The sequence below is a fragment of the Phacochoerus africanus genome, chromosome 2, assembly GCF_016906955.1.
Source record: "Phacochoerus africanus isolate WHEZ1 chromosome 2, ROS_Pafr_v1, whole genome shotgun sequence".
NCBI classification, from domain to species: Eukaryota; Metazoa; Chordata; class Mammalia; order Artiodactyla; family Suidae; genus Phacochoerus; species Phacochoerus africanus.
In genome coordinates, this window is record NC_062545.1 from 202,817,367 (window position 1) to 202,961,545 (window position 144,179).

The window sequence follows — 144,179 nt, forward strand, 5'->3', positions numbered from 1 at the left end:
GAAAATGTAAGTTTCTGACAAACATAGTAGTAATGATGCTTTTAATACAAGTGACCCATGATATGCAAAAGAGAGAGAAAATCCAGGGCATGCTAGAGGGAGACCGAGAGAGCTCTGGCAATTGACATTCTCGGCAAGTGGCCTTGGGGTACAAGCCTCAGCAGTGAGGAAGCAGAGTGAGCACGATGTGCCTCCAGGCTGCACACACTACAGAGGGCTCTTCCTTGGGGCACTGCCCCACCTGGAGAGGCCTATGCACTGGGCCATGCAGGGGGCTGAGGGCACATCCAGTTCCACCCTGCTGTTGCTTCTGGCTGAGGGAGAAGAGAGACCGTAGGCACAACCAAAGATCAGGTGGAGATTGTTCTTCAGGGCTGCACATGTTTGCTGGCGCTGCACTCTCAGAGTCAGAGCCTCACCTGACACTGACTCATTATTGGATAAAAAGCCAAGGCCTTATAGTGTTGGTCATATGTAACTTGCCACTTCCAGATTAGTACTCCAAGCCCTTTCAGAAATAGTCCACCAACTTGCTTCCCCACTATACCTGAAATACTTCTATGAACAAAACCACCACAGATTCCTGAATTCTCTTGCCACCATGAATTTACGCTGGTCTCTTCTGATGGCACTCCTCCCCCATCACAGCCAGCTTTTGTATCAAACCTAATGCGGACGTAGGGAGGCTCTTCTTTGTGGGCTCTCAATAAATATTTATTCAACTGAATGCAGTCACACTAGGAGATAACAGATAGCAAGGATTACCAGATTTACTAAATGCATCTGAAAACGCATTACCTGGAGTCAGGGTGATAGGGGGTTGTTTCCTTACAGAAAAACCAATTTTCTCAAATGTACTGCATTAAGCCTTACTACAGAAACTGTGTCTTATTCAAGCTTTATAAAAAATTCAACATGCCTGTCATTGCAGCTTAAGGCTCCAAGGCAGAAAATCCAAATCAATAACAAAATTTTCCCAAAGTAATAGATGGTCCACAGACATCAGAGAAAGAGTCAAACCCATCATGAAATACATATTGGGCAAAAATAGCATAGAATCAGTTCTTGTTTTTTAATATATCGAAAATGACCTTCCATCTCCCATGGTAGATTCCCTGTCTTATTAGTCTGTATACACCCCGTGCCTGCAAAGTGCTAAAAATGTAAATACATATTTTGGGTTTTCTGATACAGAAATAAAAATTAATTAATATGGGGCTACAAAAGAGGAAGTGAAAAAGGAAGCAAACAAAATAAAACAAAACCTGTGGCTAATCAACCTTTATTCCATGAATGTAAGCACTTTAGTATCTTTTTTTGTGTATTAACAACTTAAATCTAAAAATGAGCCTCTGAAGCCCAATTCTATGCTCAACCTGGGTAAAGCTAAACTCTTATCTCTCCTCTGCACCTGTAACCGCTTGACTTATAAATAGTTTGCCCTTTTATTTTTCTTCACAGTCAGCTGCACAACAGAAGGAACGCCTTAGATCACGTTGCTGTTGTGACTAATTCGTACAAATAATAGTGCGGAAGATGAAAGGGAAACCACCTCCAAAGCCCTCAAAACCAGGGGCAGGGAGCCCACCAGGGTAATGTGGAGAGTCCTGATGGAGGGGCATCATGATGTGACTTGCCAGAAGAAAAAGCAAGAAAACAAAACAAAAAATAATGTCAATGAAAAGGATTTGGGCCACATGGACAGAGATAGTACAAGAAAAGAAAATAATTGGCCAGTTTCTGAGAATGTTTGTACTTAGAAGACAGATAGTGTCTTAGTATAATGTTTCCAATACACTGCCCCAATTAATCAACTCATTAGTGTGTTATGAATTTTATATGGTAACATAAAAATTCACCTGTTCATCTGATGAGTATTTATTGACCTTCTTCTATGTGCCAGCTTTGCTTTAAATGCTGAGTGTATATGAAAGGGCAAAACAAACATCTCTTCCAGAATGGACCTAACATTCTAGTATCATGCGCATGATATAATGCTATGTCAAGGCACAATGTAAAATCCAGGGTGGCAAAAAGGAAAAAACATGAACTTTGATGGCCTGGCAGATATAGTTTTAAATCTCAGTTCTGCCACTGACCTGCTATATGATGTAGCCAGTTCTTAGCTGTCGCTGATTCTTTTTTCTACATTTATAATGAAGGGAGACATAAGAGCCATCTCATAGTATTGTTGTAAAGATTAAATAAAATAAAAGGTCAATCAGAACCAAATCTGGAGTTCCTGTTGTGGTTCAGCAGCTTAGGAACCCAATTAGTGTCCATGGGGATGTGGGTTCAATCCCTGGCCTTGTTCAGTGGGTTAAGGATCCAGTGTTCCCATGAGCTGCTGCATAGGTCACAGATTTGGCTCGGATCCCAAGTTGCTGTGGCTGTGGCATAGTCCGGCAGATGTAGCTCCAATTTGATCCCTAGCCTGGGCACTTCCATATGCTGCAGGTGCGGCCACAAAAAGAAAAAAGAAAAAAAAAAAAGACAATACAGTATTCTTTTGTTTACTTGTTTGTTTTTTGATGGGGGGGTGGGGGTTGGGAGGGTTTGCTGCACATACACATATGGAAGTTTCCAGGCCAGGGGTCAAATCAGAGCTGCAGCTGCCGGCCTTTGCCACAGCAGTGAAGGATCTGAGCCATGTCTGCTACTTACACCACAGCTCACTGCAACACCAGATCCTTAACCCACTGAGCAGGGCCAGGGATCGAACCCGCATCCTCATGGATACTACTAGGGTTCGTTTCCCCTGAGCCACAACGTGAATTCAGCAGTATTCCAGATTTCCAAAGAAATCCTTCCAGTGGAGAATCCCTCTCTCTCTTTCTCTCCACCCACGCCCCCCCACCCCCCGCCGCCACCTCACATGCGCACACACAGTTTTATGAAGTAATTTTTAAAAATCAATGCATGACTGAGTATGCATGAGGTCAGGGAAATCCTCAGAGGCCAGAAACAAGAAGAAAACACATATGCAAAGAGGGAAGCAGGTGCTTGGGACAGCATTTTTCTTATGAGCATCTGTTACCCCACAGTGGACCTATGATCAGGGAGCCAGTAAGGTGGGGGGTGGGGGGTAACCTAAATCCAAGATTCTCAAAAGATCACACCTTCAAAGGAGCATTGAGATATTTCCCATCTTGGAGTTCCCACTGTGTCACGATGGGATTGGTGACATCTCTGCAGCTCCAGAATGCAAACTTGATCCTCAGCCCAGCAGAGTGCAAGGATCCTGTGTTGCCATAGCTGTGGTGTAGGTAGCAAATGTGGCCCAGATCTGATCCCTGGTCTGGAAACTCCACGTGCCAAACGGTGAACAAAAAAAAAGAAAAAGAGAGAAAGGGAGAAAGAGAGAGAGAGATTTCCTGTCCTACACTTAGATCTGGGTGAAAAAAATATATCCACTCAGAAAGATACTGGCCATAACCCTGAATGCACACAGGTTTAGGACCGTCTGGTCACAAAACCGTGTGGACCTTAAAAATCAAAATAAAGCTGAACATTTAATTTACAAGAGTCCTGTGCAAGTGATACCTCTCTTCCCTCCTCCCCCTCCACCTTCACATGACAGAAGTAAATATAAATTCTTTCTAGGAAAACACTTTAAACTCAGGCCTCAAAGAGTTCTCACAGATAAGATGGCAAGGCCTCTGGTGTTTACACACAATAAAATCAGGCAGTATAAATGAAAGTCAGTAGAAATAATAAATTTTAACAAGTAGTCAAAATATTAAGCATTTAAAGAAATAAATATAAACATATATCTAGGAAATGTGATATAAAAATTACCAGGCAGATTTTTTTTTAAATAAAATTCCTAGAAGGGAAAAATATAATAATTGAAATGAGAAATGGGCCAGGAGAAGTGGCCAGTGTTTATTTGTGTAGGATTGTATTGTTGATCCATACTTTTTAAAATTGTTATTGTTAACAGCTTTCTTAAGGTATAATTGGCTTATACAGAAATGCACATATTTAATGCTGTACAATTTGATGAGCCTGGTGATATGTAATTACTACAATCATAGGGAAGAGACGTATCCAACACCTCCTAAATTTTTCTCAATTCTTCTTTACTTTTCTTTCCTTTTTTCTTTTTTCTTCTTTGTTTTTTGTGGTAAGAACACTTAACATGAGATCTACTGGCGTAATAAATTTTGAAGGACACAATACTGTACTGATTAGTGTAGGTACTCCGTGGTACAGCATATCTTTAGAATGTATACATCTTTCATAACTGAAACTTGCTACACATTGGACAATAAATAACGGCTTATTTTCCCCACTCCATCCTCAGACCCTGGAAACCACTATTGCATTTTCTGCCTCTGTAAGTTTGACTAATAGATTCCCCATATAAGTGGAATCAGGTAGTATTTGTTCTTCAGTGACTAGGTGATTTCCCTTAGCATGATGTCCTCCGAATTCACCCATGATGTCACAGGTTGCAGAATTTCTCTTTCTTTATGACTGAATGATATCCATCATATGTATATACCACATTTTCTTTATCCATTCATCTGTTGATAGACACATTGTTTTTTTTCCATATCTTTGCTATTCTGAGTAATGCTGTGATGCACATGGAAGTGTGATTCCCTCCTTTTTCTTTTTTTTTTCCCTTTTTTAAAAATTTTGTTGAAGTATAGCTGATTTACAATGTGGTGTTAATTTCTGCTATACAGCAAACTGAGTCAGTTATATATATATATTCTTTTTCATATCCTTTTCTGATACGGTTTAATCACAGGATATTGAATATAGTTCCCTGTGCTACACAGGAGGACCTTGCTGTTTATCCATCCTACCTATAATAGTTTGCCTTTGCTAATCCTAAAATCTCAAGGAAGTGTTGAGGGAAAGGAAAGATTGGGGTCCCCTACTTTTTCTATTGCAATATCATAAAATATAATGATTCCTTAGAGCAAGAGTTCTAAAGTGGGGCCCATAAATCATAGAATTCAGGGAGTCTGTGAACTTGAATAGGAAAAATGTACATATTTACTTTCATTAACTGGAATCTAGCATTTAGTTCAGTTTTTAGTGTACACAAAAAAACATGGTAGTGATAACAATAACGTTGGCTTTATACACATATATCTACGATATCTTCATTATCACATACATAATAGTTGTTGCATCTATCACAAAATGTTATTTATATTCATCTTAGCAGACTCATAATACCCATTATAATGAGCCTAAACACTTCCCTGTTATTTAATGAATAAATTTTAGAGTGATTTATATTACTATGTCACAATTTTTATATATTTTATATATATTGTTTAATTTAATTGGCTCCTTTTGTAATCTTTCACATTTTATCCTATCGATTTCAAAATCATTATTTAGGAGTTCCCATCGTGGCTCATTAGTAATGAACCCGACTAGTATCCATGAGGATGAGTGTTCGATCCCTCCATATGCTGCGTGGGTGCAGCCCTAAAAAGCAAAAATAAATAAATTAATAAATAATAAAAATCATTATTTAATGTGAGAAAAAGAATGTATATATATATTTTTTTGACTGGATCACATTGCCATACAGGAGAAATTGACAGAACATTATAAATCAACTATAATAAAAAAAACTTTAAAAAGATAAAAATCATTTAGAAAAATCCCTAAATTTCACCTGCCAGACAAATATGTCCATGGCACAAGCAAAGTCAGAGCAATACTGCAAAAAGAAACTCAGAAAAAATAATGTTATGACCACGTGTAAATTTAAATTAAAATTAATTCCCTTTACATTTTTAACTCTAAAAATGGCCCCTAAATATAGCCCTTTGACAAATTTTACTAAGTGTATTTTGTTTTGGTTTTCAAGGCTTTCTTTGTTTGTTTGTTTTGTTTTGCTTTTTGTCTTTTTAGGGCCACATGTGGGGCATATGGAAGTTCCCAAATAGGGGTCAAATTGGAGCTAGAACTGCAGACCTACACCACAGCCACAGCAACTCAGGATCCATGTGAGCTGCATCTGTAACCTACACCACAGCTCACAGCAACTCCGGATCCTGATTTTCAAGTTTTAATGTAGATATTTGTCACAATTTTAATAGTGAAAAAGGAAAGGAGTGAAAAAAGAAGTGAAAGAATTGTTTTGCAATTTATCAAGCTACACACTCCTACCTCCTATCTTACCAAAAGAGAATCTTTGAATGCCTCTACATTGTCTTACTTATTTTCAAAACACTCATCTAAGAATTTATACTGGAAACTTAGCATATTTTCAATCTATTGAGGAAGTAAATTATTTACATTTGCTACCTCACATTTAAAATATCATTTAGGGAAAAGAGACTTGTGGCTGCCTGATGGGAGGGGGAGGGAGTGGGAGGGATCGGGAGCTTGGGCTTATCAGACACAACTTAGAATAGATTTACAAGGAGATCCTGCTGAATAGCATTGAGAACTTTGTCTAGATACTCATGTTGCAACAGAAGAAAGGCTGGGGGAAAAAATGTAATTGTAATGTATACATGTAAGGATAACCTGACCCTCTTGCTGTACAGTGGGAAAATAAAAAAAAATTATTAAAAAAAATAAAATAAAATATCATTTAGTTTTCAAATGTTTCTACACAAGAGTCTGAGCTTGGATATTCTGGGGGTTTTTTGGTTTGTTTTTTTGTTTCCAGCAACCCCACTCTTGATCATATATCTGGACAAATTTTTTCTTAAAAAAGACACATGCACCTTCATGCTCATTGCAGCTCTATTCACAATAGCCATGACATGGATACAACCCAAATGTCCATTGACAGATGATTGGATTAGTACAATGTGGGATATATATACACAATGGAATACTACTTAGCCATTAAGAAGAACAAAATAATGCCATTTGCAGCAACATGGATGGAACTAGAGACTCTCATCCTGAGTGAAGTAAGTCAGAAAAAGAAAGACAAATTCCATATGATGTCACTTATATCTGGAATCTAATATATGGCACAAATGAACCATTCCATAGAAAAGAAAATCTAATATATGGCACAAATGAACCATTCCATAGAAAAGAAAATCGTGGACTTGGAGAAAAGACTTGTGGTTGCCAAGGGGGAGGGAGGATGGAGTAGGATGGATTGTGAGCTTGGGGTTAGTAGATGCAGACTATTGCCTTTGGAAAGGATTACCAATGAGATCCTGCTGTGTAGCACTGGGAACTATGTCTAGTCACTTATGATAGAGCATGATAATTGAGAAAAAAGAATGTATACACATATGTGTAACTGGGTCACCATGCTGTACGACAGAAGAAAAATTGTATTGGGGAAATAACAATAATTTTTTTTTTAAATGAGCGTGGATACGCTGTAACTTAACAAGCCTGCTTTATCTCATTCCATCTTAGATTTCTTCATAAAATATAGAAATGAAATTCAAATATTTTCTCTTCACCCTGATATTTTACCCACTTCATTTCACTCTCTGGACCTTTTCTGTGGCATTCTATCTTAGTCCTTGGACTTCTATGTGTTTGCATCTCAGGTTCATTAAACTCAACTGACCCGCCACACCCCAACCAGAGCTTCAAAAGAAGCTATGAACAGCAGCACTTGTTCTGGCTGGAAGATCATCCTGAGTCCCTCTCTGTTTACTCTTGAAACATATGGGCCTCCTTTCTTCTCCAGTTTCTCAGATTCTGGCACAATAACCCAGCCCTGATGTGAGCATCTAACCCTCTGGATCCCAGGCTGTCACTGAAATTTTTATGTTATGCCATGCTGATATTGTGGCTCTGCTCACACATCTAGTTTTGTGGTCTTTACTGCCTTGAGGGAGAAATCTCCCTGTCTAGGATGAGTCTTCAAATTCCCAGAGGACAGGGATTTGGACATGACAGCCTCTTTTCATATAGCCCAACCAGATCTGAAAGGACCTATACCATTAGCCACAGCTGAGACAGGATTTTTAAATGATCCCCTGTATGATAGATCATTGATCCTCTCCTGAAATTCAAATAAAACCAAACTTCTTCTCAGACTTTCAAGCCTATTTCAGAAAAATGACATATCCAACAATAGAGAAGAGTTGCCTTTTCTGAAAGTTTTCTTAGGGGATAGAGAAATACAGTAAATTACCCCTCACAACCCAGAGAAAAACTCCCCAAAATGTTTTTTACTCATCTCTCTTCTCTGATTCCTATACCATACAGTAGTAGCTCGCTCTCGCTCTCTCTCTTTCTTGTTCTCTCGTTCTCTCTTTCTATTTCTGACTCATTGCTATTTTCTAAATTCCACGAAGCTCTAAGAAAAATCTCTCTGAGAGTTCCCATTGTGGCTCAGAAGAAACGAATCTGACTAGCACCCGTGAGGATGCAATTTCAATCCCTGGCCTCGCGCAGTGAGTTAAGGATCTGGCGTTGCCGTGAGCAATGGTGTAGTTCGCAGACATGGCTCAGATCTGACGTTGCTGTGGCTATGGCATAGGCCAGCGGCTATAGCTCCAATTCCACCCCTAGCCTGGGTACCTCCAAATGCTACAGGTGCGGCCCTAAAAAGACCAAAAAAGAAAGGAAAAAAACCCACAAAAAAAGAAAGATCTCTCTCTGAACTCAGATGAAGCAATTTCCCAAAGGTACTGTGAAGTGACTAACAGCACAATGCATAAGAGCATACACAATATGCTACTTTTTGTGTAAGAAAAGACAAAGTAAGAAATCATATGTATACCTGCACATCTTTACAAAAAGAAAGAAGAAAGGAGAAATCTGAAAATAATGAAGTTGGTTACCTACAAGGAGTGAGGGGAACAGAGTGGAAGGGATATGCAAGGTAGTGTCCTTCACCTGTGAATTTCTATTTTTTCAGTTTTGACTTGAAATTATGTTAATATTCTACATACTCAAAGAATGAACATATTTTTTAAAAGAATAAGAAAGAAGAAAAAAACTAAAATTGAAAGCAAACTGAAACAAAAGAACCTAATGTTACTCAAAAGAAAAACCTAACACTATAGGAGTGGGATGGCAATGAAAGAACTACTCCAAGAAAGTTATGATCACAGTGTTTGACCCTCAGCCTTAGGCAAGGCATAATGCAGAGGGTGAAGAAAAGTACACACATTTTGAAATCGTTTTCAATAGTTTGGTATGGGCAAAGTAATTCTGAAATTATTTTATACCTGTTAAATGATTTGGCATATAAAAGAAATGTATCAAGGTTGTTGGCAGCCATGGTCTTCTCACTGTTGAAGAAGGAAACAAACTTTAATACAGAACAGAAAAGAAAAAACCCTTTGAGGATGGGTCTAAAATGTGTCAGCATGGACTCAATATGTCTAAAATATATGTATTTGTAAATGCATGTATATGTGTCTGTATAGATGTTTATGTGTCTGAACATACATATACATGTAGCCTGGACATAGATATCTCTAAACCTGCACAGGTGTCTTAGCTATGTTCACAGAAAGGCTTAAAGGCAAAGTTTATCATAACAGCATTGAACTCCCCAAGTGCTCAGATGTTAGTCTCTAATACAATTCCCCACTAAAGAGAACCAGGAATTCTAGTTTCCTGGACACCAGATTTCACTCAACCATTCAAACTAAACCTTTTTACTTAACCTTAAAAATTAAAGAACAGTTACCATTAATGATTAAAAATTTCCAAATGTTCTTTCTGTTCTTTTGAAAGGTATATAAGGACTCTCAGCCTTTAATGTTTTTAAATCAAATACAATTCCTGGAGTACATTGGCAAATAACATGCTCAAATCTTTAAAGAACACTATTTCATAACTTAAAACATAAATGACCTGTTGATATGAGTTTACTGGGTTTGGAAATAACAGAAATGTCAGTGTGCTTAGAGACATACTACCCTGTCTATACCCATGTCACCAAAGAAACTATTTAGGAAATTAACTGGTAAATAGAATAGTCTTAATGTGGAAAACACATCTATCTTTTGCTCTGACAAACTTTTCCTAGATTAGGTAGATGTTATCTCAGATCTATGGGTTAAACCAAAGTATATCATTAATGCTTTTTCTGATTTCCTTGAGAATAACTAAGTGAACTTCTTTTTTTCTTGATACGAGAAAGTTGACCCTATAAGGAGGTCCCAGTTGCACACTTTTTGTTCACCCCAGGCAACCTTCTGTTTTGTATCCTATCTCGTATGACTTAACTTTTTGGCACCAAACTTATAGTTTCTTTGTCAAAAATAGCAGCCTTAGTAGGCCAGTATGTTTTGAAGAGTGGCTTCTTATAAAAGGAAAAATAGCAGCCTTAGTGGGCCAGTGTGCTTTGAAGACTGGCTTCTCATAAAGGGAAAAATTGTATGGCCTTAGCCTGTTCTTTTCATACTGAGGTGTGACTATGAGTTCCTTCCTGGGACTTAGGTTCAGATGGTATCTACAAGGAGCTCTGTGAACCCCTACTAACCCATCAGCAAATGACTCTCCCTGCTTCCTATTGATAAGGTCAATGAAGAAGGGAAAGCCAAAGCCCCAAGGGGGAAAACCTCCAGTAGGAAGCCAAGGCACCATCCTAGGCAGTTAAAACTGTATTCAACCTAGGATCTGACTATAACCAGCTTCCCAACAGTTCAGCAAGCGTGGGTGTCCTGAAAACTCAAAACAGGAAAGAGACCTGGATGTCATTCAGGTATTCATTCTTCAGAGATCAAAAGTGAGGTTGCTCAAATGAATTGCTCAAGACAAAACAGTGGCACACCTAGTTCTATTAGGCACACCTAATCTTTGGTCTAAATTCTAGAATTTCCTCTGAAACAGAATTTGTGTGGTGATTTATTTTTAATTTCAGATGCTTTAATCTGCTAATGGGTATAATGCACACAAGTTATTAAATGTATACAAAGAAATTGCTGAAATAAATTTCCCAATTTATGAACATCATTACAGATGACAATAGATGGAAGTGATGTGTTGTAATGAAAATGAAGAAAAAATTTGAAAGCATAGCATGTTAGCTTTGAAAGAACACTGGGGGTTATCTGCTTCGGTGATTTTACAAGGCAGTTTTTTTGTTGTTGAGTTTTCTGAGGTTTTATTTTCTGGCAGGGAGGGTAGAGGGGGAAGTGTTTTGTTGTTGCTTTGGTTTGGTTTTGTTTGTTTAGATTGTTTTTAAACAGCGTCCCCGAGTTTCATTCCATAGTTTGAAATCTTCCACCTATTTCAGTTCTCCTGTTACTTAATGGGAACTGCAGGCCAGACGCCATGGTGGCTTGGTCGCTGGATAAAAAGCAAAGACATTACTTCATGAAATAACAAAACAAAAAGACTTTCTGAATACATTATTACTATGCTGCAAAGGAAGGCTGAGAGAAGGGTAAGAAAGGGGAGGAAGTCGGGGAAGGGGTCCATCCCCTGCTCCGTGCACCGAGCCCTTGGCTGGGCGTTTAGCACCTGACCCAAGCCAGCGAGCCTGGACAGAGCTTGGTGAAGAGAGGCCCCCACCAAGCAGAAGAGAACGGTGACCCAGCGGGGCCTTCTTGGCCTTCAGGGAGGTGGCTGCAAAGCCTGAGTTCGTGGCTCTGCTCCTGGTAGGTCGGGAGGAGCGCAGCAAGACGCGGTCTCCAAGGAGCAAGCAACTATACAACTACAGATGTGATAAATTCATTTGAGTAATAAAAATAAATAAATAAATAAATAAACAAACAAATAAATAAATAAATAAATAAAGCAAATGCAATACTACAAGAGGTTGCAAAAGCAAGAGAAGATCTGGACTCCTCGGGGGATGGAGTTTGTAGCGGAGTTAGGATGGAAATCCTGCTGGATTGACAAAACAGTGTGAAATCTTCAAAGGTGTTATGTAAAAAGTGTCTTTTGACACTTTTTGAGAAATAACAGGTGGGGTTCATCACAATTGTTCAGAAGAACGATGAATTCAAATGCCTTGAATCCCTTATATTTATACGTATAACTAATTCACTTTGCTGTACGCCAGAAACTCATACAACATAGAAAGTCAACTAGACTCTAATAAAATTTTTAAAAATAAAATAAAAAATGAATGCCACATGAAAAATTGGCAGAGAAATCTTAATGCTAAAATGTTGATGTAAAAAAAATTGAAATGTTTGAAGTAAACAAATTTTTTTAAAAAAATCACATGCAACGCTCTTGGTTATTGAAGATAAAATATTGTTTTATAAATATGAAATATATATATATATAAAGGAGAATTAATCACCCTATGATCCTTTACAAAAAAAAAAAAACTTTGGATCCAAATGTTAACCCTGAATCCGGGGACCATGAACTAATTTGGTGCTCTTACGCGGAAAGTGACTGTGTCCATAAGAAAGAATCATGAACTGGAGGCTTAATTAAAGACCTGTCAGGCCCAGTGCCCTTTTTTCCAGAAGTTAAATATTTAAATCAGCCGCAATAGACATTTGTTTATCTTAGAGTTAATACTTTGCCAGGTATATTAATGACATTGTTTATTTCATACAACAAATTTTTTATTGACTACCATGTTCAAGGCACTGTAGGAGATACAAAAGACTACAAAGAGGGTCCTCCAACAGTCTACTAGAGAAAGGTAGTGTATAAAGAGATGATACACTCATAAATCAATGCACTATTATGTGCCAATATGGACATGAAAGTTTAGTATGTGAGAGTCAAAAATTAGGAAGGAAAGGAAAGGTTATCTTTTATATGATATGGAAATGAAATTACTGGAAAAAGTCTTGTCAGTGTCTCCCATTACACCATGCTTCTAAAATCAATTCAGGAAGAATAAAGAATTAAGTATTTTTAAAAATCATAAATCAACATAAAGCAAATTTAGGTGTATATTTATTATCTTAGAATGGGAAGGACTTTCTAAGTAAAGTTTTTGAAAGAAATAACAATAAAAATATTGATAGGCTTGACAGTAAAAATGTAAAACTTCATTAGGAAAAAACAAGTGAAATTAGAAGAAAAAGCCAGGAAAATATTTAACAACCTGAGACACACAAAAAGTTTATATCTTTACTACAGACAAAGTTTTTACAAATCAATAAAGTAAGCCTTCAAATAGAAAGTTGGTCAAACATCATAGAAAGGCAAAGTATTACCATTACAGATAAAATTTGAAAAAGAACTTTTTTAAAAAAAATCAAAAAATAATTCGTTCTCACAAAAAGTTAAAGAAAAAAATGCAGTATTTCAAACATCAATTTATTTTTAAAGTTACATGTTAATATTTTGTATCAATGAAGTTGAATTAAAAGAAATATTTATATTCTGGAAATTAAATTGGAAAATAATTTCTTAAGGATAATTAAGCAATAGATTCTAAAAATCTTACAGGTATCCTTACTCTTGTACACAATTATTCAATTTAAACTTTATAAAAATTAAAAAGCAAAAACTTTGAAATTAGCTTCCTAAAATATTATGCAATTAAAACTAAAAATTTTTGCAACTCGATCCCAGAGACAATAAATATTTTTATGATAATAGATCACAAATCTTTCATCATTATCATTATCAAAACATTATCATTAGCATGAATGTTTCTTCAAATGTCTTTTATGATTTCCAGTGATAGCTCAGATTTTTGCTTAATTATAATAGAGATGTAACTTTAAATGTCTGAGACAAGTACATTTGAATATGGATTTAATATTAAAAATTGTTTTTGGAGTTCCCGTCACGGCTCAGTGGAAACGAATCTGACTACATCCATGAGGATGCAGGTTCGATACCTGGCCCTGCTCAGTGAGTTAGCCATCCAGTGTTGCAGTGAGCCTAGCCATGGTGTAAATTGCAGTGGTGTCTAGGATCCCATGCTGCATGTGGCTGTGGTGTAGGCCAGCGGGAACCTCCATATGCTGGGGGTGCAGCCCTAAAAAGGCAAAAAAATATATATATATTGTTAATTTTGTAAGTTGTGATAATGACATGGTTGGTACATAAAACTTTTTTTTTTTTTGGAGTTCCTGCTGTGGCTTAGTGGTAAAGAACCTGTCTAGTACCCATGAGGACACAGGTTCCATCCCTGGCCCCACTATGTGGGTTAGGGATGCAGCCTTGCTGTGAGCTGTGGTTTAGGTCACAGACACAGCTTGAATTCCATGTTGCTGTGGCTCTGGCTTAGGCTGCAGCTCCGATTCCACCCCTAACCTGGGAACTTCCATATGCTGCAGGTGCAGCCCTGAAAAGAAAATATTTTATTCAGTTAGTGATACATAATGAAATATTTACAGATGAAATGAGACGATGTCTGGAATTTTCTTAAATACTCACTCCCCTCCAAAAAGTGAGAGTCTAAATGAAACAAAATTGGAAAAACATTGACAATTCTTGAATCTGGATGATAGGTTCATGAGAATTTATTATACTTTTTCCCTCTACTTTTGTGTATGCTTTAGATTTTTCACAATAAAAATATTTTAAACATCAGTGGAATGGTTTTGGCAGCTACTAATAAATATATTTTACAAAGAGAAAAGCATTGTCCAAGAGAAATCATACAGAATGTCAACTTCTAAGGCAAGAAAATTTTTTCTCAGTACCCCTTATCTTGTTAAAGTGTAAAATATCTATGGCTTTTGAGTTATCTCCTTTCCTCTGGACACCTTACACATCTAATAACGGTGCATGTCGACTGCATGAATACTAGAAATAGGTCTAGAACCATGATGAAAATTATTCTTAAAATCTCAATAGAGACCTGCTGTATAGCACAGTGAACTCTACCCAACATTCTGTGATAATATATATGGGAAAATTTTTTGAGATTTGAGATGGGAGGCAGTAATATAATAGATGAAACCCCTTGCTCACGAAAACATCTCCTCAATTCAGAAGTACTATGAAATTTGTGCTTACTTATGGCAAGCATTTTCTCCATTAGTAATCTGCCTTGTCCTAGAGTCACCCTTAAGCTAGTTGGCCTGGTTTAGTGGTGGATTTGCCATGCATGATTTGCAAATATAATGGGATTTGAGGCCATCAGCCTTGTTTGCTTCTTACACATCCTCATGGTCCTTACTCTGCTCTAAACTTTTAGCTCTATGACCAAGCCTCCTCCATCCTTCCCTGTACCGCCACAGGTATGGACATTTACAAGTTCCTTCCCTATTGTTTGTACCTTCAATTTCTTCCAGCAGACCTTGGTTTATTATGCATTCTTTCAGGTACTCTGCTGTCCCTTCACCTGCTTCCAATAAATTCTACACTGTCACTACCCCAGTCTTTCCAGCCTCTTCCTTCAGGCCCCTCCTCCAGCCACTCTAACCACAACCCAGTAGAGATCAAGAGATCAACATGGGTATCTGATGTGCCCAAGGTTACAGAGCTGTGATAGTTCATCTACCAGCTCTAAACAAATGATTTTCACAATAATGTCATTTGGGAAAGATTTATAAAATAAATACTGACAATTTGCATTTTCTGTGCTGTCTTTACCATCACCTTGGCCAGAAGGAAAGGATGTGGGCTTCATGTACAGCTGTGGGGTCTATGAATCACCTTTAGAATTTGGTGCATTTCGAAAGTATGGCTTCCCTCTCACCCACTAAGTTCAGATATTGCTTCTTGGTAATAGGGGAAATGAGTAAAACTTAAACCTGAAGCTAAAGCCAAAGTCTTCACTTCAGTTAATGATTTCTAACATTGTCATAACCAAATATCACACTAGAAAAAGAGACCGAATTTTAAAAAATTTGAATTGTAAATTTTAATTTGAATTACTTATTTCCCCCCAGCTCACATCCAAACATTGTGTAACTAAAAATATTTTCTTTTCAACTACTCACCTCTTCCATGAAATGTGTTCTCCTTGTGGCCTAACAACTCTGTTCAATTCAGCAAATATTTCCTAGACATCAGGTCTGTTCAAAATATTGGAAATGTAAATGCATCATAATAATCATAGCTAACAGTTCTTAAGTGTTTACTCTGTGCTAGAAGAACAATTGTCATGTATTATTTTATTTAATCCTCACAGCAATTCTATGAAGTGGAGGGGCTAGTATTTCAACTGCCAAGCAAAAAATTTCTTCTAAAATTACAAAATCTTAGACATATAAATTTGATGTATTTTCTGAATTTTTTTTATTAAAGTATAGTTGATTTTCAATGTTGTGCCAATTTCTGATATACAGTATAATGACCCATTCATATATATATATTCATATATATATTCATATATATTCATATAGTTTTTCTCATACTATCTTCCATCATGTTCTATCCCAAGAGAGTGGATATAATTTCCTGTGCTGTACATATATTTTAAAGTGTTATAAAAATATATTTATTAAACTAATAAATGACATGTAAAACACAAATATGCAAATATTTAATCTTAGAGGAAAATGTGCAGAAGACTAGCTCTCACTTATTCAGAGTTTGAATTCATGAATTGTCCTTGCTATTGATGTCCTACTATTGATATTTCATTGTTAGCATTTCTTCCATGAGTTGGAAAAGCATGAGGGTAGAGGAGAAAAGAAAGACTAAAAGAATTCATAATTTTTCCTTAGCTACATGCTATGGTGAGAAATTTGTTAAGGGATAATTGGAAGTGAAAGATTCAACGAAGATTCTGAATTCCCTCTATCTCCAAGATCTAGATTTTACGTATTGAATTTGGAAACTGAACTAGAAAACACTCACAATTTTTGATCACTTATAAACGCTAAAGCGTTTCTGTGTATTATTCCATTTAATAATCACAACTATGTGACACAGTAGATATTCATATCCCTATTTTATAGATAAAGAAACCAAGATTCACAAAGCTAAAGTAATGTGTTGAAGATATCAAAGTTGTGATATCTTAGGGGAGGATAGCAGAGAACCCTTAAGGAAAGATTGAGTTTTGAAGTCAGGTTCAAATTAGAGCTCTCCTGCTATGTAATCTTGGACCAGTTCCTTAACCTTTCTGAATTCTCCTTCCTTAAGTAACTATAGTACCTATTACATAGACTTGCTGTAATAATTATGAGATAATATGCATTCAGTAGCTTCTCAATAAATGATAGTTCTTCACATTCCTACCCACTGTGATTAGCGCAATAAGGGAAAATCCAAGTCTGCCTCAATTGGGCCAAGAATCTTCTTCAAATGGCAATCATTATACCCTAGAGGCAAAATTTAGTGAATAATAGAAAAGAGAGGGAAATTTATACAAGGAAAAGAAAAAGGTATAGGCAGAATAGGGAGGGCCAGAGACGACTGTTCATATTAAATGCTACAATATCAGGGATTCTTCAGTTTTAAAAAACATAAACCACATTTTTAAAGGATTTTATTGGCAAGACACAGGATGAAATAGCTCACAAAATCAAAGGAAACTAACTTATTACAGGAAAAGGAAGGCAGGGAAGCAGGACCTGTCCAGACAGGTTGAATTATCTCTTTGGGACACGACCATGAAAATGAAGCCTCCAATCATTTTTCTTCCTTAAGACACTCTCTAAGATTCAAAATCCTAAGAGAGAGTGTCAGATAACCTATCTTGTTTCACATACTTGCCCCCTTGGTTAAAAGATCTAGTCACCTTAAATGACAGTGTGGTATACCTCAAATGACAGGTCATAGTTGGGAAGGTTTCACTAGGAAAAGTTGAGATCTTGTAAAAGAAGGAGTAAGGAGAGCTGAGCAGGCAAAAACAATAGGGTCCATGACAAATTAGATGTGGGTAATATGGGAAAAGGTATAGGAGAAAACACAATTCTCTGCAAACAACTTTTATGCCAATGATCGAAGTGTTTTACAAGTAAGTGTTGCTTTATCTCAGTCTCCAATGACATTGAGAACTTGAGGCAGGAGATGACTTTGCATGTTTGTCCTCAATTCCTGTCACATAGGGGGCTCTTTGCAAATCTTAAACACATGAAAATTTTCCATTTCACAACACAATATTGTTGCAATGAAACCATTATGGGTTAGGTCCCATAAATAAAGGACAAATAGTCACTTAGATGAATCCTGCATATAGATAAGTAAAATCCAGGATTAGATGAAAACTCAATTTACCCATACCTCTTGCCAAGTTCTCTTAGTGAGTAAGGACATATTTTAGAGGTTTAGAGATACAGTCTAAAACCTTGGGGTGTATCCTAAAACATGGGCCTTAAAACCAAATGGCTCATGTGGGACTCAAACTTATATTAATTATTGTTGGACACTAACAATTGATAGCACCCTTCATGATATTTGTTTTGTTAAAATCTGATGTAAGTTTTAGAGTCACAGTTTAAAGAAAATTTATGGAAGATTTTAAAAAATTGTTATGACTTTTTATTTCATATAATTGATCACAAAATAACCCTTAAACTTTAGGCAATTAAATATTGAGTTTCTAAGAAGTTAGAATTTCCTTGTCAACCTTAGATGATATAACATGTACTCCAATGTTCATTGCAGCACTATATACAGTAGCCAAAGACATGGAAGCAACCTAAATGTGCATTGAAAGAGGAGTGGATAAAGAAAATGTGGTACATATGCACAAGGAGATATTACTCAGCAATAAAAAGGAATGAAATAATGTCATTTGCAGCAACATGAATGGACTTAGAAATTATCATGCTAGGTGAAGTTAGTCAGACAGTGAGACACAAAGGTCATATGCCATTACTTACATGTGGAATCTAAAAAAAGGGATACAATGAACTTCTTTGCAGAACAGAAACTGACTGACAGACTTTGAAAAATTTATGGTCACCAAAGGAGAAAAGTTGTGGGGGGAAGGATGGGCTGTGTGTTTGGGATTGAAACGTAAAATTGGGCTGTGACAATGGTTGTAAAATTATAAATATAATAAAATTCATTGGGGAAAAAAAAACCTTACATGATACATAATGAGCTTGGGACTATATATATGTTTCTCTTTGGTTAGTATATTTATCACCATGGCTCCAAAATTTGTAAGGAAAGACTTTTTAAACCAGAAAGTAGGAAGGAAACTCTTTTCCGTCATCAAACAAAATTGTTAACAACCTTCCAGAACCCCATTCCAGTGTCCTTTTTCATCTTCTTCAAACATGGTCCATAGGGCTTTGTAAATAGTCCTTCCTAAGGGGGGAAAAAAGGTTGTTCATTAGAAGTAAAGACATTTGTTTTAAGGTGAAAAATTCCAGTTAATTTTTAAAAAATCAATTAGCGGTTTTCCACAGTGTCAATAATGAAGCTAAAGTCATTAGTCCTTATCATATAGTTGTCAACAAAAGGATTGAGTGATATTAGGACAAAAAGGGAAGTGTTCAGGAGTTCCCGTCGTGGCGCAGTGGTTAACGAATCCGACTAGGAACCATGAGGTTGCGGGTTCGATCCCTGCCCTTGCTCAGTGGGTTAAGGATCCGGCGTTGCCGTGAGCTGTGGTGTAGGTTGCAGACGCAGTTCAGATCCCGTGTTGCTGTGGCTGTGGCTGTGGCCGGTGGCTACAGCTCTGATTAGACCCCTAGCCTGGGAACCTCCATATGCCGCGGGAGCGGCCCAAGAAATGGCAAAAAGACAAAAAAAAAAAAAAAGGGAAGTGTTCAAATAATGGTACTTATCACCTTGGATTTCTAGGAGACTATAAAATTCTCCAGCTACCTTATATTTCCACTTCCAAGTGTGAAGCAGATAAGAAGCCCTCTCTCTCTTACTGATTGCAGGCCTAAAGCAAGAATGGTCAACTGACTTTCCTAGGCTAATAAAGTCACCTCTAAATTAAAGGTAACATCATAAATTCTTTATTATCTTCAATGGTTAATTTTATGTGTCAACTTGGCTAAATGCTTGTGCCTAGTTTTTGGGCCAAACACCTGTCTAGATGTTGCTATGAAGCTGGTTTTTTAGGTGTGATTAACATTTAATCAGTAGAGGTTGACTAAAACAGGCGGCCCTCCTGATATGAATGAGTTCTATCCCATCAGTTGAAGGCCTTAAGAGCAAAGAGAGCTTTCCTGAATAGAAAGGACTTTCCCTTGGGATGGCAACCTGGAAATTCTGCCTCAGTCTCCAGACTGCTGCTCTGTAGAATTCAGATTCAAGAATGTAACATCAACACTTATCTGAACTTTCAGCCTGCTGGCTTGCCCCTCACAATCATAAGAGCCAATTCATTCACACACACACACACACACACACACACATACATATATATCCTCATATGAAATATATATTATTTATTTCTATTATCTGTTTCTCTGAAGAACCTTGGCTAATACACAGTCTTAGAGTGTTTCTAAAGTTTTCATGAATGGAAAGCAAGTGACTCTTTTTAATTTAAAATAAATAAAGTAGATGATTTTTCTGATTTCCCTATTTTATAGATATATAAATAGTGCCACATATTCTCTCACTTCCTTGTTTAAAACCCGCAAATGGCTTCACAGCCCCCAAATCCTTACCATGGCCCACAAGGCCCTGTGTTTTCTGCCCCAGATAGAAGATTCATCTAACAAGAGTTCCCGTTGTGGCGCAATGGTTAACAAATCCGACTAGGAACCATGAGGTTGTGGGTTCAATCCCTGGTCTTGCTCAGTGGGTTAAGGATCTGGCATTGCCATGAGCTGTGGTGTAGGTTGCAGACATGGCTCAGATCCCGCGTTGCTGTGGCTCTGGTGTAAGCCAGCATCTGCAGCTCCGATTGGACCCCTAGCCTGGGAATCTCCATATGCCATGGGAGCGGCTCTTGAAAAGGCAAGAAAAGACAAAAAAAAAAGATTATAGCATCAAGTATTGACACAAATCACTTCCTACTGTTGGGTATGAATAGTTAGTGGGGGAAAAAAACAAACACCCCCTCTATGCCCCTGTGATGACAGAATTAAATCAGCTGGGAAAAGATGCTCTTAGTAGTTTCAGAAGAATAGGTAATTGGGTTGTTCCATCCCTTACTAGCTATCTCTGTCCAGGCAATGGATCCTGCCCTCAGGATCAGGTTACTTTGTACTCTGAGAACTGCTGGCTGCCTAGTGAGAAGGCTTTACTCACTGGTGCTCAATTCCCCAAACTCCATTTCATAATACGATCTGTTTTGATAATACAAGATTCCCATAGGTGTGTTGAAATACTACTATCCTGTTCTCATAGGTACACACCCTGAACACTCTGATGCAACTTGAGAAACACCCTGGTGCCTGTGAATAAATAGAAAAGACATCTTGGTCTCACTGAGAGCACAATTAAAAATTATTTCTTGGGTTACTGCCACAGAGGGTATATTACACCTACTTTGGATCTATTTTTATCTTCTTCAGTTTGAATGGGAAATGTTTTCTGATACAGTCTCTATGTCTGAGAATAATGCTTCCATTTGGGATCAGTGCTCCCTGTGCACTGCTTTGGTCATCCTATTCCTGAATAATTTGGCCCTGTGATTTGACCCTCTGAGTTATTCAGCACCCTCTCCTAAACTTAATAACCCTCTGTTCTCAACACATTTGAAAGAACTTAATTTACTTCATTCCCTCTCCACCCCCACCAAGCAAAGTGCATTGTTTACATTTTGAGAGAGATACTAATAACATGTCCCATAACAGAAGAAAAAAAAAATCTGTAGAAATTTCCTAGCAAAAGACTAGTCATAAAATGGATGTGTGGAAAGTTGCAGCTACATGAAATTCTATCAGGGTGATTGTACCACTGTATCTCAAGACCAACACATACACACACACACATACCACCTACACAGGACAACCACCATCACCACCACTACTATCACAACAACGAGTTAAAGGGACAAGGCAAACAGGATAAACCTCACAGAATTCTAGTCAATTACAATCCCAGGAGGAAACCTTGACCTGATTAAGTAAAATCTGGATTGTGTGGCGGTTTTACATGTGTCAACAGAAGAAAAAAGGTCTGTATAAGGCCTAGAAAAAGAGAAGTAAAAAGTAAGAAGTGGTCAGTGTATCTCACGCATTATCCAAGGAGGAAGTGCCTTGAATCTTGAACTTGGAAATTCCATTCCTCTAAGGCAGATAAGTATCATAGCTAACACCGTATAGTTCCCAGTCTGTGGCAGAAAAGGTTCTAAGCACTCTGCATTTACTAATTTATTTGATATGCATAGCAGACTATAAGTAGGTACTATTATTATCCATATTTTCAGATAAGGAAATTGAGACACAAAACTTTCATTTATATCAATTGCCCAAAGCCAGGAGAGGAGCTGGGCTTGAATCTAAAGAGCCTGACCCCAGGATCTGCTCTCTAATATTATAATACAGTAAAAGTGGAAAAGACAGCTTCCCTTTCTCTTTGGGAAGAGAGAAGAGAAAACTAGCATTTGTTAAGCATATGTTAATTGCTAAGGATTGTGCCAGCAGTTTTACATACATTGTGCTGGAAACAACCCTATGAGTCAAACCATCTGATCTGCATTTTACAGAGGTAGAAGAAACTAGACCTCAGGGAGGTTCCTGTAGAATCAAGGATTTTCTTGAGGATCACTGAGAACTTGTTAAAATCAAAGCCAGTGTGTTGGTTCCCTTTCACTCATCTTGAAACTAAGCAGCAAATTTAGTATGTTAAACAGGTCTTCACAAGAAATGCAGTCTTGAGGTTGTGGTCCATCTGTTCACCTGATAGGGACCAAGAGACCACTCTCTCTTCTCTCTCTCTCTCTCTCTCTCTCTCTCTCTCTCTCTCTCTCTCTCTCTCTCTCTCTCTCACCTCTCTCTCTCTCCTCTCTCTCTCTCTCTCTCTCTCTCTCTCTCTCTCACACACCACACACACACACACACACACACACACTATGGGAAAGAAACAGAAACAGGAAATTCAGTTTTGTTGCCTTCTGAACTGATCAAATTGAGTTGAGCATGACTCAGTTTACTAAGCCCCCATTCTACTGATTGTGTGAGACAACAGGGAGTGTTATGTTTAATGCAAATAGAAGTCTCCAAGTCTAAGGAAGGGAACCCATTTAAAATCTCTGCAATTGAATAGTTAGCACCATACAAACTCATTTAGATGTAGAAAAGAAGGTGCAAAGTTAAAACAGAATTCAAAGCTGAAGCTAAGATCACCCTGTACCAGCCTCTTTGAGTATGACTTATCCAGAGCCCTTTCCTTTAAACAAATTTACATTTTCCTTTAATGTTAAAAGTAACATATTTATAGGAAGTCCAATAAATAAAATTTCAAGACCCTAAAACTCACTATCCTATGACAATCCTAATATCTGAGGCTGAGACAGGATTTTACACTGTATGTATTGGAGATAATATTTCGATCACAATATATGCATATTTCTGTGTCTTTTTTCACTTTATATTTTATTTGAAATATTTTTCTATGCTATTTAATATTCTCTTAAATTTAAAGACTGCACAATATTTATAGCATAAATACATCACAGGATATCTTCTATTAATGGTCATTTATGTAGTTTCCAGATTGTACCATTATAAACCAATAAGACAGAGGTAGCAAGGGCACTAACACATTACTCTGAAAAACTGATAAATAAGCAAAAGAATCAAGCATGTATCATGACTTTCCTGCATGAATTATCTTAGGGTAACCAAATTGTTAGGAAAGGTTTTTGTTTATAGAAAAATTCCAGTTAATCAACAAAAATAATTGGCAGAATTAGAAAATTATCATTTTAGACCATTGGGGTACATGTATCTTTAGAAAAAAAACTAATGGTTACTGGGGTAGAGAGAAGGGAGATGGGCAAATTCATAGTATAGGATTAAGATACAATCTACTATGCATAAAATAGACAAGCAACAAGTATATATTGTATAGCACAGGGAATTATAGCCATTACTTTGTAATAACTTTTAATAGAGTATGAGCTATAAAAATACTGAATCATTACACTATACCCTTGAAGATAATATAATATTCTAAATCATAGTTCTTCAATAAAAAATTCTAATGAAGTAATGGATGTAAACAATGATCATTAGTGAATGTTATAACTAGCAATTATGTAAAAAGTCAAGAGAGAACTTGGTAAAAAGGGTTCACCAGAACCTACAAACTGATCTTAGCATCATTAAAAGTAGGGCAACCAGAAATGTGTGCTCTGGCATGATACAATAGGAAATACAAAACAACACACATACAGTATTCTTGCCAAAAAATAAAAATAAAAATGAACCTGACTCTAATCAAGCCTCATTCTAAGTACACATTTACAGGAAATAAGAGGGACAGAAAAAAAATGAATGAAACCATGAAGCAGGTATCAGCTATATCTAGAATGTAGGACATTCTACAGGACAGATGACCTAGTTTGTTTATCAAATAAATAACACAGGAAAGATAAAAGGGGAACTGTTTTATATTAGAAGAAATTTAAGAAACATAACATCAACATATGTAATGTGCAGACCTCTTTTGGATTCTAATGTGAACAAAACAATAATAAAAAGACGTTCCTGAAACAACGAGGAAATATGAACATAAATCTATTCGATTCTCTTAGACTTAATAATGGCCTTTGTATACTTGTAAAGCTTTTATAATACTGAAATATTTAGAAATAAAACAATAAGATGTCTTGGATTTTCTTTAAAATACTCCTGGGGGGAGAGAGAGAGAGACAGAGAGCAAGCAAGAAAATGAAATAAGACTAGGAAAACGTTAATAATTGCTAAAGCTGGATGATATGTACATAGAGATTCATTGTAATATTGTCTCTATTTTTACAGTGGTACAATATTTTCCATAATAAAAATTTGTCCTAAAATACTGAAATAAAAATCTTCATGTGTGTGTATATCTTTGTTTGAGATCTTTGCTAAAACCACAGAGTATTTTCCTAGAAAGAGAATTATGAAGTTAAAAGGCATGAGCTTCTTTGAGGTTCTTTGAAATATTTTTAAGTGCTCTACAGAAAGTTCATACCAGTTTATAACCCCACCAATAGACATGTGTCCGTCTCACCAGACCATCACCAAAACTGAATATATATTTTGGAAGCTTCATTCCATTTGGTGGAAAAAGGGTATCTTGTTTTAATTAATACTTTTCTTAAAAAATGGGTTGAGATCTTTTAATTTAAATGAGTCATTTATATTTCTTCTTCACTAACTTGTCTGGTTATATCCTTAGCCCATTTTTTGTTGCAGTCTTAGTGATTTTGTCTTTCATTTGTAAGAGCTTTTTATATATTAAAAATAACAGCCCTTCTTAATCTGATGCCAAATATTTTCTCTTATTTTGATTTTTGTTTTGTTTATGTTCTGAATATTCAGAAATAAATTTTTATGAAATCAAATCTATAGACATTTGTCTGTGCTTCTTTTATTGTCTTGATACTTAAAAATCCTTGTCCTCTCACAAAATGAGGTAAGTTCATGTTCATACAGTTTTTTTAAAATGGCTTTTTACTTTTACTTCTTATTTTTAATTTATCTGGCTTTCACCTTGGTATATAGCTTATGGGGTCAATCAAGATGTTTCTTTATTATTTTCCAAATAGTAAGCTACTCATTTTTTCTTCTTTTTCATTTTTTCTTTTTCAGGTTTAATGTATAGCTGACATGGAATAGTTTATCTTTTCATATCATGCACTTGTGTGTTTCTGACTTTCTTGATAACATGGCTTCCTCTTACTGTTGAATTTTTTGCCTCAGTTGTGTTATTACGATTTTATACCTGATGAATAGACTTGTTAAACAAACTAGGATAGGAAATGAGAGGAACATGGAGAGGTCAAAAGATTATTACAATATGGAAAGTAGATTCACTTCATATATAGTATATAATCTATATTACCCAATATTTTGTGAGCATCTACACAAAAGCTGTATGCTCTAGAAAAGAGAGCAAAAACACTGGAGTCATTGTACAAAGATTCAGAATCTAGTTTTACATGTTTACTGGCTGTGTGTTCTCAAAGCACTTAATGTCTCTGATCCTATCTCCTCCAGAGCAAAATGAAGGTAATAACATCTATATCATGAGGTTATTATAAGATTCAAATGTAGATGAGAGGTAGCTGAGAAATTCTCAAAATATAAAACAGTGTATTTTTTATGTTTTTAGTTAAATGTTGATAATGTCCAGGATACGAAAGAGAGAGAGAGAAAGAAAGAGGTAAAAGTAACAATAAATTCATTGGGAAGATGCAGAAAATGTTTGCCATGTCTTTTTTAGTAATTTCTGCAGTAAAGATGTCCACTTTTAGGACAGATGAGTATTATCAATCTACAACTCTACTGAAGTGAGTTTAAAAACACACAAAAGCTTTTGAGAGCACTGCATCATTAATAGAATTTTGCAATTAAGGGAGTTCACATCATGGCTCAGTGGTTAACGAATCCGACTAGGAACCATGAGGTTGCGGGTTTGATCCCTGGCCTCGCTCAGTGGGTTAAGGATTGGATCCCACATTGCTGTGGCTCTGGCATAGCCTGGTGGCTACAACTCCGAATGAACCCCTAGCCTGGGAACCTCCATATGCCATGGGTACAGCCCTAGAAAACACACAAAAAAAAAATAAAAAATAAATAATTTTGCAATTAAGTTCAATTCTTTGTGATCAGTTTGACTGAAGCATGTGATAGACCAAATCAAACTTGATTGACTTTATGCCTTTTGACAACTACCACCTTGGTTTCACCTGTGTAATGAGGAGTTGTGAGTAGAAGAGAAAAAAATCCCCCCCCACACACACAGTTCTAAACAAATGGAGCAGATATTGTCCTTAAAGTGATCCCTTAAAAGTACTTTCGAGTGAGCTCTGTATAAACTCTCTTCGCTGGTATCAGAAGCTGTGATCTGTGCCTTTAAAAAGACGGAGGGGCTTGTGCCTCAGTGCAACAAGGAGGGATGAAACACAGCTGGGACTTGGGGAAGTAGCCAAGCTTCCAGCAGCATTTTAGAGTGCTTGCCCTCCCTCCTCCTGTGTTAACAATTTTGCAGCTACCTCCAGCTGAGCACCCTGCTCTCATAATTATCAATCCTCAATTTTACCCACGTTGTCTTCTCCTCTCTTCTGCACAACCGGGCACTGATCCTAGCTGGCTGCCAAACTTCTGCTGTCCTCGCTTGATATGGCCAGCTTCCTCCCTTGTGTCAACAAATATCAGCATGTGGAACACAAGTGAGAGCAAACTCTATTTGGTAAGTAGAACCGAATTTCAAATGGATAGCAGGAAAACTGCTACTAAAAAAGTGAAAAAAGCCAAACTTAGGAGTCCTCTGGTGGCCTAGCAGGTTAAGGGTCTGGTGTTGTCACTATTGTGGCTCGGTCACTGCTCTGGCACAGGTTTGATCTCTGGACTTGCAACTTCTGCACGCCATAGGCACGGCCAAAAAAAAAAAAAAAGATATGCCAAACATAAAGTGGAATAACGCAGCCACAGCCGGTAAGATTTATGAAGGTTGAATCCTAGTGGAACATAAATTTCCTAACTGCTCACATATCATTTCTCTCAGATCAGAGAAAAGTTTAAGCAAAAAGAATATGTGCTAAAATAAAGCAGGTACAAATAACTTTTCAGCTCAGTTTGGCTTTTTTCACTTTTAGTAGTGAAAGCTCCAAAAGGATTTATTATGAGAGTCTCAATATGAAAGCAATTAAAAGGAGAGAATAATTGTGGAAAGATTATATACCTTTAGATATGAACTGTCATGGAAAACTATATACCATCCCATACTTAAATTTAATTCATTCAATGTATGCCTTGTTGATTTAACTAGATTCATACTTAAATGCATAAAATTGAGTTGAATATAAACAAAATAATTGTGTGTATTCTATGCTAAAACCACCAAGCGTAGACCAGTTCCAACAGACTACAATCCAAATTTTAAAAACCATACTCTTTATTCCTATGTTTAAGTCTTGAAACTAGAAGTGTTTCTTAATTATATTTTCATCTAATTTCTCAAACCCCTATTAAATACCTACCATATGATAAGCATAACTAGGCCTTTGCCCATGCATTTTTCTCATTTAAATCATATAACTCCTCTGGGAAGTTGGTATTATCATTTTGAATTCACCAAAGAACATTAGGCTGAGAGAGATCAGGCAGCTATAAAGAGCAGAACTGAAAATTTAACTTAGGTCTCCTAATTCTAAGATCTTTCCATAGCTTAGCATTCCTTTCCTCAACTTCTTGCTAAATTCAGTTAAGAACTCTGGATGTAAAGTATTATCATTACCAATATTAATAACAGTAAACACACAATGAGAAAGTATCATTATAGAATACACTTTAATATATAAGATACTATTTTCCCTCATGGACTTTAAAATTGGATCATGGACTTTCAAGTAGAAAAAACTCCAAATCCAACCATTCTCATCATCATGTGAAAGCAGAGTAAAGGCAAAAGCCTAGCAACAGGGATAGACTCTAAAAATAAATAGATGTTGCTGAGAGCAAAATCTGGCTCTGATTTTATTCACACTCTCTAGATTGTTTCTCTGGATAAGTCACTTCACCTCCTAGAACCTCAGTCTCTTTATATATAAAATGGAAAAAATCATTTCTCCCACAGAGTATTGACTCAAGGATTAAATAAAATTGCACATAAATTTCCCCTAGAACATGCCCAGAAAATCATAGCTGATACGATAAACTTTCCAATTTTTAGGAGCACATTAACTGATTGGCAAAATAAAGATGGATCAAGTTAAAAACACATATACTAGATGTGTGTTTATAATGTGTGTATGTGTGTATAAATTAGGAGAATGCACACCATATTTGTAGAATATGGTGAGAATTGCTGCCCCAGGGCGAAATACGCAGTACATTGACCTACAACTGCAACCACACCCACCAGTTGCTGCTTTGTTTGCTCAGCCAGCTCTTCTTCCTTCAGTCTTGCTATCCCCCACCCCCACTGCATGCTCTCTACCAATCGTGGTTAAGATTTCTCCTCTCCCGCTTTTATAATTGCAGCTGCCTAATTTGCCAGTTATACAGGTCATCTCCAGAGGTGATTAGAGTCCAAGCCACCTCGGAAGCCACCAGAAGTTCATTTGCACCCACATGATACAGAGCTAATATGGTTACATTTAGAGGTTATTTGGGGTTATTTGTGACCTTCCAACACCTCACCTACTCTAAGCCCTCATACATGAATTCACTTTTCTCTCGGTTAATTTATATTTGAGCCCTTTTTACACCGTGCCTTCCAAGTGGCCCTTCAGCTATGTCTCTAGACACTTAATGACAGGGAAATAATTTCCTTTTGATTCATTCTATTTTGATAACTGAAAATTTCCTTACTAAGCCAAACTCTCCTTTAGGATAATATTAATCTGATCTTTTCTTCCCTTTAATGATCCTTAAAAAAACTCTCCTCTAATCCCTTTTCCATGAAGTCAGCTCTTCAGATAGGATTATGTAAATATCAGATTGTATCACAAAGCATTATGCCAAGTGAAAGGTGTCAGTCTCATAAAATCGCATACAATATTATCTCATTTATATGACACTCTGAAAAAAGGCAAAACCATAGGAACAGAAAACACATCAGTGGTAGCCAGGGACTAGGGTCTGGGAGATGGAGATTAGCACTAGTGTCTGCCTACAAACAGGCAGCAGAGGGGAATTCTTTGAGGGTATTCAAATTATTCTGTATCCTATTGCATTGGCGTATTGGTAGTTAAAGTAATCTATGTATATATTAAAACTCATAGAACTATATCCCAGAAAGACATGAATATGACTGTGTGTAAATTTTGAACTCTATTGATCTTTTACAATGTGCCAAGGGCTTATCATGATTCATTTTAATCTTCATAATAATGCCACAAGATTAGTAATATTATGATCATCCCCGTTTTACAAATAAACTGAAACACAGAGAGGTTAACCAAATTGCCCAAGGTCACAAAATTTGATAGAGACAGAGTTGTGCTTTTAGCCAAAGCAATCTGAAGGCAGAACTGAATATCCTTACCACTGTCATATGCTAGCCCTGCAAAGAGAGTAAAGGGCCATCCTCTGTCGATGGAACTACATGAGCTATTTGACAAGTAGGACATGAGATAGGACTATGTAAACGCCATCAGCTTTCAAATGGAGCAGAACAGCTGTTCCTGTCATGGCTCAGCAGAAACAAATCTGACTAGGATCCATGAGGATGCAATTTTGATCCCTGTCCTCACTCAGTGGGTTAAGGATCTGGCGTTGCTGTGAGCCGTAGTGTAGATCACAGACAAGGCCTATATCTGCTGTTCCTGTGGCTGTGGTGCAGGCCAGCAGCTACAGCTCTGATTTGACCCCTAGCCTAGGAACCTCCATGTGCTGTGGGTGTGGCCCTAAAAAGACCAAAAAAAAAAAAAAAATGGAGCAGAACACATGCTACCAAGACAAATGTATTTCTGGGCCACAAAAAGTCCTATTGCTTTTTTAATAACTAATATTTAAACTTTCTAATTTCCAATTTTCTTTCAAATAAACTGCCTTTTTGTTTACATACTAAATAAATTTCAAAAGCAACTTTTTCATGCCCATGTACACTGGTATGAAAATCTTTCTTTAATTGTCCCTGAAGAAACACTGATTCTGATGTGAAGAAAATAGAATATATCAATTGGAAGCTCAAATAAGCTGTTTAAAAATTCAAAGATCTTTATTCCACTCCTTCTCCCTCCCCACTTCCCCTAAACTAAATCCTTCCGGATATTTTTTGGAACTAAAACCTCTTAGTAATGAGACAAACGGATAAATACACCCACGCCTGGTGCCTTGTGGTCATTCTTACACATTCATTTAGATCTTTCTGTGCCTGCAGTCTACATCCCCACAAGTTTCATTCCATGCACTTTGCAAAAATAAACTATCCACTGCAGGAGTTATGCATGGCAAGCCTCATAATTCAGAAGTAGCAGCAGCTGGAAAGAGAAAACAAAGAGAAAAAATTATGACGGCTTATAAATACCAAGAGTTACAAGGAATGCCTAATTTGATAAGCACAATCTTGAGATAATAAAGGTTGTTTAGTTTTGATGCAAAGAGTTGGTTGAAGAAATTTTGCTTCTGGATTTTTAATGTTCAGTACTTATTCCTGATGGATTTAATCATTTCAACACTGTGGCCAAGACAAATTATATACACAGTCATGTACACATTCTGCATATCCAGGTAAGAATGATCTGAGGTATGTGTGACATTTCTGCCTTGGATATACCTTCCCTGAAATGTTTAAGAGTTTAATGGAGCTGTTCTAAGCCCACTATCATCATCCTCCAAACACTTTTAGCCTGAACCCCCTTAATATTCAGTGGCAGTTCTAATAAATTCTACTATACCTTATGTAACCTACAATTAAATTTCTTGTAGAGTAACATCAAAAAGGGAACCAAAAAGAGAGATCGGGGCAACAACACAGGATAACCTTATTTGAATTCTCTGGTCTTCTATTAAATTGTTTCGGTTATATTTACCTTTCAGGGGTACCACTTGAAAGAAATAAGATGATGCTGACCTAACAGAGTCCGTGCCATGGAACTAGGCTCTCTATAAGTGGTAGTTATAATTACAATCTAGGAAAGAAATCCCGCAGATGGAACAGTGTTCATCTATGGCTATTTGCAGCTTGATTTCACAATATTTCCTTAGGCAAATTTCTCTACTCCTTGCCTCAATATCAGGTTTGATCTTGTTATAAACTCATGGGCTTTTCAGTGTTAATTATTAGTTACTAGCACATCTCCTATGGAATACAATGGCTCTTGGTTTATGAAATTAGGCTTGCTGGAGAAATACTTGAGATGTGAAATGACTTTGCAACTTGATGCAGCTAGCAGGGAGATTGCACAATCTTAATTCACAGGCACAAGCACACACACCCACACACCCAGGAAGTGTGGGGGGTCTTGTGGAAATCAGTAGCTTATCTATTATGTGCACTCCGGGGCTGTAAACAAGACCATGTGAGGACTCAGCTAGAATGCTTCCTCTGAGTCAGTATTAAACAAACTTCCGAAATGTTAGAGAAGGAAATAAAGCCACTGTACCCCAAAGACACGGAAGACAGAGAGCCAGGGGCAAAGAAGTTGTGTTCAACATTCTGTTAGAGACTGATGCATTAAAGTTTTAATTTTAAAAAATGCTGCTTAATAATCAGTCACTAACATGAATTGTAACAGGTTATAATCTCCATATGGAGTACCCTATCAACACTTTTCATGACTTAATGTGTGGAACAGCAATTTTTTTTTTTAATCTTTGGTATTTTATTCTATGAGAATGCTAGCACAACTTTCTATTTGTCAATAAGAACATTAGTGTAATGGTCTCTGATTTTGCTTCAGAATGAATCAGAGGCAAAAATATTGTCAAGATACGAAAAAAAATAGAACACCGGAAGATCACAGATTTTCACAAACAGCATAGCATAGTGCCATGGAAAAGTCACAGGCTTTGAAATCAGAAATGCTTCTAACTCTACATTTTCAAATTTTATGATCCTGCACAAGTTACACCTCCTTACTGAGGTTCTATTTTCTCATCTATAAGATCATGCCATTCATGAGGTTCTTATTAAGATCAAATCTTATTAAGATCATATTAGCTGAATAAGCACTTTGACAAATTTGAAGAGCTCTGCAAACAGAAGATATTATGATCTACTGCTTTAACCTATAAATGTCCTGAGGTCAACAAAACAGAGTTAAAAAGAAATCAAGTTTAGAAAACCCTGGAATTGTTTTTTCTTGAGGTAGATAATGAGTTCTATAAAACTTACGTCCATTTGACCTGCAGTACCCTTTGGTTTTTAGGAAGGAAGAGAGACAGCACCTATAACTGAAAATCTGAATATAGAGAACACAGCTCCTACTTACATATAATTTTATTTAAGTCTTCTTAAATATAGAAATCACGGATTGCAAAGTACAAGGAAATAGATAAAGCACTTAAATCCTTACCAATGTCCACAAAGTAGGATGTTTCATTAAGTGCTGTCTGGGTGCTCAGACAGTAAAGGACATTACCATTTCCGGCAACCCAAGGCTTGACCTCACACTTGGACTTCTGAAGGTAAACTTCCGGAGAGGAAATTAAATACAGAGAACCTCTTCCAGTTTGGAATACCAATTCTGCCAAAAACACTTTAAGAAACATGTAGACTAAATTACTTTTTAAAATTTTACCCTAAAAATACTAAAGTCAACAGAAAGGTCAGTGTTTTTTTTTTTTTTTAATTTATTTAGAACAGGAAGTGGAATAAAATTGTCCAAAATGTTTTTTTTTCTCCTTACCTATGTCCCTGTAAAAATATGCTCTATAAGTAAGATGAGTTCCTCCTTCCCTCTCTACAGTATTTTTACTTAAACCCTAATCTCCAAGCCTTAAAAATGAAAACACTCAACTGAGAGGAAAAGTAAGAACTGTAACCATCATAGTTTACATATACGACATAGGTAAATCAAATTAAACATGAAATTTATTCACCCTATTTTCATATCACAAGCTACCCACGGTAATTCAAGCTTACTTCCTTCTCAAAGGTGTGTGTGCCCTCTGAGTTCAGTGGATACTCTGAAAGGTCAAACAGAGTCCATCCTTCGGGCAGATGAGATGCTGTTCTATTTTTAAACGACCACTAGAGAAGGAAATTCCACAAGCTTCCCCAGTTACACATTCCAGTGTCTATCAAATCTCACTGTCTGAAAATTTTTCCTTTTCTCTTATCTAAATCCCTCATACTGTAACCTAAATCTGGTGCCTCCTGTCTGGTCCCTAATGGAGATGGTCATCATCCTTTGTAGATCAGCCTCCTCACATAAGTCTCTTTCCAAATTCTGCAACCTGGAAACCATTTGATTTATAACTCTCTTTATCACAGCTCTTTAATCATTGTTGTTACTCACCTATCATTTTCTTCCAAGTTTTCTTCTTCTTCCAACATTGTATTCATTTTGCATATCCTTTAAAATGTTTTTTGAAAAAGCAAAAAAATAAAAATAAAGATTATCCGGTAACTTTATTACACTAAAACAACCTATTTTAATTTTTTTGTTCTTGTCCCATGTACACATATATACATCATTATAACCATAATGTGTATTTTATTGTATTTATTCCAAGTTTTTAAATTACTCCTTTAGTTCCATATCCCAAAACATGCCTAGAATGAGCCAGCTTATCATTGCAGCCTTGATGACATTAGTATAAAGTTCAGGATTTGAAGAATATCTTTTTTTATTCAGTAGAATTAAATGATTGATTACCAAGTCCAGAAGCACTCTGTTAGGTCCTAAGGAGTCAAAGCATTTAACTTTCAGTCCTTGCCCACAAGAAGGTCACAACAAGACATAGCCAAATAATTAAAGTGAAAAAGATCCTGTATAGCTGTTCCTGCCTCTGTCTACATGGTGTATACCTATACTATACAAACTTATGGGATCAACGCATCTTGGGGAGGGTTGACCCTGCAGAAGGCAGGACGGAGGAGTCACCCAGCAGGAGGTCTGGAGGAGTGGGACCTGTGGGTAAATTGCCACAGCTTCCACCATCTAGACTAGAGTACCTAGGAGAGAATGCTTGGTGCTATCTAGAGTTTAACTGGACCTCTGTGGGATAATATTTGGTGCAAGACTGAACTCAGTGGCAGCTGCTTCCCCCAAATCTTTTGTAATTATAAGAACTTTGGTTATCAGAATGAAATGGCAAGTTTGTGCAACTGGAAAAAAAAAATTAAGGGTCAGGTGTCTCCGGGGTTAAGTCTGACTTGGGGATTAACTTAATAGTTGATGAAACACTCTAATATCATCAAGACAGCAGAAATCTGAAAGACAAAACTGGTTGTTATACCGTAGTACCCTTGGACAATCACTCTTCAGAGCTGATTCTCAGTTTCTTTACCTGTAAAAATAGATGTTTTTTTATCTATTTTTCAGATTCCAAGAAACAGCAAATATTAAAAATAATGTTTGTGTTTTCGAAAGCCAAACATACAATTACTTCTTGAAAGAAAAAACGTTGATGCCAATTTTCACCATATCTTAGGCTTAGATTTAAAAAATGAAACAAAAGACTATGCTCTCAAGAAGTTTAGTTCTTTAAGAAGTTTTAAACCTGGAATCCTGGTTTTAAAATATTAAAGGAGCTTGCAGCTTCATAGATTCTGTTTATAGAACAAAAAAGTCCCATCATTCATTCATGCAGCAAAAAGATATTGATCATTACCTATACCAGGCTCTGGGTTAAGTACTGCCAATACCGTGAAGAACAAAGTTCAAGGTCCCAGAAAGGAGTTGAGGTCCTTGAAACAGATAATTAAAGAGTTAAATGAAGGGTCTCTTTGTAAATGATGTGGGCAGCATTAGTGAAAACAAGCATCCTGGGACTAACAACAGCTAGGAATAGAAGCCAGGTAGCCAAACTTTACCACCCATGCCTAAATCTTCAGAGAGAGGAATTGGTGATGAATCCAAGAGCTGTAGGAAAGGACTGCCTGAAAGGAGCTGTGACCTTTGGTAGGAAAACACAGATACCACTAAAACTTTCCCTCTGCCCTCTGGTCTCCATTTAAATGAATTCAATAGAAAGCCAAAGGGCTGGGAAACTCAGTTGATGCAGCTTTTAGAAGTCAGCCTCCCAGGACATTGAGCAGGTTAAAGAATATACAGAGCACCCCTGCTTACAAAAATAATATGGTTCTGGAGTTCGCCTTGTGACTCAGTGGTTTAAGGACCTAACATTGTCTCTGAGGATACAGGTTTGATCCCTTGCCCAGTGGGTTAAGAATCCAGCATTGCCGCAGGCTACAGCATGGTAGCCTATGCAGCTCAGATCTGGTGTTGCCATGGCTGTGGATTAGGCCACAGCCACAGGTCTGAACTGACCCCTGCCCCAGGAACTTCCATATGCTGTAGGTGTGGCCATAAAAAGAAGAAAATAAAGAATATCGTTCTGGTGGGAGAGAGATATCAAATAAGTAAATAAAATAATTTGAGATAATCAAAGTGATCTGAACAATTTAAAGTGACCATCTGACTGAGGAGGTGAAGGTCCCTTTCAGGAGATGATATTTTTCCTAAGAAATTAAAGACAAGAAGCAGCCAAATATAAAGACTAGGAAGCGAGCACTCTAGGCAGAGGGAATAGCAAATGTAAAGATCCTATGGTAGAGGAACTCTTGGAGTGTTTGAGAACTGAGAAAAAGGCTTAACATCTGAAGCACATTAAGGCAGAAAAAAAGCATAAAAAATGAGGTCAGGGTAGTAGGCAGTGCCCATAACTGGTGGTATGTCCAGGAGGTGGAGGAGGTCATGGCAAGGAGTTCAGGTTTTATTTTTAGTGCCATGGGCAGCTACTGAATGATTGTGTGCAAGGGAGCAACATCATCTTGTTTACATATTCCAAAGATCACTTGGGCTGTGGAGTGAAAACTGATGTTTAAGCGTACAAGAATAGAAGCAGGGGAACTAGTTATAAGGGCATTTCAGAAATCCATTGCAAGTTGGTGGTGATTTGGACTAAGATGGTAACATGGGAATTAAGGAGAAGGAAATGTACTTTCAGAAGAATTTGACATAGAGAATGAAGAAAAAAGGATGACTTCAGATTTTTTCCATTCACCCACAATACACTTTTTGCAAGTTATATAAATAATTTGCATTTCTCTAAGCATGCAATATTCATGCTTACTTACCTGCCTACACAGTTATAGTTTTCTCTTTAAGGAATGTTCCTCCTTCATTGTTCAAGACTCAGGTCTAGGAATATTTGACTCAAGGAGCTGTCCCTAATACTCTAGACTGAGTTTGTCTTCCCTCTTCAGAGCTTCTCCCCACAGCAACTTCTGCATACAGTACTTATCACATTCTGATTGACTTGGGTTTCTCTATCACCTTATGAAGAGGTTTCTCATGGATAGAGATTGTGTTTTATCCATCTTTTATTTATTTATTTTTTCTTTTTAGGGCTGCACCTGTGCCATATGGAAGTTCCTAGGCTAGGGGTCAAATCAGAGCTGCAGCTGCCGGCCTACACCACAGCCACAGCAACACCAGGTTTGAGCTGCATTTGCAACCTACACCACAGCTTGGGGAAACACCAGATCCTTAAGCCACTGAGTGAGGCCAGGGATTGAACCCGCATCCTCATAGGCACTATGTAGGATTTTTAACTCACTGAGCCACAACAGGAAGTCCTGTTTTATCCACCTTTTAAACCTCTGTGCTCATTATGGCTTATGATACCTGCATGGCTTATTAAATGAATGAAATAATGAACTATAAGAAAATAAAAAGATAGTTTAGTGGGAAATGATGTCACTTCAAACTGGGAGATAAGGATGGCTTTCACGGACCAGTTGACATTTGAGTTAGATCTGGAAAGACAGGCAAGATTTGGACATACAAATATAGGAGAAAAGTTATTCTAAGGAGCTATATGGCAAAGGAGAACAGTGAAAAGAATGTGTGGAGACCAGTTCAGTTTGGCTAGAATATGGGTCTATCGTGGGGAAATTTTTTTAAACAGTCCAGTCTAACAAATCTATTTTTATTCTATAGACAAGGAAGACCCACTGAAGTTTTTTAAAGAGATACATGACAAGGTAAGAGCTTTATAATAGTAGAATCTGCTTCTAGGAATGGCTGAATGCCTGTATTAACCCTCAAATTCTGAACCATGTATAACTGAATCACTTTGTTGTAGAGCAGAAATTATTACAAGCTTATAAATCAACTATACTTCAATAAAACTTTTTTAAAAAGCCCTGAACCAGAATAAAAACAATTACATAAAGATATTTGAGTAGAGCCAAATGGAGTCCAAAATGGAGATTCTTCAACCCTTGAATGAAGGCAGTTTCATTGGGTCAAGATTTACTTTTATAAAACTTTTCTTCTGAGGGTATTTCTCAGTCTATGTAGTATAAGATGGCTGAAATTCATAAAGAAAGGCATTGTCTTTCTGACTTAAGGAGTCAGGGAAGGAATTGAGGGATGCCACAGTGACTGGATATCAAACAGAGAAAGCCCTAAAAGGGAGAAACCACAGAGAAAGCCCCAAAATCTCCATATAAACTCCTTTCAAATCCTTGGCTAACCACTTAACTATACACACATGGAGTAGATTCCAAATAACCCAGCAGACAGCAACTGTTGAAAGACTGAAAAATTGAGCAGAGATTTCAGCTAATGTTGCCCTTTCACAATAAAATCAACATTCTTGTTGACAAAGGTAAAGATCTAAAATCTCTACAACAAATTATCTTCAATGCATTGTATATAATTTAAAAATGCTGGAGAGTTCACACTGTGGCTCAGCATAGTGAATCTGATTAGTATCCATGAGGTTGTGGGTTCAATCGCTCGCCTCGCTCAGTGGGTTAAGGATCCAGTGTTGCCATGAGTTATGGTGTAGGTTGTAGACACGACTCGGATCTGGTGTTGCTATGGTTGTGGTGTAGGCTGGCAGCTAGAGCTCCAATTCGACCTCTAGGCTGGGAATTTCTATATGCTGTGGGTATAGCCCTAAAAATCAAAAAATTAAAAATAAAAATGCTAGAAATTAGGGGAAAATATGACCTATAGTCAAGATACAAAGTGGTTAAGACAAAGCAATTTTTTTGAAATGACTCACATGTCATAATTAGCAGAAAAGGATGTTCATAATATGTTCATAAATATGTTCATAAATATGCTCAAAAATTTAAGAGAAATTATGACTGTAAAGACTGAACAAATATGGAATAGCAAATAAAAATAAAAGCTACTTTAAAAGAACAAAATGAAAATTCTAGAACTATGTCATATAATATCTGAAGTGAAAAATTTCTGAATGAATTTAAAAACATATTGAAGATTTGAGGGGTAAAATGTGGATCAGCATCAAAAACTTCAGGATCAATTTATTTTTAAAAAATTGAAAAAAACTGAACAAGACCTTCATGACTATGATTTAATATCAGAGGTCTATGTCCATATAATTGAAGTCTTCCATTGAAAGGAGAGAGAGAATGAGGTAGAAAATATGTGAAGAAATACTGGCCTAAAATTTACAAATGTCTTTAAAATATTAACCGACATATCCAAGAATCTCGGTGAACATTAAGCAAGATGAATATAAAGAAAATTATATCTAAGCACATCATAATCAAACTACTGAAAACCAAACCAAACATAAATCTTGATGGCAGCTAAATGGAAAATTAAAAATTACATACAGAAGAAGAAGAATACAAATAATGCCTGACTTTTCATTAGACACAATGAAACAAACACAATAGAATATATATAAGCATGGGGATCTTTTTAAACTAAAAAATATATCAAAACAACATTATATGTTAAGTGAACATAGCCTTTGAAAATGAACTTTTTGAGATGAGTGGAAATAAAATTTACTACCCAGTAAGTCTGCCCTGCAAGAAGTTATTCAATTTGAAGAAAATGACCTCAGATGGAAACTCATATTTATAGGAAAGAATGAAGAGCAATAGAAGTATTAAACATGAGTAAATATAGACTATCTCTTTTCTTTCTTCTTCCTTTAGTTTATTTAAAAGACAATTGAATAATTTAAAGCTTTCTGAGGATTACCAAACATCTGTGGAAATGAGATCAGAACCAAACAACAGACCTTCATCAAGTCACTTGAAATTTCAGATCATGGGAATTAAAGAAGATTCTATAAGCTTCCAGAGAGGGTAAAAAATAACATATAAAGGATTCTAAACAAAACTGCTTTGGAATTTTTCAATAATAGCACTGAATATGAGAAGACATTGCCTTCAAATATTTGAAGAAAATAATTTCTAGCCTGTAATTCCATGTCTCTTTAATTGTGTAGAAGAAAAAAATTAAAGGTTTCTTCAGAGAGTCAAGGATGAGGAAAAAAAAAAAAAAAAAAGGAGCTACCTCCTATGAATCCTTTTTAAGATTATTGAGGAAGTGCTCCAAGAAAGAAAGTGTGAAGTATAAGAAATAGATGTTTCGGCTCATGAGGATAATAAAAAAACCCTCAGGAGGACAGCTGTATACCAGATGTAGAGATAAAAACAGACTTTTCATGGAGAAAAAACTTCAAAACAATCTATTTTTAACCATTTTCTGGGTTACTCAGTGGACCCTTGCAATTGACAGCTTAAGTCCTTGTGGAAACTCTATTCAGTTTGTTGAATAAATGATATTCAATTTGTTCTGTTTGTTGATGGTCCCTCCCTTCTACTTATCCATTTATTTCTTCAGCATATAAGAGAGAAGCAGCAAGGAAAAGCAATATTTAAAAAGGAGTAGAAAATGAAGGTTAGAGACATATTGGAATTTCAAGACTTTTTTTTAGCTTGAGTTTTCCCAAAGGTAGTGCCTCAGGCAAGAACTTATAAACACGGAACACAAATGAGGGGCTGGGAAGAATGAGGAAAATGAAAAAGCAAACACAGAGATGCATTAATAAAATCACTATTGCAGACAACTAGCACTGAGTCCTTCCTAGAATCTTCTAAAGAGGATGTAGAATACTTAAGAATTGTTTACCTGAAGGTTGGTGACTTTTACCTATAGCTCATAACCTACATTAATTGAGATTTACTTTGGGGTAAATAAATCCCTATATACCTCCAGACTAAGCATGCCTGCTTGAACAGAGGGCTTCCCAAAAGCAACTTTGGCACTGGAAAAATCTGAAGGCAAAAGTGCAAAACATCCAGTGATTGAAGAAAGATGTCAACCTAAGGTAAACCAAACTCCCCACCACATATGTTCTGACATCAGAGACAAGGCTAAGAGGATATGAGTCCAGAATCCAGAAGCAATTCAGTCTATAACTTTGTAACACTAGATATACCTATGCCCTAGAATAAGTGGCATCTGCCTCTGTCTTCAAGGTGATGGTCAGTCACAATCTCTACATGTGATCAATAGATAGAAATTACTACAGTAAGCTGAAGTCTTCATTGATGAAACTGATCTTGAAGTTATAAAACCTACTTGTCTAGGTTTCTAGACCTGGGGGATGAAGCAGACATTCATCCCTGAGCAGGTTAAGCCCCTGGAGATCTTGCTATTATCAGGCCAGTGTTGCTGTAGTTGTCATTCACCATTATCACTGGGCATGTGAATGCCAAGAAATGCCCATGATTGACCTACACCTTGCCAGTACCCTAGCTATCTCAAATTGCCCAAAGCTTCTAACATCTTCTTCATGCTAATTCACCCCTAGTGAGAGTCCAGTACTATATACGTCTTAGCTTTGGTTGTGCCAAAAAGCAAAGCCTCCGTCAAGGAGATAATAATCCCAGAGTATAAGTGGGGGACCAGAGAAAATGGGGAAGGGGAAAATGTCTATAAAAATCTGTTTTTTAAATATCCCAGCTTTGACGTACTCTGGCTTAATTTTTGTGTCTGGGAAACACAGAACATCTCAGAGCTAGCTGCTAGAACAACTAAGGGAAGAATTTACCAATAGGTTTCATCCCTCAGAGTTAACTTTCATAAATGTGAGGGCTCCCCTTGTGAACTTAACAAGTAGGGTACCATTCCTAGTTGTCGCATTGGAGAAGTCCTAGAGTGAAAAGTGAAAAATGCATCATGTTCGTTTGAGATGAGGTTCTGTTGAAAGGAGGCAAATCCAAATGCCTATTGCATCCAGGCTGGAATCAGAGGTGAGGTTAAGAAGATGTGAGTTAGGGTCCCAAATGCTCTGGTACAGCCGTAAGAGCTTCTCAAGGAATTTGGACTTAAGTTGGTAAAACATAGCAAATATCAAAGCCTTTTAAGCAGAAGAGAAACACAATTTAGGTTTGTACTGCAGGAAGCTGACACTGGAGATACTGAGGAGGATGAATTAGGCAGAGGATGGGATGGTGAAGTACAGGAAACCATTTTGGAGACTTCACACATAGCTGATTGTACCCTAACACAGTGTCAGTGGGGATGAGAGACAGGAAGAATGAACGGCTATTTGAGATAGCGGAGAAATTGGAGGAAAATCTTCATGTTGATAACTGGCTCAAAGATATTATCATAACAAAGTATCAGTTTTTAGCCATTACTTACCAGTTAGTAGTTTGTGGATGGAATCAATGTGGCATCAAACTTAGGCCAATGAATGGATCAGGAGGCTAGTCATTGTATGTGCATGGGGAAAAAAGAAAAAAACAACTCATGCTAACTGTGGTAATATCCAAGGAGGTGGGGAAAGAAGGAGTTGATGTAATTTTTCACTTTTATTTTTAAAATTATTATCTTTGTGGCATTTTTATCTCTCAAAACGAAATGATAGTCAATATTAGGTTCTAAAATCAGGGGCAGGGGAAAGGAAGACACCGAAAAGAAAAAGAAATAGAACCCTTTCCCTATACACACACGTATGCGCAAAAAAAAAAAAAAAAAAAAAAAAAAAAAAAAAAAAAACTAGAAAATCTTTTATCTTACACCAAGAAAGTTTGATGTTATATACTTGAAAAGGGAAGGAGGTTGAAAAAAATGACATAAAAGGAAGATAAAAATAACTAATGACTAAAACTTCTGCAGGAATGAACCAAATGTCACTGAAATACTGAAAGAGCCTAAATTTGTCACTTCATATGATGGTGAGAAGGGAAATGAACATATAAAATCCTTTAGTTTCTGGGTTTATCTGATGTGATTTTGTGCTATCCTGAATCTCTTTATTTATTATTTGAACACTTATCAAGCTGTATACTTACCTTTTTTTTTTCTTCTATAGAATTTGAGTTCCTCCAAATACCTGGCACGTCTTTTCTTTTCTTTTCTTGCTCAATGATATTTAATAGCAGCTATTATGTACCATTATGCTAGGACTGCTGAGACTATCATTAGGACCATAGACAGGGTACTTGCCCTTCTGATGAGTAAGGTCTAGGTTTGTGTCTGACTTTATCACTTAACCATATAACTTCAAGTAATTCTTTATCTTTTTGAGCCTCACCTTCTCATTGTTAAAGGGAGAGAGGACTATTATACATACAGGATTGTGCTGAGATAGATAGATATTATTTACCTACTCTTTAACTCAATAAACACTAAGTTCTCTCTGTGTCTAATATGCATGTGCTTTGTGAATCAAAAATAATGTCAACAGTGTGACATATGTGTGCATGAACTGAACTGGCATTTTTTGCTTATTGGTTTGTTTATTTTGTTTAATAAGTTTTTCAGCCATTGTATTCTATAAAGTCAAGCATCAAAATATCATTTTCTACCTGAAGCGTAGTAACTACCTTAACGTCTAAATTCAGTGCGTTGTTTGTGAATCTGATGAAGACCATTTACTTCTAAATGGTCAAATAGACACTCAGCCAACAAAGTTAGAAACCAAATTGAAGCAAGAAAAACAATGAGTAATGAGAACATAGTGAAAAGCAGAACATTTGGGGGGATGATTTTGACATGTGCTCTGTCAGAATCTCATGCACTTACTTTTCTCTCCTATTATTTTTAATGTGAGAACTACCTCAAGAAAGCCAGATGCTTCCTTGATAGTGTAACTGTTTGTTGATTCGAGTTCTGTGGAGCATGTCATAAGATGACAGCATGAGATGTCTGTGATATTTATGTTTTGATATTTGTATTACCTGATTTTTGAGACTGAATCCCACACATATCTTTACATCACATTATGTAATTTAAGCAATAGCCATGGCAGAAGATTAGTGGTACAGAAGTTACACTCATTTTGCTGAGAATACTAAATTTAAAAGAAGAGAAATATTTTAAAGCCCATGACTTCCATCCAACTTTACTTCTTTACATGTATTGGTAGGATTTATCATTCATAAACATTTTTCCTACCATTTGTTATCTGAAATCTAATATTGGGTTTTCTGCTTTATTAAGTCTTTGTTATAAATATAACCACGTAAATATTTTATGACCTCAAGAAATTTGAAATTCTCTCACATATACCACCTGTTCTTTTTATTACCATGTCAATTTCATGACTGACAACCAAGAACAGAAAGTAAATATGGATAGAATATGCAATAGAATAAGAGTTAAAAATCAATAGACAGACAAAATAACTTTGGAATGAGTGGAGCCTCTAGGACTCGAAGTGAAAGGTATCCCACAAAAACACTCTAGTTATTAAAGTTGTTTTCCATAGGGATACTGAATTAACAATCTGATACTGCTCTACTTGTATGGTGGAATTGGCAGATGGTAGGAGCAAGGTTTCTCACTGTTGGAGTGGCAACATACAGATTAGGAAGAGGAAGCTAGAACTGTACATGGGATAATGGATTAGAGTTGGTAACATAAACATGAACTCATGTTTAGGTTACTTTTGAAACCAGTGATTACATATAGAAATACTTATATATGTGTATATTTGCCACTTATTAGACACACATACTTTACCTTGCTCTGTCAGTTGAGAAATTCTAAAAGCAACTGCACCTAGTAGCAATAGGTATGCCTAGTGACCAGATCTTGGTTTCTGAGTAAAGGAAACTAACTACAGGAATCAGGGCTCCTTGGAAAGATGGCTGATTCTGGTACCAAGGAACAAAACATGCAAGATAATCTTGGAGCTTCTCATAGTATCAGGAACTAAGACAGTTATTAAAAAAAAAAACAACCTATATTGATAGAGGTCAAAGACATACAACAGCCAACTGAAAAAACTCCTGATGGCCAAATCTGGAACAATTGGAACAACCAAATAAATAGAAGTTTTCGATTATAACCCTAAGTACAAAATAAATATCCATGAGTACATACTGATATATAAGAAATGAATGAATAAGTAAGTGAGTGAGTTCCCGTCGTGGCGCAGTGGTTAACGAATCTGACTAGGAACCATGAGGTTGCGGGTTCGGTCCCTGCCCTTGCTCAGTGGGTTAAGGATCCAGCGTTGCCATGAGCTGTGGTGTAGGTTGCAGACGCGGCTCGGATCCCGCGTTGCTGTGGCTCTGGCGTAGGCTAGTGGCTACAGCTCCGATTCAACCCCTAGCCTGGGAACCTCCATATGCCACGGGAGCAGCCCAGGAAATAGCAAAAAAAAACAAAACAACAACAACAACAAAAAAGTAAATGAGGAAATAGAGAAAAATCTCCCATGCAAAAGAATTCCAAATAATCTATGCTCAGTACTCCACCCTCAAGGAGGGGAGAATAACTTCCCCATTTCTTTTTAGTTAATCTTTTGATATGTTTTGGGTTTTTTTAATTTCACCTTTTTGAGGTAAAACTGACATCTTAAACTGTAAGATATTTCAAGTATACATCATAATGATTTGATATATCTATACATTGTGAAAGGATTCCTCTCACCTAGTTAATTAATACATCCACCATCTCAGGTATTTATCTTTTTCTGTTTGGGATGAGAACATTTATGTACCACTTTCTTAGCAAATTTCAGTTATACAATATAGTATAACTATAGTACTACCAACCATAGTCAAGTCACAAATTTTACATTAAAGCTTCAAATCTTACTCATTTTATAGCCAAAAGTTTGTAACCTTTTACCAATCTCTATGACCCCATCCCCCAGTCCCTGGTAACTATTTTGTTGCTGTTGTTTGTTAAGTTTTATTGAGTATAATTAATTTAAAAGGCTTGATAATTTCTGATCTAAAGCAAAGACCAAGTCATACATATACACATATCCATTCTCTCTCAGATTCTTTTCCCACATAGATTATCACAGAATACTGGATATAGCTTTCTGTGCTATACAGCAGGTCCCTGTTGGCCAATTGTTCCATATATCTCAGTGTGCATGCGCCCATCTCAAAACCTCAATCCATCCCTACCACCCCTGCACCTGTCCCCTTTGGTAACCATAAGTTTTTCAAAGTCTTTAAGTCTGTTTCTGTTCTGCAAATAAGTTCCTTTGTATCTTTTTTTTAGATTCCACATCTAAAATCACCTTCCACACATGTGATATCATATTATATTTGTCTTTCACTGCCTAACTTCACTTAGTATGATAATTTCTAGGTCCATCCATGTTGCTGCAAATGGCATTATTTTGTTCTTTTTTATGGCTGAGTAATATTCCATTGTATATATGTCCCACATCGTCTTCATCCATTCCTCTGTTGATGGACATTTAGGGTGCTTCCGTGTCTTGGCTACTGTAAATAGAATGAACATTGGGGTGCATGTATCTTTCTGAATTATGGTTTTCTCTGGATAGTTGCCCAGGAGTGGTATTGCTGGATTGTATGGTAGTTCTATCTTTAGTTTTTTGGGGAACCTCCATACAATTTTCCATAGTGGTTGCATCAATGTATATTTCTACCAACAATGTAAGAGGGTTCTCTTTCCTCCACATCCTCTCCAGCATTTATTATTTGTAAATTTTTTGATGGTGGCCATTCTGGATAGTGTAAGGTGGTACCTCATAGTAGTTTCAATTTGCATTACTCTAATAATTAGTGATACTGAGCAGATTTTCATGTGTTTTTTGACCATCCATATGTCTTCTATGAAGAAATGTACATTTATATCTTCTGCCCATTTCTTATTGGGTTACCTCCTGCAGCTCAACATAAAAAAAAAGCAACCCTGCCAACTATTTTTCTACTCTCTGCTTCTATGAGTTTGACTTTTTTTTTCCCTATTCCTTAAATGTGGACTGCACATAGTGACTTATTTCCAAATAGTCCAATATGGAAAGGGGGAGAAAAAGAGTAACTTTACAGTGGACAAACCTGACAGACACTACTATAGCCAGGTAATCAAGGTCCACATCAATAGTGATATGTCATCTGATAGTGTGTACTGTTGATATGTGATGAAAATGGTACTTTATTTCTGTGGTCTTCCTCCCAAATCCCATACCTCAGTCCAGCCCTGAAAAAAACACCAGACCAATTCTAACAGAGAGGCATTCTGTAAAATAACTAATCAGTACTCCTTAAAACTGTCAAAATCAAGGAAAGTGTGACAAACTGCCACAGCTAAGAAGAATCAAAGAAACATAACAACTAAATGTGATGTGTCATTCTGGGAGTTCCCATTGTGGTTCAATGGTACGAAACTGACTAGTATACATGAAGATGTAGGTTCCATCCCTTGCCTCAATCTGTGGGTTAAGCATCTGGTATTGCTGTGGCAGTGGTGTGGGCTGGCAGCTGCAGCTCAGATTCGACCCCTAGCCTGAGAACTTCCATGTGCCACTGGTGTGGCCCTAGAAAGCAAAAAAAAAAAGTAATGTGTCATTCTGGATGAGACCCTGAAATGTAAAAAAGATATTAGGTAAAAACTAAAGGAAGCAAATAAAATATGGATTTTAAAATATTGGTTCATTATTATAATAAATGTACAATTCTAATTTGATATTAATAATAGGAGAAACTGAGTGTGGAGGTTATGGGAACTCTTTATACTATCATCTTGATTTTTCTGTAAGCCTAAAACTGTTCCTGAAAAGTATCTATTTAAAAAAAAATCAACAGATACCAAAAAAGGCATTTGATAAATTTAAGTATCAATCCCTTTTTATTTAAAAAATAATTTTATTTAAAAAAAAAAAAGGAGTTTCCTGAACATAATATACTGGAGAAAAGTAAAATGCAGAAGCTTGAAAGAATCCACAGAAAAAAAAAAATTTATGTAGATTAAATAACTTACAAGTTTCAAAATAGATTTCCCAAAGGGAAAAAAAATAAAACCTTAAAAAGACATATTCAGAATTCTAATAATCTGTCCTCAGGGCTGGCCAACTGTTTCTGGAAAGGGCTAGAGAGGAAATATTTTAGGCTTTGGGAGCCCCATTGGCTCTGTTGCAGATATTCAATTCTGCCCCTGTAGCGTGACAGCACCCATAGACAGTTTGGCAAGTGAGTGAGTGTGGCCGTGTTCTGCTAAAACAGACAGTGAGCCAGATTGGGTCCATTGTTTGTCACCGGGTGATCTCTCCTAAGGAATAACGAAAGTGAAAGAAAACGCGTGAAACAAAACTGCATGTATCTTACGAGTTCAAATATGTAAAGAAGCATTTGGTATAAAAACGTTAGCAGAAACAACATTAAAATGTTCACCAGGTTTTTCTCTGGATAGTGGAATAAGGACTTTTTCCCATCTTTATTCCACAATTGCGCTGTTTTATGTATTAAAAATAAGAAAAACCCTAAAGGCTTTTTCTTTGAATTTGTATTTGATCAGTAAACTAGGGATTCCCAGACCAGCTTAAGATTTGAAAGTAGTCTTATTTGTGTTATCTATGTACATTCAAAAAAATATTCTGGTTAATCTTCATCCAATTCTCCATAATCATGGGCTTTTTGTGGACACTCAGAAATTACTTTTTTTTTTTTTTTGCCTTTTCTAGGGCCGCTCCCACGGCATATGGAGGTTCCCAGGCTACGGGTCGAATCGGAGCTGTAGCCACCAGCCTACGCCAGAGCCACAGCAACGCAGGATCCGAGCCGCGTCTGCAACCTACACCACAGCTCATGGCAACGCTGGATCCTTAACCCACTGAGCAAGGGCAGGGACAGAACCTGCAACCTCATGGTTCCTAGTCGGATTTGTTAACCACTGAGCCACAACGGGAACTCCAGAAATTACATTTTAAAATATTATTCATGTCTCATCAATTCAGATTATGATTCTGAATCCACTGTAATTATTCACGAAATGCTTCACTTCTTCCGGAGCTGCTGATACTTTATGGAGATCACCTAAAGCCACAATATTGGAAAATGTTGCCTGTTTTTCTAAAGCTCTTTTTAATGACTTGTGTTCTAATAACCTCTGTATAAGTGACAAAAGAACCACTGTTGTTAGGAGGGATGTACAGTGCATTACACAAGTTTACCCTGGCAAGCCACAGGCCCTGATCTGCAATTTTGTGTCAGCACTTTTCAGTCCCACTAATATGGATACAGATGGGTGTGTGAGCTGCTCCAGGCTTCTCATGGGGCCAACAAAAACATGGAAAACAAAGGCCTTTATGAGCACAGTACTGACCACAGTCCCTACAGTATTGCTAAAAATCACATTTTTCTCTTGACTTTCCATATACAGAATACCTCTCACCTGAGAGAAATCAGATTTCATTCACAGCCAAGGATCTAAGTTTGTTGTTCTAGTGAGGGTAAGTAATTGCTCCCTTTGGGAAAGGGAAAATGAAGCTTTTTGCAGCCTTTCTCTACCAACTTGCAGAACAACTCAATAGCTCTCTGAACACACAGGATGCAAACTGTGGACAGCTAGTTAGCTAGAGCAAAGGCACACAGTTGGGCTGACATGACATAAATTTAGAAAAATGAAAAAATGAAACCATTATCTGAGACCATTCAAGCGAGAGAAAGATGTGCTTGCTCAGCTCCACCAGCACCTCCACAAGCCCTACCCTGGCCTCCACCAATGTCATCATCTCCTGTCCTTCACCCCACCCATTATTTACTCTCAGAAGGACATGTGTGCTATTATAAGTTTGACATTATATTAGGTTTAAATTTACTTGTTTTTGTCTGCTTCTCCCACTAGAAATATGTTCTTTATGAAGGCAGAGACCACATTCTGGGTTTCATTGTTGTGATTGTCATTGTGTCCTGTTTTCCACAGTAAATGTATGATAAATATGTGATAAATGCATAGGTGAATAGCAGGCTAATTTGATATAAACACCAGATTACTAAGGATTATTGGATTACAGACCATGTGTGTTCTAGTCTAGCTGGCTCATCAACTAGTTATTCATGAGGTTCCCACTGTGACAAGGCTGTATAACACCCACCCCAAATCTCAGTTACCTACATTAGAAAGCATTTGGTTTGCTTACAAGTCTGCAAGTTTCTGGGATGTACTAGGCTTGCTTACAGTCAGATTGGGGTCAGCTTGGCTTCATATATCTCTTCATTCTGGCACCAGCATCTCCTTGGAGTCTGCTTTCCCAGCAAATGGCAAAAGCAGAAAGAGGATGCTGCTTTCTGTGCTTCTTTCAACTTATCATTCTGTGTCTTTCATAGTCGCCCACATTATGCTCTGCCTCACACCAGCCCACACAGGGTGACTCACCATCTTGCTCTGCTGTCTTTCATAGAACAGTTTCAGCCTCTAAAGAAAAACCCCTCTGGCTACTACCACCACTCTTTTGGCCTGCAGTGCATTGCCCCGAAGGTGATTTTTCATCCCAGGCACTCCAGAAACTCACATGAACTCCAAGATCTGGTATCAATGGTCTTGCCCCGTATTTCCATCTCTGCTTTAGGAAATTTCCTTAATAAACTCTTCACAATGTATGGTTGCTTAGACAGGATTTTCAGTCCCTTCCAACCTATCTTCCAGTTTACAACTATAAAAACCGTGTATTGTCTCAAATCAATTCTTAGACTACTTGGCACTTCCCTTATTTTAACCAAAACTTTTCTATCTATATAATCTAGCTCTTGGCAACTTCTCTAATCCCCATCTCACAGCACTCTCTCCTTTGCTCACTATCCTCCAAATCCACTTCTTTTTGTTCTTTCATTGTGCCAAGGCCTTTTATTTTTTAACCTCCAGGCCATTCCACTAGGTTCTTCCAGTTCCTCAACTGTCTGCTCATCCTCAAACTGCATCCTCACTCTCCAATATCACTTTTCAGAGATGTTTTCTCTGGCCAACCCATCCAAAACAACTTCCTCCCATTCTCAGACTTATCATGCTCTTTATTTTCTTCTAGAGTCATTTGTCCATTTCTACATTTCCTGATTTATTGTATGTCTCCTTTAAAAAGAGATAATATGTCTGCCTAGTTCAGTAATAGTCTCTGCTGCTCCTATAGTGCTTAATAATTAGTAACTATCTAAAAAATATGAATTGAATGAAAAAAATAAAACTTTGGGTGCGGGCCTTCTAAAATCCTCAGAAGTTTGGACTCTAAGCAGGAAACATTAGAAACACTTTAGTTGCCTGTTAGTGTTCGTCTCCTTGGCCCCTTGTTCTGTAACCTAAATTTTTTGCCTGGGTTGAGAATATTGACACAATATTCTAAAGTCTCTTATCTTGGACATTTGACTTCACTCCAAAGTTCTGGATTTCATACTCTGTTTTCAAGAAACAGGAACCTAGAGTATCAATTGGTCTTTCTGAACTTGACCTTTTGTGAGCAATGATATTTATCTTACCTGCTTTAGATAACAAACACAGAATTGACTCCAGATCTGCCAAAGTCCTCCTTGTCTGATTGAACTCCTGTCCTTTTTATTTCTTATCCCTGTCTTTCTACTCTAAATCTTTCTTCTCTTTCTACCCTGATGTGGCATGACCATAGGTATAAGGAAGGGGTTAATGTGACACATTTATAAAAGCCCTCCAATTTTCCCAACTCACAGTACCCTCTCTATTAAAGGCTTATGCAAAACTCCTAGTATATTTGTCTCACTGGATACAATAAACCTCTATACCAACAATTAGGATTTGTGCATTTGCCAACTCTAACATAGATAGGAGCTACATCTGCAACATTTCAGTTTTAGGTGCTTTTAAACAACTTTTAGATACAATTGAGACCATTTATGGCATTGACAATAGGTATGCCTTGAAGACTCTTCTCTGTACACCTAATTTTACCACTTTTCTTAAAATCTAGTGTCCGTAAAACATTTAAGAAAAACTACTGTGAGTTGCCTGGATATTTTCCAAGCTCTGGATGCCATAGTTAGTCACATGGAATGTGGAATGGGCTAGACATCTTGGAATTGTTCTTGTTAAACTGGTGTAAGCGATTGACCCAACAGCTTTAATAATCACTATTTGTTTAACGAGTTCCTGTGAAGAAAGCTATGCAGTTGTCTTGTGAAGTAGCTTCTTAAAAGGCTTTTATTTTGTCTGGATATGATAAGGATCATTACATGGTATGTCTAACTGATGACTTAGTGCTCTTTCAGTGCATAGAAACTTCTATGGGAAAAAGAATTAGACAATAAGTACCAATGACTTAATACATGCCATGTTTCCAATTCAATTTGCTTTGATAAAAATCAAATAATCTCCAGGAACACAAATATTTATCTACAGCATTGGACAGTCTGTTAAAATTGGCATTTTAGGTCCCTCCAAAACATTCATTTGTCCTTTATACGACCCACACATTGTCAGGAGGTTAATAATGTTGAAAAATTCCTGCGGTGTTCTTAGTTTCTGTGCTATCTGGCAGAGAAACATCAGAATCTTTAATTTTCTTTTCAACACAGCATGTTCTTTATTCACAATCAGTGTTCCTCTGTCTTAATCAACAAAGTGGGAACAGATTTTAAAATTAAAAGCACTATAAGTTCATAGCATTTTTCCTTTGAAGTAAAATGTTTTATAGGACTACAAAGAAACATGAAAAGAATTCATATGATCAGAAGGCTTAACAATTAAAAGCTTAATAATCTGTCCTCTGTGGAATATTCCAAAATTTTAAAGGCAAACAGGTATTATTAAAGAGTTTGGTAAAGTGATTTTTGAATGTACTACTTTTTATATTATAGAATATATTTCAAAATATGATTCAACTCTAAATATAATTATATGCCACATTTCCTACATGCAAAGATTATTCTTTCCTGTTTAGACATTGTTTCTAAGTATTAACATTTACCATGGTATCAATTACCCTGGCACCAAGGTAAAAATGTACTTGAAAAAAAGATAAGTTATCTGCTATTATAAAACCATAGCAGATAAACCTTTTTATTGAAAAGTTAAGTACATGCTAAATGATAAAATATCATAGGACTAACTATAGAGGACAACTTCATACTTTCACAGTTATTATCTTTATACACATACCTAATGTGCTTTCAAACAAGACTTTGAAAAAGGAAAATTTATAAATTTTAAGACATAGCAATTAATATTAGTCACCAAAGTCAAGAGAATAGGTGTGTTTCACTTTCTTCAATAAGTGTCAGGTGCTTAGAAGAAAAGCACAACAGAAAGAAAATCTCTCAGATCATAACCTCAGGAAAGAAAGTTAGAACAATTCTAACCCATCAAGGAGATAGAAGCCTCTGTAAACGGAGTACTATATAGATTCCCATTAGTCTGTAGGATAAGAATGGTGTTACTAAAAAGTAAAGTAATAGAGCACCATTTTTCTCAAAGTGACTCACAGCTTAGAGATGTTTCCATTGTCATCACTTGTCCTCAACTTCTTTCTTGGACCTTGAACCCCCTCCACCACATTTTTCTAGTTTATTCCAACCACTCTTCCTCTCCTCCCTACTACAATTTTCCCATCTCCTTTGCCTCCTTCAACTTGGTCTTGCCCAGTTTGTCCATCCTGATTAACCCAACCAACCTTGCTTACATCTAACCCTAGGCAAGCACTCCAGCTTCACTCTCACACACTGCTCCTCTACGCAAAGATATTTTGGCTTGGGTCTCTATTCGGCAGTTGTTCTATGGGTGTTTAAGAGCTTGGGTTCTGGAGTCACTCTGCCTGTGCTCAAATCCCAACTCTGCCCTAACTACTGTGAGGTAGGTAGAGTGACCCCATTAAGCCTCAAATGAGATAATGTAAGTAAAGCACTCAAAACAGTGCTCACAGAGAGTAAATACATAATACTGGTTATTATTATTCTTGTTGTATTTATTATTTCACCAACACAGAGGCAATTCTCTTCAGTGGAAAGGCCAAGTATTTTGTTACTTTGTATCATCCTGTAAATACAGTGACTGCACTCTTTGAACTGAAATCTAGACAAATGATCCCACAAATCACCTGCACTTATGTGGCAAAAGAATAGAAGCATTGAAATAAGAACAGTACCAGTGGATTCAGGATGGGAAAACCACTGTGTATATAAATCTTGTGCTTTGCTTTTTTAATAGATTGAGTCCTCAGATAAGAACATGCCAGGTCTACACAAGTGAAATACAGGGCTGATTTGTTTGGGGTGGGATTGTGAATTTACAGGCACGTTAAGACAAGCTGCTTTCCTTCCATTTGGGGAACATAAATACAGACACTTGTGCAATGTATTAGATTATTGCTCTTAAAGAAAATCTTATCCTCACTTCTTACAATTTACTGTGAGGACAATATCAGGAGAAAAACCTTCCCAGTTCCAGGGTGGGAGGGGCCAGCAGACAAAACAGGGGGAAAGCAGATTTACAATCATGTAAAAATGAATCTGGAGGGATATTGTTGATAGAACTGAAACCCCTGTTGACACAGAAAATGGTGCATCAGGGCTATGGTGTCTGATGTCTTCAGGAATTTTGTGAGGACTGATTTGACACGTGCTTTCAAGTGTGTTAACTGGTTGTTTTGGAAAATCCGAGCTTAACTCTTAGCATCTCATCTGTTTAGTTGCACCGTCGTCAATATTTTAAATCTATGTTTATAGTATATAAGGACCAGGACCTTTTAAAACCTTATCGTTAAGGTAACACAAGGGAGAGAGACAAACAGACAGGACAGAGAGAGACAGAGAGGGGCATGTAGCTGAAGGGAACAAGAAAGCAGCTCCAACAGGGCCTGCTTGTAGTAGAATGGCCCCCTGTGTTCTCTAAAGGGAATTGCCAGATAGACACATCCCCTAGACAAGTGTAAGTACAGCAATACATTCCAAGGTCAAATATAAGTGCTTTTTATTATTTTCTATCTTTTGTAATCCAGGCCAGTGGTGGATTATTGAAAAATGACAGCATAACAAATGTCTTTCCTTGAGTATCCATTTCTCTCAGGGCATATGAGTTACAATACCCAAGGCAGGCACTCCATGTAGCCAAGGACAGTTGTGTCTTTCAGGTAATCCAGTGGTCTTATCCTGAGGGTTGTGCCCTTTTACTGTCCTTCCCAACCTTGAATGAAACCAATACGCATGCACTCTTGGGAACAGAATGGGTACAAATGGTCTTTTGTTTTCACATTCCTAATCCTCATAATCTTCACACCCTCCTCCTGATTTAGTTTTCAAGGTGAAATATTTATATCCCTACTGTATCTTAGTCTGATAGCAAAGGTATTATTATCTCTCACATTGTGCTTTTAAATAAAATGTCCCTGCTAGGAATTCCCATTGTGGTGCAGCAGAAATGAATCCAACTAGTATCACTGAGAATGTGGGTTTGATCGCTGGCCTGGCTCAGTGGGTTGGGGATCCAACATTGCCATGAACTGTAGTGTAGGTCACAGACACAGCTCAGATCCCTTGTTGTGGCTGTGGTGTAGGCCAGCTATGGTGTAGCTCCGATTCACCCCCAGCCTGGGAACTTCCATATGCTGTGGATGCGGCCCTAAAAAGCAAAAAAAAAATAAAATATAAAATTTCCCTACTGGTTGGTTAGTAACCAGTTAAGACTTGGTGTTGGAAGAAAAATAGCCATCCTGTACCTGGGGGAGAACCAGGGACTAAAAGATAAACGTATATGGTTTGTTATCTACTTATCACCAAATATAGACACACCATAATTTATGGCAGTATTATACAGAGCATAAAATTAGGGCAGATATTATTGGAGCTGGGTCTAGGTACCCAGTTTTTTTATTATGCTACTTTCTTTACTTGAGTGTATGCTTGAAGTTTTCCATCGTAAAAAAGCTTTAAAATGTATAAGAGATCAGAGGAACAATCTCAGAAAGGGGAAAAAGTGATCTGAATGATGCCCTCTGATTTCAGATTACTAGGCAGCACTCCTAGGCTTAGCAGAGCTCCTGTGTTCCTCCCTTCAACCTTGGGAGGCTCATGGGAGGAAGAGGGGTGTTTATTTTTAGTGTGAGTTACTTCAGTGAGAAAGTGCCCAGTTGTTTTGTTGAGATGGTCCAAATATACAATGCTATATATTTGATTTTTATACTAGATGGAGGCAAGGCAATGAAAAGTATGGAGGCATTGGTGTTAGACAGACTAGATTCAAATCATCCTATCTGTACAATTTAAGGGAAATTACTGTCTTTTTATGCCTTGTAAAGTGGAGTTAGTATCAGCCTCACAAAGTTATTACATGTAAAGTGCATACTGATATGTCTGGCAAATAATAGATTCTTCATGTTTATTTCCTTCCTTCCTGCCATAGTTTCAGTTGCTTATCACATAACATGTTAAAGAAACTCCAAAGGCTTTCTAGATATAACACTGAAAAATATTTTCAGTTCTCCAAAACACCAGTAAGAACTAGACATATCCAGTCACTGAACATTATTAATAGAAGGGCTATTAATAGATGAGAGACAATGTCTTTAGACAGATTTGACACCAGATTGTGTGATATAATGGGAAGGACAATGAACTCTCTGTTAAGAACCTCAATTAGCATCTCCATTCTCTCATGAAGAAGCTGTTGCCTTGGAAAGAACACCTAACCATCTCCAACCTATGGAAAAGGAATTTTTCAAAAATCTTTTTTTTAATTTTTAATTGACATATAGTTGATTTAAAATGTATTAATATCTGCTGTACAGAAAAGTGACTCAGTTATACACATATTATGTTCTTTTTCATATTCTTTTCTATTATGGTTTATCACAAGATATTGAATATATTTGCCTGTGCTATACAGTAGGATCTTATTTATCCATCTTATATATAATTGTTTGCATCTGCTAAACCCAACCTCCCAGTCCACCCTTCCCCCAACCTCCTCCTCCTTGGCAACCACAAATCTGTTCTCTGTCTGTGAGTCTGTTTCTGTTTTGTAGATTTGTGTCATATTTTAGATTCCATATATAAGTGATACCATATGGTATTTGTCTTTCTCTTTCTGACTTACTTCGCTTAGTGTCCATCTGTGTTGCCACAAATGGCATTATTTCATTCTTTTTAATGGTTGAGTAATATTCCAGTGTGTGTATATATACACACACAGCACATCTTCTTTACCTATTCATTTGATGGTAGACATTTAGGTTGTTTCCATGTCTTGACTATTGTAAATAGTGTCAAAAAGCATTTTTAAGTTCTCCACTTTCTAAAACATAAAGAATGATGGTCATAGAGACTGACTAAAATATGTGAAATTAATAATTTGTTGTGTTACTATATTAAACTGAAATAAGTTTAGTTTTCCTCAGACGTGAAAACTTCCCTTGTTGGAGTTTGACAAAGTAAAAGCACTATACACATGTGAGGTTTCAATTCTGACTCAATAGCTTAGTCAGAAACCACTGCAAATTGTCATGTTATGTGATTACTACAGCTTTTACTATGATGAAACCAAGATCATGAATTTAGTGCTGTGCATTGAACAGCTGAAAATTAGCTAAAAACCAGCATGGAGAATAATTAAGAGTGTAGGATCTCAGGTGTCAGAGATAGCAAGCCCCTGGCCCAGCTCTGCACCTTATCATGGCCTTGGCAAGCTACTTCACATTGCAGAATCCCAGGTGCCTAGTCTCTTAGATAAGATATATCTGTATTTAAAAGTTGTTAAAGTTAAATGAGAAAAATGCAGGTTAAATGTTCCTGGCATTTAGAAAGTGCTTAAGAATCTATTTTCTTCCTGAATTTCCACTTTTAGAAATATACCAATCTTATCAATAACATTGATTTTTCTTCTTATCAATAACATCGATTTTTCTTGGAGTTAAAATTTGAACTTATACATTTCATGTTTATGGAGTCACTCATCAGTGTGTCTCTATGTGTGTATATGAAAGAGAGAGAGATTACTCATTTATATGGCTTTAAAAATGGAAAAATCTTAACAAAATATCAAGAGGACAGTATTCAGTATGGCTGAGCAGTCATAGAGGCAACATGAGATTCAAGAACAAACTAAAGAGATTTGAAGATTAGGTGACTCTCAGTAGGAAACTTTTCTTTCATCAAAAGCCACAGACGTCTTTAAAGCCCTTCCCAATATAGACCTGGTCACAGCCAACATGTGTGTGGACATTGGCTGAGACAATTCATTCATCCTTGAATAACAGGAACCACACCTCCAGCATATTCCATATCTAGGAGATTCAAAGATAAGATCAGAAATAGCCTGAACAGGGAGTTTCCTTTGTGGCTCAGCAGTTAACAAAACTGACTAGGGTCCATTAGGATGCAGGTTCAATCCCTGGCCTCACTCAGTGGGTTAAGGAACCAGCATTGCCATGAGCTATGGTGTAGGTCATGGGTGAGGATTGGATCCCATGTTTCTATGGCTGTGGTGTAGGCTGGTGGCTGTAGCTTCCATTCAACCCCTAGCCTGGGAACTTCCATATGCCTCCCTAAAAAGCCAAAGAAAGGAAGAAAGGAAGGAAGGAAGGAAGGAAGGAAGGAAGGAAGAAGGAAGGAAGGAAGGAAGGAAGAAGGAAGGAAGAAAAGAAGAAAGAAGAAGAAGGAGAAAAAAGAAAGAAAGAAAGAAAGAAAGAAAGAAAGAAAGAAGAAAGAAAGAAAGAAAAAAGAAAAGAAAGAAAAGAAAAGAAAGAAAGAAAAGAAAAGAAAAGAAAGAAAAGAAAAGAAAGAGAAAAGAAAAGAAAAGAAAAGAAAAGAAAAGAAAGAAAAGAAAAGAAAAGAAAAGAAAAGAAAAAAGAAAGAGCCTGCACAATACATGTAAGTACAGCTGAAGAGTCTGAACTTGAGATGCTACATTTGGCACAATTGCCAAAGGCAATTCTCTTAAGTGGAAAATTCAGCATTGATTCAAGAAAGTGACCCCTAAAACCTGTGACCCAGCACTGTGACTCTGACACAGATCAGCAGGCGAATCAAAACCCAGGTGACAGGAAGAAACAAACCCATGCCCAGAATAACCCAGATCAAGCATTCCCCAGACCACATTTACCACCATCCTAGTAGAGTGAAACAGAGGACACAATATTGTTAGTGTCTAAAGCATTTTATAGTGTGTGCTGGCTTTACTATATGTCAATTAAATGTGCAAATAAATATGTTTTTCCATTATTTCAATTGAATATATCTCAAAGATGGCCTGTGGTTTTGTTAAGAACAAGCAAGCAAATTGGTGTGGTACCACACAACATTTACAGAGAAACACACCCATAACAAAAGATGGCCAGGACAGGCCTTAATCCTCTGAGGGCACCACCTCATATATATACACTACAAGTATTGATTCTGGATATTATAATTTTCAAGCCTCTCAGCACAAAACTGGATTTAGAACAGTTGTGTGAATTGGTTATCTTTATTTAGAGATTCAGTATAATCATCGGTGTTCCCAGAGCAGAACAGACACTAGAGCTGTATTGATTTACAGAGAAAAGATTTTCTTACTGTCCCCATGCCAAATTGAAAAAGTGAATTATCTACATTTATGCTCCATCTATCTCACAAGGCTTCCTCAGTGTTTAACATCTTACATTTTTTCTTTCCTTATGTCCTGTTTCTTTCCCTAAAAGCTATTCATCTTTTCCTTACCTCATATGAACAAGGAAATCATTTAACTGATGAAACTGGTTGCCCCAGTTTACTATTTTGTTTAAAGACAGACTTTCCCCACAACGGAATCTGTGCTAGAAAGACAGCTCCAGAGCCACCCCTACCTCCCCATCCTCAGAGTAAGAAAACCCAGACATTTATCTGGAACTGCCACTGCCCTTGACTGAGAAACATGAACTTCTGAGACAAAAGAGGAAATGCTGTAGACAATAGCAGAAGCTGCACAGTCCACAAATGCTCAACTTTTCACCACACCCATTGGTGGAATTTGTTACCAGTAAACACACTTTGCTCTCAGCGCCATTATTTATTACACATGAAAGAGAAAAATCATCTGCTTTTAAAGTCAGCTTAGCACCAAACAGGAGCCATATGAAAAGTGAACTGTTTTCTTTCTCATTGTCTGAACTAGAAACTAGAAAGGAGAGCTCTTTGGTACCTTGAGCACAATTTCTCTCTTGAAATGCCAAGATGGACAGTAATTTCAAATCATATTATAATATAACGAGGGCAGGGAACATGATGGAAAAACCCATGGAACACTGGAAATCTTAAAATTCTCTATGGAATATACGTACAAATGAAATTTTAGTGTATAAGATTAAACTTCCTAAGCAACAAGAAATGTTTAACATCTAATCTAGGTAAAACAATATTGAAAAGTATAGTGAAGAGTAAGGAAAAAGACCAATGTCCAGCCACACTCCACATCCTGAAGAGGTCTGTCCTGTCTTACCTTAGCCTGCCTCCCAGTTGGAAATTCGCTCAGAATCCCTGTTCCAGGATATCTCTCAACTCAGTCCAATAGCCATATATCTGCCCATTTCTCGTTCCTGTCTAATTATGAGCAGACCATTCGGTCTTCCCGGCTCTCAAATAGAGTTCACCTTCCCAGTCTGTAAGGCTCCCCTTGTTTCATGCTCTGTTGCCTGTAGATCAAACTAATGACCCTCCCTGTCACTCTGGAACCTGCTCCTTTGCCTTATGCCTCCAGTCATTCGGAAGAGAGAGTCAAAACTTGACCTCCCTGCTTGTTCCTTGCTTGACCTCTCTGAGCTTCAGTTTTCTCATTTATAAAATGGGCTCAACCTATTCATTGAAATGGTTATTAGGTTTAGAAACATTTCATATAGAATATTTAAAGCAAAGTTTAAAACACATTAGATAAATAATACTCCAAAGACAATTATACTATATTGGAAGTAAACAATGATGTATTGTGAAGCATGTGCTGACTCCAAAAACAAAAAGTTGTTCCCCTATTGCAAAATATGTAGCCAATAAAATTTATTAAAATTTTAAGTATTATATCTAATCTTTACAAATAGCCCATGAGGTAATATGATTAGCATTTTCCAAATGAGGAAACAGAAGCATGAAAGGATTAAAAAATTCACCCAAGGCTAACCATTTGTCTTGTCTTAACCCTTTTCTGAACCCAGTTCTCTCTGAGCCCATGCTCTTATTTCACCATACTCTTCCCCTTAGACTGAGACAGTTGCCTTTGTTTCAGTACCAGAGAAATAGACAAAAGCCTTCTGCTATTAAAAGCCAGCCCAGTTTAGCTTGAACTGCCCTAAAGATTGTTTTCTTAGTTCAACCTCTCAGTGAATCAACAATCCTTTCCCTCCACCCTTGTTAAAATCATGATGAGGTCAAAATTGATCTTTTGGATCCTCCTACCTCCCTTTCCCTACCCAACATCCTCAGTGGACCTAGGAAGAAAACTAAATGCCCTCAAAGTCCCCCCAAACACAAAAATGACCCCCAAATCATCCTCTCCTCTAAAAGTATCCCCCTTCTTCCCTCATTAAAGTTCTGATAAACTCAGCCTCTCACTACTCTAACTGCTGCAAGAAAGGGGGTCAATTTAATGAAACTAATTCATCCCTAAGAATTATTTGATAAAAAGGTCCCAAGCATACTTACATTACTTAAAAACAAAAACATTTAGCATTGAAAGACTAATAATTAGTCGTGTCCAAAAATAAATATTTTTTGTTTTGTTTAGTTTTGAAACAAAAGAGGTCTGACAGACCTCTTTGAAAGACAGATTTGATACAGAATATCATTCTTCTAGGCTCAGTACTTAAGCTTCAAATAAAAAGCTATGACTTCCTTCATACTCTGGTTTGATCACTGTTTTCACTACTTCCCAGAACTCATAACTTCCTTCCCCACCCAAGTATACCTGTAGAACAAGAATCAAAAATTTTGTTTGCCACTTCTGAAAGAAGATCAGATCTTGTTCTCAACCATACCTTAATTAATACATTCATCCACTGTGTATTTTATATTTTAAAATTGTTTTTAGTGTTTTGAAAAGAATATAAGGACACAATAAAAAATTAAGCACACAGGATGGTATATAGTAAAAAGTTGTTTTCTCACCTGTAATAGGTGAGAAAATTTTATTTTATCCCCCCAATGTAACTGCCATCACATTTTGTCATGCACTACTTATCATGTATATGATGCAATTTTTTCTAAATTGAGAAATATGAACAGTTTTTTTGCTTGGCTTTCCTTTGACAGTATATGTTTTGTAGATCTGTATACATAAGCTATTTTATTTTTTCAGTTAGTGTATCTTATCCTGTTCTTCAAATATACCATACTTTATTGATCAATTTCCCTATTGGTAGACATTTGGTTTGCTCTTACTATTTTTTTTTGTTACAAACAATAGCACAAGAAACATAATTTGCATATATGTTTGTATATATTTGTGAACATATCATAGAACACAAGTTTAATTATCAAATCATAATTGCTGAGTAGAATAGTAAGTGCATTTTGAATTTTTATATTTTCAACTTACTCTCCCAAAGTTTTCCCAATGTATACTTCCTCCAATGAATGTATAAATGTGACTGCTTTTTCATACCTTCACCAACACAGTATTTACCATAGATCTTCCTTACCTTTGGGTGTGGAACTCTTGGTCATGTATTCAGTGCGAGGAGCAACAGCAGAGTAGTAACCATAAATTAGGAATCAAGTGGTACCATGAAAAGTATCCCAAACAAGTTGGAATATAAAGTGGGTCTGATCTGTTTTCATTTTATAAACATTTTAGTAATTAGACATTTAGATAATATTCTTCAAAATAGGATTATCATTCTCTCAAGCTAAGGTCATTCTCTCAAACTAAGGATACTACCAGTATCTCAAATATCTTTGTAAACCTCCATGGTCAGGACCACATTATTTTTTTTTTTTTACCTCTTCAGTGGTAACACTTAGTCTTTCATGATGAATTTGATTTTTCTAATCGTTAGAGGCATTCACAGCCAGTCCTCTGGGAAATAAAATTGGTTATCAAGCAAGATAAAACATGTTTTTTTGGTTAAAAATAAAGTATATCTTTAAAGTGTGTGTGTGTGTGTGTGTGTGTGTGTGTGTGTGTGTGGAGAGAGAGAGAGAGAGAGAAACTGAGTCCAAAGGATGTTTCCAGTGAAGAGTTTAAGTATGTTTTATTCTAATATATAAAATTTTGCCAAGGTCACAGCTCTAAAGGACATTTTGCATTTGGATGTAGACATTATGGTATGTTTGCTTTAAAAGATTATTTTATAGCTATGACCCATAAAGCTGGTGATTGTAAAACACCTCTCCATTGGAGGCAGACCACAGTTGTTGTGTAAATAATGGTGTCATGTTCAACCTCAGCTAAGAGCACTTCTGGCCCTAACACTACTAAACTCCGCTGCACCCAAGTAGCCTGGACCCCTTCTATTAGCACATAGCAAATATGACTTATAGCTTACATAGAAAAGTAAAAGGGAAAATTATTCTTTTATTTCAAAAGAATAAGTACCGTTAAAAGAAGTTACTAAAAATATAGCTTTAAAGATAGAAATAACCACAATATTGGCATGTGGACATTTTTGTGTGTTATAAAGGACTTTAAAATTAATGAGAGAGAAAAAAAATTAAAGAGAGAGACTACACTCTATCTTAATTCCATTTCTGCTGCTTGCCAGGATGACCACACCCTGGCTGCTGTTTCTAACAGCCCTGCTTTGTCACAATTCAGTTCCAACTGACTTAACTGCCCCCTTTGTCACTTTGTAGTTATACTCTCCAAATCTGCTATTTGCTGTTTTATAAGCTCCTAATCTCCTAAAACATAGTATTCTATACCTACTACCGTCACATTTTGCCTACTCATTCCCTTCTTTTTTTTAATTTTTTGTTAAAGTATAGTTGATTTACAATGTTCCTTTAACTCCTTCCCTTCTTTATCCTGTAAAATGTGGAATTGTGGGGTTTTAAATTTAAAAGAAAAAAGATTAACCTTTAAGTCAGAGAAGGATTTAAACCTTTGCATTTAGTCGTGATCTCAGTAAATATAATTAACCTTCGTAAGCTTCCCAAATTAAAAAAAAAATTTATTGTAGGTTCTAAATTATTTATGTTCATAAAAATGAAAAAATAACTATACAAGGTAAGGATTTATGAGTTCAGTGTATTTTATATGCTTATAATACATGTATAAATTTTATAAAACTGAAACATAATATTTATTGTTCTGCAGTTTGCTTCATCTCCCTTTACAACATTACCTGTAATCCAGCCTCTGCTTATACATCAACCTACTGACCAGGAGTTACATGATTGCAAAAGTAGTCCTTTTTGTCCTTGCTGCTGTTGCACCACATTGCAGATGATTTGGGAACGTTCTTCTCCATTTTGGTTTAAAATCTTCCACCTTCCCCTTGCATACATTTGCCCTACCTCTGTCCTCTAGAACAACCTAGATATTCTAATCCCCTTGCCACATGACAGCTATAAAGTACTAAAAGTCAGCCTTCATATCTCGCTCTTTTCTTCTCCAACTTAAGCAGGATTTTTCAAAATTTCTTATTCATTTCTCATCTGACATTATTTCTTGGTCATCCTAGCAATAGCACATGCCGACTCTCTAGCTTCTCCCACCTCTTGAGGTTTCTCTTTGTCTCATCTCTAACCTGAAACCCTTACCTCCTCAGTGCAAAATCATTTCTCTTCCCCAACTTCTACTAGACTTTACTTCCTTTTCATTTCTCTCCTCAGCTAGACCACAGAAGATATGTCTTATAATTCTTTTGGAACAAACCTCCTATCCACTCTTCACCTCTGTCATCATCAGCCTCATAGAAGAGTTCTCAAAGGTATCTTTAAATTGGTTTGGTTGATGTTAGCAGCTATTTCCTTGTTTTATGTAACCAGTACATTTTGTATGCATTGTTTTCATCTTTAAAACATTCTCAAGAGCTAACTAATAAATCAGAATGTGTTATGGGGTGCAAAAAGAAAGAATAAAACATAAAAGAGAACTGTATTCATCATCTAAGCCCATTTTTATTTTTAAAGGTGTATGTGTATAACATAGTTGTCAAAATGGTTACTCTGGAGTCAGACTGCTAAGGTTCAGATCCCAGCCTCTTAGTAGCTGTGGGATCTTTCTGTGCTTCTGCTTCATCATTTCTAAGATGGGGATAATATTCACCACCTCATAAGGTTGTTATGAAGATTGCCAGTTACCAGAGTTACTGGTTATACATGTAATGTGTCTAGATCAATAGTTGGCACTAAGCAAGCACTATGTTTGCTGCTATGAGGATGAGGGGGATATATGTACTTGGGAAAATCACTTTTTGTCTTTCTTGATCTCCATTTCCTAACCTGTAAAATGAGAAGGAAAAGTAATTAGTGGTGACAATAATAATACCACTACAAAATCCTGGAGGCCTCAACATTTTACAAAGCACTTCCATATTCAGTAGTTCATTAGGAAACACTTGTTAGCATCTCCCAGGCTCTCCAGCTGACTTGCTGAAACAGCTGCCCAATGTGCTGCAAAACACAAATACTGACTCTGGCCCCTGACCTCTATTTAGCAGAAAGTTTCAAAGTTCTCAAATAGCTTATGCTTCCTTCAGGGCCTGACATGCTATCTGCAAAAAAAAAAAAAAACTAGTCTCCCAAGTGTCACTAAGAGACTGGGGAAAAGAGACAGGGAAAGAATAAAGCAAAGACATTCATTTTGTTGAGCACCTATGATATAGATCACTATAGTGTCAATCTCACTGAGTCCTCACTACCACTTAAGGGGAAGGTTTTATTGCCCATATTTCTGAAATAATTTCCTCATAGAGTTCAATACAGTGCCAAGGTCATATAGCTAACTTTCAACCAGGATTTGAATGAACTGACTGAGCCCAAAGCTTGAGCTCATGCTTAAGTTCATGCTGCCTCACAAAGATTTACAATCTGCTGGAATTGGGATGTTGGTTATCATTTTGACTTCTCTCTAAATCTCAAGCCCCCTTAAGAGCTCTGCTCCACAAAGGTCCAAAGAACATGGTGAGGTGAGGTAAGGGAACTTTTTTTTATTATTAACAACTAGTCTGCAGATGGCTCTATCTTTTAATCCTGACTGATCCAGTCTGGCACCTATCATGAAAGCTTCCATGGACAAATGACACCGTATTTTAAAGGCACGCTGAGATAGCTGTACCTCAAAAAACTACCTGAAAAGTGACCAAGACAGCTATGAGCAATGATATTTCCTTCATATTTACAGTAGAACAGAGAACAAACTCTTCTGAGGAATGATCATTGTATAATAAATATTGCCAGTGAATAAGCTCCTGACATTTTTTTGTCCTTGTTCTTCCTCATTTATTTCCCAGCAACACACTTCTTTGTTCCCATGATTTGTTGATGGTGATAGCCTGAGGGCACATGAGGGTGAAGTCAGCATAACATAGATTGCCGAAAAGTATTGAGTCATTAGCAGGGACTTAGCCTGTTCAAAGGAAGTAGCGTTAAAATGAGGGAGCAGTGATGCCAGTCTTGAAAGCCACAGAGACTTCATTATGTTTGGCAAACTTGATTAAATTAAAATATGTGGCCTTGAATAAGCAAAATCACATGTTAAGATACATCTGCATTATCTTTTTTGCCATTTTAACAAACAATGTCTAGTTGCCAGGCAAGGTATACTATATATTTCACACTTAGACTTCACAAAAATCCTATGAGTAGGCACAGTTATTATACCCATATTTAATGAGGAAACTGAGGCACAGAAATGTTATGTAACTTTCCCATTGTCAGAGAGTGAAACAATAGTAGCCTGAGGATTCATACTCCAGCAGCCTGCTTCTACCACCCACGCTTTCTCAAAGCAAGTTACTGATTAAGATGGTTAGATATACCCGTAAACAGGAACTGTTTAGGTTAATGGTTTTCATGAGATTTCTCAATCTACTTAATTCACTACTTAGTAAGCAGCTGGTGTGAAGAAAATGTACACAATATGTATGTGCTAAGAAAGCCAAAGCCACCGTGACCACATGAATTTCCTCAGTGGGATCACTTACCTGTTGGATCACAGACCACACTTGACCTGGAATTACACTGACAATTTTGGTATGGTTGGAGCTACCCTGTGGTAAAGATACTTAAGGGATTACATTATACTCTTAATTTTACTTTTCCTCTAAGTCTCTGGCAATGAGATACATAGCTACTAGAAAGGAAAGGTGAGGAGGAAACTGTCAGCTGATAGAGCAGCTCATCACTGATTTGTTTTAGAGCCTAGAGTGCACTCACCTCAGCCCCTCCTCCTTTTTCCTCCACAAAGGTCCCTCTCCTTCCAGAAAATTCCTCCTCCCAAAGCCAGGGACTGATAAGGAATGAGGCCAGAACAGCTGGTGCCTTGTTGTCTCAAGTGGGTTTTTGACATGGTTAAGATTTTTCAGCCTGGGTAACACTCATTGAGCTTATTATGCCCCTCATAACAATAAGCCTCTTTAGGTACCTTCTCCCTGTTAAGAGGAGTGGGGTAGGGTGAGGTGGGGAAACATATAATAAGAATCAGGTTCTCTCTCTCTCTGTCTCTATTTCTCTCTATCTATCTCCTCTCCCATCTTCAAGTTTAATGTGGCTCAACCTATGTTAGACAGGGCATGACTCCATTCCAGGAGCTAACTGAAGGAAGCCATGTGGTACAACTAAAAGGCAAAGAGAAAAGAACAGCTTATGATGGGGGAGCTAAGAGACCCCACCCTGGGCAACACTCCTCTGTGTTATAAACATCTGCCAAGGAGCCATGATGAATGGAAGATGGAGTCAGAAGGTCCAGATCCACGTGCTGCTCACTTCATGGTCCTGGGCAAGCTCCTTCTCCTGTTGGGACCCCAGTTGTCTCCCTCTTATAAGGTAAAGGGTCAGAGGGTTGGAGCAACTGATGAGATCTCATAAAGACAGATTCATACTAAGTCACTCTAGGGTCCTGGGTCGAATGCTGCTTGTGAGTTGATGTGTCAGTCTGGCCTTGCCTCCTACTCTAACCAGGGGCTTGTCCTTGATCCTTGAACCTCTTGCCAAGCCCAGTAGAGGTAAAGCTCTGATATTACCTTGGGTGTGACCCCAGGCAGGCTTATTAACAAACAACACTTCCTGTTTCTCCCACAGTGAGAAAGGAGGGGGGAAGCAAGGTCTGAAGAGAGCAGCAGGGGCCACACAGAGCACAGCCCTCGGCAGGGACAGTAAGAGCTCACTCAAGCTGAGTCAGTCCCTGTTTTTTCCTGTAAAATGATTCACATGCTGAGGCAACTGGGCTTGAGAAGTACTAACTCTACTCTGCCTTTCATGAGCTTCCAAATGAGTTGGTGATTTTTGTTTTTGTTTTTCCTATTTGACTTCTCTTTCCTTGGGAACATGATTGCAGTGTTTTCCATGTCAGGTTAAAACCCCTCCCCCCTCCCCCATTTAATACCATGAGGAAGAGGGTGATCAAATCAAAGAAACGCTGTGCTGATACTCTTGATTTTGAATCTATTTACATGGCTGTTTAAAATGTTATTCAGATTTCTTCAACTTCCTTGTGATTTTGACTCAAGTAGGTTAAAATATAAATAAACAAAATTTCCTAACGTATTATATACCATGTTATATAAGAAGTCTGACCTCTTTAGAGATCAAGCTCTAGGTGTGTGAATTTTCCATGTATCTTAAAAGGCTTTTTACTGTAAACATCCTAGACTTTTTTCAATTATTTTGAATGGGAATTCCTTTGGGGATGTACATAACATTTTTCTTCATAATAAAATTTAACCTTTCCTTCATTATTTATAGTCATTCTTAGATCTTGTAAACACTGCTAGCTACCACTTTGTCCTCTTCTTGTGTTGAAGTGAGGTCAGTTTTAGTTGAGGCCCATGTTCTTCATGTTATGCTTAATCTTCATGCATATCCATAGCCATAATATCCTTTTTAGCCAAGTAACTCAGAAACAGATGGTTTTATTATCTGGATAATCTGGGTAGTGATGACATTCCCCTGCTAAGACCCTCCAGTAAATTCTCACTGTAGTTAGAATATTAGCTAAAGTCCTTTCGATGACCAACAGAGCCCCATGTGGCTAAGCCCCTGCTTTTCTCACCAGCCAATCTCCCCTTCATCCACTGTGATCCACACACAGGCTTTTTCTCTATTCCTCCCAAGGCCCAAATTGTCTCTTATTCTTTGCACTTGCCATTGCTACTTCCTGAAAAATTCGTCCCTAATTTTCATCTGACTGCCTCCTCCTCCTTATTTAGATCTAAGATCAAATATCACTTCCTCAGAGAAGCCATAATTGTCTCCTACACCAAGGAGGCTAGAACCATTTCCTGCTTTATTTTCATCCCATCAGTTAAAGTTATCGGATGCTTTAATTTATTTTTACTATTTATTAGTTGGTATCAACATTCATTCTCTTTCAGGTTTGTTATGCTCCATGAGAGAAAGGCATTTATTTGTTTTGCTCACTGCTATGTCACAGTTTCCAAAACAGCTGCCAGAACATAGGAGGCACTCAATGAATACTGTTGAAGGAATAAGTCTTGGCTCATCTCCATCTATCATGGGGAGTTCTGGCTGCCTTTGTCTTATTGCACATTGAATAATCAGGACTGAATTATCAATTACAGTGGTATTCTCAGATGACTGTTCAAACAATAAGAAGCTGGTAATGTCCAATGCCATTTGATCCAATTTTGAAAAGAGACAAAAAGAGCTAAGAGAATGTTGAGGACACACTCTAATTTCTTGGGTAGATCTTTCCAAACTTTTCCAGCAAGATATAACTAATAACCTGGAAGAGTGAATAATAATACTTAGAGGAAGATCTAAACAAGAGTATGAAGTGCCCCCCAAAGACCATATATCTTTGAAGTCTCACAATTTCTTTTTAAAATCCAGATGACTTTGCATTCTAATCCATTAGTATATATCTGAGTCTGATTTAATATAAATGAAATTTCCTCTCAAATTGGGGCGGGGGGGAAGTGCCTCCAAGAAGATGTGTGTTGTTTACCCTGGAAAACAAACAATAATCCTCAAGTACGTATGGTCCAAGCTGAAAATCATCTGGAAATTCTTCTGGAGAAGCCCTGAAGGGAGCACAGCCCCCACTCACCTGCCCCCACCTTCGCCCCAGGGAGGAAGAGCTGTGGAGTAAATACACCTAAGTGAACCAGGAGTCCTAAGAGGTATCATGTTTTGAGAAGGAAAAAAGTCTAGAAATTCCACCTTTCTGCATCACTCTTTTTGCAAACGATTCTTTTAAATCATTGTGCAGCTACCTTTCTTATCATGTGCTTGGTGAGGTAAGAGGTACAAGTTCCCCTCACTCCTCAGAGGAGAGACCCTAAAGTGACCATATAACACAGTTTTCTCAGGACCATCCTGGTTATGATTGTGGTTCTGGCAATATTAATAGTGCTCCTTTTTCAAATGTACAATATACAGTCACTTGAAAGGATGCCTTCCCTATTCTTCCCCTCTCTTAAAAGAACAAAAAGGAGTCATACACAGAAGCTGTAAGTCTTCTTCCAGGCCAATGTCAGGCCACAAAAGAAAAGGAGTCCTTGTGACTCAGATCAGTTGTCCATTTCATACATTAAGGGAATCTCAAAAGCATTCAGGATCCAAACGCTGGTTCATAGTAATGAAGTGTTTTGTCTGATGTATTTGTGCAGTTAGAAATCTATTATCAGGGAGTTCCTACTGTGGCTCAGTGGTAACAAACCTGACTAGTATCCGTGAAGAGGCAGGTTTGATCCCTGGCCTCTCTCAGTGGGTTAAGGATCTGGCGTTACTGTGAGCTGTGGCGTAGGTCACAGTAGCAGCTCAGATCCCACATTGTTGTGGCTGTGGTGTAGGAGCAGTTGTAGCTCTGATTGGACCCCTAGCCTGGGAACTTCCATATGCTGCACATGCAGCCCCCCAAAAAAAAGAAAAAAAAGAAAAAAGAAATCTATTATCACTATTACGAGGTCACTGAGGATTAAAGGTTGAAGATCCAGGCCACAGGGCAGGTCTTACAACAGTAATATTTATAAGGAGAAGACAGAGGACGCAACCAGGATGATAAGGGTGAATTGAATTTATTAGTAAAATATTTTTAAATAAAATAAAAATATGATGAATGTAAACTATCCAGCCAGAGATGCCACATGAATTTGAATAATCAGCCCCTTCAGTTACGTAGCTTTTGAGGGATGAAAGAGGAGAACATTATACCATGTATATACTGAAAAACAGATTTCTGGGATAGTAATTATAGTGACCATTGTGGGAATCATAATAGACTAATGATTCTGGCTCCTGCTCTCTGAAATCCATCACCTCATTTGTTCTGAGGCCATGCTTTCCATGCTGCTTCCAGCCATGGTTAAGCACAGCAGGACCGCTAATGCAGATCCATTCCTAGAAGATACAGGTGTCCTCTGCCAGGCAACTTTAGCTTGAAGACTCCCAGTTAGCCTTGCCAAAACTTTCTCAGAATTGAAATCTTAAGGTCTTTTTTTTTTTTTTGTCTTTTTGCTATTTCTTGGGCCGCTCCCGTGGCATATGGAGGTTCCCATGCTAGGGGTCTAATCAGAGCTGTAGCCACAGGCCTACGCCAGAGCCACAGCAATGCAGGATCCAAGCCGCGTCTGCAACCTACACCACAGCTCACGGCAACGCCGGATCATTAACCCACTGAGCAAGGGCAGGGACCGAACCCGCAACCTCATGGTTCCTAGTCGGATTCGTTAACCACTGCGCCACGATGGGAACTCCCGAAATCTTAAGGTCTTTATTCCTCCCCTCTCTCCTTCACAGGGATCAGTCCTGCACTGTGGTCTAACAGCCCTCTCAGCCTCCTCCTGCTCCACTCCACTTTTTTGCCACAAGTTCTCTTTCAGCAAATATCTTGCACATCTAATCTCATCTTAGTACCTGCTTCTCTGAGGGCCTGAGATCCAAGTAGGGACCTATCTAAGGAACAGGAAGAATTAGACCATTTAATGCATTTAGGATAATTTGATCCAATATAAATAATAAAAGCAATAATGCATTATCATAAAGAACTTTGACTAAATTTAAGAGAGAACTTTCTGAGACCTGGTAATGACATAAGGAGTTGTGATGGTAGGGGTAGAGGTGAGAATTATGAGGGTCTAAAGTTATTCATTTGCAAATGTAATACTATACTAAGACCAAAAGCCAATTTGAGAATTTGAAGAAATTTCATTGTTTTTTGGCAACATGGATAGTTTAGTTCATATATGTGGGCTGGAGCCCTTTTAAAATAACTACTGTTTTTGGATTTTTTTTTTTTTTTGGCTTTGGAGTGTCTTGCTTACAGTAATTGTGATTACAAAGTTTTACATAATTCAAAAACATTAATCAGATAGTTAATTCTTTGCATCAGATATTAAATTTTTCAGAATTTATTATAAAAACAATAACTTATATTTCCATAGTCCTTCTATGTCTTAAAATGTATGGAACTTTGTAGCCTCAATGACATATGGTAATGTTTGTACAACTGAATTGAAAACTGTTTGGCATCCACTCTTACATTTAAGCCTAACATATGTCATATGAGGTAAGTAGGGGCAGTAGCATTAAAACTCACTTTTACCAAAGATAAAACTGAGGCTCAGGGAAGTTAAATAGGTAATTCATGGTAAAGTTCAACCCAGAAACCAGGTTGTAGTAGACAGAATTTCTGGGAATGAATGCTAAGATTCCACACCACAATACCTACAATGTGTGAATGTGATGAGGTATTACTCCTTCCCATGATTGTGCTGTGTCTGTCATGGTTGGCCTTTAAAAAAAGATTATTCAGATAGACCTAATCTAGTCACATGTTCCCTTACAGGCCTCTCCTGCCAGTGGTAAAAGAGAAATCAGGGAGAGGGATGTCAGAATGTGGAAGTCAGAGATTCAAATGTACTATTGTTGGCTCAAAGATGGAAGGACTCATGTGGAAGGCAGGAGAAGGAAATGAATTCTGCTTACAACTAGTGAGCTTGGAAGGGGATCAAGCTCCAGGTGAGAGCTGCAGTCCCTTGACTTTGAACTTGTAAGACTCTAGGCAGAGAACCCAGCTGAGCCACACTGTGCCCAGACTTATGACCCCCAAGAACTGTGAGATAATAAATGGCATTTTTTAAGCCCTAAGTTTGTAGTGATTTGTTACACAACAGAAAATGAACACATGAGTTTTCTGATTCTATATTTTACAGCACCCTTCCTCTTAGCCAATGCTAATAGAAATATGTAAGAGTAAACTGGAAAAGGGAAGTAACAACCTGCTAGTTTGCTAATTTAATTTTGATTAAAATTTTAGCTTTCTTGGAGTTCCCCTCATGGCTCAATGGTAATAAACCCAACTAGTATCCATGAGGATGTGGGTTGGATCCCTGGCCTAGCTCAGTGGGTTAAGGATCCAGCATTGCTGTGAGCAGTGGTATAAGTTGCAGAAGCAGCTCAGGTCCCACATTGCTGTGGCTGTGGTGTAGGCCAGAGCTGTAGCTCTGATTCGACCCCTAGCCTGGAAACTTCCATATGCTGAGGGTACAGCTCCAAAAAGCAATAAATAAATAAATACTTAAATACATAAATTAACACATAAGTAAATAAAATTTAGCCATTAGAGAGATTTATTTTAAGCCTAGCCTCATGTCCTTTAGTTCTGAGTTTATGGGCTTAATAAACTCATCAAGAAGACAGAATATCCATTTCTTCATGTTGATTGCTCACCTAATATTTCAAGTAGATTATGAATAAAATAATCCAAGAAGAAAATATGGTAAGATTAAATTTGCTGTTGTGGTTTGGGAACATTTTTTAGCTCTCTTTGTAAAATACTGAAAACATATGGGGATTGTTTGAACTAGTGAAGAACTATACTTTTACCTGTCCAGTGTACCTCTTTCTGTAAAACTTACTCCCATTCTTATGGAAATGCTCTTCCCCCAGTCAAACCAAGTGGTTCTGAGAAAATATCTGTGTTCAGATATAACTCCACTCCCCTCCCCCAGAGAACAGTAAATTGGTCTAGAGAGGGACAAAATCTCCTAACTGAAGCAACAACATCTCCCTCCCCTGGTACTTTTTAACCTTTCACCAAAGAAAGTGTGGTTTAACCCATCACCCATGGTAGAAGTTGCAGGATATAGAACTCAGGAAAGTACTGACAGCAATGTTTCTTGCCATGGTGAAGAAACCAATTTCCAGTGGAAGAGAAGTGAGCCATCAAAGAGAGAGAAACAGAAACAAGAGTTGGAAAGAGGCCTCAGTAGGGTTTGACCAGTTGTTCCAGTTTTTCTGGAAGTCCATCTGCACCCCTGAAGTTCCCATGGTTTGATTGTTCTGTTCTTCATGACATTTCATGAATCAGCATTTCTCATTTTACCTAAACAAGTTCAAGATGGGTTCACTTGCAGCTAAGACAGATGTGACTCATACAAGGGAGAAATTTCATTTCATTCTCTCTTGAAAATTATTTATTACCATGTAGTGGGAAAAACATCTAGCAAAGAAACTCATTCAAGTGTTTCCAAGAGGCTGGTGATTCAGCAGGGCTTACATTTTGATTCCTTTCATGTCCCAACTGCCACACTCACTTGGTTGTTTTTGCTCACCACACCAAATGCTCCTTCCCAAGTGCTTTGCACATATGAAAAAACTTTTAAGTTATTACTGCTATCTTGATTACAGCAGCCTATATTCTGCCAGTCACATCATAAGCATTTATTGGACTTGTGTCTCACTTGTATAACATATGTACTTTGGAATATTTTTTACAACTGCTACATATTGCTAAAGAGATTTGGCAAGCTGAGAGAGAAAGAGGGAGGGAGGGAGGCCGGGGGAGGAAGAGAAGGAGGGAGAGGGAAAGAAAGAGAGAGATCACTAGTCCACTATAAAAAAATGCTTTTCTTTTCATTTCTATTTTTAAGGGGAAAAATAGTAATCCTATGTCAAATTTATATGGATAATAAGAAATTATATTTTTACATTTTGATATCTGCTCACTTGTAAAGAGATAAGGGTGCCAAGTATAATCTCATTTATTTGTGATTGGTTAATGTTTCACAAATAGAATCATAATATGTGCTTTAGATGATAAAGAAATAATGAAAGGCTTTAGGCTGACCTTTGTTGAATCCCCACTCTTTGGACAAGTAACTTAAAAATTCCCCATGGCTTAAGGATCCAGCATTGCCACTGCAGCATTTTGGGTCACAGCTGTGTCACAGTTTTAATCCCTGGCCTGGGGACTTCCACATGCTGCAGGCACAGCCAAAATATATATATATTCATGGATTCTTCTCTAAAATGGGGATCCAAGGAGTTTTGTGTTTTAGGATGCCAACTCTGACAACAGATTTCTGGTTCAGACTTTGACCTTAAATGAGTTCTTTGGAAATTCTGGGCCTGGGTTTTCTAGTGTATCCTAAGATAGACAGACATATACATATACATAAGTATGTGTACATATATATGTATGTGTGTATGTGTGCATGTACATACACACACCAGGCATGTATAAGAATATTCAAGGCCACATTGTTCATAACACAAAAAATAAAATGAAAACAATCAAAATATCCACCAGCATAGAATAAATTATTGGAGCAAAATCATTCAATGGAATGTTAAACAGTAAATAAACTATAGCTACGCACATCAATGATAATAAATCTCAAAATAAGATATTGAGAAACTAGTAAGATATGGAAGAATTCACTTTGTAAGAGTCTATTTTCATTGAGTTCTGAAACAAGAACAAATAAACCATGTATTATCTAGGGATACATACAGGGATGGAAAACTAAAAAAAAAAATGTTTTATACAAAATTTAGAATAGTGGTTGCTTCTAAAGGAAAGAGGGGGTTGTGACTGAAGAGGGCGTACAGGGACATCTGAGGACTGATAAGGTTGTAATTCTCTATCTGGGAAGTGTTTATAGGGTGTTTGCTTTCTAATTCTACAAACTGTACATATATATGTATATGGTATGCACTTACATATGATAATTTCAAAACAAAAATCATAATTATGAAAAATACCACATTTTGAGAACTAGGTAAAATTACAGATGTTTAGCAACAGTGTCTAGCATATAGTGAGCTCTCAATAGTGATAGGTACCATTATGATGATGTTAAGACATGGAGATGTGTGTACCAGTTAGAAGAAGAAAACACTGAAAAGTATGTCTTCATCTGTTTACACTATTGTACTCCAAAATGCCTAAAAATCTATGTTTGAACCTAAAAATCTATGTTTGAACCACAGTCCTATTAAAGAATGAAATCTAATGGCTTTCAACCTTCAATAACTCAAGGGATATTATCAGAAAGATTCTTAGATTCTCAGCCACAGATAAGAATTCTATTTGGTTAAATATCAGTCACCTAGTGGATATCCACACTGATGAATATGAGTTTTTAATTTCCTAATATCAGAGAATCAAACCCAACCTTTAAAGAAAAGTGATTAATATCTGCATCTTAGTAAAGGATCAAGTATCTAATTTAAGATATCATAACTAAAGTCTAGTCACATAATAGAATCATAGAATTAGTAAAGTCACTTTGACCATCACTTAATTCAATTATTTACTTTACAGCTGAAGAAGCTAAAGCTCAGGGAGGTTAGTTGACTTTTTCAAGGTCAACAAAGAGTTTATGACCCAGTCAAAACTTGAACACAAGTTAGAATGGAAGTTCCAGAAAATGTTCTACTATTGGTGTTCACCAGACCAAATAGAAAGGAGGATGGAGGAGGATGGGTGTAGAAGAGAAAGGAAGTGAGATCAGAAATACTCAGTTCCTTTCAAAAGAGCATAGGCACTGGAATCCATTGAAGCTTCCCTGGGACACCAGCCCAACACCCATTTTTTGTGTAACACCTATGAATGAACTCCTTTTGGGCCAAATTTGTGGGAAGAAGACAGACTCATCTCATTCTAATAACAGATAACATCCCATATGCAATTTCAAAGAACTCTAACACCCTCAATCTTACCCTTATCTCCATCAGCAGCAACTAATTCATTTTATGGGCATGCAATACAATACTTGATCTTACTTAATCATTCTTCTCTTGCATCAATGTTTATCCCAAACCAATTACCAATCTAAAGCTAAATTTATAATTGTTTTCTTCAATAAATACTCACAGGAAACCTGTTAGAAATAAAGGCTCTGTACTGGGTACCAGAAATTTGATTAAAAGTGTTTACCCAAACTCCATTTACCTTGTCCCCTCAGGGGAGACAGTAATTTATTCAAAAGAAAAATAGGCAAACCAGAAGTAACTCTGTACAGACTAACCCCCAATCCTTATATCACAAGGACAATTAAATAAAAGCTCATAAAGAATCTTTGCTTGCTTCAGGACCTTATCAGCTTGAGCCAGCTGATAGGGAAAGTAGGTCTTATGGTTGAACTCTTGAACCAGGAAAGGATCAGTCCAAAGTTTCTGCCAGGTGACGTGACCTACAAAAGTATTCCCATTCCTTGGCTTATCTTTATGACTGATGAATGATTGCTTCTTATTTGCTCTATATGCTTGGAAAATGTGTTTAAATTGCTGGCTGTCACAAGGAAGAGGTCTCCTTCTTGGAAAAGAAGAAAAATAATCCCCTAAGTGGCAAGGTTTAATTAATAGGAAAGTAGCTTAGATTATCACACTGTCATTTTTTGTTTGTTTGTTTATTTGTTTTTGTCTGATGTTTGGTGGTTTGGGAGCTTTTTTAACAAGCAAAAAAACTTCTAAAACCAGACACTTCCTTAAATTTGTTATTCTAATCTGTTGCTACTTTATAGTGCTCAATTAACAAGAAAGTATGACCTTATCAGTTGTTCACTCATTTTCATTCACTAATTTAGAAATTTCCATTTAAGGGAAATTTCCTAATCATAAAACAGCTGATAAAGTTCTTTACAAATGAAAAAACTGTTGAAGTGTATTCAAGGTACAGTGGGTGATTTCTCTAAAGGCATCATTTGGTGGGTAAAGTCAAGTTTAAACCTCCCTGATGATTAAGGGAAGAGAGGTCTGAGATCCTAAAGCAGTTCTGTGTCCAAACTGGGAGTGCCTAGTAACCTCATGTACTGGTATAAGTGAACTAGCTTATATCTTCAGAGACTAACAGGGAAAGGCATAATTAATAACGGCCATGCAACATGCACAGACAAGTGTTCAAACATTGAGAGTAGTAATCTCTCCTCAGGTGATTTATTGTCTGAATCAGGGAGTTAAATGGATCTCCCACTATTATCTAAAGGCACCAGTAGGTGGACAAAAATTGTTCAATCAAATGCCAACCTCATATGTACGACTGGGTCACTGTGCTATACAGCAGAAATTGACATAACACTGTAAATCAACTATACTCTAATTTTTTAAAAAGGAATGTTTATTCCTTAAAAAAAATGCCAACCTCCATAGTCCATTGAGGGAGACAGTAATTTATTAAAAATGCAGCATCAGAATAAAATTGCTTTTCAGAAATTTGAAATAGAGAAGGAAAACAGAAGGTACAAACAAGTAAATAATAGTCAATAAATCCACCAGATAAAATCACAACCATGTTTTTAATTTCAGAAATTATTCCAATTTAAAGAAAATAATTCGAAAAGACAAATATTTTCATACAGCAAAACTAGGTCTAGGGGGTTGCCTGTTGGTTTCTTCACTTGTTTTAGTTAACTTTTTCATCAAGGGCCAGTTTATTTCTCAGACCTTGACCCAGAAATAGATTAAAGTCTTTACGGCCACATGTAAAAGAATGAAATTAGAACACTTCCTAACACCATACACAAAAATAAACTCAAAATGGATTAAAGACCTAGATATAAGACCACATACTATAAAACTCTTAGAGGAAAACATAGGCCAAACACTCTCTGACATAAACACAGCAACATCTTCTCATATCCACCTCTTAGAGTAATGACAGTAAAAACAAAAATAAACAAATGGGACTTAATTAAACTTAAAAGTTTCTGCACAGCAAAAGAAACCCTAAACAAAACAAAAGACAACCCACAGAATGAGAGAAAATCTTTGCAAATGAGTTGACTGACAAGGGATTAATCTCCAAAAGTTATAAACACCTTCTGCAGCTCCATACCAAAAAAAACAAACAACCCCATCCAAAAATGGGCAGAAGATCTAAACAGACAGTTCTCCAAAGAAGACATATGGATGGCCAAAAAACACATGAAAAGATGTTCAACATCACTCATTATTAGAGAAATGAAAATCAAAACCACGATGAGGTACCACCTCACACCAACCAGAATGGCCATCATCAAAAAGTTTACAAACAGTAAGTGCTGGAGAGGGTGTGGAGAAAAAGGAACCCTAGTACACTGTTGGTGGGATTGTGAATTGGTTCAACCACTGTGGAAAGCAGTATGGAGATTCCTCAGAAAACTAAACATAGAATTACCATTTGATCCAGCAATCCCACTCCTGGGCATCTATCCAGAGAAAACCACAACTCGCAAAGACACATGTACTCCCATGTTCATCGCAGCACTATTTTCAATAGCTAAGACTTGGAAACAACCACAATGTCCATCGACAGAGGAGTGACTAAAGAAGATGTGGTACATATACACAATGGAATATTACTCAGCCATTAAAAGGAATGAAATACCAGCATTTTTAGCAACATGGATGGACGTAGAAATTATCATTCTAAGTGAAGTCAGTCAGACAATGAGATACCAGCATCAAATGCTTTCACTTACATGTGGAATCTGAAAAAAGGACGGACTGAACTTCTTTGCAGAACAGATGCTGACTCACAGACTTTGAAAAACCTATGGTTTCCAAAAGAGACAGTTCGGGGGGTGGGGGATGCTGAGGGTTTGGAATGGAAATGCTATATCATTGTACAACTATAAATGTAATAAAATCATTGAGTAATAAAAAAAAGACAACATTGTTATTTAAAAAAATAGATTAAAGTTCTAAATCAAAGATATGGAATGTCTTATCTAACGACAAATATTCATTCTCTGTCCCTCAAAGAGCATACTGGCCCTCCAAAGGGAATTTGCATGAACCTAAATGACACAACCAATAAGTACCTCATTTGGAGATCCCTTGGCTTCCTGAAGACCACATCACAGCATCAGTCAGCATCCTTTATAAGAACCAACAGATTGCATGTTGTTACAATACTGGATAGAGGAAGTAAGGACGGGAGAGAGCAGCCTTAGTTCATCGTTCCAAGGCCCCTGATGTGGAAGGAATAGTCACCTAGTACACACAAATGATCATTGTAATCCACAGGACAAGGGCTTGGCATGTGGGAAAGGAAACTAGGCGTGGAATTCAAAAGCTAGAATTGCAAGGTGAGAGATCTGAGAGCTTCAAGAGGAGTCTGCTTTGTTTGTTTTCAGTCTAGACTGAGAGTGCATGGACTTAGAAAATATGCTTTAGGTTAGAAGGCACCCCAGGGGGTTGTTTTCTTTCTCTACTTAGATCCCTGAGTAATAATGCACATGCCAGTGCCTGCACTCAAAGCGAACTAGTGATGATGGAAATTCCCTCTCTTTCTTTCCACATCCAATCAAAAATCAAGGATGGGTGCCACTACCTTCTTAGACTCTCCTTCTCTACTTGTGTCTCCCACACTATATCTAGGTTCAATATTTCAGATGTCTCAATATTTCTCATTTAGATCAGAGCCATCATCTCCTAACTGCTCTCCTCACTACCAGCCCCTAATCTGTTTTCCACAATGCCTTCTAAAGAGCAAGTTTGACCATAAGACTGCCCAGTTTAAATTTTTTTAGTAGCTTTGTATAGCCTTCAGGTTAAAATCCAAACTATGGTAGTATAGGCTCTGCTAATACAATCACCTTGATTTATATCCTGTCTTTGCTACTTACCAACTTATGAAAGTTTTTTTAACCTCTTTGATCCTGATTTCCTCATCTATAAAGTGGGATAACAATAATCCTTCTTCATAGGTTTGTTGTGAAGATTTAGGGAAATACTCCTTTGAAAGAGCTTGGCACTGTGCCTAGTTTTCAGTAACTTTTGGCTATTATTGCTATTATGATTTCACCAACTTCCTATTAGCTATGAAACCCCTCCCACAATGGGGCCTCATCTCCCTCTCCAATCATCTCTCTTTCTGTTAGCAAACCAGTAATCCTATGTCTTATGAAGTAACTATTTTGTCCCAGTCTCCAGTGCCAAAGGATTTACATGTATTTTTTTAATCATTAACGATTCTAACTACTAGCATCCTTATTTTACAAATTAAAAAAAAAAATGAGACTTCAAACAGTTAAGCCACTTGGCCAAAGTAACTCAGCTACTAAGTGGTGGAACCCATTATTGAAATCAAAGCCTGTCATACTCCAAATCTCTTTTTTATGATGACAGTATGCTGCCTTTATCTTACTTTATTTCCCAAAAAAAAAATGATGCCACAGTATTTCTGATCCCTACATGCCTTTCCAGAATCTTGATACTCTGTTAAGAACTAAAATCTATGTCTTCTCCACTTGAACTTGGGCAAAGGACCTTTTGACTGCCTCAACTAATTGAGTCTAGCACAAGTCAAGCTATGTAACTTCTGAGGCTAGGTCAGAAAAGGAAATGTGTCCTCTCTCCAGCAATCTCTTTTGGAGCACTGGTGCTTTGTTATGCACCAATAGAAAACCAGATCACCCACAGAAACCTCCCACACTGTTTAATCACTTTCATTTCCCCTGATGGCACACCTTCCATGGTCTTCAAATATGCAGCTGTCTCTGCCTACAAATCGCCACCAGCACCATGATGCTCTAACCAGTATACCCATATTCTCACTTAGGGAATTATTTTTCTTTCAAGAGTCATTGCAGGTGGTTTTTATTATAGTTTTAGTTATATTTCCTAGGTGGTTAAGGATTCAAACTTCAAGTCAAAATGTCTAAGCTTAAATTTTTGTTGTTCACTGCTTCCAAGCTGTAGGACTTCATCTCTTCAACCTCTGTTCCTCCAAAAAAGAGTAATAGCCAAATCCATATCTTGGTATTGTATGGGTTTATTTATAGCTCTGAGAAAAGTTCCTGATATTTAATAAGAATTCAATACAGGTTGCAGTTACTACAGCACTAATTATATTGCACTGCAATTATGTTTTTCTTTCTGTGTCCTCTTCTGAACAAGAAGTAGCCTCTTGCTTGGAACCTAGGCTATGAAAAAAAATAAAAATTAAATAAAATATTTTTAGTCACTGAACATATGAATGAAAGATGGACAAACTAATGGATGAGTGGATGGATAAATGAATGAATGAATATGTATATATAATCTACCCTTCCTTCAACTCTTTTTGTGCAGCATGTAGGAGAAGATGATTGAGATCTCCAGTCCTAGGGGAAGCAGTCCTAGTGCTGGCTGCATGCTTTTCCTCATGTCCAATTCTCTCTTTTCCTAGTGGTGCTGTAGTACCACAGGCATGCAGAGAGCATCCTCACTTGGCCTAGTGAACATTTTTAGTCTTGACAATCCAAACTAGATGGCGGGACTGTAAGGAAAGCCAATGCCAAAATTTCAGGTAGCCTCCAACTACAGACTCCCTTTCCTCTTCTAACCATTTTATAGCATTTTATAGCATGCCATCGAGATACCTGACCTTGCCAAGTAAAACCAGTTAATCTTTTACAATGTCAGTCCCTTTTATGGGCTTCACGATATGGCAATGCCATATGGTAGCAGTATTATAGAAGGACTCTGCTTTTACCTGACAAGCAGGTTTGTGTTGCACTAAGCAAATAATTTACCTCTTGCCTCGTGCATATTTCCCCACTGACTTCTGCTCAATAGAAGAAATTGAGAGACATTATTAAACAGGCAACACAAACTTGATTAATAAAATGAGATGTGTGTACTTTTCATTTTCACCATAGAATCTACACATATGCATATTTATAATTCTCATTATAACAGCTAAAAAAATCTAGATATGCTGGCTGAGTTCCAACAACTGCCAGTGGAACTTAGTGCTATTCTAGGATGTCTGTGTCATACCTGTATCTCAATTTTAATATCCAGAAAACCCCGAAGCACTAGTGAGTCTTTCAGTATGCCCCCTTGCCTCAGCATAAAAGAAAAAGTTTAAGCTTTTTTTTTTTGGATTTTTTGTCTTTTTATGGCCGCATCTGCAGCATATGGAAGTTCCCAGGCTAGGGGTTGAATCAGAGCTGTACCTGCCAGCCTACATCACAGCCACAGCAATGCCAGTTCTGAGCTCCATCTGCAGTCTACACTGCAGCTCACAGCAATGCTGGATCCTTAACCCACTGAGCAAGGTCAGGGATTGAACCCACGCCCTCGTGGATACTTTTGTTACTACAGAGTCATGAAGGGAACTCCTAAGAATTTTTTTAAAATAAGTGAAGTCCAGGATGCAAGTTGTCTACAGTCCTAAATTGCTTTAAAATTTAATGTGGAATTTATGTTTTTATTATTGAAGAGTCTGGGCTTCTTACAAGTTTAATCATCTCGGCATTCTTTTTCTGGAAGGAGCTATTTGAAGGCTGCAGAATGCTGAGGGTTAGAAAAAATTTTGAGGTGTGGCACCACTGTCTCTGATTGGGCAGCACGTCTCGAACGATGTGAGCTTTTTGCTGTTGACTCACCAGAGGGCAGCAGCTTTGCAGCTTGATGTCAGCAGGCAAGAATGTTAGACACTTCTCTCTGCCAGCCACTCTCCCCCACCCCAGCAGTAGCCCAAAATTAAGCAAAGTTGTTTGGGTTAGCCTCTGACCAGCCTCCAGGCTGGGCTTCTTGCTGCCCTGGTTACCATGCTCCAGCAAAGAAAATCCCCATCAGATATCCACAGGGGAATGCTAAACTCTTCCAGCTCTGTGTCTCTGGGGAACACCAATATAATTGCCCAATTAAGGTGTAGATTTGGGGGGGACAGAGTATGGTTTTCTAGGCACCCCTCTTCAACACACACACACACACACACACACACACACACACACACTTCTCTAGAAGGAAAACACCAAAATGCCAAAAGAAATCTATAAACAGGCACTAAAAAAATTTCTAGGTTCTAAATGGATTGTGTGCTGTTTGTACTCCTCATATTTGATCTGCCTCAATTTCCCCCACATTTCTGACTGTTCTAACTAAAGCCTCAGATGGGGGCTTGAACTACCCCCAAGGCCTTTTCTGACCTAACTTTCTAAGATCCCATGAAATTAGACAACAACAAAAAAATCTCAGGATTTTTCTGAGAGGACTGACTTCCTGGTGCCCATGAGACATGGTAGCATTGCCTGCCTCATAGTAGCTAGTCCTGGCTTCGTGAGTAATTATTTTTATTTATTACCTAGTTTCAATCTCCTCTCCTACCATCCTTCTGTTTAGCAGAAAAGAGAGTCTTATTTGTAAGTTAATTAAAACGTTCACATTTGTTGTAGCTTTTAGATGATTCTGGTAGTTTTAGGCAACTGAAAGCTTGCACAGACAGTATATTATATATCATTGCCAAGGTCAAGCAACCAGTTAAACCAGTATAGTTAAGCCAAGGAGAAACTGAATCACAGAAACTTAGTGTGCCCTAATTCAGCTTTCCAAAGTGTGGGTACCCCAGATTTAAAACTGTTTGATTCCCTTGGTACACTACAATATGAGGCAAAAATGCTCTCTAAGGTCTTGTCCTCGGTCCATTTCTTTTTCCTGATGGATGGTACCAGCCTCAACTTCTCATTCTGTTTGAATGCCCTCCAGGATTGTCTAGTTTGGTTATTCTAGTGATCTAAGTTATGATCCCTAAAAAGATATGTCCATGTCCTAATCTCCAGAACCTGGGAATATGATCTTATCTGAAAAAAAAATTAAGATCTGGAGATGAGATTTTCCTGGGTGATCCGGGTGAGCCCTTAATCTAATGATGAGCATCCTTATAAGAAACATTTGGAGGAGGGACACAGGGAGAAAAGGACAGGCCCTATAAAGATGGAGGCAGAAATGGAGAGATGCAGCTACAAGCCAAGAAATTCCCGGAGCCACCAGAAGCTGGAAGAGGTAAGGAATAGATTCTCCTCTGGAGCCTCTGCTGGGAACACAACCCTGCTGATACTTGAACTGCAGACTTCCTGCCTCCAGAACTGTGAATACATTTCTGCTGTTTTAAAGGAACCAAGTTTATGGTAATTTGTCACGGCAGCCATAGAAAACCAATGCATTTACTAACTCAAATGCCTTATAGAAATCATACAAGTAATGAAATGAGCAAGCAGTCTAGATAGGGAAATTCTAGTTTGAGCAACCCATATAGCTTTTCATCTCAAAGCAAGGAAACAACAGAAAGTGCAAGTGGTCTGTAATAAATGTAAGAACAACCATCTTCCCAAAAGAATTACCCACCACTCAGATCCAACCAATTGTTACTGTGGGAAAACATGAACCCAGTATGGCCAGATCTTTCCATTTCTATTGCATTTTTATTTTCAATCTCCTGCACTTTCAGTGTTTGTTCAAAAATCAAACAGGCCAACTGCACTCTGTGAGACCAAACCAAATATGTTTGAGGTCTGAATTATGACAACATGTGACCAGTTGCAGCCTCTGGAGCAACTGACCCTTCTGACAGTATTTAAGGTATATGCCTCAGACTTTTCATGACAGAACTAAGAATAGGACCTTTTTTCTTCCTACTTCACCCAGTTTGTCAGCCCAGGCCATTTACATTCAAAATCTCTCCCCCGCTTGGTGTAGGCAGAGAGATTTTTGGACCCTTGACCATTTAGAATCTAGAAGGTGGGGAGTTCCCGTTGTGGCGCAGTGGTTAACGAATCCGACTAGGAACCATGAGGTTGCGGGTTCGGTCCCTGCCCTTGCTCAGTGGGTTAACAATCCGGCGTTGCCGTGAGCTGTGGTGTAGGTTGCAGATGCGGCTCGGATCCCGCGTTGCTGTGGCTCTGGCATAGGCCAGGGGCTACAGCTCCAATTCAACCCCTAGCCTGGGAACCTCCATATGCCGCGGGAGTGGCCCAAGAAATGGCAAAAAAAAAAAAAAAAAAAAAGGAATCTAGAAGGTTTGTGGGTGAGTTTGTGTGCATGTGATTTGAAGAGGATCGGGGTAGAGACTGAAATGCAATGTCTGATTACTTTAGAAAGACAAATTTATTCACCAGGGAGAATTAAAAATCAAAAGGCATTTTTCTGTGTTTATCACAGAGCATTAAAATACATTGTACTGAGAGGACTGATATTTAAGTAGATAAAATATAAGGTAAAAAAACATATAATTTAATGTTGACACAGTTTCTGAGTCTAGTTTATTAGAAGTCACTATTTCTGTGATCATTTATCACATCTCTAGAGCTACCCACTTCCTAATTCCAGACAGTAAATATCCTTTGAAACACTACGAAGTAAAACATAGCTCAACTAGATTGAATTTTTCAGTCTGACTATAAAGATGATTAGGAAGATAGTTATGAGCTTTGCAAGTACTACAAAAATGAAAGTAATACGAAAATATATTATAGCTCTTATTGAGTTTGCAGTGAGGAAAGAAAGTTGTGATCATTTTTTCCTGTGTTTTCCTTGAAATGCTCTAAAAATAATTAGGGGAAGTTTTTGAAGGGTCACTCTAAAGGGTATAGGAATTGAAGATGTTCAGGAATAGATAGAGAAATGAGTCTCCTTACTGAGAGGTGGAGTCTCCTTACTCCTTAGTCATATTAAAGTTAAGGATACAAAGAATTTTAACAACTCAGCAAGAAGAAAACAACCCAGTTTTAAAATGAGCAAAAGATTTAAATATACATTTAACAAAAGAAGACATATAAATGGCTGATAAGCATGTGAAAATGTTCTCAACATCATTAGTCACTAGGGAAATGCAGATCAAACCCGTAATGAGGTATCACTTCCTACCCACTAGGATCATGTCTATCAAAAAGACAGGCAATGAGTAGTATTGACAAGGATGTGAAGAAGCTGGAAACCTGGTACATTGTTGGTGAGGATGTAAAATTATACAGCCACTTTGGAAAACAGTTTGACAGTTTCTTAAAAGTTAAATATTAATTTTCCATTCAATATAGCAATGCTGCTCCTAGATGACTACCCAAGAGAAACGAAACAATATTTTCACATAAAGACTTGAACATGAATGTTCAAAACAGCTTTATTAGGAATTCCCACCATGGCACAGTGGGTTAAGACTCCTATGACTGCTTGGAGTTCCCGTTGTGGCTCAGTGGTTAACGTATCAGACTAGGAACCATGAGGTTGCAGGTTCGGTCCCTGCGCTTGCTCAGTGGGTTGAGGATCTGGTGTTGCCGTGAGCTGTGGTGTAGGTTGCAGATGCTGCTAGGATCCTGCATTGCTGTGGCTCTGGCTTAGGCTTGGCAGCTACTGCTCCAATTGGACCCCTAGCCTGGGAACCTCCACATGCCATGGGTGCGGCCCCAGAAAAGGCAAAAAGACAAAAAAAAAAAAAAAAAGAATCCTTTGACTGCAGCGATTCAGGTTGCTGTAAATGTTTGTGTTCAATCCCCAGCCTGACACAGTGGGTCAAAGGAGTTGACACTCCTATAGCTGCAGTGTAGGTCACAGCCGTGGCTCAAATTTAATCCCTGGCCTGGGAAGATCTAGATCCCATTGGTGTGGTCATAAAATTAAAAAAAAAAAAAAGCCTTATTAAATCATAGCCAAAAAGTAGAAACAACCAAAATATCCACCTACTCGTGAATGTATAAACAAAATGTAGTATTTCCACACAATAGCATATTATTCAGCCTTAAAAAGGAATGACATATATCTAATATATGTGACAACATTTATAAACCTAAAAAAAATTATACTAAGTGAAACAAGTCAGACACAGAACACTGTGTATTATATGATTTCATTTATAGGAAATGTCCAAAATAGGTAATGCCATGAAATCATGACGTTGGTGTTTGCCTGGGACTGGGTAGGGAATAGGGATTAATTACACAGGCAGGGGGATAAAAATGTTCTAAAACTGTTGTGGAAATGGTTATATACCTCAGTGAGCTTATTAAAAATCATTGCATTGTGCACTTAAAATGGATGAATTTGACAAGCTTTTGCACAGCAAAGTAAACCAAAAAAAAAATGAAAAAGACAACTTACAAAGTGGGAGAAAATAGTTTCAAATGATGCAACTGACAAGGGCTTAATCTCTAAAACAGAAAAACAATGCATACAACTCAACAGCAAAAAAGCCAAAAACCCAATGGAAAAATGGGCAAAAGACCTAAACAGACATTTCTCCAAAAAGATATACAGATGGCCACAAGCACATGAAAAAAATGCTCAATATCACTGATGATGAGAGAAATGCAAATCAAAACTACCACGAGATACCACCTCACACCATTCAGAATGGCCATCATTAAGTCCACAAATAACAAATGCTGGAGAGGATGTGGAGAAAAGGGAACCCTCCTGCACTCTTGGGGGGAATGTAAGCTGGTACAACCACTATGGAGAACAGTATGGAGGTACCTTAGAAAACTATACTTAGAACTACCATATGACCCAGAAATCCCACTCTTGGGCATATATCCAGACAAAACTTTCCTTGAAAAAGTCACATGTACCTTCATGTTGATTCTCAATAGCCAGGACATGAAAACAACCCAAATGTCCATTACATATGATTAGATTAAGAAGATGTGGTATATATACACACAATGGAATACTACTCAGCCATAAAAAATAACAAAATAGGAGTTCCCGTCGTGGCGCAGTGGTTAACGAATCCGACTAGGAACCATGAGGTTGCGGGTTCGGTCCCTGCCCTTGCTCAGTGGGTTAAGGATCCGGCGTTGCCGTGAGCTGTGGTGTAGGTTGCAGACGCGGCTCGGATCCCGTGTTGCTGTGGCTCTGGCGTAGGCCTGTGGCTACAGCTCTGATTAGACCCCTAGCCTGGGAACCTCCATATGCTGCGGGAGCGGCCCAAGAAATGGCAACAACAACAACAACAACAACAAAAATAACTCCATTTGCAGTAATAGGAATGGAATTAGAGACTCTCATACTGAATGAAGCAAGTCAGAAAGAGAAAGACAAATACCATATGATATCACTTATATCTGGAATCTAATATACAGCACAAATGAACCTTTCCACAGAAAAGAAAATCTTGGACTTGGAGAATAGACTTGTGGTTGGCAAGGGGAGGGGAAGGGAGTGGGATGGATGGGGATCTTGGGGTGAATAGATGCAGAGTATTCCCTTCGGAGTGGATTAGCAATGAATGAGATCCTACTGTGTAGCACTGGGAACTATGACTAGTCACATATGATGGAGCATGATAATATGAGAAAAAATAATGTATACATGTATGTGTAACTGGGTCACCATACTGTACAGTCGAAAATTGACAGAACACTCTAAACCAACTATAATGGAAAAAATAAAATCATTATATATAAAAAATTAAAATTAAAATTAAAAAGAAATTTAAAAGAAAATAAAATGGGTGAATTTAAGTTATGTAAACATACCTCAATAAAGTTGTTTGAAAGATTAAAGCTAGAAAATCATTTTTAAAAAGCATGACATGTTTTAAAAAACATGACATATGTCATGACATATATCACATCATATATCTCTTTTATCTCATAACCAATCTGTAAAAAAATTCATCAACTTTTCAACCAAACACCTCTTGTTTCTTTTTAATATTTCAAGTGCATAATGCATATAGTTCAAAATACATATACAAAATAGAACACAATGGAAATTTTTTCTTCTGTTCTCGCTCAACCACCCAGCTCCTCTCCTGGAAGCAATCAATGTTATCAGTTTCTCTTGTATCATTCTAGAGATAGTTTATGCATTTTCAGAAATATATGTGTGTGCATATTCTAACCCCCTAACAGACACATACACACAAACACACACACACATCTTTTATTCCACAACTTTTAGTGTTCTGCACATTAACGTCTTCCTTGGAAATCAGTACCATAACAGAATTTAAACATCACTCAAATCTTTCCCTCTTAACTATCCCATTGCCAGGATACTGGGTAGGACCCTAGACCATAGTATTTCATCTAATTTGAAATTCTATCAATTATATGATACAGTGGTATTTGGGGGCTATTAAGAGAGAAAATAATACTGCCAATAAAATTAGGACATGCCATTGATCGTTAGATGCATCCCAATTTTAGAAAACATATTAAAATATATATATATGTATATATATATGTATATGCATCTAGAAACAATAAAATATGGTATAATTCTCCCAACCAGTTCTCCAGTATAACACCTTGCCCCTTTTCAATTCATAGTCTCCAGAGAGACAAAAAGGATTTGCTATATAGCACAAGGAACTATATTCAATACCTTGTAATAAACTATAATGGAAAAAAAACAAAAAAGAATATATAAATATACATACATATGTATAACCAAATCATTTTGCTATATGCCTGAAACTAATACAATATTGTAAATCAGTTATACTTCAGTTTTTTTAAATGATCAATTCATAAACTCCTATCTTTTTCTAAGCTCTAGGTTTAATCTTTTCATTCCTTTATTTAAAAAAATTTTATGATCTCCCATTGCTACATGATGAATTTTAAAGAACTTAGAGTGACTTATAAGATCCTCCTGTTTCTGGCCTCATTTCTCTCCATTATTCTATGCTCTAGACATGCCCAACTATTGACTATTCCTCAAAAATGTAGTGCTCTTTCAAAACATTGTGCTTTTGTACATGTCGTTCCCTCTGCCTAGAATATACTTCACCCTGTTTCCTCCTAGTTAAATACCATTTGTCCTCTAAGACTCATCTCTGGGAAAACTGCCATGAACTTCCCCAATTCAATTAAATGATCTTTTTGTGCTGCCACCCTCTGTGCTTAACTCCATCAAAAGCACTTCTTCCCTAGTATTAGGCTTCATTGTTTCTTTGTCTGTCTTCACTACTCTTGTTTTTCTCAAATCACAAGAGGTTGCCACAGCGCCTAGTCCATGGAAAGCATTTAATATGTATTTATTGAATGTGTGTGTGTGTAATCAGCACATCTGCAATAATGGAGGTGTGGTCAGGTTTGTATAGGGGAAAGTACACTGGGTCTGAAGTCAGAAGATGCCAGTTATAGGTTCTGAACTTTCTAACTCTCTGATCATTGTTTGGTCAGTTAATGTTTCTGAGGCTTGGTTTCCTCATCTAAAAACATGAACAGTATTAGCTACCAGGGACTGCTGAAGGGATTAAATGAGGGAAGCATCTAAAGGCACTGGCACAGAGTTGGTGTTCTCAACATAGCAACTTTTATTAGAATGATTGGAATATTGTACACTTCCAAACATATATAATATATCCTGAAAACAAACACTACAAACATGTGTTGCAGTACTGAACAGACTTTGTTTTCCTATTTTTTAAATTCATTTGTTGTTTTTTTTATTTGTTTGTTTGTGGGTTTTTTTTGTCTTTTTGCCTTTTCTAGGGCTGCTCCTGCAGCATATGGAGGTTCCCAGGCTAGGGGTCTTATCAGAGCCACAGCCACCAGCCTTCGCCAGAGCCACAGCAACACAGGATCCAAGCTGTGTCTGCAACCTACCCCACAGCTCACGGCAACGCCAGATCCCTAACCCACTGAGCAAGGCCAGGGATCGAACCTGCAACCTCATGGTTCCTAGTCAGATTCGTTAACCACTGCGCCACAATGGGAACTCCTAAATTTATTTGTTTTTAAAAAGGTGATATAAACCATGTTTCAGAAATCAAGGTGATAAACACACACACAAACACACACATACACACACACACACACACACACACCCCCAATCCTTCCATAGCATTACCTCTAACCCCTGTAGGTAATCACTTTTAAGAGTTTCTTTTAGATTCTTCCTGTTTTATTCTTAACACAAATGCAAGCACATATGAAGACATATTATATTCCCTTCTTTTTTGACACAAAATGGACCATGTTATTAACACATACACTGTTCTGAATGTTATTTTTTTCACTTAATAACTAAAGGTGACCTACTAAGTTTGCCCAGAATTCTAATCAAGGAGACAAGTATGTGGAAGGAGGGATTTTTTTAATTCTTCGAATCATAATTCTGAACTCTAACAAAAGGTAAAAGCTTCGATTCACAGCCTTGCCTCCTAAAGGGGCTCAGAAATACTACATATCTAAACCTGAAAGACTAACCACAGGCAAAGACATTGCAATCAGACTGAAAGATCTGCAAAGTTCTCAGTATAGTACCTGGAAATTAACAGCTGCAAATAGCAAACTAGAAAGGCTTCAGCACAACTATCGGTTTGCTATCAGTTTGTCATCATATGATTGATATACTCCCTAGTGAGCCTTCACTTTTCAATGAAATGATTACTCTCAGAATTGCAGACAGTTTCCATTTTAGGGCTACAGTACAGGTGCAAAACAAGATTTGCATTTTTTTTTAAGACTGTGTCTGTTTAGAAGTCAAGAGCTAGTAGTTATAGGAGATAGTTTGGGCTTTAGTTACTATTCTTTCAGTTCTGTTGATCACATAAATGATAAGGTTATAAGTACAAAGTTATTAAAATTTGGTCTAATTTGGATATTAGAAAAATAGACCTTTGTTTCATTGGCAAGTTTAATTACAACCCAGATTGCCCATGTCCTCTCTCCCTTTCTCTGATTTTTTTCTCAGGCATCTATCACCTGAGTTGGTGACCTGAAGTCCTTAAACTCTCCTATGAATGGCCCCAGTTTAATGACTTTGCTCCCCACTCCTAAGCACCTTATCTGCTCACGGCCTTTACTGAAGCTATCCACTTGAACAGGAAAACAGACTAATTAGGAGACATCCAATGAGTCAGTAGTCACAGACAGCAAATTCACCACTCATGCCTAGGAAATTAGTGTCATTCTGATGCCATCTGTCATGTATACACAGTGCAGAAAATTTAGCAGGAAGATGAAGAATGAGCAGAGAAGAGAACAGAAACTCCTGATGGTCTTTGATGGGGCTAGGAGAACAGGATTGTGTCTGACCATATAAGCCTAGTGAGCTGGAAGTCTGAGTCAGCTCTCTACACTATACTAGCCACAAATACTGCAAACCCTGCAGGCAAAGAAAAATAAATGCGAAGAGTTATGGGAGCCAGCAAGCAAAGGCACCAAATCTAACAAAGGAGGACAGGGAGGAGGGAGAGTTATTAAAGCATTCAGGTAAAGCCCATTAACAACCCATTTCTCAACAAACCAATATATTTACTATTTGGTGCTTGAGCCAAAGTAGTGGCATAGTCTGATGAATGAGCTGGAGATGGCCAATGGAAAAGAGCAAAGATTGCATAACACAGAAAAAAAAAACAAGGCTCTAAGTCATGAAATAACAGGACATTTTAATAACTCCAGACAGTTTCCTGTGACTGGAGATGGAAGACAAGGATGACGGGACCAGGAGTTCCCATCGTGGCACAGTGGTTAACGAATCTGACCAGGAACCATGAGGTTGCAGGTTCGATCCCTGCCCTTGCTCAGGGGGTTAAGGATCCAGCATTGCCGTGAGCTGTGGTGTAGGTTGCAGACGCGGCTCGGATCTCATGTTGCTGTGGCTCTGGCGTAGGCCGGAGGCTACAGCTCCGCTCCTATTAGACCCCTAGCCTGGGAAACTCCACATGCCGCCAGAGCGGCCCTAGAAATGGCAAAAAGACAACAACAACAACAAAGGATGACAGGACCAGCATCACGGTGAGAGATGAGGTGAGCCTGGAGAAAATGGCCACAGCCAGATGGTGAAGGATCCTATAAGACATGCTGTGGATATTAGATTTTGACCTAAAGGTACTACTGGGAGCCACTGCAGGATTTTAAACAAAGATAAGAAGATCAGGTTTAAGTTGTGGGAACGTCACTCATAGCATTTAGATCATAGATTGCAGTACTACTTCAATAGCATTTACTGTACTATATTGTAATAGACATTCATCTGTCTCCACTCAAAACTGTAACCTCAGTGAGCGCAGAAACATGTCTGCTTTCTCATTATTAGATCTCCAGTACCTAGCATAATGTCTAGCACATAGCTAGGCATGGCTGGATGGATGGATGGTGGTTATCCAATCTTATCTTTTTTTCTCCTATGCTTATGTGGTACTTAGCATAATGTAGGTAACTGATAAAGGTCTGCTGAATAAATGAATGAAGGCTAACTTCTGCCTCACTCTTCAGACTCACTTCCCAACACTCCCTAAGACTTCGTATAGTTTATCCAAATTCCCTCTCATACACTATTCCCTCTAATTAGGAACTCGCTATCCTTATCTCCTACACATCATGTGGATTCCAATTGGAACTCAGCTTAGATTTTACCCTCATGGGGGGGGGGGCTTTTGTAATGCTTCCCACCACCATGTGGACCCATGTAAGATTCCTCCTGACTCACTCTTTGGTTTTCATTGTGTACCTTCTCATTTAGGTGGTTTTTTTATTGCATTTAACTCATTTTATATTATAATGTATTTACATACAGCTCTAGACTTTGAGCTTCTAGAGGACAAGGACTGTCGCATTTTGCTTCCTAAACACCCATCCTGAGCCTTGATCGTAAAGAATACTCAAATAATAATGTCTTCTGTAATTTAATTATTTTTTGAACTACTTATATTTTATCACCTCTAGAGTTTCTTAGCTTCATGGTTTACTCTCCATTGCATTAAGTAGTTCTTCCTTTTCATCCTAAAGTCATCTTGGGCTACCTTCAGCAAAAGCCCTAAGAGTTGGTAAATAATTCAGTGTCCGTAGAATCCATCACCTTTGTGATTTCCTCTTATCCTCCCACCTTTCATGTCTGCAGATTGAAGGGTCCTAAGTCTGATGAGGCATTCCCTTAATCATCTTTTTTTTTAATTTGCCCTTCAGATCCTATCTTTATCCCAACTATCCTGTAGGAAGCTTACAGAGGCCAGAACTATACAGTATTCTAGGGACAAACATAAAGTTCCTATTGTTATATAAATGAAGGGTAAGTTATTTTTGCCTCATTTTTAAAATTTTTCCAGTGATGATCATTATTTTGGTGGTTTCTGAAGTAAAAGCAGTAGATCAAATCAAAATCTTTGCAATGACCTCTCACTAAAAGCTCAAAGCCCAATACACTGTCCTCTATCAAGTGTCTTTTCCAGGATTGTAATCAGGGCCACCCATCCTTCTCATCCATACCATTATTATCCCAGTCTTACAAAGGAAGAAACTGAGGCATAGAGAAATTGTTATTTATCAATAACACATATTCCAAAGCCAGTATGTGGCAGGGTAGAGATCTTAACCTGTGCAATCTGACTCTCAGCCTAGAGCTAGTGTTTGGTGGAAAGGTAAAGAAAGAGAACAGACAGAGTTATATCTGAGCCTGTACTCTATTAGCAAAGACTTTGGGTGAATATTAAAATTTATTGAGTCTCTGTTTTGACATCTGTACTGTGAAAATGGAAATAGACACCTCATGGTTTATTGAGAGTAGTAAATATAACCATGCATGTAAAATATCTGGCTGATAGAAAGTATCATTTCTCTCTCTCCTCCACCCAGTTAGTTCTGTTTTTCAGGTTATCACAACTACTTGAAAGCCACTATTAGAAACAATACGGTGTACTTCCCAGCCCTATCTTGTACCAACTGTATGAACTGAAGCCCCCATTTCCTTAACTATAAACTGGCAATTGTAAAACCCATCTAAAATTAAATGAGATTATGTTTGAAAGGCAATTAAAACAGTGGCTGGCATATGATAAATGTTCAATAAATGATAGCAGCTATAATGATGATAAGGAACAGGAGGGAATTATTAAGGATTATGATGATGATATTTCCAGCTCAATTCTTCCTCTTCACCTAAAAAGCAAAAAACAAACAAACAAACAAAATGCTATCTACCCTCGAGTACTATAAAGAAATAAAAAAGCTTGTCCCTGTTACTTCCCTGATGGAGAGAAATTACTTGAGCCCCCAGAGACCATACTCAAGCTCAATAGTCCCAACCTTCTAAAGTATAAAGTCATCTGGAATACTTATTAAAATTTCAGATAGCAGGGGTCACCAAGCAATTCTAGTCAATAGGAAGGTCATGGAGTGCTGAGACCCAGAGATCTACAGTTTGAACCAGCTCTCTGATGACTTTGGGTTGGTAGGCCCTGGGAGCACACGAAAAAAAAAAAAAAAAAATGCTGCCCTGGAATTAAATTAGCATATTTATTGCCTTGAGCCAAGATTATTTCTAGTGAAATTTTTAGTGAGAGTTAAGATTGATTTTACTTTAAGGGGATTATTTATTGGTAAATATTTATCGCTGCTGGCCAACTCAAAAGTATTTGTTCAACTATCTCACAGTTTTATTCTTAAGAATAAAATAAATAACAAGACACTCTGACAAATATGTGTACATATATATATACACACACACACACACACACATAGATTCGAATATATGCATATGTAAATATTGATCTCAGCAGTTCAAAATATCCTTAGAAGAACTTGCAGTCTATTTTCCTTATCTTATACAGCCTAGTCTTGAATTTCAGTCTCTGCTAGATAGATGGTGTCATCAAATATTTGTTACTTGAAAGATAATGCATTTTTGTTGTCTGTAACTCTGAGACAGCTAACTTTGTTTTATTCAAGCTATGTTCTTCACATACTCATCAAGAATTTTTTTTATTTTTTATTATTTGGCCACATCCATGGCATGTGGAAGTTCCAAGGCCAGGGATCAAACACTCATCAAAGCAGGGACCCAAGCCACAGCAGTGGCAACACCAGATCCTTAACCCATTAAGCCACTAGGGAAATCCTAGGATGTTTTAACATGCTTCTCGAAGTTTACCCAGTGAACATTTCCATTACTAGTAAAGAAAAGTTATGCCTGGATAGTGCCACCTTATACATTAAGAAGCCGAGCGGCATTTACATTTTACCACAGAGAAAGGCAACATGATAATTTAACTGTCATCAAAGCGATCCTGAGCCCAAGTCACTAGACCATTTCTGCCACCAACTAAATTTGGTCAATCCTGGATTTGGAGAAAAAGAATATTCAATGAAAAAAATAAAATTTTCACAATATTTTAATTATGGCCTTTGTTATAGCTTCTACAGTATTACTAAGAAGTTAAATCTAAAATTCTTCCAGAGACAGATTTAAGCTCATAATTGAGTGAAGCAGATAAATTCATCTTTACTGATCTTAAAACAATTTTTGAGATATTTGTTAATTTTTAGATATCTCTTCCAAATGTTGAATAACATAAAAAAGGAACATTGAAGTTAATTCTTAATATAAATCAAGTAACTTGAAGTAATTAACAAGTCACCTTTTATAAGTTTTTTAGCATTTTTTCTAACATTTGTTATGTAAAGTATGATATCAGATAAATATCACCAATTACAGGCCTCTTCAAGATCCATACTTGCAGTGTTTGAAAGGAACATATTTTAATTTAATCATTCACAAATGCTTTAAATTAACCATTAGCTCAATCTAATACCAAATTTAAAGAAGAGTTTCCACTGTGGCACAGTGGGTAAAGAAGCCGACTGTAGTGACTCAGGTCCTTCAGAGGTGCAGGTTTGATCCCCATGCCATGGGAAGTGAATTAAAGTATCCAGGCTTTGCCACAGCTGAGGCATAGGTCACAGCTGTGGCTCAGATTCAATCCCTGGCCAGGAAACTTCCATATGCTGCAAGTGCAGCCACTTAAAAACAAAAACAAAAAAAAAAAAAAACAAAACAAATAGCATTCCAAATTTAAAGAAAAAAACTAAGAAATCTAGTTTGTGATTTCAAAACCCATTAAAATATGTTCAAAAAACTATTCTGGGTCTTATTAAAATGGTCTGTTTCATCTTGTTGTTTATCCTATGCCTTCTAAAGGTAGAATATTTAGCTGGGAAAAATGGTGGGAGGTATTTTTAAGGGCTGATGGGCCGTCATAAAATAGAATCATGTGAGACCTTTGCTCAGTTGACAGTGTAAGAAATGACAGGCTGTTAGGTTTCTCTTTGGTTTAACGAGCAGGTGTGTGGTTTGCTGCTCTTGCTGATCCATCCAGATACTCAAGTTCAGACAAAGGCAATGTGAAGTTCTTGTCATTTTTTTTTATCTAAGGAGCTCTTGTGACTCCACCCAAGTCTGGGAGTCTGCTTGCCCAAAGACAATTTTACTTGGTACAGTCAGTGGTGTTTCAAACTTCAGAAGGAGGAGGATGACTTTATAGAATTGGATGATACTCTTTTGATAGAACCTGACCTCATCTCTTGTAGCCTCCTGGAAGGCAGTATTAGTGTAATCTATGACTATTCAAAGCAGATGTTTAAGGGAAAGTAAGTCTCCAGTTCAGTGCATTTAAATTACCCTATTGCTCTTACTCATTGATAGACATATTCAGAAAACTATGTTTTGAACTCGACCGCAGTTTTCATTGAACTGAAGCACCCGGTGAGCTGTAGGAGGACATGTGTGAAATATAGGGAATGAAGGTTCTTAGCCTAGAGTCTGTGGACCTTCTGATCACCTGTGAAAAATGCATGTGTGTGTGCAATTTTGCATTTTCCTGAGTAGAAGAACCATGGTTTTCCAAAAATTTTCAACAGGGCATCTGACTGTGAAAAGCTAAACAAACACTGACATGAAAAGAATAATAAACAGTTACTTGTCTTTACTTTAGTAGCACTTATAAAAAAACATTGCAACATTGGCTTCTTATGACCTTTCATAATCACCACAATCAAAGGCTGATTCTTAGTCATTTCTCCCTTGCCTCAAGGTTCCCATGATCCTCAGTACAATGGGTATTTTTCAGGGGCCAGGCCCCTGAAAGAGCTCTCTGCCAAGTCAGTTTTAGGGGCATTCAGAGCAGTGGGAACACCAGGTGATTTTTGATGGCACAGGCATGACATTTAGACAAATTCAAACAGTAGCAGATACCCTCCTTAACATTCTCTATTAGTTTCTCTGGTATGGCAAGGAAATAGTGCCAGTTGGCACTGGGATTACTTTACCACTCTGTAACTCTCCCGAGTGTCTACTTTCAACAGAAATCATAGGCCTCCAGCTCAGTCTTCACAGGAAACTATATCGGGCAAGAATTTAACAAGATTATTTATCTAATGTTATTTCTTTTTATAATTATCTTCTATTTTATGATTATTTTCAAATGATCTTGGTTTTCACTTTTAGTTAGAAAGTTTATTTTTTTGCCCCCCCAGTTTATTTTTTAAGTAAATGTATTTAATATTAAAAGAAGAAAACAAAACTATTTTTATTAGTACAGATGAAACAAAGATATGACAAAATCATGAAACTGGAATGTAAATAATAATAGAAATTTGAGAAACACCAGAATAAGCAAATGCCAATCAAGTCATACTTTTATTTTTAGAGAGATCAGCAGTATTTTAGAAAATTCAATCTATTTAGGAAAAATCTAACAAGCACTAGAAATTTCTAGTGAGCATTTCTGAAAAATAAATGTAAATTGTGACAGATACCTTTAACATTAATTACTTAAGATGCTTTTACATGCTTATAATAGAAAACACAACAAAATGTGACTAATTTCTAGTGGTTCCAATGTAGATTCAGTCAGTGACTCAGACATCAAAAATCTTACCATATTTTCCTCTGCCATTCTTAGCATTTCAGTTTTGTCCTCATTTGTTTCCTCATGACATCAAGAGAGCATCCATGGGACCCATCCTCGTCCAACAATGACCAGATTCAGGAAAGCATGAACCTTATGTCCATTTCAAGAGCAAAGAAAACCCAGATGTTCCTTTATTTGCCTTCATACATTTTTTAATTTCTATTTTTTTTATTTTTTACTACAGTTGATTTACAATGTTCTGTTAATTTCTGCTGTACAGCAAAGTGACCCAGTTACACATATACATACATTCCTCACACTTCTTAAGCAAGATTGCACCAATATTAAAGCAAAAATTGCCAAGAAGAGAAGTAATTGCATTAACTTAATCCTCATTCACTCACTGGGGCTAAGGAGGGACCAATGAACATCATGGGCCTAGTTACTCAATCAACAGTATTGGGGTCTTGGCAAGGAATTATGAGGGGAATGGCTATTGGGTATCCAGTCCACCCCGTTTGCCTGAGTTTCCATTAACCCAAGATTTTAACAAGTCAGGGCATGCAGACAGGCTAAGGATTAATGTTGGAGAGAAATCTTCAGCATCACAAAAAATGGAAGCCTGAGACAAACTGACAAAATACACACAAATGATGGTAGTTTGGAAGCTAACAGCTTTTTTTAAGAGTCCAAATAAACATTTTCTCTCAGGGATTTAAAAACATTAATTGGTGGAGTTCCCAATGTGGCTCAGTGGTTTAAGAACCCAGCTAGTATCCATGAGGATGCAGGTTCGATCCCTGACCTCTCCGAGTAGTTTAAAAATCTGGCGTTGGCACAAGCTGTGGTGTAGGTATGGGGTGTGGCTTGGATCCCACGTTGCTGTGGCTGTGACGTAGGCCAGCAGCTGAGGCTCCAATTCAACCTCTAGTCTGGGAACTATGCCACAGGTGCAGCCCTAAAAAAACAAAAAAACAAAGCAATGACAAATAAAAACACTCATCGACTGGTTGATCCTTCTCCCCTATCCACCTCAACTTCAGATATTGTGAGCAGAAGAGGCCTGCAAGGGCAACCCCAGGACAATTTTTTAAAATAGATGTTGTCGTTATTGTTTTCAAGAATTTGATATTTTTTAAAAGCTGCTGAGGAATCGTTGTGGAGTGAAAATGAGAACATTACTAAACTTTGTTAAATATTTTTATTTTTTTTAATTTTAACTTAACATGCGGAGTATGTGGAGGGGCATCTTTATCTTACATGTGCATAGGCCTGGTCAATGTTCTAATCTGTCCCTGACAAATAACTTTAGCACCAGTAAATGAAATGATTTATAAACCTCCAACCCAACCTCTCTCAAGTTGCTTCTAAGCATAAATCTTGGCTTTATTCCCTACTCTAGAATGAATGGAACCAAATAAATGACTGAAGCAGGGTCTGGACTGAGACATGAGGAGACAGGAAATGGCCGTGGAACACATAATGAAATATTCAATGAGCAACTAAAGAGTGCCAAGTTCTTGATATTTATTCTGGTTTTAACCCCCAACAATAACTCTACAATACAAATATTTTTAACTCCAATTATCATGAGGTAAAATTGAGGGCCAGAGAAAGCAAGCGATTTCTTAGAGATTACAAAACTGGTTAAATTCTGAACAAAGATTTGACCTTGAGTCTTTCTGATCCCACATCCCATCTTCTTTCAACTGAACTATCCTGAGGGTCTGTGCAACTGAATTCCAGAGGACAAAATCAAGAGGTTATGAAATGAGATCAAAGACAGAGGCTAAGAGATGTAGAGGAATAGAAAAATGAGTCAAAACCAAACCTAGGCAACAAATGTATTTAACACCTACTGTGTGCCCAGTGTGGACTAGAAGAGAGGTGGGATTCTTGTCTAGACACGATGGAAGAGGGGAAGTAGGTCAAGATAGTGACTCCAAGATACTCTGACGTCTAAAGGGAGGGGCCTTTTAATATATTTTTTGATGTGGGGCCAGAATAGGGAGTAGGTGTGTCTGGGACTTGGGGATAAACAGGCACACCTGGGCAAAAGGAATGCACTTGGCTGGGTGGGGTTGGGGAAAACAAACGTTATGGTCAGGTTGCCTTTTCACAGCTAGGTGAGATTTCCCTACCTTACACTTCTGTGGATCTGGGGGCCAGTTCTAGCTACCTAACTCTTAATTAACTGACATACTTTTTCTACTTGATAGTAGCCCAAATATTTCCATATTTTAAATACTGGTAGTTTTTTTCACCTTGAATTTTAGTAACCAGAGTTTATTGGAGATTATTAAAACTATAATAATGCTACCATATTTGAGATCCCTCTGAAAAAATAATTGCTTCTGTTCTCATTCCAAAAAAACTGGCCTATTGTTGCCTGAGCTGTCATTCAGTGTAGTGTTATCTTAGACATCTGTCACTTATGGAGACTAAATATCATGATTATGGTTGTTGGCCCAGAAGATACCACACAGTTTCACCTGTATGTATGACTCATCTTGTGGAAAAGAATGTAATTTCTTTTAGTGTATCAACTCTAACCTGCCAATCATCATTTTAAAAAATGCATATTTTTTTTAACAAGGCCTTCTCATATTTACTAGTGCTACCAGGAGGATGTGGTAAATGTCTGTATTTAACCAAATCTAAGGAAAAACAGTATTAGTGCTGAGACATTTTCAACTTGAGTTTACCAAGAGCCCATTTTAGTTTCAACCCAAAGTTGGATATACAACACAAAGCAAGTGGGAAAATCCTAGAAGGCCAAACTATGCAACAGAATTTCCTGAGACATAAAACCAATGCCATACCCCTCCTCAGTCTTTCTCTGAAAGTACAGGAAAGGTAGACTATTCCACGTGCTATTGGACACAGGTCAATAGGTACTTTAATCAATTCAATCCTACTGATCCCAGGAAATGAAACATAAACTCATTTTTCTAAGTATAATTTACTAAGCATCCAATATCTCAAAAAGCACTGAACTCGTTTTTTCTAAATGTATTTTTCCTGATCTAGGAACAGCTATATTGTGAAATAGGCAAAAAGCTCTGAAGATGGAGTAAGAAAGGTTCTTAGGCTCAAATCCTGACTCAACCATTTGATTCTGCATTACTTTGGGCAAGTTACACAACCTCCTTAACTCTCTTCATCTAAAACATAGGGATCATAAATTTTACATTAACAAGTTGTTGGTTTGAATACAATGAGATGCAAATAAGTACTTATAACAGTGCACGACTCTGAAGGAACTATAAAGGAGTAGATAGACTCAGTCAAGGGTCAGAAAGGGAATATATTTAAAATGTAGAGTGACTATTTGATTATTGAAAGAAAATGGAAGGTTTTGGGTATTTCGAAGATGCTGTGTAAAATACACAGCAAACCACCCTCCAAATACCAATGACCTCCATATCTAAATTTGCAGCCTTGACCCCTCCTCCAAGCTTTAGACTCTGATATCCAACTTTACACAGGACTGGACATCTTAACATGTCCAAAACTGAACTCAGCATCTTATCCTTCTAAAATATTGTTATTTCCTAACTTAGTGGAGCTTGCCCATAATTCACTCACTCACAAAATTTCTGAATTTGGATGTCATCCCAGAATCCTCCATCTGTCATGTTCCATCCCAAACATCAGGGTCAATTGAGCAGTAGTTCTTGATCCTGGGGGAACTACAGAACTAGGGTGCTTTGTAAAAAAATACCAATCCCTGTCCTAAAGATTCTGATTAAGAAGGCCTGAGGTATGCTGTGGAAATATACATTAAAAAAAATAAATATATAAAACTTCCACAAAGAATCTGATATTCATTGAGATTAATTGGATGCCACTATTGTAGTGTACCTTCCTACCAGATTTCATATCCATGCCTTCCTCTCTATCCCTACTGCAGTCCCTTCTTTTAGATGCTCATATCTCTCTTGAATCCTAAAATCACTCCTTTAAGTGGCCACTCTGCATCCTGTACCCCTAGCCCTACCCCCGTTTAATCTATCCTTCCCAGTGCTCCCAAATCTATTTATCTGAACCTAAACTTTAGAGAAAAACAGATCTAAAGTCAAACCCCCACTTTGCTAATTACCAAGTCTATAACTTTGAGCAAGTTAGTTCATCATTCTAGGCTTCAATTTTCTCATCAGGAAAATGAGAATGATACTAATATCTATTAAATGAGATGTGGATGGATAACATATGTAAATCTCTTGGTATAGGGACTGGCATATAGCAAGCTATTAGAATTATTGAGCTGAGGGAGTTCCCGTTGTGGCGCAGTGGTTAACGAATCCGACTAGGAACCATAGGGTTGCGGGTTCGATCCCTGCCCTTGCTCAGTGAGTTAACGATCCAGCGTTGCCGTGAGCTGTGGTGTAGGTCGAAGACACAGCTCGGATCCCGCGTTGCTGTGGCCCTGGCATAGGCGTGGCAGCTACAGCTCCGATTCGACCCCTAGCCTGGGAACCTCCCATATGCCGCGGGAGCGGCCCAAGAAATGGCAAAAAGACAAAAAAGAAAAAAAAAAGAATTATTGAGCTGATATAGTTTTTGTTTTTGCTATTTTGACACAAATCTAGTTATGTCATTCCTATTTCACATTCTTCTCCTGAACCTAGTCTCCTTTTCAGTGAATAAATCCTGCAGTTAGGGCTTCTTCATCCCAACTGCCTTTCTCCAACCTGGACCTCTGATAATTACCAATCATAAAGCATCCTCTGATAATTTCACTTGTCTTTGCAGACTTATTCCCATGACTCAAACCTGAGCCCCCCCTCCCCCCCGATTCTACAGCTCACCAAGTGGGAATATCTGGTTTGTGTAATTTGGTTCATCCACTGCCCAGGCCTGACTTATCCAACTACCACCTAACCAGAGTTGGGTATCCTGACTCTAAATAAAGTTAATAAACCCAGTTCTCTATAAGTTCTGTATAGTGCCCCACTTACCACAGATATATGGTATATATAACTGGACATTCCTCTCTAAACATAAAGTTCTTACACATAAAGTTTAAGCTAAACAGAAGTAAAGAAAGGTAGAAGCTAGGGTAAGCTCAGGTAGAAGTAAAGGGAATCAGTCTGGAGAGATTCACTTTCTGGAGGTGGGTAAGTCTGGTGGTCATCAGCTAGAGTGCCAATATTCTTTATGAGGAGGTGAAACATCCTGATTCCAGAAAACCTGTGGCTTTGAAGGCCAGGGGGAGGCAGAGTGAAGCCCGTGGGCAAGAAAGCAGCAGGACAAAACAACAACAACGATGATGATGATGATGATGATGATGATGATGGCTAACTTTTATTGAATATCCATTATGGATTGGGTGCTGTATTAATTCTTTTACAAACATTTTCTCTAATTGTTGCAAGAAAAGGAGTACCAGATGGAGAAACTGAGTCTCAGGTTGGGGGCAGGGAAGAGGCTTGCCCAAGAGTACACAGCTAGTAAACAAACCCGCTCCCCCCATCTGATCCCCAACAGGAGCCTAATTATAAGAGCCCTTGAAGGAGGGATTTCAACTCACTGAGCACAGGCCTGTCCCAGGGGCTCTCATGCATCAATTTGCATACTGCACTCAGAAGAGCAACTACTTCCTGTTTCTTTAAGATCCCCTTTCATACCAGCCTAGACAATACTACCCTCTTAAATAACACAAGAATTCACTTATAAATCCACTAGACACTGCCCACCACAGAAAAGTAAATAACCTCCCTAAGAATGAGTTGTGAGGAATTAATCCAAAATATTTAAGACACATGGCCCTTACGTTATAAGACAAAAATAAATAAATAAATAAAAGCCTAATAGCATCAGAATAAATAAGTAATTTTGGGCACAAACCTACAAAAGCATCCATTAAAACTTACATGACAGGGAGTTCCCATCGTGGCTCAGTGGCTAACGAATACGACTAGGAACGATGAGGTTGAGGGTTCGGTCCCTGGCCTTGCCCGGTGGGTTAAGGATCCAGTGTTGCTGTGAGCTGTGGGTAGGTCACAGACATGGCTCGGATCCCAAGTTGCTGTGGCTGTGGCGAAGACCAGCGGCTACAACTCTGCTCCGATTAGACCCCTAGCCTGGAAACTTCCATATGCCACAGGTGCAGCCCTAGAAAAGGCAAAAAGACAAAACAAAAACAAACAAACAAACAAAAAAACTTACATGACAAACTGTGCTTGCCAACTTTGAAACAAGACAAAGTAGACTTTGATAAGCTAAAATTTCAAAGGAGTCAAAATTATATCTACCATATGGACACAATTATGATTTTGTTCAAAGCATATAAAACAAAACAATAACAAAAATATTGCACCACAGTGTAGGGTTTGATCTAGGTGGTGGAAGCAGAAATTATACTGCTTAGTTTTCTGCTTATTGACATTTTATGGCATTTTTTAATGAGCATAGGTTAATATCCAATGCAAAAAGAAATTTAATAAAAAGAACTAGCCTCCTGGAAAATCATAGTGCATTTTGGAATTGTTTCTGAGTCTGGCTCAGCCCACCTCCTATTTTCTTCGTCATACAGCCATGATCCCATGACCCAACAGCCTGGTGGCCTCGGTAATCAGAGCTGTTAAGTAACTTCTCTGAAATGTTGAGGGTTTTGCCATTTTCGCCACTACCTTATAAAGAGTTTTCAACAGGTTTTTGGCTTCATAAACTATCAGAAATTCAGTCCATTTCAATAGAATGATGTGGTGAAACACAGGACCACACAAGCAAGGGCTGGTTTTAATTCTTAAACATTCCTGTTGTGTTTGGTTTCTTTCTGCTCCCTGATGGGCTCCACTAAAACTCATCTGTAAACTGCTTTTCCTTAAGGATTCCCAATTCAAATAAGGTTTTTCCCCACCCACCCCTACAGTGTATCCTGAACAGAAGTAGTCAAGTCACAAGCCTGTATCAAACAATGATATCTCACAGTCCTTACCTAAGAAGAAAATGAATGCCAAGTGATCGTTATGAACATAAAAAATGCCAAAGGATCCTTGTTGCTGTCTTCCAGGGTTTGGTACATTTTCAGGTTCTGTTCCAAATACCTTGGCAGCCATTTTACTCCAGGGGAAAGTCTATTCTTGCGACGTCACCAAAAGCTTGGGGAAAACCCTGTCCTTTCACATACAAACAGGGCTGGGTGCATTTGATTGCATAGATCCAGCCCAGCTGGGACTCCTTAACAGCTCATGCCTTTGGCAAGTTATTCACTCATACTGCCTCCAAGATTTAGTAGCCAGCAGAAAACACTCCAGTGGGCTCCTTTCAGTCATGTAAGTGTGAAGGACACCTGGTTTTTCTCACCTCCTGTCTATCTTGCTTTGGTGAACAGAAAGTTTCAGTCAAATTCATTTCCATAAAGCAATGCTGCTCTATATGACTCTACCAAAACCACATTAAAGGTATTGGGTGAGGGCTATCTGTATTACTAGAAAGACACTTTGATAAACAGTAGATTTTCAAAGAAATGTGACAAATGCTGTACAAGGTTAGATGAACCCAAGAAGAAGAAACAAAAAAAAGTTACAAAGAAGGGACAGGGGCATCAAAGAGAAATGTAGATCTAGAGATAATTTTTAAAAAAAGAAAAAACTGGAGCAAACTGAAGGAAAAATAAAAACTTTTTAACCACATTTTGGGTCTGCATCTGAGAATATAAATGACATGGAGGGAGCCCCAAACTGTCCAACAGAACTGAATTCACTTTTCCAGAATTTTTCCCTACCTAGGACAGGAATCATCATACCCTCTTTCAGCCTTCCTCTCTCTTCCACTCTCCAATGAAATTAAATGATCTCCACTATTTGTTTTGCATTATTTATTTTTAATTTTGAAAGACTGAATTAGAACTGAGGAAATTAAAAATGGAATCTGAAGGAGTTCCTATTGTGATTCAGTGGTAATGAACCTAGTTAGCATCCATGAGGATGAGGGTTCAACCCCTGGCCTTGCTCAGCAGGATAAGGATAAGGATCAGTCGTTGCCGTGAGCTGTGGTGTAGGTAGCAGACTTGGCTCTGATCCCACATTGCTGGGCTGTGGCTGTAGGCCAGCAGCTGTAGCTCTGATTCAACTCCTAGCCTGGGATCTTCCATTTGCCAAGGGTGTGGCCCTAAAAAGAAAAACAAAGTAAAATCTTGGACGCTACCCTAGATCTCCTGAATCAGATTTAGCATTTTAACAAGATCCCCAATATAGATATGAATTTGAAAGTCACTTCCCTAAGACCTCTCAAGCCCCTTTACACTCACCTGTTCAAATGTAATGCAATATAGCTTAAAATGTTGAATGGGTAAGAAAAGATATAAATGGTGCAGAGGCAAGATCAGCTGCTGTGTTTTTGTTTTAAGCATTTCAGAAGCATTTCAGAAAGTGCAACAAAATTAAATAAGTACAGGAAGAGGGAACATGGGGGTTTCTGTTACTGATAAGCTTGATAAAAGTCAAGTGACTGGCTACCAAAAAAGAAAAAAAATTGAAAAGCAAGCAATTACAAAAGCTGGTGACTGAAATAATAGAAGCATGAGATATAGATCAGGAAGATGACTGCCCTGTTCTACCTTACACTTGGTTAAGTCTTACCTTAAGTACATTCGGTTCAAGATAGTACAATTAAGAAAAAAATAGAGACAAACAACAACATGTTCAATTGATAAGAACCATGAAGTGAAATTAAAATCATGACCTGCAAGGAGGTGGGAGGCTAGGGAGATTGTTGAAGGAATTAGAGTTGGCAAATTCAATTAAGAAAAGTTGAAAAAGTAGTTCCCATAGTGGCTCAGTGGTTAACGAATCTTACTAGGAACCATGAGGTTACGGGTCCGATCCCTGGCCTTGCTCAGTGGGTTAAGGATCCAGTGTTGCCATGAGCTGTGGTATAGGTCAAGGACACAGCTCGGATCCTGCGTTGCTGTGGCTCTGGCGTAGGCTGGCAGCTACAGCTCCAGTTTGACCCCTCGCCTGGGAACCTCCATATATGGCAGGAGCGGCCCAATAAAATGGTAAAAAGACAAAAAAAAGAAAAAAGGAAGAAAGAAAAGAAATGGAGTTCCCGACATGGCACAGCAGAAACAAATCCAACTAAGAACCATGAGGTTGCAGGTTCAATCCCTGGGCTCTTTCAGTGGGTTAAGGATCCAGCATTGCCAGGAGCTGTGGTGTAGTTCAAAGACGTGGCCGGAATCTGATGTTGCTGTGACTGTGGCTTAGGCAGGCAGCAGTTGTTTCGATTTGACCCCTAGCCCAGGAACCTCCATATGCTGTGAGTGCAGCCCTAAAAAAAAAGAAAGCAAGGAAGGAAGGAAGATGGAGGGAGGAAGGAAGAAAGAAAGAATAAAGTTGAAAAGTTTAGGTGAAAAGAAAAAAGCTTAAAAATATGAAGTTATCACGTGGGAAAAAAACTTGGTCTATAGACAAGCATTTGAGAACCATTCTTATCATTCAAACCATTGATAAGATATTTGAGGATCATTCAAACCCCAGAAATCTGTTATTTATGGACTTCATTAGATCTTTAAAGCATCTTCTGGGAAAAAAAAAAGGAAAAAAAAAACACCAAGGCAAAGAAAAAGGCAAAACAGGTATCCTTCTCAAATTACAGGAGAGCATGATTAGTGACAAAGCCTCTTCTAGAACAAAGCTTTCTGAACCTTTGTCAAATGTGCTTTCATTACTCAGCTTGCCATGAAATCCTTCATTGGTTATCATTACAGAAGAAAGGGAACTAAAAGTAACCAAGAAAAATGATTTTTTTTTTCCTTTATCCTGTGATCCAAATACAGTTTCCACTAGCCTTACGTGCAGTTGTATACCTGCAAACATGCCTAGTGGAACTGGGGACCTGAAATGTTGTTTTCATTTAACTTAATTGAAATAATAAATATAATTATTTTATATTAAACTAATATTTACTTCCATTATTGGAAAACTTTAAGCATTGTTGAGACATTTTGGATATTTACCTATCGGAAAATTTGTAAATTTTGGAAAACATAATTTTCAACATTATAAAATTCAAATATTATTTTGAATGACAGTTTAACATCCTGAATGACATGTGCTTTAAATGGAAAAATATGCCCCAGATATCAAATAGTTACACGAAAAGGAATGCAAAATATTTCAGTATTTGTTATATTTAAGTGCTATAGTGCTCAGTGCTTCAGATATACTGAGTTAAAACAGAAAATATTATTAAAATTAATTTTATCTCTTCCTTTTTACTTTAATAAGGTGTCTACTAAAAATTTTTCATGATCTATGTGGTTCACATTATATTTCTATTAGACATCCCTCTTCTATGTCATTCTCAAAAGTCAAGAAGGAACTCAAAACTCTCTCTCGAAGCTGAGGCTGCCTGTAGTGGACTTTTCTATCAAACATGCCTGACTTAAGAAGAAAAGACAAAAAGAATTAGCAGCTCGAATTCAAATAGATTTTGTTTGTGTTAACAAAAAAAAAAAGAAGAAGAAGAAGAAAAGACACAAACTCTGCTGAGAAGAACAAGATCTCCAGCATTGCTCCCCCTCACCCCTCCAAGTACTGCAGAGATTTGAGCAGAGCCCCATTTCTAGAAAAGCAGTTTCCCTGCTGTAAGACACTCCCAGATAATGAACTGGGATATTTCTAGGATGTATTAAGTACAGGGAGAAATTCTTTCTCAGTGCTGCTCCTTTATTTCAGGGAAGTGGTTGTCCCCTAGGAGGTCCACCTCTGTTGCTGTTGCTGGGTCTGCCCTTGAGAGGGACTGGTCATATAGGAGGCCATTGCACTCTTCCATTCTCTGCAGGAGAAGCAGTAAAAATAAAGCTACATACATACACTTGAATGCCTAAGTTAGGAATGAAGTTACAGATAGCCTGGTCCTTGCCACCTCCCCCAAACTCAACTGGGAGTTGTGGCTTAAGAAATGAACTGGAAATGCATCATTCCTTTCCTCTTCTTCACCTGGCTAGCTCCTGCTCATCCCAATGAAGGCTTCTTTCTTTGTGTTTCTAAACCCCAGCTGCTGATTTTCAAGGTCCTTTTCTTTACTTCTCTCATACCCTGTAGCTCCTTTCATATTTATCACCACTCTCTACTATAAGGATCTCCTATAATCTCCTGAGGTATATTTCTTCATTATTGCCTGACATTCTTTTTTTTTTTTTTTTCCCCTATATCCACCACACCCGCAGGCATATGGAAGTTCCGCCACCAGGGATCAGATCCAAGCTGGAGCAGCAACCTACACCACTGTTACAGCAATTCTGGATCCTTAACCCACTGCACCAGGCCAGATATTGAACTCCCAACACCACAGAGACAAGCCAAGCCGGATCACTAACTCACTGTACCACAGCAGGAACTCCTCAGCCCAGCACAGTGGGGTAAAGGATCCAGCATTTCCACCAGCATTGCTGCAGCTGTGACATAGATCCAAGCTGTGGCTTAGATTCAGTCCCCAGACCCAGAACTTCCATATGCCATGGGTGTGGCCACGACATTTAAAAAATTAAAAAATAAGCAGCGTGTTCTGTATCCCAAAGTGACCAGAGGCTCTCTCAAGTGCTTCTCTGCCTCCCTCCCAGGCACCTTCTCCATCAAAGCCTTTTTTCAGTGATAGTTTCATCCTCCTTAAACCAGGCTCTGCAGATAAAATTAATTCAGCTTGACTTTTTCTTCTAAGTCCTCTTACTTACTTGGGAATTACTTCTTACCAGCACAATATAGTTGCTCTTGGTCCATGCATATGAAATGAAACAAAACTTCTCCCTTTGGAAAATGATCTTAAAATTCTAGGAATTCAAATTTCATTAAAATCCCCTCTGTGCATATAGTGACTTCAGATCTAGACTACATTGCAGTTTTATGTACATGATCTATTTCAACCAACTCTCAAATAGAAAAAAAAAAGAACACTGGAATAAAAAAAAAACTAAATAAAATAAACATGGATTTTTACATTATATATCCATAAGGATTTAGGCAATTAGGATGGCAAAGAAAAAGAGTTTCTGGTAGCTAAATGGGTAGGCAACAAGCAATTTCCTTCACACCCAATAAATCTAAGGGTGCTGCAAAGAGGTTATTTTGAAGGCAGATTTCCACGAACTGTCAATCAGTTAACAGAAAATTACACCCATATATTCTTAGAAATCTTTCATTTCTGTTCTAACTACATCATACTAGGGTAGTGATGTTCCTCTTTGAGGTGGTATATTAAATACATGTGGCTTGATGTGAAAATGCTGGGGGATTTTTACATACTTTGTGAGACTAGATGCTCTTAGAAATATTTTGCAGAGGTAAGTAAGGTTTGACAGAAAATCTTTCTGAATAGCGAAAATTTTGCTCTAAAAATTAATACATCTTTAGAGGGAAGGGATTATTTTTCTTGGTATAAAAAATATATGTATTGATAATAGCTATTTTCAATGTGAATAGCTATTCCCTTTTAACTCTTTTTGCTGAAACACCTGACAAGTATTGTTTTACTAGGACCCTTTACAAAGTGTGAAGGCAATATTAGTTAGCCTCACAGAAATTAATAAGCAGAGAAAATAATATTTTAATAAGTAGTAGGAGCCAATACAGAAATAAAACAATTTAGGCCAAAAAAGGAATGATCTGTAATAATATTGAATTTTAATGTTAATTGTACTAGAGCAGCATGAACTTTCAATTCATGTTTTCTCTCATACATACTTTCATATTTATTATCTTCTTTCAGTTTCTATGAAATAAGATAGCAACAGTATCCTCAATTTAACTGTGAATAAATAGAAGTCTAGAAAAGTTAAATAATTTTCCCTAAGTTACGAAGTGAGATACTAGTTAACTAGGATAAATCCTACCACTTTATCTTCTGATCAAATGAAATTATCAAACCATGGCATCTCTTCATACAATGTATCAACCTTCCAAGTTAGGGTGTCTTGTGCTTCTGCCATTTTTCTTCTTTGGAATTTAAAATACATTACTTGAACACAGTTGCAAGAAAAACCTCACCAATACCATATTATCTAACAACATTTATTCAGACGATGCTGTAAATAATCACTGTGTTGGGCAGTCCTTTGAAGCAGTTATCTTTCTCACTTGACCTGTGACAAAACTAAGGCTTAGAGAGCTTAAGTCATGTGTGCAAGATCACACAGGCAAGAATGGTTAGAGAGGAAGTGTAATCTGGCTCTAGCAAACTTCAGGGCTCCATCTTTGTCCCTCCCCGAGACTCCTCAAGGGAAGCTGTAGAGCTCCAGTGTCATTTTCCAGCCAATGGAATTGCTCAAATGTGGACAGGCTAGGAGACAGACCAAAACTGATCTTTATCTGAGAATACACAAGTAAATAAGCAAAACTGATTATAAATAATCATTCTCTTTTGCAACACCCAGCCCATAACTTGTGTCAGTAAGTATTTGTTGAAACTGAACCCAATAATATCAAAACAGTTCCAAAGGAAGATATTCCTAAGGTATAGAGCCATATGTAAGATCCACAGCAGATAATTGAAAACCAGGTATACTTATGCTTAGAATCATAAACATGGAAGAGGATTTAGAGATAATTACATCCCATGAACAACTAAGGCCCAGAGATAGAGACACAAAGGTAATTAGTGGCAAAGTGGGCCATGGACCAATAATGCCAGAGCCTTAGTTGAATGCTCTTTTTAAAACATTGTCATGTAGAAATGTATTTTTAAAATAAACTCGATCACACTCTCAAATATATGGTTACTGCAAAACAGATTTCTAGGTACGTGTACAGTTAGACCCTGACAAGCAGATAATTTTTAAATGCTGGATATTCCTATACCCAGCCTGAGTCAAGAAACTTGGGGCAAGCCTCAATTTTTTTTTTCTGGCTGCTCCATAGCATGTGGAGTTCCCAGGCCAGGGATCAGATCCAAGCCACAGTTGTGATCTACACCACAGCTGCTGCAATGCCCAATCCTTTAACCCACTGTGCCAGGCCTGGTAATCAAACCTGCATCCTGGTGCTGCAAAGACACCTCTGATCCCATTGCACCACAGTGGGAATTCCTCAAGTCTCAACTAAGCGCTTGATAGCAAGTCACTTTGAGATATTGGATATTAGTCTCCTGAACAGTAAAATGAAGAGGTCACATATATCTGTTAGGTTACCAAAAAAAAAATTAAAAATAAAAGTGATTTAAGCAAAAAATTCAAACTGACCTAACCTTTTATAATTGAAGAGTCCAGAAGTAGACATGCTTCGATGTGTCTTAATCCAAGGCTTGAGGCATGTCACCAGGATCTAATTCTCTCCCATCTGTCTGATAGATTCCTCTATATTGGCTATTCTTTCAGGCCCCTTATGTCACAAGATGGCTTCCAGCTACTTTAGGCCTATATCCTCCCAAACTCAAGTTATCTGAATCAGGCAAAATCAATCACTACACTAGACAAAATGCCTTTAGGGTCACTAGCCCTTTGCATTGATTTCTAGTTCTCTGAGCTACTATTAGTTTCTATCTTAGCTTGTAAGAATATAGGAAATGTTTGCAGGCAACTTGGTACATGTCTGTGCCCCCAAAGGAAGGCATTTGTTACATTTTCCTGTGCCATGGCCATCACATAACTAGCACTTTGTGTGCCCCACACTTCAGCTCCTCCTATTGTGGTTTCCTCCATGTCCTCTATTGTCAAATGTCACTTTGCCTTTGTAAACCCTCTTCCTTCTCTCTGGGATGCCCATTCTTCCCTGTCTGTCTGAAAGTGCTTGCTCACTGAACCAAACATCACTTTCCCTGGGAAATCTTCCCTGATTACAACCCTGCCCTCAACTAAAATTGACTACTCAGTTGTATTGCAGCCTTCCTACATACCTGCACTGGAATACATATTATATTGTATAATGTTCATTTATTTACATATCTTCTCCAAGAACTACTAACATTTGTAGGTGAGGAACCAAGCTTTATTCATCTTTATGTCCTCAGGGCCAAATACAGTGCCTGAAACATAGCAGTCATTCAAAAAAAAAAAATTGATGAATCAAAAAAATCCAGTTCCTCTGAACTAGAACATTACTGACTCCCATTCTAAAACGCACTTTAAAATAATGTATCTCCCTCCCACACCCAACTCCAACCCTCTGACAATAACGAATGATTCTGCATTTTTATATGTTCATAAAGCAGAGTTAATCCTGCTTTCTAAACATTTACAGGACAAATGTTTATTGGGTTTTCACAAATAAATGAGATTCCACCACCACTATATCTGAGGCATCTAGGCATTAGAAAAGGTTCTCCCCAGTAACTGTACAATTATATATGAATATCTATGTGCTTACCACTGTGGGCTGTGTACTTTAAAAGAGATGCTTTATCCTGCCATCATATCTCAGCTTTTCTTTCACATCGTTCCTAGATGCATAGCTGCTTGTGTTGGTGTGTTTATCCTTTTGGTTTTCCTTTTAAATCAGCACTTTGTAATTGCAGTAACACATTTTCTGCTGTGTTGGGTGACGAAGCTAAGATAGTTGCTTACATGACTCAACCAAGTTTATGTTCTCCTAAGTTTCTTTTGTTTGACATTCCATCCTCCCTTTGACCACACTGCCTTGGCAGCACCACCAAGTACCAAAGATGACAATGATTAAGTCCTGGCTTCCAACAGAAGATACAGTACAGATTTCTTACAGTAATAAAAATAATGCTAGTCTCCATCTGAATATTAGAGCCTGTGAAATTCTACAAAGAACACTCATGTATTAAATTTCCACTGGCCTACCAAAAAAAAAAAGGAAGATGATCAAAAAATGTGTTTATGTTTGACGGTTGGAGTTTTTCTTCCAGAAGCTGGCTCTGGAGGGTGGCAGTGGGGAGGACTGCTTAAAAAAAAAAAGCCCTCTCCTCCCTATGCTTTGATGAGGACACCCCATGGAACTTGGATGTGATTAAAGATCAGCATAGGGTTTGGGAAATTCTCAGAAATTCAGGAAAGTAGCTATTACTGAGACAGAAAATGTAAGTTGAACAAGAATTTTAAACAAATTAATGTTTGCTTAGTAAATGTCAACTCTTCATCACCCAGATGGTGCTAATTCTAGAGATGCAAAAGAACTTGTGGTTGACTTAAATGGATCAAATAAGAAAGCTGGCAGGAACTCAGTTATGAGCTATCACAGAAAGAAGGCACTGGCAGTAATCTGCTTTCCAGGGGAAGAAGTTAAAGCCTGAAAAAAAAAAAAAATCAGTAACAGTTCAGAGAACTGTGTCCAGAAGGCGCTCCTGAGGCAGTTTATACATGAAGCCCCAAAAAATGACCCTTTTAATAATATTTTTAAATTGTCCTTTTTCCCAGGATAAAGTATTGGGGTACAGACAGATGCTGGATAGAAGAATACCTTCTCTTCTTTTTCAATTCTTTGGAATGTTGTAAACTACACGAGTAAAGGAAATGCATAGCTTAGTTTTTCTCCCAAGACTGACTCACATTTTACTAAAAATAATTTGTGTACCCCCTATTAGTTGACCAAGTGTGTTATACTGCACTGAACAGTTAAGATGGGTGCGCCCCATTCATCCATTTGCTGAACAGTCTCTGTATTCCAAGCCATGAAAGAGAAAAATTCACTGTCAGTAGAAAAGTGATGACAGAACAAAGCTAATGAATCTACCTTGGAATTATAGCCCCCTCCTCAAAAAAAGTCTATTCTGTCTCAAGAGCATATCTCCCCTTCCAAGAAAATCTAACATCTAAAAACTCAAGTACAGTCTCAGTTAAATTTCAAAGGGAGGTAGAATGTATTAATAAAGGAATGCCTTTTTCTTGGTTAGGATCATATCTGCCTCTCTCCAAGAAAATCTAGAAGACTTCGGACATTGCAAAACTGCAGTTCTCAGAGTCTAGTACCGCTTTCCCATGGATGCCTTTCTGTCAAATCATCAAGGAGTACCTGGAAAACTAGACTAGATTGGCATCCCTTGCTTAGGGCGTGTCAGTCAGCTCTATTCTGCAAATGAGCCAGGAGCTGGAGGCATCCTTAAGACTGGAGTGAAGAACTTGGTGGGTGGCCTAGAAGGGAATCTGGGCTTTGTAATAGAAAGACACAGTGATGGTGCTTCTGGCCATGAGAATCTACTGAAGAAGATACTCAGAAACCAGGGAAAGATGCCAGTCCACATCAAGACTATGTAAACACTAAAAACAATCAGCCCAGCTGCCGGCCTAACACTATATATAAAGAATCTTGGCTCTGTCAGAGGCAAGCCCTCATTATCTTAGGGAATACGTTATAGATACATGGAAAAGCACAAAGAGAAATACATCAGAGATATGTGGTAACAATAAAAATTAGCATATCTATAGCAATTACAGTTGTTTGTGCATTGAATGTTCACAACTCCAGGGATGGAAGGAAGGCAAATATATCATTATCATTATTTTATTAATCTTTATTACTGTGGCCACCTTTCAGGTTTATGGTGAGGCTAAAAATGAAATGTTAAATGACAACTCTTCTGCATGTGTCCACTCAGCACATGCAGGGAAAAGAGGCTTGATCCTCCATCCTGCACACAGGACAGGTCTCATGTTCAGATCCTTCATGACCCCAGTTCCCACACAGTAAGCTCACCCACACATGACTGGGCCAGATCCTACCTCAGACCCTCAGACATCTTTGTTACCAAATGACTCACTCCATCTTTGGAATGTCTGTGGTCAATTAGTTCCAATTAAGTCTTCCATTCCTATAACCCTCATATACCAAGAGGAAGTCAATTTACTTCTCCTGTTTTTAACCCCTTAATGCTCTTGTACTTCTCTTTGGCTTCTCTCTTCAAACCACTAGACCCTCTGGACTCTTCTTCCTTTACATAAAAGATAAATAACCAATAAACACAACACCTCCCCCTATTATGCTGTATATTTTACCTTCCACAGAACTAAGGTAGGGGTGACAATGTATTCGCTCTTTAATGACACTTTAGAACAACCACATTTCTATCCTGGTTACATATGTCATCTGACAACACCACTATGTACAACTCTGTTTCTATCATCTACTGACCTCCAGGTCACACTCTTTAAGACATAACACTTCCGGGAGTTCCTATTATGGCACAGCAGAAATGAATCCAACTAATATCCATGAGGATGCAGGTTCAATCCCTGGCCTCACTCAACGGGTAAGGGATCCAGCGTTGCTGTGAGCTGTGATGTAGGTCGCAGAGGCAGCTCAGATCCTGAGTTGTTATGGCTATGGTGTAGGCTGGCAGCTGTAGCTCCAATTGGACCCCTAGCTATATGCCATGGGTGCAGCCCTGGAAAAAAAAAAAAAGACATAATATTCCTCTTCTCTCCTCAAACCCAACTTCTCCCTTTGTTCTAGAAAACTTCTGTGTCTTTGGGAGTAATCCATCCAGTACCTTCCATCTACTATTCCTTGACCTCAAATACACAATAACAATTCTCACCTCCACTCAACTTAGATTCCCCCAAACTGCCAGGGTACATCCTAAAACTTGCCTTCGTCCAGAATGCTTCCATGCCAAAAATTTTAGCTATAAACACCACGTTCTCTGACCCAGCTGTTTTTCCCCCAGTGCTCTTAGGACCCTCACTTGAACACACCTTTTCTTCAAATTCATTGAGTCTTCTAACTCCTGGATATTCATTTCCTCATAGTTCATCACCCTTCCCCTAAACAGACTAGTAGTAGCTGGTTATCTAAACTACTTACCACCAGCACCTTCAAATCCACATATGTCTCTTCCTGTATTGCTCTCACTGCCAATGCCCAACACAGGGTCAACGCCATCTTGGTAGCAAGAAGGCTGAGCACTCCTAAGTAAAATATTAAACTGTTCAGATTATTGTTACAACAAACATATGGTCTCTGATCTTGAGACTTCAATACACTTCAATCTTTTTACCCAATCAACATTCCTTCCTAATCTCTTAAATAATTATTTTAAGGCTGTACATCTCTATTGAGGAACACTACCAAAGCCTCCCCCTGCCCACTCTAAGTAGACAGCATAATCTTTTCCTTCACTGAAAAAAAAAATTGATGTCCACAGAGATAAGAGGAAAAGGAGGGAGTGTGCTGTCATAAAAGCTAACTTTTATTAAAGAATCCTCTATTCTCTCTACAGACCATTAAATAGAGATGTTCCTAGGGTGAATCCCAGGCTCTCTTCTCTGCTCATTTTTAGAAGTATATCTCATCTACTCCTATAGCTTCAATTATCTTCTTTATGCAAAGGACTTTGAAATCTCTGTTATCAGTCCAGACCACTCTCCTATGTACCATTAAATTTTCAAGCCAACTTTTCCACTTACATATCTAGAAAGTATCTCCAATCCTCATAGCCTACACTGATATTTCTCTCTCTCTCTCTCTCTCTCTCTCTCTCTCTCTCACACACACACACACACACACACACACATACACATATTGCTTCTCTTATCTCCTCCTCAGTAAAAGGTATCACCACCCAGTTGTTCAAGGTAGAAACCTGGTAGTCATCCTTGCCTCCTCCCTCTGTCTCACCCAATTCATCAACAATTTCTGCTAATATTATCTCATGGCTTTCTCTCAAATCCAATCACTTTTCCCTGTTCAAATAATGAACAACAGCCCTGTTCAAATGAGGAAACTAAAGTGGAGAAAGGTTAAGACATTGCACAATGTCACACAACTAGTAAGTGGCAAAGCCAACTCAGACTCCCATCTGCTTCCAAAGCCCATGCTTGAAATTCAAGAACACTGCCTCATTGGGAGGGAGACAAGATATCTCTAAGAAGCACAAATTAGACTATTATAACTGCAGGATGGCCTAAAACCAAAGGAAAGAAAGAAGGCAATGGAGTTCCCATTTTACCTCAGTGGGTTAAGAACCTGACATGACAGAGTCTCTGTGAGAAGGTGGGTTCGATCCCTGGCCTCACTCAGTGGGTTATGGATCTGGCTTTGCCACAAGCTACAGCATAGGTCACATATGCAGCTCAGATCTGGTGTTGCTATGGCTGTGGCATAGGCCACAGCTGCATCTCCAATTCAAACCCTAGCCCGGGAATTTTTGTATGACTCAGGTATGGTCATAAATATAAAAAAAGAAAAAGAAAAAAGACATTGGGGGTAATCAGCCTTCCAGGGAAGCATTTAAAGCCTCAAACAAAATCGATGATCATCCAAAGAACTTCCTTGTCTGGGGTCTTCTTCTGAGGCAGTTTCTATAAGAAGATGAAAAATGGCCCTTGTGCTCAGAATGAAAAATTGAGGTACAAAGAGATGCTGGAGGATATATCACAGAACATGACCACTGATGGGGATATGTCATGAACGAGAATAATCTTTTGTTTTAAAGTCACCAAAATTTCAAAGTTGTTTGCTAATATAGCATAACCTAGTTTATCCTGACTGATTCACTCTTATTTCTATTTTCATTCAGCCTTATATGGTACTCACTCCGTCAAATCCAGAAAGAAATAAATGTTTGATGGCTGCAAGGACTGTTCTTCCTCTGTAAAACTTTTCTAATAATTCCTTTTATCCTCTTGTTACGTTCATGCTTCTCCCTGGTATCTCTCTTTACACTTTTGATGTCAGTGAAAGTATCCATTGGAGGTACTGAGAAGAGATGAATGTTAAAGGGGAAGAAACTAATGAATGGAAATTTTTCAGCCTCCCCCAGAATGAAATTACCTTGAAAATTATATAAGAATAGACCATGAGACCTACGGAGAGGTGACGTAAATTGGTCTATTTTTTATACTATATCACCTTTCTAGGGCTTATCTTCCTAAGTGTGGCAGCCAAAATATTCTTGAAACTAGAAGCTGCATCCACCTCTCTTCAGCAGCTCAGAATTTTAAATTACTTTTGGTTAAAAGCATGGGCTTTGAGTTTGGCAGAAATGGGTCCACGTCCTACTTCTCTGCCACTTCCCAACTGTGTGATCTGGACAGGTCTGAGATGAGGAAAATAATAGTAACATCTTCTAGTATCACCGTGAGGTTTAAACTATTAGTGAATACACAGTGCTTATTGCAGTGCCTGTAGGGCTTAATAGGTGCTAATTATTAGTTGTATTAGTAATACTCTCATGTTCATCATTACTGTTATTTTTCCCGTGTAACAGATTTAAGAGTCATGTATTTATGTGTCTAATCCATAGCAGCTGGGTCTGAAAAGCAAAAAATATGAACACTATTTTAGATGAGAGAAATAAATCTTAATATACATCTGGGTAACTTATGATCTAATTCCTAGAACGCAATCAAGAAAACAATCTCTGTAAGAGTAATATTTAAATTTAACGTTTATTTTTATCAAGATAATTCATTGGAGGCAAGTCTTATGACCATAAAATTTATAACAAAAAATAACAGTCACTTGTAGGGTAGTGGTGAAATCAAAATACTTATTATATTGGAGTTCCCATCTTGGCTCAGCAGAAATGAATCCAACTAGGAACTATGAGGTTGTGGGTTCAATCCCTGGCCTCACTCAGTGGGTTAAGTTTAAGGATCCGGTGTTGCTGTGAGGCATGGTGTAAGTCGCAGAGGTGGCTCGGATCTGGCATTACCGTGGCTCTGTTGTAGGCTGGCGGCTACAGTTCCGATTCAACCCCTAGCCTGGGAACCTCCATATGCCACAGGTGTGGCCCTAAAAAGAAAAAAAAATTATTATATGGTGAGAGTGAGAGAAAAGGTTATATCTAGAATAACTCCCAGTTTGTAGGTCAGGGGTTGGGGGAGCTAAGCAACTAGGTGGATGGCAGGCCCATTAACTAAGATGGAGAAGACTGGCGAACAAGCAGGATATCAGCAGAGGTGGCAGGCAAAGAACCAAGAGTTTAAACCTGATATTTAGCCATCAAAAGTGATGATGTTGAGCAGATAATTTGATAAAGAGTCTAGAGGTCAGGGCGTGGGTCATGGGGAAAGTTACTGATTTGGAGGTTATTGGCAGGTAGATGTCAAATATTTAATATTTAAATTATAGCAATTCAGGTGAAGAAATCTAAAAAAAAAAAACTAATGCTGAAGCCCTTCAACATGTAGAGCTCAGACTGAGGCAGAGCAACTGGGAAAGTCGAATGAGAAGCAATGGCCAGTAAGATTGTCAAAGAGCTAGGAAGGTGCTGTTACCCTGGTATAAACAGTGGTTCAAGAAAGAGGGGCAGGAGTTCCCATTGTGGCGGAAATGAATCCGACTAGTAACCATGAGGTTGTGGGTTCAATCCCTGGCCTTACTCTGTGGGTTAAGGATCCAGAGTTGTGTGGTATAGGTTGCAGACACGGCTTGGATCCTGAGTTGCTGTGGCTGTGGTGTAGGCCAGCAGCTGTAGCTCCCATTCGACCCCTAGCCTGGGAACCTCCATATGCTGCAGGTTCAGCCATAAAAAAAAAAAAAAAAAAAAAAGGAGAGGGGCAAGAACAACTGTGTGCATGCAGCCCAGTAATCACAGTATAAACCCAGCCACTTTTTATTTCCCTGCTTCTACCCTCAGTGGACCACTGTGCTTTTGCTATTATTATTCTCTTGCACTAGAAGGCCTCCTCCCTGCCAAAATCCTGTATGCCCTTCATGACCCAGAAAGAATGTCATCACCTTGGTAATGCATTTACTAATTCTAGTAATAAAAAGTGCTCTTTTCCTCCATGATATTCCATAGCCCATTGTATATTATAGTTCATTCTGCTTTGTTCTATAAGTACGTGTATTCTCTCTCATCCTTCCTGTATTCCAACTGGACTAGAGCATAGTTTCCCATACCCTATAATGCAGCAGAGTGTTTGGCCTGTAGTAGGTATTCAGTAAAGATTTTCCCTGAGTAAAATACAAAAATACAGAACTCAAGCCTGGAAAAATCTCTTCAAAGGACAATCTCCTTTAACACTCTAGATTTCTGCACCCAAGCCCAGAAATTATTTATACATTTTTCCCTACCCTCTATAGAAAAATAATGGGAAGAATCATTCCCCCAAAACAGTTTTTTTTTGTTTGTTTTTGTTTTTTGTCTTTTTGCCTTTTCTTGGGCTGCTCCCGCGGCATATGGAGGTTCCCAGGCTAGGGGTCGAATCAGAGCTGCAGCCACCAGCCTATGCCAGAGCCACAGCAACACTGGAACCGAGCTGCGTCCTACACCGCAGCTCACGGCAACGCTGGATCGTTAACCCACTGAGCAAGGGCAGGGACCAAACCCGCAACCTCATGGTTCCTAGTCGGATTCGTTAACCACTATGCCACAACGGGAACTCCCCAAAACAAGTTTTGTAATGACATATTATTTTCGTTTTTTTGTTTTTCTTGTCTTTTTAGGGCTGAACCCACGGCATATGGAGGTTCCCAGGCTACGGATCTAATCAGAGCTATAGCTGCCGGCCTACACCACAGCCACAGCAACGCCAGATCGGAGTCTGCAACCTACACCACAGCTCACGTCAACACCAGATCCTTAAACTTAACCCACTGAGCGAGGCCAGGGATCAAACCCGAAACCTCATGGTTCCTAGTCAGATTCATTTCTGCTGTACCCCTATGGGAACTCCTATAATGACATTTTAAAAAGAAACTATGTTACCAAAAAAACAGGTAACAAAGTGTGAGCAAAGCTCCTGTCGCATATCTTTGGCTGCATCTCTCCCGAGCTAATGGCTGTTTTAAAAACCATTTAGACTAAAATTTCCCCCAGATCTCAGGTCTGAAAATCGATGACACAACATTTGTGATCCCTGAATTTCATACTGAAAAATTAAAAAGACTATACTAATCCAAACCTTGGGTTAGTAGGCAGTGATTCTTCTTGCTTCAAACATCAGCATGTGCTTGCATCCTCTTATACTGAGGAGGAGGAGAATGGTAAAAGAATTATAGTTCTAGCTAAGAGTTGGAGGAAGAGGATAGAGAAAAACAGGTTATCAATAATAAACAGAGTCAAAGTCAAAGCTTTATAAACCAGACAGAATTTCTACAGGCCTAATGATGAAGAATTATTTGCCAAGCTGCCATGTGCAACATGCTGTAAAAACAATTGGAACTTAATGGCAAGAATGTTAATTCTTATGATTTCCTTATCTTCTCCTCTGTTTTGCACAATAGCACAAAACGATTGTTGAAACGAATCATTCTTTTGTGGTCAGCGGTGATTTGCAAATTAGATCCTCAAATTTTTGCTAAAATATTTAGGCCTTTACATAGATTCGTAAATAAACAAATAGCCTAGCAATGAAAGGTCTACATTCTTTTTATTTTTATCTTCCAGATCTACTACATATTTGTGATCATCCAAACTGGGCATTTTTATGTTAAGATTCCTACTTTCTGCACTTTCAGACCCACATATTCAGAGTTAGAAAACTTGTTGAGAGTACAAGGTGACGACTCTTGCAGACACCCAGCAATAGACTACATAAGCCTAAATAATCAAACTAGCCTCCCTTTGCTGCTACACTAAAAAGTCCAGTAACCTCTTTTTCTTAATGGTGGCGCCAGTTCAACCACACTCTGGAAGGTATTGCTTTCCTTAAGTACAATGTGGAACCATCAGAATAAAAGGGCAGCATGAGGAAAAATGACAGTGTGGGACTTTGTGGTCTATAAATTTAGTTGCTCATACAAGAACCTGGGAGGGGGGAACCCCCAAAAGATTAGTCACTTTGTTTTGTGTTGCAGAACTCAATTCAGGTTAACAAAGCATTTGCCAACAAAGGAGATGGGAGAATGGCAGCATTCACTTGCTCTGGTCTGAATAAATAAATGTGGGATTTGTGGGCTGACTAATGTCCTGGGATAAACCAGGCAGTCAGCCAAATTCTAGGAGTTTTGATGAAAGAGAGCAAGCCCACACTTTTCTTCATAGAAAGTGCTCCGTGGGAGTATCAATGTCCACAAGGGCAGCCTGGGTCTTCAACTTGCCTTAAAGATTCACCCGTATTCAGCCACAGGGAATTCTCGATGTTTCTGTAATCAAAAACCTAGATCAAGTGATAGAAGTGGAATTCCTTCTTCTTGGGAAGTGTTAAATATGCCATTCATTTCCTTTTAGAAATGCGCTGTCACTTTCTCTTTTTAAATACTAACTACATTACCCTAAAAATATATTATTGGGTCACTAAAATATGACTCTGTTTCTATCTTTCCTTTCTTTCATTTGTTGAGTGCTTTTTGTATGCTCAAGGCATAAGGCTTTATGGGTAAAACAGAGATTGAGTCAGACCCAAACCAGCCCTTGGGGAGCCTCTGGGCAGGCTTTGACAACTTCAAGGGCACTGGAGGAGTATTACAATCTTATAATTTTATTTTTGGTTAGAGGAAAGTATTAAAATTTGTAATTTTTTTAGTTGGAGAAGCAATTAGCCCTTCAATTCAGGTCACAATAGGAGTTCCTATTGTGGCTCAGTGGGTTAAGGACCCAATATAATTTCTGTGAGGATGTGAGTTCCATCCCTGGCTTCTCTCAGTGAGTTAAGGATCCAGCATTGCTATAAGCTGCAGTGTAGGTCCCAGAAGATACTGAGATCCAGCATTGCTGTGGCTGTGGCTTAGGTCTCAGCTGCAGCTTAGATTCTACCCCTAGCCTCAGAACTGCATATGCTACAGGTGTGGCTGTAAAAAGAAAAAAAAAAAAAGTCACAACATAAGTTTGTGGGGAAGTCAAAAATAAAAGTAAGGGGTTTTCCTTTATTTGGCTATCAGGGACTCCCACCATGCTGTGTGGGCCATAGTCATCACTTTACCCTACTAAAGTAGATTTTATTACAAATGACAGTGAAATATCAAGGACTATTTTCACAGGTTCTTAACAAAGTCAAGAAAAACTTCTCAGTAGCAGCTGATGCAAAAGCTTTTAAATCTGTAAGACTGGTTTATCTACTCAGATCAGAAAAATACATGGGAGTTTCCATTGTAGCTCAGAAGGTTAAGGACTTGACGTTGTCTCTGTGAGGATAGAGGTTCAATCCATGGCCTTGCTTAGTGGATTAAAGATCTCGTGTTGCTGTGGTATAGGTCACAGAAGCATCTTGGATCCAGTGTGGCTGTGGAGTAGGCTTAAGCAGCAGCTCCAATTCAACCCCTATCCTGGGAGCTTCCATATGCCTCAAGTGTGGCCCTAAAAATAAAAGAAAAAAGAAAAAAAGAAACATGCTTGGTATATGTAGGCTAAAAGAAAATCTCTGGAATGATTCAATGTAAATATAATATAAACTAGAGGGAAAAACTCACTGTGGTAACTGATATAAAGGGAGTATTTTATGGGTCTCCAAAAAAACCCCCAACCTTCCTTATAATGCAGGGTCTTCTTACATAGCATTCACCTACATTGGAGCCTTCATATTTCCCATATGAAGACCTAATCCCCACAACTTATTAACCCTCCAGACTCCCAGAAGGAGCCTGCTAAATTGTAAATTTTGAAAATTCATTTTAAGAGGCACTGTATATAAGTGCCTTTAGAAGGCAATTCGAGCAGACTAGCAGAGATTTCAGGTGAGCTCTTTCACAAAAAAATGAAAACAAAACAAAAACTCTCAAGGAACCTGGGGTTTATGAAGTCATCGAGTCTGTACTGAGTTTACCATATTTAGGTTACCCTCATGAACGTAACTCTTTAGGAATAAAGGTATTACAAAGTCAAGGTCTGGAAAAGGTGTATAACCCCTGCTTATTACCATGGAGAGAGGAGTGAAAGCTATAGACACCTGGAAAAGAGATATTTTGGGTATAAAAGACAGGGAAAGAAAACCTGAGCTTGGGATTGAATGATAAGCAGATAGCAGAAGTCACCACAGAAACTCTGTTTGACCAGTGGCTCAGAGCTCGCCTTGAAGAAATCAAGATGAAGTGCACAGCCCACAAACCAGAGGAAGCCTGCACAGGAAGCGGAGAGGAAGATAGAGGGTTATGGACTTGGGGACAGGATAAAGCCAGTCCATGTGAGGTTCAAGAAAACCAAGCAGGCAATACAAGCATCAGAGTGTTTCCTTGTCTCATTAACTCAGGACCACAACCTGATTTCAAAACACCATGGAACCACTGATGGGAAAACAGTGCAAACTGGGGCCATTTTTTTACAACTTCTCTCTGCCATCTGCTTGTCAGAGATGATCAGAACCCAATAGGATTTTAACTTTTAACTGGATTTCAGCCATGCTATTTCCTTTGGTTACCTATCAGCTGAAACTTCCTTAGCAGCCAACTTACAGTGCATTTCATTTCCATGGTCATCAGAACAGACAAAGGAAGAAAACCTGGAAAGGGGTCAGGATGCTTCAGCTCTGTCCCTAATCAGCTGCAAGGCCTTTAGCCTAGCCAGCCTAGCCAAGTTGCTTCCTTTTTCCTTTAATCATAAAATAGGATAATATAAAACCTACTTCATAGAGTTATAGGTGAGAACAGATGAGCAAATCATTATAGAATGTATATTTATATATAATACTTGTGTGTGTGTACTTACATTTTATTTTTTTTATTTTTAATGATTTCTATTTTTTTCCATTATAGCTGGTTTACAGTATTCTGTCAGTTTTCTACTGTACAGCAAGGTGACCCAGTCACACATACATATTATATATACATTCTTTTTTCTCACATTATTATGCTCCATCATAACTGCCTAGATATAGTTCCCAGTGCTGTATAGCAGGATCTCTTTGCTTACCCATTCCAAAGACAATAGTTTGCATCTATTAACCCCAAATTCCCAGTACATCCCACTCCCACTCCTTGGCAACCACGAGTCTGTTCTCCATGTCCATGATTTTCTTTTCTGTGGAAAGGTTCATTTGATTCCAGATATAAGTGATATCATATGGTATTTTTAAAATGTTTTCTAATTGCATAAAAGTGAGCTGTAAATCTGGCAAGTACCTGGTAAGTAAAGTGACATGGATAATCTGGATATTTAGAAACAAAAACACCTCCCTTCATCTCAAGGGAAAAGACAATTAATTATCTCAATTGTTCAGACTGTTTTTCTTTTCCAAGTCCTAATCATGGACTCTTTCTAAGACAGACATCCATGATTGCTGGCAGGCAAAATATCTTAAGGAGAAAATAATAATATCTACTGATTATTAAATGTTTACTAAATGCTGACCAATCTATGTGAAGCACTTTAAAATATTATTTTACTTCCTCTTCATTACAATCTTGTGAAATATGTATTATTTAATGCCATTATACAATGTGCTTAAATCTATGAAGAAATTTATTGCTTGAACTAATATTTAAATTCAGGTCCTCTGTCTTACTGGCCCTTCAACTTAATCAAAAAGAAACTATGTTTCTCTTTGCCTTAACTTTTCCCAGTTGCTATTAAAAGTTGGCCCATGTGCTCTGGCTGATTGGCTAGCCAGTCTTTGTGTGGCCCTTTGTGTAAGAGCCAATGGTTACTGGAGGTCCATGTGGAGGGAGTGGTGTAAGGGAAGAGTTCTAAAAGGAGAGGGCAAAGAAGCGTCAGGAGTAAAGGATCTGTGGGACTTATACTCAGTTCTGAAAAGCTGCCCTTCTTGGGTAAAAGCCACAGAGGTTTGTGTCAAACAGAACAGGAAGGAGTCCCAAAAACAAACCACACTTGTATGATCAATTAACCTACAAAAGAGGAGGCAAGATTACATATACAATGGAGAAAAGACAACCTCTTTAATAAGTGATGTTAGAAAAACTGGACCGCTACATATAAAAAAAAGAAACTGGACTACTTTTTCACACCATATAAAAAAAAAAACTCAAAATGGCTTGAAGGTAAATATAAGATCTAAAACTATAAAATTACTAGGAGAAGGAGAAAACATAGGCTATATAGTTTTTGACATTGGTCTTAGCAATATTTTTTTGGATCTGTCTCAGGCAAGGGAAACAAAAGCAAAAATAAACAAATAGGACTACATGAAACTAAAAAGGTTTTACTCAGCAAAGGAAACCATCAACAAAATGAAAAGGCCACCTGCTTAATGAGATAAGAAATTTGCAAACAATATGTCCAATATGGGGTTAATATTCAAAATATATTTTAAAAATTCATACAACTCAATAGCAAAATAACAAACAACCCAATTAAAAAAAAATGGGCATAGGATCTAAATAAACATTTTTCCAAAGCAGACATACAGATGGTATATGACAATATGCTCAACATCACTGATCGTCAGTGAAAAGTAAATCGAAACTATTATGAGATTTCACCTCACACCTGTCAGAATGGCTTTTATCAAAAAGACAAAAGATAACAAGGGTTGGTGAGGATGTAGAGAAAAGCAAACTTGAGCACTGTTGGTGGCATTGTTACCTGTTGTAACCGCTATGGAAAATAGTATGGAAGTTCTTCAAAAAAATGAAAATAAAACTACCATATGGCCCACCAATTCCACTTCTGGATATTTACCCAAAGAAAACAAAAACACTAATTCGAGACCATAACATGCACCCCTATGTTCATTGCAGCACTATTTACAATAGCCAAGATATGTAACTAACCTAAGCGTCCAACAATAAATGAATGGATAAAGAAGATGCGATGTGTACACACAGAGAGAAATATTACTCAGCCATAAAAAATGAAGCATTGCCATTTGCAACAAGGATGGATCTAAAAGGTATTATCCTAAGAGAAGTAAGTCAGAAAAAGACAAATACCCCACGATCTCAGTTATATGTGGAATCTAAAAAACAAACAAAACAAAATGAAAAGAGACTCATAGATACAGAGAGCAGGGTTTGGGTGAATAGGCAAAGGTGAAGGAGATTAAGAGGTACAAATTTCCACTTACAAAATAAAAAAACCACAGAGAGGAAATATGAAGCATAAGGAATATGGTCAATCATACTATAATAACTTTGTATGGGGACAGATGTTATTAGACTTATCATGTTGATTATTTCATAATGTATGTAAATGTCATATCACTATGTTGTACACTCCAAACTAACATTAGATTGTGCGTAAATTATATTTCAATATATAAATAATTTTTTTTTTGTCTTTTGTCTTTTCAGGGCAGCACCTGTGCCATATGGAGGTTCCCAGGCTAGGGGTCCAAAGTGAGCTACAGCTGCTGGCCTGTGCCACAGCCACAGCCATGCAGGATCCGAGCTGCGTCTTCGACCTACACCAGGAACACCTATGAATAAATATTTTTAAAAGAGCAGGAAGGAGTTCCCATTGTGGTTCGGCAGGTTAAGAATCTGGCTAGTATTCATGAAGATGCAGGTTTGATCCCTGGCTTCATTCAGTGGGTTAAAGATCCAGGGTTAGGAGTTCCCGTCGTGGCGCAGTGGTTAACGAATCCGACTAGGAACCATGAGGTTGCGGGTTTGGTCCCTGCCCTTGCTCAGTGGGTTAATGATCCGGCGTTGCCGTGAGCTGTGGTGTAGGTTGCAGACGCGGCTCAGATCCTGCGTTGCTGTGGCTCTGGCGTAGGCCTGTGGCTACAGCTCCGATTGGACCCCTAGCCTGGGAACCTCCATATGCCGCGGGAGCGGCCCAAGAAATAGCAAAAAAAAAAAAAAAAAAAATTCAGGGTTACTGCAAGCTGCAGCACAGGTTGCAAATGCAGCCTGGATCCCTTGTTGCTGTGCCTGTGGTATAGGCCAGCAGCAGCAGCAGCAGCTCTGATTCGACCCCTAGCCTGGGAAGTTCCATATGCTGCAGGTGCAGCCATTAAAATAAATAAATAAATAAATAAATAAATAAATAAATAAATAAAATAAGAGCAGGAAAGAGCTTTTACTATATGATCTAGTGATTCCCATTTAGGCCAAAACTGTTCTTCAGATGTGGCAATGAGCTGTTCACAAATTTTATTCAATTAGGTTGTCTAAAATTTTTTGTATTCTATCTCCTACCAGTTACCTCAGATAGTTTCTCTGTAGTTAAATACTTCCCAAATAGGTATCCCAATTTTGTCCTCAAAAATAGTACTGTCTGAGGAAAGGTTTCTAATACCCTTCACCATAATGTTTGAACCCTAGAAGAATCACATATCATATTAGTGTAATTATTAGATTTCATTTTAAAATGGTGAGTGGGAAAGATTTGAACAGTAGGATTTCATAATTGAGAGTAATAAAAATAGCTGAAGAGCTGATATTTGTTGAGCCCTTCTAGAATAGAAAGCATAGTGCCACACTTCCTTTGTAAATTATTTCATTTGAATCTTGCAATATCCCTAAAAGTTCAACACTGTTAGGATTTTCATTTTCAAATAAGACTAGAGTTGTCATCAATATTTCTTAGGGTCCAAATGGCCACCAAAATGACAAAAGGGTAGAGTTGGGACAAGTTAGAGTTGGGAGTTAACAGAACATTGAAACATATTTCCCCCCCAAACTCCCCATCTTTCCAGTATTCTCTCATATATCTTATTCCATCACCCGAGGTGGATCAGAATCCATTTATTTGTCCTATTACTTCCCTGACATGGATTGGTTACTAGGTATAAACAAAAAAGTCATCAGGAAATAAAAGAGTAGAACCTTGAAAGAGGCAATTAAAGACATTTAACTTTTTAACAACCTGAGAATGAACTATGACTCCAAGAAAAAAAAAAGTATATGCAAATTATGAAACCATGAAAGCTAAAAATTCAGTGGCGAACCCTAACTGCCAAACTAGCCCCATGAACAGACTCTTCCATGTAATTCAATAGAAATGATTCCACTGGAGGTATGCAAAAGAGAAGGAGAAACAGAAATCTCTTGAGAAGTGCAGGATCAGGAGAGTTAGGCCAATATAATGAGGAGCTTTGATTGTTATGCACCCTTTGGCCAGCTCCCTCCATCCAAGAAAAGGCTGCAGCTGAGAGATTTCTTACAGAGGCACATGACTGCCTAAGGCAATGAGGTTGGCACAGAAAGACATTTACAGGATGACAATGACAAGCTAGTTGTTGATGAAATCCAGTTCTAAAATATACTCAATTACTTACATCATCCTTGGAGTTTCCAGCTTAGTATTTTCTCATCCCGTGTCTAACCGCAGAAAAGCTCCATCTCAAAATCTTCTTAAAGGGAAAACATTTAGGAAGGAGTTACAAAGTAGGTCCTTGTTTCTATTTTTATGATTGTTGTTATCATTAGCTATGATTTACAATATTTCTTCTTCTTCTTCTTCTTCTTTTTTTTTCTTTCCTATTTTACAGCCACACCCATGGCACATGGAAATTCCTGGGCTAGAGGTTGAATCAGAGCTGCAGCTGCGTGTCTACACCACAGCCACAGCAACATGGGATCTCAGCCACATCTGCCTAGCAGCTTTCAGCAACGCCTGGTCTTTATCCCACTAAGAGAGGTCAGGGATCAAATCTGCACCCTCAGAGAGATAATGTTGGGTCCTTAACCTGCTCTGCCATAATAGGAACTCCCTAAAATATATTTTCTTTGACAGAGATGGTGAGAATCCTAAAATGATATAAGAAATTTTGTACAACAATATAAACTTGAGCTATAAGAATCATAATAAAAGTAATTATTGTAGTACATTTTAGCACTTGTAATGTAATATAGTGTTATATACTAGTGTTATATACTGCTCATTTTAGTCTTTCTCTTGATTAGTCCATCACAAGTGATAAATTCTTCAACTCACCAGTTCTTGGAAGCATAGGATTGCAACAGTGGTGAAAGGGTATTTCTTTAGCCCTCAAGTCAAAGGTAAAATAAGTGCTTCTTTCTGACCAATCCACAAGCCTCCAGACTTTCCCTCTAAAACTTGTGAGGATGAAACACTTATATTAGTATGTAAATGGATGCAAAGAATCAGTGTCTCCTTTACACATGGCTGCAATAACAATATTCATATACAGAACTCCAGGGCTTGTTGGAGTTCCTTGTCAGCCTAGCAGTTAAGAATTCAGTGTTTTCACTGATGTGGCTCTGGTTTACAGCTGTGGCACGGGTTCAATCCCTGGCCCAAGAACTTCCGCATACCGTGGGCACAGCCAAAAGAGAAAACAAAGAAAACTAGGGCTTGTGAAAAACTGCTGGGTACTGAAAAAAAAAAAGAAGAAGAAAAAAAAAGAAAAGGGGAGGAGAGGAGAGGGGAGGGGAAAGGAGAGAAGGAAAGGAAAGGAAGAGCAGAGCTCAGGCAAATACAGGAGATAGAAAGACTTCATTTGCTTTATGTCCTGTAATGTCATGAGTTTATCTGTATTACATGCAGTATATCTTTATCATAACTCTAGAGGTAATTTGAATCACCCTCACTCTTCAGAAAAAAAAGAGAAGAAAAAAACATGCTCAAAGAAGTAAAGTAGGCTATGTTACTAAAAACAGTCAACTCCAGGATTTGATCCTAGATTTCCATGATTTTAAAAATACCCTTTCTCTTTCATTTTATCTCATTACCTTTCTTCCCAAGAGAATGTTCCTTTGATGTGTACACTTTCAATTCTGTAAGTACAGATAACATATATCTGGTGGCAAGTAGACAGAAGTCTTTTCATTGATCCAGGATGAGGTTATCTTCTTCTCATCAAAAGAGAGACTGGATGTGGGAGCAAGAAGAAGCAAGTGTTCATCATTTGGTTCTGACCTAAACATGGAAGATATTTCCTAATCCCTCTCCCTTCCTAGGCCCCTTTATCACCTGGACAGTGTGTGAGTAGAGAAATACATTAAATATGGTATACCTCCACTCAATACCTAGAATACAATCATTCCATCTTTCAATTTTAGCAATTTCAGCTAGTTTAAACCTATGCACCATATCCTCTTGCCTTTTTCCTCTCTTGAAGCAACTATACACAGTCAAGTCTCTGTAAAAAAACAAACAAACAAACAAACAAACAACAACAACAAAAAAAAACCTTAGTAATTCCTTGAGAGGGTAGGCAGACATTCTAGTAGTTAAGTCCATGGGGTTTGACATCATATCCAGGCTTAAATTCAAGTTCCATCAAGGATGTGGCTCTGGGACAAATTACTTCTCTGATCTTTCTGTGGCTTCTCAGTCTCTAAAATTGGAATAATAATATTGCATGGAGTTGCTATGAAAATTTTTAAAAATGATGTGCATAATGTTCCTAGCATAGTACATAGATACAGAGAGTCTATATATTTTTCTTGTTATTTCTCTGATCTAGCTCAATCAGCTGTCGAGGAGACAAATTACAATATTCTGAGGTAACTTTAATGTATAGGGAGTTATTCCAATGTCTTCCATTTGCTACAGGGAAATTTATCTGGAGGAGAAGAAGCTGTTCAAAAAGCTTTTTCAAGAGACCTGATTTTTTTCCTATGTTCCACGTCTAGTGCAAACCAAATTGCTCTCTGTTAAATATGTAATATCTGATATAGGCAATGATTTTGTTTTAGGTCCAATTTGTAACACTGCAGTATGGTATTGTATTATATAATGCATACATTGCAACATATACAGATACATACACCAAAAAAAACCCATTACATACATATAATATTGTTTAATGAATGTGCATGGTGCTTTATGAGGATTTTAAAGAGCACTGACCACAGTTTTGAACAACTTACATCATAGCAAAATTTTATATCTTCTCATAGTAGAAGTGTCATATCTTCACTTTTACAGCATACTGCTGAGTCTTTATGGCTTAGTTTTTCAGATCTTGGTGAAGGATACAACTCCCAAGGACAACTTTAAATGATCTACTTGTTGACCTGTACTGCAGCAAAGAGCAAGGACAGCTTGTGTATTTTACTACATCCTCCATCAAAACCGCAATTGCCCCCAGTACCCAACAATTACTGTTCCTCCAACCTATTCCACTTCTTAAGCACTGACATTTGGAAAAAATATTGACTAATTTAATTAAGTGAAGTTATTTGTACATTTGCTGAGACAGTACTGTAAATTACCATTATCAATAATAAACTCCTCGGAGTTCCCGTCGTGGCGCAGTGGTTAACGAATCCGACTAGGAACCATGAGGTTGCAGGTTCGATCCCTGCCCTTGCTTGTGGGTTAACGATCTGGCATTGCTGTGAGCTGTGGTGTAGGTTGCAGACTCGGCTTAGATCCCACGTTGCTATGGCTCTGGTGTAGGCCGGTGGCTACAGCTCCAATTCAACCCCTAGCCAGGGAAACTCCATGTGCCGGGGAAGCGGCCCTAGAAAAGGCAAAAAGACAAAATAATAATAATAATAATAATAAACTCCTATGCCAAAAGCAAGCTGTAGAAGTTGTAGTGGCGAATCTGGGTGAGACTACCAGAGATTCAAAGCCCATCTCCACCACTAATTAACATCACGGAACTGAATAAATTAATCTAAGCCTCAATTTCTACATCTACAAAATCTAAACATATTCAAAACAGTAATTATTCCATTAGATTACACTAGATATTTTTATTTGATTGTGTTATGTTTTATACACAATAAATGTTCAACAGGCAGTAGTTACTGTATTCTAGAATACAAACAATTCATTTTCAACTTATAATTCTACCCCTGTTTCCCCTCTCCTTTTTGGAAAATCTACATATTTTTCCTTTCCACCTTTTATCCTAAAGTACTACTATTTGTGTTTGTGAAACTTCTTTAAATCTTTTGTGGAGGGAGACTAGGTATTAAGAAAAAAATGCATGCAGACAATAACATTTTTCTCTTTCTTCAAAGAAAAATGTTCTAAAATGAGTATTGATCTTTTGATTTCAAGATCTTGTGATTTTTTTGCACAGTAGCAGATCATATGGTACTTTCTAACTTAAATACAAAGGGACCCTCGGAGAGGGTCTGGAGGGTTGTATGAGGACCCTAATGAAGCATATTCAGGCATCTTTGCCTTCAAAACTCTCTTTTCAGGAATTCTTATCATGGTGCAACGGAAATGAATCCAACTAGGAACCATGAGGTTGTGGGTTCCATCCTTGGCCTCAGTCAGTGGGTTAAGGATCCAGCATTGCCATGAACTGTGTTGTAGGCCAGCAGCTATAGTTCTGATTGGACCCCTAGCCTGGGAACCTCCATATGCCATGGGTGGGGCCCCAAAAAAGCAAAAAAAAAAAAATCTCTCTTTCCAGCCAAGATAGAAAATGTGGGTTAAATATTTCCATTCTAACAGACTCATTTGGCAGAAAAAGAAATCCATGTGCCAGGAGGAATAGGAAAAAAAAAATGGGGGAAAAAGTCAAGGGAAGAAGGGGGAGGTAGGAAAAGCATGTCATATTCCGCCAAGCTATTAAAAAAATTTTTTTTGAGGATTAAAAAGGAAGGTACATCAACCTTCACAGGTTAAAAACAAGGTTCTGGAAATACAACACTTCTTAAAGTGCATTTCACACCAAAATATCTCTCAAATACACTATCTTTAACACTTTTATAGTGAAGATAAATAATGGAATAAGGTTTAAGTATATAGAAAGTTTATGTCAAAGAAAAAATAAAAGGTAGGTTTTACAGAGTATATTATTCCATTTAGTTAATCAAAAAAGCAATTATTTAGCATCAACTAAGTACAAGGCATTTTGCTGAAAATGCAGGTGAGAAAACAAACAAGGCCTGGTTTGTGCCTGGAGTTCACCACATAGTGGAAGCAAAATTCAAGTACGGAGTTCCCATTGTGACGCAGCAGAAACAAATCTGACTAGTATCCATGAGGATGCAGGTTCAATCCCTGGTCTCACTCAGTAGGTTGGAGATGCAGCATTGCAGAGAGCTATGGTGTAGGTCACAGACACAGCTCAGATCATGGGTTGCTGTGGCTGTAGCATAGGCCAGCAGCTGTAGCTCTGATTTGATCCCTAGCCTGGAAACTTCCATATGCCATGGATGCAGCCCTAAAAATAGCAAAAAAAAAGAAAAAAAAAAGAAAAAAATTCACATATGAAAATAAAAACATGTGCATGTTATAAACTTTATGATAGAAATACCAATTAAGCAAACATGGAGAAATTTTTCTCTTGTTAGGTTGGAACTTTTTTTCCTCTGTAAAGTTTTCATAGGCCTCTCAGGTCTTTTCCAACCTTAATATTTTGTGATACTATGTTAATAAAAATACTTATTTCACTATCTTTTGGCAAAGAGCTAGAAGAGTTTTGTCTTTAATAAATTAAGTGCTTCTACCAGAGAATGCAGAAGCTTTTGAAAAATGCCTTGGTTCAGTAGGATAAGATATTCTCACTGATTAGCCACTAGGAAAACAGAAAACCATTAGTCAAAAAAAAAAAGAAAGAAAGAAAGAAAAAGAGAAAGAGTTTTATCTGATTTCTCCCACTCAATCCTGCATTCCTAGAATGAGTTTAATTGACACTAATATCCTTTTTCTGAGATTACTATTCTGTTTGACTAACAGCAAATATATTTGATAAAAAGTGTTTTAGCCTGCCACCATCACGCTCCAATTTTCATAAAATAATCAAGTCTGAAATCTCAGCTAACTCAAGAATAAATACTAAAATAGTATTATGTGTGTGTATCAGTTACATCTGCTCTAGACAAAATGAAGTTTCACTTCCACTGTTCCCTCTTTCTTGCCCTTTTGCCTCACATTGTGATAGGCATGCCTGTGAGAGTTGCAAAGATTAAATAAGATAAAATTAAATCACACATGTAAAGCCTTCAATAAATAATAGCTCTTGTTACCATTGTCATGGTTATTATCATTTCTTACACATTTTTTCTGCCACCCCTCACTTTTAAAGTTAACTCCTACATGGAAAGCTTCCCAAAGTGTGGTATGTGTGGTACTAAGGGCACTTGAGAAGATTTGGCGATGCACACAGACACACATAAAAATATTTAATTTAGAAGTCATGTATTTATAGTGAAATATATTTGAAAATTTTATAGCTAGCACATTAACCTAGCAATATTAGTACTACTGCTTGTATTAGATAAATTTAATTAAGTTAAAAGTAGTAGTATATTTTGTATATACTACATATGTATTATGTATATCATGTAGTATATATGTATAAATATAGTATATTTACAGAAGTACAATAGATCAGGTGGTATGTGAATATAACAAAAATTAAGAAGATGGTACAAGAGAAACTGAAGCCTGGAAAAATCGAGCATAAACAATTGCTTTCACAGTCTAAGGAGTGGGGAAGGAGTATCACATTTTGAAAGAGGCAAATCTCCCACCTACTAGACTATGAATTTCTTGAGAAAAAGTTCAGTGTTTATCTAGGTCAGTATGTAACAGGTACTCAGTGACTGAATGCTACCAAAATTTGAAGATAATTAAAATTCTGTGTATGTGTGTCTTCAATCAGGACTTATTATCTACCTTATCCAAATAGCTCTTTTTTTTTTCTTTTGTCTTTTTAGGGCAGCACTCGTGCATATGGAGGTTCCCATTCCAGGGATTGAATCAGAGCTGTAGCTGCCTGCCTACACCGCAGCCACAGCAATACAGGATCGGAGCCGCATCTGCAACCTACACCACAGCTCATGGCAATGCCAGATCCTTAACCCACTGAGAGAGACCAGGGACCAAACCCACAACCTCATTGTTACTAGTTGGGTTTGTTAACCACTGAGCCATGACGGGAACTCCCAGATAGCTCTTAATGGAGAAAAATATAAAGGCAACAAATATGGAAAAGTTTTAAACTGTAATTCACACCTTAACACCAATGATTTCTTACTATTGAGTAAAACCTAGGGCTAGGAGACAGTCTTTATCAATATTTAAAATGCATAGAATTATTTTAATTTTTTTAATTTATAATATATGTGAGAAAACTTAACCACTCACTCTTCACAGCAATGGAAAAGTCCAAGCACAGGTTAGCATTCAATAATTTTTCGTTGAATGAATTATTGATATGGATATTGTACTTATAAACAAACTAAAGGTTCACAATCATATAAAGTATAGATCTGATAGTCCATTACAATTGGAGGAGGGGGAATTCCCCCTGTGGCTCAGCAGAAATGAATCCAACTAGTATCCATGAGGATGCAGGTTCAATCCCCGGCCTTTCTCAGTGGGTTAAGGATCCAGCCTTGCCATGAGGTGTGGTGTAGGTTGCAGACACGGCTTGGATCCCGAATTGCTATAGCTGTGGTGTATAGGCTGGCAGCTGATTTGACCCCTACCTGGGAACTTCCATATGTATGCCCTAAAAAGCAAAAAAAAAAAAAAAAGGGGGGGGGGGAGGTGTTAAAAATGAAAAGAAACAAATGGAATTAAGATTCCTGTCAAAACAATGCTAGAATGGTATTACAGTGACAGCCTATTAATAGGTGTGTCATAAAAACTATTGTAAATAGGTTTTTTCAAAGCATGTGTGTGTGTATGTGTATATATATATATATATACACACACACACACACGTTTTTCAAAGCATGTGTGTGTGTGTATATGTGTGTGTGTGTGTGTGTGTATATATATATATATATATATATATATATATATATATATATACATGTTTTTCAAAGCATGTGTGTGTGTGTGTGTGTGTGTATATATGTTTTGGCTGTACCTGCAGCATGCAGAAGTTCCTGGACCAAGGATTGAACCAGAGCCACGCAGTGAAAATGCCAAATCCTTAGCCACTAGGCTACAAGGGAACTCCTTAAATCATGTACACACTTCATAAGCAAGGCAACATATTACCTTATCATAAATATTACAAACAGTTTATTAGGAGAGTTTAAACATATCATTTAACATCAATCATTCTTGTATGATTATGCGATGAAAGAGAACTCAGAGACTTTTGCTGAAACATAAGGGCTTTTTGAGAAGTTCAGTCATATCTATCTTTCTTTAACATGATAAGGGCAAGGTGACTCTTATGGTAAAATGTTTTATCTTAATACTGGGTTTGAGTACTTGTGAGACAACACCCCGAAGACATTCAAAGACAGTCTGGATTGAGACCCTTAAAGGTGGTGATTCCAGCAAGGCTTCAGTGTGGCCTTTGGCCAAGGCAGAGCTGGGGTGCATCAGGGAGGGTGGAGTTTACTTTGCACTCACAGTGAAACAGATGCACAGGTCTTCACCCACCCATGAATTTGACATGATCAAATCTATATAAAACTCATTTTCATGCCATACCTTCCCAAAAAGCATTTGTGCCACTTTCTTTTTAAGGACAGCAATGATAAAGACTTGGATTATTGAGCTCTGTGAATGGTAACATTTTTCACTGAGTATTATAATTATTCATTTATAAATCCTTGAAGGCAAGAAACGTCTGGTTCACTATGATATTTCTAGAGCTTGGGTTTGTACCTGACACATTATAGGTATTCAGTAAATATTTGTTGAATGAATGAATGAATGAGTTTATAAATGAATGTTTCAGTCTCTGGGGAGTTAACAGAAGAAAGACTTGGGGAAAGAAAATAGGAAAGAGGTTTTCTGAAATCTGAAGTCAGGCCCTTTACTTTGTGGCTTCTTCCACCTACAAGGCCCAACAAGGAGAGAGCCAGGCAGTGATCTCAGCTGTAGAACCTGCTGGGCTAGTCCAGTCAGCAAAGTGAGGTGAGTCCAACCACTCATGTCAAACACAGTAAACTTGGCTAATAGATTCCCAGAAGTACAGTGTAACTGCTCTCTCCATCCAAATCTGCCTGCTAAGCTAGGTCTAATTATCAGCCATGGAATTGGGCCAGTTACACTGAGATTATGGTATGTTGAGAAACTTGAACTTTAACCGCACGTAAATAAAAGCATGGGGATTGGGCCATTGCTTCTGGGTGATTTTCTAATACTTTTTTCAAAAAGAAAACAGTTGCTTTGGAGTCTGTGAGTTGAAACCAGAAGGAAATACAAGTCAAACTGATCCAGTTTTTAATTGTAAACTGTCTTCAAATTCTTTATTAAAACAACAATTTATAATAATATCTGGAATCTAAATAAAATACAGCACTCTTTATTAATCATCAAAAAAATGCATTAGGTGCAGAGAAAAATACAAAATAAGATACAATCTCTGATGCTGCCTTTTCCAGTAAGATTTCAATTGACATAGTTCAAAACCCTAAGAAAATGCTCTCCTTCCCCCCTCAACAACAGATGCAGAAAGGTTAAGTCTTTCAAATTTACAGTAGAAGGTCATCATGCACATGTCACATGTCCCTGAAGTAGAATTAAACAATTTTAATATTTCTCTTTAAGCATATTTTCCTGGTAAATAAAATTTGTCTCAGGGTTATGATTGTGTGGTATTCTCAAGCTTTCTGGGTAGAGCTGGGCAAAGTCCTCTCTATAAACAAACTAGTGGTTGATCAGAGTTTTCTTCATTTTGAAAAAATGGTTTCCAGTAGGATTCCAATGGCTAGATAATTTCCACAGTTACACTTTTGTTTGCCTTACATGCAGCTCTTCAGGATCATACCTGTTGAAGAGGTTCAAGTATACGTCTAACATTTGCTTTTTTCACTACTTCAGAACTGACTCAGAAACTTTAATTTTCTCTTTTCCTTTCCTCCCAATATATCCTTTTCTCTTTTGCAGTAATGGACATCATTTTGCCACATGCTTTCTCCTTATCTCTGTTTTATCTCTTATACTGTCCACCTCTCATACATTTGCTTTCTGTTTTCAAGGGAATTTCTGCCTTGCCTGAGAGCTATTTAATGACAAGGAGGGAAGGGTATAAAACCATAGGAGTGACCAAGAAAAGTCAGAGAAAGCAAAGCCAGTTCTACTGACAGTGAGAAATGATAGAAAGAATGCTGGATTGACTTCAGAAAACCCACAATTGGTTCTGGCACCAAAGGATTACCTCCAGCCTTTGAATTCAGGAACCTCTTGTATTTCAGTTTCCTCATTTACATAACCAGTAGGCTAACTCTGGCTGTCTACCTGACAGAAAAGACAATAAAATTGAGTCCAACTGCAGAAGAATTTTATGTTGCATTAATTTTAAATTGTCTATCCCTATATTACAGGAGATGTGGCTGTGGATAATGTTAAACACCCAGCTGCAAAGGGAGCACTCATGCACACTGACTGTCCCAGCCTTCTGTTACTCTTGCTTAGACTACACTAATTCCGGGGTATTTAGGAGTTCATTCCTTAGGGTACAAGGAATACATATGTATGAGCAATCCTACCACCTTTAGTATTACCCTGTCTAGTTGGTTGGCTTCATAAACTTCTCTCAGCTTGCTTTATTGACAGTCTGATCCTGGCCATGATCTTTTTTCAACCCATAAGAGCTTCCCTCTCCCCCAGGTGTAATCTGGTTGTTTGTAAGCACCTGCATTGCACTAGAATTGATCAGGGTGAGGTCACTCTGGAGTCGGATTGGCTTGCATTCAAACACTGGCACTACAATGAAATAGCTGTGACACCTTAAATTTGTTATTTAATTTTTCTGGGGCTACATTTCCTAATTGCATAGGGGAGCCATATTTGTAAAGGGAAGCCATATAATTAGCATCTACACTGTAGATATTACAGTGGGATAAATAAAAAAAAAATAAGATTTATTATAGCCCAAGAGCTAAGTGCAGTATACATTATAAATATGCATCTTTGGAATTGCTCAAATACTTGAATTACAGTCTTAAAAAATAAAAGATTTTAGAGACAAGTGATTAAAGTAAGATACACTTTGTAGTTTCTTTTAGCTCATAGCTCTTGAGTAGATTATCAAATCTGCACTGGAACAATAATTAAGCCTAGTAGGTACTTAATTTTTTGATAAATTAAATGAGTAAATAATGAATGAATGAAAGAATAAATGAATTCCATGGAAGTTAAGTTTGGAGAAATGTTGAATTTCATTTCTCTCCTCTAGGTGGCGAACCAATACTTCCTACAATATCACATTTCCTTGTCTCAACAACTGACATGAAAATTGTACTTAAAAATCTATAATTTTATGTCAGTCCTAGTGTAGACAACCATAAAAGTATTTTCTTCCAAAGTTATCTCTTTATTTGTACATATTTAATCTTTTTGTCCAAAAAAAGTTTATATGAAATCATTCAGAAATATGATTGTGTGGGTACTATAAAGAAATTGAATAGTGCAGGAGACTTTTCAAAGCACTTATACAAGATTTCTTTGGGCACTTTCAATTTTCATGGAGTACTTACTCGTAGGAAAACATTGTTTCGTCCAAAGTCATTATTTTCTAGGGAATTCATTTTTCCATAAATAAAAATAAATAAATAAAATTGGGGAAGAGGAGGGAGTGGAATGAACTGGAAGTTTGGGGGTAGTACATGCAAACTATTGCATTTGGAGTGGATAAGCAATGAGATACTGCTGTATAACATAGGAAACTATATCTAATTACTTGTGATGGAACATGATTGAGGATAATGTGAGAAAAATAATTTATATGTATGTATAATTGGGTCACTTTGCTGTACAACAGAAATTGACAAAACATTGTAAATCAACTATAATAAAAAATTTTTAAATAAAAGCAATTTACTAGAAATGATTTTTTAAAAACTTAGCCCTAAATATATTTTTTCTGTAATTTCATTGTGATAGGAACAAATAAAACTGAATAAGAGCTGAATTAGGAGTTCCCGTCGTGGCGCAGTGGTTAACGAATCCGACTAGGAACCATGAGGTTGCGGGTTCGGTCCCTGCCCTTGCTCAGTGGGTTAACGATCCAGCGTTGCCGTGAGCTGTGGTGTAGGTTGCAGATGCGGCTCGGATCCCGCGTTGCTGTGGCCCTGGCATAGGCCGGTGGCTACAGCTCCGATTGGACCCCTAGCATGGGAACCTCCATATGCCGCAGGAGTGGCCCAAGAAATAGCAAAAAGACAAAAAAAAAAAAAGAGCTGAATTAATTACTCTGTAATTTGAATATAGAACAATTAAATGAGCTAAATTAATCCAAATACCTTGCTTTAATTTTCCTTCAAGCCAAGATATGAGTTCCCTGAATGATTTAAATAATGTCCCCCAGTTTCCATTTCCCTTTATGATGAAATAGCCTATTTTTTTTATACAAGAAATATGACTGGAAAATATCTTGGAGTGCCATGAATGCTAAAAGACAAAGCCAAAAGCCACCTAAGAGCACACCAAACAGGAACAGCAGGAACTGAAGATGCTTACCTGTTTCCAAATACAAGGGGAGAGGATGAGTAAAGAGAACAATGACATGTTATAGCCCAAGAGCTAAAAGTAAATGCATGTAAACAATTCTTGTTGAAACTAGAAGCCAATGTAGATTAGGCAAACCAGGTACAGAGTTCTTTCCTGTCAAAACATGCCAGGCTAAGAGTCACCTAGCATTGAGATGTGGCTAGTGATACAAGTGAGGTTACACTTGAAAACCACAGAGGATTCTGAACCTGTGTGGCAACTCTTAAATTCTGCATTAAAGTATAGGTTGTACCTAAAGCCTGTATTTCTTCTTTATCCTACCCCAAAAGCTGAAAGCCAGTTCAGATACGGAAATCTGAATGAGAATTTCTAGCTGAGTATAATTATTTCTCTAACACACACTTCTTGAGTAACCACTCTGGGCCAGGCCCTGTGGTTGAAACTTTCAAAAATATTAAGACAAATAAGACATGGTCCTTACCCTTAGAGAAGTGAAGAAGCCAGACATGTATACAAATAATTATATGACAGCAGTCACAAAAAAGGTAGAGAAAGTGAGGAGCTAAGGCCAAATTGGTATGTTGATGTGAGAATGTGGAGGAGTCACCTTTAAATCCCACTCCACAGGTGAGTTAGTAGCAACTTGTCTGACCAGAGTCCAACCATAGTATTAGTTTTTGCCAAATTTCAAATGAAACCTACACTACTGGGTCTCTGATGGAGCTAAATCACGGAAATAGATCTAAAGTAGATATAAATATATATATAACCCCTTTCTAAAAGCATTTCTGGTTTGTTTCATAAGATCATTCTCAAAGGTATGCAAAAGGTCAGGAATTATGGAAGAAATACCCTCCATTAAATTTTAACATAAGATTTCTAATTTTATCACAAGAAAAAGTAAAATGAGAAGCAAGTAAATATAAATTAATAGGGGAATATAAGTAAATCATAGAATAGCTCATACAGTTATAGTTTATTTTTTAATTAATTAATTTGTACTTAAAGTATAGTTGATTTCCACTGTTGCGCCAATTTCTGCTGTACAGCATAGGGAGCCAGTCATATATGTGTGTGTGTGTGTGTGTGTGTGTGTGTGTATGTATACATATTTTTTTCTTTTGCTCATACTGTTCCATCATGTTCTATACCAAAAGATTGGATATAGTTCCCC

The 144,179-nt window shown here is 37.7% G+C and overlaps 4 long non-coding RNA genes across 5 annotated transcripts; 1 reads left to right on the forward strand and 3 right to left on the reverse strand.

Moving 5' to 3' along the window:
* Positions 1–18,629: 18,629 nt before the first annotated feature.
* LOC125119941 (uncharacterized) lies at positions 18,630–33,768 on the reverse strand. Of its 2 annotated transcripts, none has more exons than XR_007133218.1 (3): positions 33,737–33,768; positions 30,625–30,754; positions 18,630–19,011 (listed from the first exon to the last, which is right to left on the reverse strand). It is a non-coding gene; the product is annotated as an uncharacterized LOC125119941 (long non-coding RNA). The 2 variants fall into 2 exon arrangements; XR_007133217.1 differs by lacking the exon at positions 33,737–33,768 and adding an exon at positions 32,792–32,970.
* LOC125119940 (uncharacterized) lies at positions 26,633–39,715 on the forward strand. Its single transcript, XR_007133216.1, has 3 exons — positions 26,633–27,018; positions 37,388–37,431; positions 39,376–39,715. It is a non-coding gene; the product is annotated as an uncharacterized LOC125119940 (long non-coding RNA).
* Positions 33,761–79,988, reverse strand: LOC125119942 (uncharacterized). The gene is made up of 3 exons (XR_007133219.1): positions 79,551–79,988; positions 34,680–34,730; positions 33,761–33,793 (listed from the first exon to the last, which is right to left on the reverse strand). It is a non-coding gene; the product is annotated as an uncharacterized LOC125119942 (long non-coding RNA).
* Positions 79,989–117,335: 37,347 nt separating this feature from the next.
* LOC125119943 (uncharacterized) lies at positions 117,336–119,538 on the reverse strand. The gene is made up of 3 exons (XR_007133220.1): positions 119,512–119,538; positions 117,781–117,884; positions 117,336–117,361 (listed from the first exon to the last, which is right to left on the reverse strand). It is a non-coding gene; the product is annotated as an uncharacterized LOC125119943 (long non-coding RNA).
* Positions 119,539–144,179: the final 24,641 nt, after the last annotated feature.